Below are 109,924 nucleotides of genomic sequence, written 5' to 3' on the forward strand. Positions count from 1 at the left end.
CTCTGCCTCTAACCCTATAACAGGGGCTGAGTCACTGGCTTACTGGGGCTCTCTCATGCCGTCCCTGCAGGGGGTGCGTCACCTGAGTGGGTTGATTCACTGTTGTGGTCATCCTGTCTGGGTTGGCGCCCTGCCCTTGGGTTGTGCCGTGAAGGATATTGTTGTGGGCTATACTCAGCCTTGTCTCAGACATTTACATTTACATTTAAGTCATTTAGCAGACGCTCTTATCCAGAGCGACTTACAAATTGGTGCATTCACCTTATGACATCCAGTGGAACAGTCACTTTACAATAGTGCATCTAAATCTTAAGGGGGGGGGGGGTGAGAGGGATTACTTATCCTATCCTAGGTATTCCTTAAAGAGGTGGGGTTTCAGATGTCTCCGGAAGGTGGTGATTGACTCCGCTGTCCTGGCGTCGTGAGGGAGTTTATTCCACCATTGGGGGGGCCAGGGCAGCGAATAGTTTTGACTGGGCTGACCGGGAGCTGTACTTCCTCAGTGGTAGGGAGGCGAGCAGGCCAGAGGTGGATGAACGCAGTGCCCTTGTTTGGGTGTAGGGCCTGATCAGAGCCTGGAGGTACTGAGGTGCCGTTCCCCTCACAGCTCCGTAGGCAAGCACCATGGTCTTGTAGCGGATGCGAGCTTCAACTGGAAGCCAGTGCAGAGAACGGAGGAGCGGGGTGACGTGAGAGAACTTGGGAAGGTTGAACACCAGACGGGCTGCGGCGTTCTGGATGAGTTGAAGGGTTTAATGGCACAGGCAGGGAGCCCAGCCAACAGCGAGTTGCAGTAATCCAGACGGGAGATGACAAGTGCCTGGATTAGGACCTGCGCCGCTTCCTGTGTGAGGCAGGGTCGTACTCTGCGGATGTTGTAGAGCATGAACCTACAGGAACGGGCCACCGCCTTGATGTTGGTTGAGAACGACAGGGTGTTGTCCAGGATCACGCCAAGGTTCTTGGCGCTCTGGGAGGAGGACACAATGGAGTTGTCAACCGTGATGGCGAGATCATGGAACGGGCAGTCCTTCCCGGGAGGAAGAGCAGCTCCGTCTTGCCGAGGTTCAGCTTGAGGTGGTGATCCGTCATCCACACTGATATGTCTGCCAGACATGCAGAGATGCGATTCGCCACCTGGTCATCAGAAGGGGGAAAGGAGAAGATTAATTGTGTGTCGTCTGCATAGCAATGATAGGAGAGACCATGTGAGGTTATGACAGAGCCAAGTGACTTGGTGTATAGCGAGAATAGGAGAGGGCCAAGAACAGAGCCCTGGGGGACACCAGTGGTGAGAGCGCGTGGTGAGGAGACAGATTCTCGCCACGCCACCTGGTAGGAGCGACCTGTCAGGTAGGATGCAATCCAAGCGTGGGCCGCGCCGGAGATGCCCAACTCGGAGAGGGTGGAGAGGAGGATCTGATGGTTCACAGTATCGAAGGCAGCCGATAGATCTAGAGGGATGAGAGCAGAGGAGAGAGAGTTAGCTTTAGCAGTGCGGAGCGCCTCCGTGATACAGAGGAGAGCAGTCTCAGTTGAATGACTAGTCTTGAAACCTGACTGATTTGGATCAAGAAGGTCATTCTGAGAGAGATAGCGGGAGAGCTGGCCAAGGACGGCACGTTCAAGAGTTTTGGAGAGAAAAGAAAGAAGGGATACTGGTCTGTAATTGTTGACATCGGAGGGATCGAGTGTAGGTTTTTTCAGAAGGGGTGCAACTCTCGCTCTCTTGAAGACGGAAGGGACGTAGCCAGCGGTCAGGGATGAGTTGATGAGCGAGGTGAGGTAAGGAGAAGGTCTCCGGAAATGGTCTGGAGAAGAGAGGAGGGGATAGGGTCAAGCTGGCAGGTTGTTGGCCGGCCGTCACAAGACGCGAGATTTCATCTGGAGAGAGAGGGGAGAAAGAGGTCAGAGCACAGGGTAGGGCAGTGTGAGCAGAACCAGCGGTGTCGTTTGACTTAGCAAACGAGGATCGGATGTCGTCGACCTTCTTTTCAAAATGGTTGACGAAGTCATCTGCAGAGAGGGAGGAGGGGGGGAGAGGGAGGAGGATTCAGGAGGGAGGAGAAGGTGGCAAAGAGCTTCCTAGGGTTAGAGGCAGATGCTTGGAATTTAGCGTGGTAGAAAGTGGCTTTAGCAGCAGAGACAGAGGAGGAAAATGTATAGAGGAGGGAGTGAAAGGATGCCAGGTCCGCAGGGAGGCGAGTTTTCCTCCATTTCCGCTCGGCTGCCCGGAGCCCTGTTCTGTGAGCTCGCAATGAGTCATCGAGCCACGGAGCGGGAGGGGAGGACCGAGCCGGCCTGGAGGATAGGGGACATAGAGTCAAAGGATGTAGAGAGGGAGGAGAGGAGGGTTGAGGAGGCAGAATCAGGAGATAGGTTGGAGAAGGTTTGAGCGGAGGGAAGAGATGATAGGATGGAAGAGGAGAGAGTAGCGGGGGAGAGAGAGCGAAGGTTGGGACGGCGCGATACCATCCGAGTAGGGGCAGTGTGGGAGGTGTTGGATGAGAGCGAGAGGGAAAAGGATACAAGGTAGTGGTCGGAGACTTGGAGGGGAGTTGCAATGAGGTTAGTGGAAGAACAGCATCTAGTAAAGATGAGGTCGAGCGTATTGCCTGCCTTGTGAGTAGGGGGGGAAGGTGAGAGGGTGAGGTCAAAAGAGGAGAGGAGTGGAAAGAAGGAGGCAGAGAGTAAAGAGTCAAAGGTAGACGTGGGGAGGTTAAAGTCACCCAGAACTGTGAGAGGTGAGCCGTCCTCAGGAAAGGAGCTTATCAAGGCATCAAGCTCATTGATGAACTCTCCGAGGGAACCTGGAGGGCGATAAATGATAAGGATGTTAAGCTTGAAAGGGCTGGTAACTGTGACAGCATGGAATTCAAAGGAGGCGATAGACAGATGGGTAAGGGGAGAAAGAGAGAATGACCACTTGGGAGAGATGAGGATCCCGGTGCCACCACCCCGCTGACCAGAAGCTCTCGGGCTGTGCGAGAACACGTGGGCGGACGAAGAGAGAGCAGTAGGAGTAGCAGTGTTGTCTGTGGTGATCCATGTTTCCGTCAGTGCCAAGAAGTCGAGGGACTGGAGGGAGGCATAGGCTGAGACGAACTCTGCCTTGTTGACCGCAGATTGGCAGTTCCAGAGGCTACCGGAGACCTGGAACTCCACGTGGGTCGTGCGCGCTGGGACCACCAGAGTAGGGTGATCGCGGCCACGCGGTGTGGAGCGTTTGTATGGTCTGTGCAGAGAGGAGAGAACAGGGATAAACAGACACATAGTTGACAGGCTACAGAAGAAGCTACGCTAATGCAAAGGAGATTGGAATGACAAGTGGACTACACGTCTCGAATGTTCAGAAAGTTAAGCTACGTAGCAAGAATCTTATTGACTAAAATGATTAAAATGATACAGTACTGCTGAAGTAGGCTAGCTGGCAGTGGGTGCGTTGTTGACACTACACTAATCAAGTCGTTCCGTTGAGTGTAATAGTTTCTGCAGTGTTGCTATTCGGGGGCTAGCTGGCTAGCTAGCAGTGTTGTTTACGTTACGTTGCGTTAAAAGAACGACAATAGCTGGCTAGCGAACCTGGAAAATCGCTCTAGACTACACAATTATCTTTGATACAAAGACGGCTATGTAGCTAGCTATGTAGCTAGCTACGATCAAACAAATCAAACCGTTGTACTGTAATGAAATGAAGTGAAAATGTGATACTACCTGTGAATGCGACCGGGTTGTTGAGTTCTATTCAGAAGACGTTGGCTAGCGTTGGCTAGCTAGCAGAGTCTCCTACGTTAAGGACGACAAATAGCTGGCTAGCTAACCTCGGTAAATTAAGATAATCACTCTAAGACTACACACTCTAAACCTAAACAACACAATTATCTTGGATACGAAGATACGAAGACAGCAAAGACAGCTATGTAGCTAGCTAACACTACACTAATCAAGTCGTTCAGTTGAGTGTAATAGTTTCTCCAGTGCAGCTAATCGGTGGACGTTAGCTAGCTGGCTAGTGAAGACTACATTAGGACGGCGAAATACGATAATTACGCAATTATCTTTGATACAAAGACGGCTATGTAGCTAGCTGAGAAGAAATTGCTAAGATTAGACAAATCAAACCGTTGTGCTATAATGAAATATAATGAAATGTAATGAAAAAGTTATACTACCCGCGGGAGCGAAGTGCCGATGCGACCACTCGCTCCAACCCGGAACTCAGGATGGTAAGTTGGTGGTTGAAGATATCCCTCGTGGTGTGGGGGCTGTGCTTTGGCAAAGTGGGTGGGGTTATATCCTTCCTGTTTGGCCCTGTCCGGGGGTGTCCTCGGATGGGGCCACAGTGTCTCCTGTCCCCTCCTGTCTCAGCCTCCAGCATTTATGCTGCAGTAGTTTATGTCGGGGGGCTAGGGTCAGTTTGTTATATCTGGAGTACTTCTCCTGTCCTATTCGGTGTCCTGTGTGAATCTAAGTGTGCGTTCTCTAATTCTCTCCTTCTTTCTTTCTCTCTCTCGGAGGACCTGAGCCCTAGGACCATGCCCCAGGACTACCTGACATGATGACTCCTTGCTGTCCCCAGTCCACCTGGCCATGCTGCTGTTCCAGTTTCAACTGACCTGAGCCCTAGGACCATGCCCCAGGACTACCTGATATGACTCCTTGCTGTCCCCAGTCCACCTGGCCATGCTGCTGCTCCAGTTTCAACTGTTCTGCCTTACTATTATTCGACCATGCAGGTCATTTATGAACATTTGAAAATCTTGGCCATGTTCTGTTATAATCTCCACCCGGCACAGCCAGAAGAGGACGGGCCACCCCACATATGCTCTCTCTAATTCTCTCTTTCTTTCTCTCTCTTGGAGGACCTGAGCCCTAGGACCGTGCCCCAGGACTACCTGACATGATGACTCCTTGCTGTCCCCGGTCCACCTGACTGTGCTGCTGCTCCAGTTTCAACTGTTCTGCCTTGTTATTATTCGACCATGCTGGTCATTTATGAACATTTGAACATCTTGGCCATGTTCTGTTATAATCTCCACCCGGCACAGCCAGAAGAGAACTGGCCACCCCACATAGCCTGGTTCCTCTCTAGGTTTCTTCCTAGGTTTTGGCCTTTCTAGGGAGTTTTTCCTAGCCACCGTGCTTCTACACCTGCATTGCTTGCTGTTTGGGGTTTTAGGCTGGGTTTCTGTACAGCACTTTGAGATATCAGCTGATGTACGAAGGGCCATAGAAATACATTTGATTTGATTTAAGCCTAAAATGTAATAAATATTACTAGCCATTGGATCCATGTGCGGTTCGTTCAATCAATAATGCAAACTAAACAGAGGCGATGACATAAGAGACAAATGACAAAGCTCTGTCAAATAGTGTCCCTTCTTCTTCTATGGTATAATGGCGTTCGCAACAATTTGATGTGCTTCTGCCACCTACTGTGCGGGTGAATAATAAGTATCACAAAAAAGGTAATAATGTGAGTAAAAATAAATCAAATATCATACGAACTATAAAAAAGAAAGAAATTAACTAAACAAAAAATCAACCTGCTTTCCCATAAAAAAAACTAATTCTAATCAGGTCCTTACATCAGGTCAACACTATACTTCGCCCATCTGCAAACATGTCACACGTGACCATATATTTGGCAATTCCCACACTGTAATGGTTTGGACACAAATGCTCTCACCGCATGCATACCACACATATCCAAGCAGCATCTCCTCAAACAACAATAATATCGATAGGCTTTTCTCCTTCCTTCCATTTAGCATACGGGTCAGGAGACGTGCAGTGACCACTCCTGGGATTTTCTGACTAAGGTACTTGTCATCTACAGTGCCTTCCAAAAGTATTCAGACCGCTTGACGTTTTCCACATTTTTTTCCCACATGTTAGGTTACAGCCTTATTCTAAAATGTATTCAAATACTGTTTTCCCCCTCATCAATCTACACATACAACACCCCATAATGACAAAGCAAAAACAGGTCTTTAGAATTTTTTGATAATTTATATTTAAAAAATAATTAAATATCACATTTACATAAGTATTCAGACCCTCTACTCAGTACTTTATTGAAGCACCTTTGGCTGCGCTTTACATCCTCCAATCTACTTGGGTATGACGCTACAAGCTTGGCACACCTGTATTTGGGCAGTTTCTCCCATTCTTCTCTGCAGATCCTCTCAAGCTCTGTGAGGGTAGATGGGGCTTGTTGCTGCAGAGATATTTTCAGGTCTCTCCAGAGATGTTCGATCAGGTTCAAGTCCAGTCTCTGGCTAGTCCACTCAAGGACATTCAGAGACTTGTCCCAAAGCCACTCCTGCGTTGCCTTGGCTGTGTGCTTAGGGTTGTTGTCCTGTTGGATGGTGAACCTTCGTCCCCAGTCTGAGGTCCTGAGCACTCTGTTCATCTTTGCCTCGATCCTGACTAGTCTCCCAGTCCCCGCCGCTGAAAAACATCCACACAGCATGATACTGCCACCACCATGCTTCACCCTCGGGATGGTGGTAGGTTTCCTCCTGACATGATGCTTGGCATTCAGGCCAAAGAGTTCAATCTTGGTTTCACCAGACCAAAGAATCTTGTTTCTCATGGTCTGAGAGTCTATAGGTGCCTTTTGGAAAACCCCAAGCGGGCTGTCATGTGCCTTTTACTGAGGAGTGACTTCCATTGTGATGTGATAAGGTTGGACCCAGGTGTAGAGAAGAGACCAGATAAGGAATCAATGGTTAAGGAAAAACATAATACTTTACTGAGAAACGGTTGCCGCAGGATCACAGTACATTTTCGGGGAAAAACACAACCCCTCCACTCCACTTTGTCTCAAAACTCACTCAGGAAACGACCGGACACAGTGAACAATTCAAGCTTCTGCAAAGGACCACAGAAAACACCTCTTTTAACAGGGGCACAATCATGAAATAACAAGACACACCTGATCCAATAAAAATCTCTAGGGCGGTCTCTGGTGCCAGGAGGAACCCTGACATCCGTCTGGCCACTCTAACATAAAGGCCTGATTGGTGGTTCTGCAGAGATGGTTGTCCTTCTGGAAGGTTCCATCTCCACAGAGGAACTCTAGAGCTCTGTCAGAGTGACCATTGGATTCTTGGTCACCTCCCTGGCCAAGGCCCTTCTCCCCCAATTACTCAGTTTGGCCCGGCATCCCAGCTCTGGGAGGCCAGAGGCCACACTGTGTTCTTGGGGATCTTCAATGCTGCAGACATTTTTTGGTACCCTTCCCCAGATCTGTTCCTTGACACAATCCTGTCTCTGAGCTCTAAGGACAATTCCTTCAACCTCATGGCTTAGTTTTTGCTCTGACATGGACCGCCAACTGTGGGATCTATTATAGAAAGGTGTGTGCCTTTTTCCAAATCATTTCTAATCAATTGAATTTACCGCAGGTGGACTCTAATCAAGTTGTAGAGGCATCTCAAGGATGATAAATGGAAACGGGATGTACCTGAGCTCAATTTCAAGTCTCATAGCAAAGGGTCTGAATACTTATGTAAATGAGGCATTTATTTTTTAAATAAATTTGCAAACATTTCTAAAAACCTGTTTTCACTGTCATTATGCGATAGTGTATGTAGATTGCTGAGGATTTAAAACAAATGTAATCCATTTTAGAAAAAGGCTATAATGTGACAAAATTTGGAAAAAGTCAAGGGGTCTGTATATACAACGAGATTCCAGCTATAACTCTTTTGCCAAAACACAGTCCAATAAGAAATGCATTATTGGACCAGTCCTTGTCTTCTGCTACAACTTTTGCTCGTGTTGTTTCATTGTTTGATTTCACTATTTTCCATTTATCGTCACACACTTCACTTGCCGCTCTTTCAGAATCAAGCAGTCACCATTTTCCTCTCTCCGGATTCCGACCAATAGTGTCCCTCCAACAAATATTTGAATAACTAGTACAGTGTAGTGTAAAATAAAACATTTCATTTAATTATTCAAACATTAAGATCATTATAAAAACTCATTTGAATTAAATAATGGCAATTTTCTGACTTTGTTTCATCTTCGGATTTTCACTCGATAAATGCGGATTTCAACGTGCAGGCACAGGTTTCTAAACCTGTTTGCACTAGTTACCACAGCCACAAGTATATATCATGGAAACCAAATTGTGCTTTTGGCCTTAATTTAAGGTTAGGGTTAGGCATAAAGTTAGCAGTGTGGTTGAGGTTAGGGTTAGGTTTAAAATCAGATTTTAAGAAGAGAAATTGCAGAAATAGGCGCGTGGTAACTAGTGACGACATTTCTAAACGCAGAGGCGCAACATCGCGGGACTTCTGGAAAGCTTGCGAATCCGAAACATACGAAGTGGACCAGGCCGGGGTTTGGGGTTTGAGAAGTAAATCGGAGAAGTGAAAAATTATTATATTATTGGTTACTTTTCTGTAAATCAAAAGACACAACCTATATTCAAGGCAATATCTTAAGTAGTTGAACATGTTATTACTCCAATCTCGTGAAAGTGACAAACTGACACGTTTTCATTTTCGTCAAAACAACTTTATATCGGAGTGCCTTTGACGGTTTGCACATGCGCAGTACGGCTGGAGACTACCTTTAGACCATTGATGTGTTACTGCGCATGGGCTTAACTAGCCAACGTCACCATGACATCGCCGACAAGCGTTATCCGAGATTTCAGTTTCTGCCTATCTTTATAGTGTACTGTCTTTGGTGCAATGATCTATCAAATAGTCAATGTAATCCGGTTTCCGCCCTTTTCTTTCCTCTTCCTCCTCCGAAAGGTAACGTGGTCTCTTCATGTGCTAGTCGTCGTATGCTAAAAGTTACATTTTTGACCGGTCTGTTGTTTAGATTGCTAATCGTTTAACAACAACTTATTCTTATTACATAAGTGTGATATTGTTTGTACCGATAATTTGACCGAATGTTGAATATAAATACTAGGCCCAACTCGGTCTGCTATGCTAGCTGGCGAGGTTCAGCCTATGCAAGAAACCGGGTCTTCGCTCTTTGTCCTCATTTGTAGTCTGGTTTAGCTAATGTTACTGTCAATTTGATCAATTGTTGGGCTGGGTAATGCATTACTTTGTCTTTAATCGGAAAGGGTTTGACAATACCATGTTAAGTCCCCACGCCACTGAAACGTGGTCATTTAACGTTAGATGGCTAGCTACTGTATCTTCCTACCCTATTATTAATCAAAGTTAAAAGCCCGTTTTACATCAGCAGATGTCAAAATGCTACACAGAAACCCAGCCTAAAACCCCAAACAGCAAGCAATGCAGAAATAAAGGTTTTATATATCTAGGCAAGTTAGTTTTTACAACAATGACGGCCTACCAAAGACAAAAGGCCTCCTATGGGGGCTGGGATAAAAAAAAAGTGTATGGGTGTGTATATATACACTGCTCAAAATAATAAAGGGAACACTTAAACAACACAATGTAACTCCCAAGTAAATCACACTTCTGTGAAATCAAACTATCCACTTAGGAAGCAACACTGATAATAAGTTTCACATGCTGTTGTGCAAATGGAATAGACAACAGGTGGAAATTATAGGCAATAAGCAAGACACCCCTAATAAAGGAGTGGTTCTGCAGGTGGTAACCTCAGACCACTTCTCAGTTCCTATGCTTCCTGGCTGATGTTTTGGTCACTTTTGAATGCTGGCGGTGCTTTCACTCTAGTGGTAGCATGAGACTGAGTCTACAACCCACACAAGTGGCTCGGGTAGTGCAGCTCATCCAGGATGGCACATCAATGCGAGCTGTGGCAAGAAGGTTTGCTGTGTCTCGGCATAGTGTCCAGAGAATGGAGGCGCTACCAGGAAACAGGCCAGTACATCAGGAGACGTGGAGGAGGCCGTAGGAGGGCAACAACCCAGCAGCAGGACCGCTACCTCCGCCTTTGTGCAAGGAGGAGCAGGAGCACTGCCAGAGCCTGCAAAATGACCTCCAGCAGGCCACAACTGTGCATGTGTCTTCTCAAATGTTTAGAAAAAGACTCCATGAGGGTGGTATGAGGGCCTGACGTCCACAGGTGGGGGTTGTGCTTACAGCCCAACACCATGCAGGATGTTTGGCATTCGCCAGAGAACACCAAGATTGGCAAATTCGCCACTGGCGCCCTGTGCTCTTCACAGATGAAAGCAGTTTCATACTGAACACATGTGACAGACATGACAGTCTGGAGACGCCGTGGAGAACGTTCTGCTGCCTGCAACATCCTCCAGCATGACTGGTTTGGCGGTGGGTCAATCATGGTGTGGGGAGGCCGCACAGCCCTCCATGTGCTCGCCAGAGGTAGCCTGACTGCCATTAGGTACCGAGATGAGATCCTCAGACCCCTTGTGAGACCATATGCTGGTGCAGTTGGCCCTGGGTTCCTCCTAATGCTAGACCTCATGTGGCTGGAGTGTGTCAGCAGTTCCTGCTAGAGGAAGGCATTGATGCTATGGACTGGCCCGCCCGTTCCCCAGACCTGAATCCAATTGAGCACATCTGGGACATCATGTCTCGCTCCATCCTCCAACGCCATGTTGCACCACAGACTGTCCAGTAGTTGGCAGATGCTTTAGTCCAGGTCTGGGAGGAGATCCCTCAGGAGACCTTCCGCCACCTCATCAGGAGCATGCCCAGGCATTGTAGGGAGTTCATACAGGCACGGAGGCCACACACACTACTGAGCCTCATTTTGACTTGTTTTAAGGACATTACATCAAAGTTGGATCAGCCTGTATTGTGGTTTTCCACTTTAATTTTGAGTGTGACTCCAAATCCAGACCTCCATGGGTTGATAAATTTGATTTCCATTGATAAATTTGATTTCCATTGATAATGATTGTGATTTTGTTCTCAGCACATTCAACTATGTAAAGAAAAAAAGTATTTAATAAGAATATTATATTCATTCAGATCTAGGATGTGTTATTTTAGTGTTCCCTTTATTTTTGTGAGCTGTGTGTGTGGTGTGTGTGTGTATATATATATGACACAAAAAGCACATCACGACAAGAGACCACAACATAGCAAGGCAGCAACACATGGTAGCAACAACATGATAGTAGCACAAAACAGGGTACAAACATTATTGGGCACAGACAACAGCACAAAGGGAAAGAATGTAGAGGAGACAATACTCACGCAAAGCAGCTACAACTGTCAGTAAGGATGTCCATGATTGCTATAAAATTGTCCAGTTTGAGTGTTTGTTGCGACCCAGGGTGTGCTTTGGGGACCTTTAACAGAATGTGACTGGCAGAACGGGTGTTGTATGTGGAGGATGAGGGCTGCAGTCGATATCTCAGATAAGGTGGAGTGAGGCCTAAGAGGGTTTTATAAATAAGCATAAACCAGTGAGTCTTGCGACGGGTATACAGAGGAGTATAGAGTGCATTGATGTGTCCAATAAGGAGCATTGGTGGCAAATCTGGTGGCCGAATGGTAAAGAACATCTAACCGCTCGAGAGCACCCTTACCCACCGATCTTTAAATGATGTCTCCGTAATCTAGCATGGGTAAGATGGTCATCTGAATCAAGGATAGTTTGGCAGCTGGGGTGAAAGAAGGGCGATTACGATAGAGGAAACCAAGTCTAGATTTAACTTTAGCCTGCAGCTTTGATATGTGCTGAGAGAAGGACAGTATACCGTCTAGCCATAGTCCCAAGAACTTGTATGAGGTGACTACATCAAGCTCTAAACTCTCAGAGGTAGTAATAACACCTTTGAGGAAGCACAGTGGCTAGGAAAAATTTGCTAGCCATTTAGTAAATTCAATTTACTTCAGTTCGCCAACGTGGATGGTAAGTTATTTGCATTTTTGAAAACTACAGGAAATGGGACTTGAACCTGTCCTGTAAAATTGCTGTTTTATAGACTGGTTTTTAGCAAACATTAGAATAAGTACTGAGTAGGCTAATGTTAGTTTTTGGGGTAACATGTATCTTTGGTGACTGTTATGTAACTTCTATTGACGCTTCTTGTCTGCCCCAGGTTTGTCAACATGTCGTCTCATCTGCAGTGGATGGTCATTAGGAACTGCTCCAGCTTCCTCATCAAGAGGAATGGACAGACCTACAGTACCGTGAGTACAACTGACAGATTGTCCTATTAAGAGTAAACCATCATACCTGGTGGATCATGAAGTAGGTCATGCATGCAGTCACATGCTCTTTGAGTGTTGATATCTTGGGAATGTGTCTATGGTCTGAATGTACATGATTGACCATGCAGGGTCTTGTTGCATGATTTGTCCTTGCTGATTTAAGATTTGTTAGTCAAATGTATTTCTCATTTGTTTACCAGGAGCCCAACAACCTGAAGTCCAAGAACTCTTTCCGTTTCAACGGCCTAGTGCACAGAAAGACTGTTGGTGTTCAGCCTGCAGCTGATGGCAAGGGTGTGGTTATCGTGCTGAAGAAGCGCGCAGGTAAACATAGTTGTCCAAAATACCAATGGTATATATTTTTAATCCTTTATATGAAGTGGTTTCAGGTGCGTAGGAGTCAAATTTAGGATACTGGAAGAAATGCGAGACCTGTTGAAGTTTTGGATTTATCCCTTTTGAGGCTTGAATACAAAACTTAAGATGTTTATTTAAACCTCATAGTGGCCAAAAGTTTATAGTGCAGTAAAGTGTGTAAATAAAATATGAAAACCAAACGTTTTGGCATCAAGCAATCATTAGTGAGAAATGGCTGGCACACACTCCTGGCTTCTATTTCAAGGATGTGTCACATGATCAAGCAAGAAAATTCACAAGATGTATGTCAGTACGTAGTACAATGGAATACATGATCTACATTATTCAGTGTTTTCCACAAGTACATGGAATAGCCTGTCAAATGGAAAAAGTAGCCGGGGGGTGCTTAGAATTGTTTTGCCGGAGGAGCTCTATTTTGGTGGCCTCTGGTACAGTTTGATGCCTTGATTCCATCCAAAATTATTGAATACTTTATTGAATTTACCACCCAGATTTGAAAATGTGTTGTGGTATTGTGTAGAAAGACGAGACTTACAATTTTAATTGCTGAAAATTAGAGATGTGCATGTACATCTATACATGTATAGATGCATGGGTTCTGATATGATACAGGAATGATACGTTTTGTTTGGAACGATTCGGTTTGACTAGGAGCATGAATTGATGAGATGCAATTCAATGTACTAAATGTTTTTACAGTAACACATTCATTTTCCATTTAAAAAGAGTTTCTGCTGATGGGAGCTCAGGAGATGGGCCTCTAAGTTGGATCTTTCAGATTATTTATCTAAGCTGAGTGGCCCTGTGTCAGTTAATGGTTTGGGTCTAGGCATGTGAGCTGAGCCATAGGGCAGACTGAGAATCTACCACCCCACTGTCAGATTGGAATTAGTTATAAATTATTTTTTTGCGCAATATTCTAAATGCCTGTATCGCAGAATCAAGGTGTTTTGTATTTTTGTTTTTGAGCATTTATGTCCACTTTTTCCTCATGTTGACATTTTGGTCTGGTCATGTTCACACCTTCCCATTTACATCAGAGATCTGTATATAATGACTAGATGCTCATGTCTCTACCCTAACAATGGGATTTGTTAGGACAAGCTTGGGTTCAAAATAAGTGCATAGAAACACATTGGGATTATTTTGGACCGATTTTGGCGAGAGTGAAACTTCTCGCATCTCCCAAGCCCCTCCCCCTACCACTCACAACAACAAAGATGAGATCACATCTTCCTCTCTGACAAACGGTTTCAACTTGCTATTTGCATTTGAGGTTTGGTCCAAAAGAATCGGTCATATGGACACCGTAACACATGGAGACATTATTTTACTGTAATAGATAAGTAAACTTTTCATACCCTGTTTTGTTTCAACTCAAATTCCAAGCAGGACAAACACTACGAACACAGATATACCAATGAACATTCATTCTGGAAAATGATTGCTCAGTTTGTCGCACGTGCATTACGGTACAACGTATCGCTAGCAGTATTTTATTCAAGAATGTTATACTAGCTGTTTAGTATGTTTTATAAAAGTGAAGTACAGTATGTGTAATCATCTTTGAAATGGAAGCCAGGTGTGTGTGCTGACCTTTTTACACTCATGATGGTGTGATGCCGAAACGTTTGTTTCGATTTTCACCCCTCCATAATAACAACCAGGAAATGCAAGAACAGTTCACATACTTGTAAGGTTGGTGGTGCATTGATACATGTCATGATAATCCACCTCAGGTGTAAATCACCTTAGCAAAGTTGTCTTGCTGCGTCGTGTTGTTGTAAAGATATTAGGTAGCTGTTGTGCCTGTGATCCACGTTCATGGCTCATTGCTTTAAGTCAGAGCTTACTCAGAGAATTGAGGGAGCTTGGTCATGTTAATGATACCTTTTCTTGTTATTGCTTAGGCCAGCGCAAGCCTGCCACTTCATATGAGAAGATCACCATCAACAAGAACTCCCGCGCCACTCTGAGCAGCCTGAGGCACATCATCCGCAAGAACAACTACAGGAAGGACCTGCGCATGGTGAGCCCTCTATCTACTAAACCTCATGTTTTTCTATTGGTCTTCAATATTGGTCCTTGGGACCAACAGGGTGTAGTGGCTTTTGTTCCAGCCCAGCACTATATGTTGAATCGGGTGTGTTAGCGCTGGGTTGGAACGAAAGCCTGTATATCTTGTGGGATTCAGGAGTAGGATTGCAGACTGCTGTAGTGCTACCCAAGCTTACAGCCGAGACATTGAGTATCTATCTCACTGCCGGTGAACTGTTTTATTTTTCTGACATGGGATTAATCCTGGCCCTGGACTAAAGTATGTTCAATGGCAGTTACCGAATGAAATAGCTTTTTTTAGTCTAGCTGTAGGCTTAATCAGTGTCCAGGAAACTGGCCCTTGCTGCTATAGACCTTGAATAAACCCATAGGGCTTAAGGTTGTATGATGAATTAATGGTTAGACCCTAAGCAGGTAAAGCACAAGTGTCAAACTCATTCCACAGAGGGCTGAGTGGCTGCAGGTTTTTGCTCCTCCCTTGTACTTGATTGATGAATTAAGGTCACTAGTAAAGAACTCGCCACGCCTAGTTGTCTAGGACTTAATTGAAAGGAAAAAAATAAAACTTGCAGACACTAAGCCCTACATGGAATGAGTTTGACACCTTGAGGTAAAGATCGATCTCAGTCTAACATCTTGAGTCATTAGTTGAGTGGTGTGCTTTTGTTTTCCTAGGCTGCGCTGCGTCGTGCCAGCGCCATCCTGATGAGCCAGAAGCCTGTGGTGGTAAAGAAAAGGCGTTCCAAGGCTGCCAAAACCGCATAAATAGTTGAAAAATTAAGACAAATAAAAACCATATTTTGAAAAACACTACCCTGTTGTGTCTTAAATGTTTTATATATTAATAAGAATAAAGCGCAATGTGTTTAGCACATTTGTAAGCTAGATAACTTTGCTAGTTAAACAGAAAAAGCTAAGCTACTTTAATTTGCCAAACCAAATAGAGCTGCAAACCCAACCTGACAATGACAATAAGCTAATTGTGTTTAAGTGTGGAGTCAATCGGGGGGACTATTTCATAAAGCCATTAGAAGAATGTTGCAAATCTCTATTTCGGCTGCTGCTGACAACTGCATGTAAGTTGTTCTGCTACATCATAATTGTCTTTATTTTGGCAGATTAATTCATGCTTATTTCTGATTGACTCATGTTTTAACTACTTTTTTCTTATCTGGAACTGGGGGTGGTGACCGTGCTTCTACACCTGCATTGTTTGCTGTTTGGGGTTTTAGGCTGGGTTTCTGTACAGCACTTTGAGATATCAGCTGATGTACGAAGGGCTATTATAAATTGATTTGATTTGGTGAGAATGGCGCAGAAAGCCACCTTTTTGTTCGTTTAATGGACAAAGTTGTATAGTAAGGAAGTCTGCCCACGTCAACTCTGTTGATCATTCAAACAAAAAGATACCCCTCTGGCCACCAGTGCATTTCCAAACTGTTTGCATATAACATAAACTATGCTGGTATTCTTTTGTCCATTCTTTAATTGTTAAATTATATTTTTAGCAAACATGTTTAATAATAGCCATAATTCATAAATGGCACCATGCAGGGTTCCATACTGAACAAAAATATAAACTCAACATGTAAGGTGTTGGTCTCATGTTTCATGAGCTGAAAGAAAAAATCCCAGAAATGTTCCACACGCACAAAAAGTTAATTTTTTGGGGGCACACAGTTGTTTATGTCCTTGTTAGTGAGCATTTCTCTGTTGTCAAGATAATCCATCCACCTGGCAAGTATGGCATATCAATAAGCTGATTAAACCCTGATCATTACACTGGTGCAACTTGTGCTGGGGACAAAAGGCAAATCTAAAATGTCCAGTTTTGTCACACAACACTTTAATTTTGAGTGTGACTCCAAATCCAGACCTCCATGGGTTGATACATTTGATTTCCATTGATCATTTTTGTGTGGTTTTGTTGTCAGCACATTCAACTATGTAAAGAAAAAAGTATTTAATAAGAATATTTCATTCATTCAGATCTAGGATGTGTTATTTTAGTGTTCCCTTTATTTTTTTGAGCAGTGTATTTTCAGTACCAGTCAAAAGTTTGGACACCTACTCATTCAAGGGTTTTTCTATTTCCTACATTAGAATAATAGTGAAGACATTATGCCAAGAGTGTGCAAAGCTGTCATCAAGGCAAAGGGTAGCTACTTTGAAGAATCTCAAATATAAAATATATCTTGATTTGTTTTAACACTTCTTTGGTTACTACATGATTCCATATGTGTTATTTCATAGTTTTCATGTCTTTACTATTATTCTACAATGTAGACAATAAAGAAAAACCATTGAATGAGTAAATGTGTCCAAACTTTTGACTGGTGCTGTGTGTGTGTGTGTGTGTATATAAATATATTGTCTCCAACAATGATTCAAAATCCTGACCAGCTAATTGGTGCTCCATCTATCTTTTGACTAAAAGTGTGCCACTTTGGTATTTCAAAACGTTGGGTGGTGATAAATACAAACAATTCAACTGTTCTCCATTTTTATGTAGCTACTACAGTGTTCGTGGGAGGAATGCTTACTAACTTCCTTTTGATGACGTTTGATTTTTTGACTTCCTCTGTGAGGGTTTAAGAGGTGCCGCCACCTACTGTAGGTAGTGTGAATTTCTCTTTTGGCAGGTTGTAGGAGCGTATGAATAATAAACTGCTACAGTCTATTTTATCTACTACAAATAACATTACTTGCCGAAAAGGGGGTAGTTCAAAAGGCTGACATCCCCCCCAATTAAATGACTATGGGTCATGAAGTTTAGCAGTGCATGCTATTCATTGAAATTCACATTGCTAGTTGCAACAGTAGCTGTGGCTTCGATTTGAACATAGTTTGAAGTAATAAACAGGCCATGGAATGAAATTTACATTGGAACGTAGGCTGTGTATTAATGGCCTCAATTACAATAGACTAAAATTGGCTTCATGACCACCGATAATTTCACCCTTAATGACACCGATCAACACTTTTATCAGGGAACAAGGTGAGACCCTGATGCAGACACAGGAGGCAGATGGTTAGAGTCCAAGATTATTAACAATTCAAAAGGGATAGGCAAGAGAATGGTCGTGGATAGGCAAAAGGTCAAAACCAGTTCAGAGTTCCATAGGTACAGAATGGCATTCAGGCTCGAGGTCTGGTCAGGCAGGCAGGAATGGAGTCCAGAAAAACAGGCAAAGGTCAAAACCGGGAGGACTAGTAAAAGAGAATAGAAAAGCAGGAGCACAGGAAAACATGCTGGTTGACTTGAACATACAAGACGAACTGGCACAGAGAGACAGGAAACACAGGGATAAATACACCAGGGAAAATGCGCAATACTTGCAGGGGGTGGAGACAATCACAAGGACAGGTGTAACAGATCAGGCCGTGACAACTTTGTGTGAAGCGGTTTAGGGAGTGGCATCTCATTAAAAAAGCAACTGGAATGGTTGCTAGGAACTGTTGGTATTGCCTCCAAAATATAGCCTAGTATACAGTATAAAACAAATGAAACAAATTATGGCTATAAATAGTAAACTATTAGGTGCATCACTTTGTGTCATCCTCCCTAAAAATGATGCATTGTGTCCTTCTGTGTGGTTGTTTTGTTTAAAAATGTGCAAATAAATCCAACTAAATTGAAATCACAAAAAATATAGGCTAAGCTTTATAGAACACAACAAAAACAGCTTGCAGCCTGTGGCTTGCTGTGGTTAGCTGGAAGGTGGAAGGCCGAATTTGAGATTAGAGAAATTCATGACTATTGTCCTTCAAATGAACTCTTGGCTAGATGGCTTGCCTAGAGCGTATAGCTGTCCTCTGAGTGGGGGCTACCCACCAGAGATGCAAATCACGTCTTGAGTGGCAAACTCCACTCGCCCGCTGGAGGTAGGAGTTTACAGCCTTTACAGGAGTTTACAGGAAATAGCATGTGAAGAGACATTTTTTGCTATCTGGGTATAAGTGTGCTGAAAGTTCGTTGTCAATTTGTTTACTGTAAAATAGCATTGTCAAACACTATTTCTTCTGAAAGTTTAATAAAGGTTGGTAACAGGCTGATTGGTTAGCTATTTGAGCCAGTAAAGGGGGCTTTACTATTCTTGGGTAGCAGAATGACTTTTGCTTCCCTCTAGGCATGAGGGCACACACTTTATTGTAGGCTTAGATTGAAGATAGGGCAAACAGGAGTGGCAATATCGTCTTATATTATCCTCAGTAATTTTCAAATCCAGACACACAGACAAATCCAGGTGGCTTGTCATTATTAATAGACAACAATATTTTTTTTTAACCTCTTCTACACTCACTTTTCGGAATTCAAAATTACAATGCTTGTCCTTCATAATTTTGTCAGTTATACTTGAATGTGTCGTGTCAGCGTTTGTTGCTGGCATGTCATGCCTAAGTTTGCTAATCTTGCCAATTAAAAAAGTATTAAAGTAGTTGGCAATATTAGTGGTTTTTGTGATGAATGAGCCATCTGATTCAATTAATTGTGGAGCTGAGTTTGCCTTTTTGCCCAAAATTGCTCCAAAAGCTTTTTACTATTATACATTTACATTACATTTAAGTCATTTAGCAGACGCTCTTATCCAGAGCGACTTACAAATTATTATTATGAATAATAAATTAAATTATTATGCTTTATATAATTAACCTTTGTTTCATAGAATAGTTTATTCTGCTTTTTATTCAGTTTAGTCACATGATTTCTCAATTTGCAGTAAGTTTGCCAATCAGTTGTTCAGCCAGAATGATTTTTAATTTTAATTTTACATTTATTTAACCAGGCAAGTCATTTAAGAACATATTCTTATTTTCAATGACGGCCTGGGAACAGTGGGTTAACTGCCTGTTCAGGGGCAGAACGACAGATTTGTACCTTGTCAGCTCGGGGGTTTGAACTCGCAACCTTCCGGTTACTAGTCCAACGCTCTAACCACTAGGCTACGCTGCCGCCCCTAGGCTATTTGCTAGGCTACGCTGCCGCCCCTAGGCTATTTGCCATTCCTTTTGCTTCGTCCCTCCCAACCATACAATTTTTCAATTCATCATCAATCCACGGGGATTTAACAGTTTTTACAGTAATTTACATAATGGGTTGATGCTTATTAGTAACTGGAATAAGCATTTTCATAAATGTGTCAAGTGCAGTGTCTGGTTGCTCCTCATTACACACCACAGACCAGCTAATATTCTTTCCTTCCTCAAAAAAGGAAAACCAAACTTTGGTACTTTGGTTTTTCTAGATATGGCTACTATATTGTGATCACTACATCTGATAGATTTGGATACTGCTTTAAAGCAGATTTCTGCAGCATTACTAAATATGTGATCAATACATGTTGATGATTTCATTCCTGTGCTGTTTGTAACTACCCTGGTAGATTGACTGATAACCTGAACCAGGTTCCAGGCACTGGTTACAGTTTGAAGCTTTCTCTTGCTTGTGCAGCTTGATGAAAGCCAGTCAATATTAAGGTCACCCAGAAAATATACCTCTCTGTTGATATCACATAATCACATTATCAAGAATTTCATACATATTATCCAGATACTGACTGTTAGCACTTGGTGGTCAATAGCAGCTTCCCACAAGAATAGGCTTCAGGTGAGGCAGGTGAACCTGTAGCCATATTACTTCAACAGCATTTAACATGAGATCCGCTCTAAGCTTTACAGGAATGTGCCTCTGGATACACGTCATGTAAAGCATATTACTGTACAGCCACTGTGCTGCAATTAAGGTGTTTATCAGTGCCCAAATCTGCCATTTTCAATCCGTATACGGGTATGAATGTAAAGGGTGACATTTCAGTCATGGGATTCTTTGCTTTAACCCATGGGGCTATAACAACACTGTACAGCATGTGTTTGATGGGGTTCCTAGAAACACTTTTATTTTATCCTAATGGTGCTGATTAGACTGGCATCTGGTGGGTGTAATTGGTTTGTTTGGGCTGACCTAATTTAAATGGAGCTGTGCAACATCCCCTGTTCTGGAGAAGCTTGTGTTTCTGATTCATTCCATCTGGTTCAAACCCACAGCCCAGGTCCTGTCCCTTGACTCGAACGGCTGCTGTTCACCAGAGCATGTAACCAAATGGGTTGCACCTAATTAAAAATCAAATTGTGGCCATCCCCATGTGTATTGCTATTGATTACCTATAGTCCCATGCAAATAAATATGTTTTGACACTCCTATGATGTCAATCTTGCTTTTCATGAACAGGACCTCTGACTTGATTGGTAGCATGTGAAGGAAGTTAAAATGTAACATTGTTTGCAGTTTGGCGTTTCCTTTCCTAATGGAGAGCAGCAGAGCCCAGTTGTTGGAAACTCAGGCACTGCTGTCACTAGCTCTAATCAACAGCGTGGAAACATTGGATTGATTTATTTGAAAGTAGTTCAGCTGAGTTTCCACCTCCGGCTTTGTGAAAAAAAAGTTTTGTCACCTCCCCTCGCTATAAGATAAAAGTATCCAAAGTTAAAGGATGTTTCAGTGGTGAAGTGAGATACATAGCTTCTATGGGATTTGGATGTTTCATGTTACATTTTTGCTGAGGATGAAGCTCCAATGGTTTGTGTGTATTGGGGAAACAACTCTGTGGTCGGTATGAGGATGAGGGGACCCAGGCTAGTGCTGTTTCTGCCCCTGGCACTACTGATCCTGCAGGGCCGGGGCTTTGAGCTGCAGGACACCATCCATGCTCTCATCGAGGAGAACATCCATCTCCACGACCAGCTGGAGAACCTCACTCAGGCCCTCAGAGAGCTCAAACAGCTGCTGTGGCACCATTCCAACGGTCAGCTCTCTCCTTTACACAATGCCGTTTCTAGCTCTACCTCCTCTTTCCGGTTGCCTCAGTTTTCTCATATTTTGTGTTCCATGCCTATTTTCCTCTTACTCTGTACCCATTTTTGGTTCAGGTGTTCCATCTCCTTTTCTATTCTCCACTTGACAGTTACAGAATGTATTTGTACCCTCTCCGACACTGAAATAGAGTTTCTGAAGTATTTGTGCTGGTCATTAGAACATGATTAAATATGGGAAATTGAATTTCATGTAGATGATCAAAGTAGGATTTTGGAGATTAGGGAATTTAACACTATATACTGCACAGTTAATAGAGTTATTGATTGACGTTTACATCTGTTTTCAGGGTGTATTTTAACTTGGTATAATAAGCATAATTATTGTGTGTTTTGGATACAGACCCTAACCATGAGCATGACGTGGATATTCAGCATCTCTGGGATGAATGGTCAGAACATGGTCAGTAACCAATCTGATTTCTCCTTCCCCCTCTCCTCTGCAAATCTAACAATTGCACAGTGGATATCCAGCCATATCATATATCTGATGTGAATACATGAACAGATCTAGAGCAAGGGCACTGCATTCAAAGAATAGGGGAAAGAGATGGCATAGACCGTTAGTCCACATTAATCATATGCCTAAATGAAGCAGCTGGGTCACAGTGGTGGTGTTACCACCATTGGGCCAATACCACAGGCAAATGTTTTTTGTACATCAACTCTTCTACCTAACACCAACAGTATTGTAAAATATAATTGTCTTGTGACAAGATAGCCATAAAAATACATATAAGCCCATGATTTCAGTGGTTTGTTTAATGTAATGCAGTCCTAAATATGCAGAGATATACAGTACCAAGCAAAGGCTTTACCTGTACTATTTTCTACATTGTAGAATAGAGAAGACATGACAACTATGAAATAACACATATGGAATCATGTAGTAACCAAAAAAGTGTTAAATCAAAATATTTTATATGTGAGATTCTTCAAAGTAGCCACCCTTTGCTTTGATGACAGTTTTGCACACACTTGGCATTCTCTCAACCAGCTTCACGAGGTAGTTACCTGGAATGCATTTCAATTAACAGGTGTGCCTTGTTAAAAGTTAATTTGTGGAATTTCTTTCTTTAATGTGTTGTGACAAGGAGTGGAGGAGTGGAATACAGAAGAAAATACCAAGTCCATATTATGGCAAGAACAGCTCAAATAAGCAAAGAGAAATGACAGTCCATCATTACTTTATGACATGAAGGTCAGTCAATTCGGAACATTTGAAGAACTTCGAAAGTTTCTTCAAGTGCAGTCACAAAAACCATCAAGAGCGATGATGAAACTGGCTCTCATGAGGACCGCCACAGGAAAGGAAGACCTAGAGTTACCTCTGCTGCAGTGGATAAGTTCATTAGAATTACCAGCCCAAATAAATGCTTCACAGACTTCAAGTAACAGTAACATCTCAACTACAACTGTTCAGAGGAGACTGTGTGAATTAGGCCTTCATGGTCGAATTACTGCAAAGAAACCACTACTAAAGGACACCAATAATAAGAAGAGACTTGATTGGGCCAAGAAACACAAGCAATGGACATTAGACCAGTGGAAATCTGTCCTTTGGTCTGATGAGTCCAAATATGAGATTTTTGGTTCCAACCACTGTGTCTTTGTGAGACGCAGAGAAGGTGAACGGATGATCTCCACATGTATGATTCCCACCATGAAGCATGGAGGAGATGCGATGGTGACACTGTGATTTATTTAGAATTCAAGGCACACAACCAGCATGGCTACCACAGCATTCTGCAGTAATACACCATCCCATCTGGTTTGCGTATAGTGGGACTATCATTTGTTTTTCAACTGGACATTGGCCCAACACACTTCCAGGCTGTGTAAGGGCTATCTGCTGCATCAGATGACCTGGTCTCCACAATCACCCAATCTCAACCGAATTGAGATGGTTTGGAATGAGTTGGACAGAGTGAACGAAAAGCAGTCAAAAAGTGCTCAGCATATGTGGGAACTCCTTCAATACTGTTGGAAAAGCATTCCAGGTGAAGCTGGTTGAGAGAATGCCAAGAGTGAGCAAAGCTGTCAAGGCAAAGGGTGGCTACTTTGAAGAATCTCAAATATATTTTGATTTGTTTAACACCTTTTTGGTTACTACATGATTCCATATGTCTTATTTCATAGTTTGGACGTCTTGACTATTATTATTATTACAATGTAGAAAATAGTAAAAATAAAGAAAAACCCTTGAATGAGTAGGTGTGTCCACACTTTTGCCTGGTACTGTATGTAAAAAAAAATTTGTTTTGGCTCTATACTCGCATGATTTTGGATTTGAGATTGAATGATGAATGCAAGGCAACAGTACCAAATGTCACCTTTCAGTTGAGGGTATTTGCAAATGTATTTTCTTTATCTTACATTTGTGACTCCAAAATGACAAGACATGATATTCATAATAAGTTACTTTTGTGCACTGTAACTACTGTGAGGGAGGTCTACCTGGTAGTAGTTGTGGGTTTTTACATTACCCAAGATCAGTCTGTGCTTTTATTTGACCATGAGGAAAAAGAGCTACTGTGTAAATACAACAACGCAGGTTTGATTGATTTGAGCCCATAGTCACTGTACAAATGATCAAGGTTGTTCTCTCTCTTGCAGGCATCAGTGCAGAGACCCATCTCCTGTTGGAGCATGCTCTGTGTGGACATGACGCCCATGGTTCAGCCAGTCCTCTCCATGTGCACTTCCCCCCCTTTTTGATAACGCTCCCCTGTATCACTGTCCTCCTGCTGGGAGCATTTTAGGCTACATTGACTGGTTGAAATTGGCTGTCATCATTGGTTGGACAATCTCTACAGGGCTTTTTGCAATCTGCAAAGGAACATATTGGTGATTAGAGAAAGCTCTTTCAGAATAATAATACGGTGCTCTTGAAACGGCAGTATTTGGGTTGCTGACTTGATTGACTGATCATTTAAAATGCTTGTCTTGAAATAAGACCTTCAATCGTATTATAATTAGTCAATGTGATATATTGTTTGGTCTGCTATGAACTATATGTAGTGAAATGTATATGCACTTTTAGTGTATTTGGAAATCACAATCAGAGGGGCAATGTTAAGTTTTATGCATGAAAGCTGAAAAATCAAGAGGCAGTCTTAAACAGACCAAAGATGTGATATTGTTAGCTTAGCATAGCGTTGAGCTTTCTATTATGTGCAATCACTGTTGTGTTGGACACAATATGGTCTGCTTCCCAATTCTCCCAAAGTATGCACACTTCAGATCATGTCTTTTAAAAGCAATGGATTGGTGTAATCATTGTCTGGAGAGTTTCCACCATTGCGGAGTTCATGACAAATTCAGTGAATGTGCACACTTTGGGAAAAATGTAGCCTGCAGTGATTTACAAAAATGTTACTGAAAAAAAGTGTCTGAATAAAACTTACAAACCAAACAGCTATAATTTTTGGACCAGGTTGTTCAAATGTTCATTGTCAGTAAATCAGGAGCAATTGTAAATGGTGAGCAACTTCTGAGAAAAGAAAAAGGAAAAAAAGTGTGCATCATTGCCATCTTTATACCCCAGAAGAAGCTGCATGCTTTGTGAATGCATACTACTACCCCTTAAACAAAAATACACCATGTAAGTCAAATCAAGCTAGTTTATTTTATCCATAATATTAACAGGTATAAAACTAACAAAATGTCCCTTTGGACAGAACATTTTCTACAGGGTGAGCTAGTTTGATAAACATGCACAAAGAGACATTGGACCAGAAAAACAACAATGCATTGTCACAATTAAAAACAAATAAGTTAAAGCTTAAACATCAAAACATAATAATGTCTGCATATCATTGTAAAACAAATAATAGGTCTCAGTCTTGGTTTATTCATGTAACTAGTTAAACTAACATGATGTGTAATGAAGCATATAACTTAGTTGAATAAATATCATAATTAATAGGGAATGTATAGGTCTTTAGGTCCTGTCGATCAAAACAACCCACTTCCCTAGCTGCAGGCAAATTCAAATCTGGACCTTGAAGCCAGTTCCACTGCTGTTTTTCATTATTTCCCTCTAATCGGGCATTGATTTAGACATGGGACACCATGTGGGTGCAATTAATTTCCCAGGTAGAACAGGTCATGGCTACAGAGACAGTCTTTTCACAACACTTTGATACAAAGTGATTTTTGTAGCAGGTTAGGAAAGCATTTTCGCTAACCTTCACCTCAGTCTCCTAACCTGCTACGAAAAAGTGGCTTCGGTATAAAAGTGCCGTGATAAGCGTTTCCCCATGGCTAGAACAGATGCAGCTCATGTCAAAGTGAGATCAAAAGTTGCATGTTCGAGTGGCGTTGGGGGAATATTTGCATTTTAGCTAACCCTAACCTAATTCTCCTAACCTGCTACGTCCATTTTTATAACCTGCTGCGTAAGTTCTGCTAACCTGCAAGTAAAAGTCCCTTCTGACAATCGCTGCATCCCATCTAGTCAACCGATAGAGCAGCACTACGCTGGACCTCCAGGCTCAGATATAAATACCCCTGCATTAGGGTATTGTTTTTTGAATTAGCATTTTCCTAATATTGCCAATATGGTGTCCAGTACAACTCTATCGCCGTTTAAAACTGAGCGACTCCACAACATGAAATTACTTCCTGTAACGCCCATAACAAAATTTCACACCATCGTCAAAGGGAGTCGCAAATTTGTCAACAAGGTATTTGCGTAAAGTAATCGCATGTTAAGTTTCTCAATTTCAAACAACTCTGGCGGTGTCATGCACTGACGAGCCCAGAGATAACGTGGTAGTGGAAACCACGCTATTGAATTTGAGCGTATTCAATCAGTCTTAGTTGTAGGTCAAATCACTCCTTTAAAAGTGTGTGTGCACGTAGGGGTTCTGGTCTGTCGACCGTGTGTGTGTGCACGTAGGGTTTCTCGTCTGTCGACCGTGTGTGTGTGTGCACGTAGGGTTTCTCGTCTGTCGACCGTGTGTGTGTGTGCACGTAGGGTTTCTCGTCTGTCGACCGTGTGTGTGTGCACGTAGGGTTTCTCGTCTGTCGACCGTGTGTGTGTGCACGTAGGGTTTCTCGTCTGTCGACCGTGTGTGTGTGCACGTAGGGTTTCTCGTCTGTCGACCGTGTGTGTGTGTGTGCGCACGTAGGGTTTCTCTGTCTGTCGACCGTGTGTGTGTGTGTGCGCACGTAGGGTTTCTCGTCTGTCGACCGTGTGTGTGTGTGTGCGCACGTAGGGTTTCTCGTCTGTCGACCGTGTGTGTGTGTGTGTGCGTACGTAGGGGTTCTCGTCTGTCGACCGTGTGTGTGTGTGCGCACGTAGGGTTTCTCTTCTGTCGACCGTGTGTGTGTGTGTGCGCACGTAGGGTTTCTCTTCTGTCGACCGTGTGTGTGTGTGTGCGCACGTAGGGTTTCTCGTCTGTCGACCGTGTGTGTGTGCGCACGTAGGGTTTCTCGTCTGTCGACCGTGTGTGTGTGCGCACGTAGGGTTTCTCGTCTGTCGACCGTGTGTGTGTGTGCACGTAGGGTTTCTCGTCTGTCGACAGTGTGTGTGTGTGTGTGCGTGTGTACGTAGGGTTTCTCGTCTGTCGACCGTGTGTGTGTGCGCACGTAGGGTTTCTCGTCTGTCGACCGTGTGTGTGTGTGCACGTAGGGTTTCTCGTCTGTCGACCGTGTGTGTGTGTGCACGTAGGGTTTCTCGTCTGTCGACAGTGTGTGTGTGTGTGTGCGTGTGTACGTAGGGTTTCTCGTCTGTCGACCGTGTGTGTGTGCGCACGTAGGGTTTCTCGTCTGTCGACCGTGTGTGTGTGTGCGCACGTAGGGTTTCTCGTCTGTCGACCGTGTGTGTGTGCACGTAGGGTTTCTCGTCTGTCGACCGTGTGTGTGTGCACGTAGGGTTTCTCGTCTGTCGACCGTGTGTTTGTGCACGTAGGGTTTCTCGTCTGTCGACCGTGTGTTTGTGCACGTAGGGTTTCTCGTCTGTCGACCGTGTGTGTGTGCACGTAGGGTTTCTCGTCTGTCGACAGTGTGTGTGTGTACGTAGGGGTTCTCGTCTGTCGACCGTGTGTGTGTACGTAGGGGTTCTCGTCTGTCGACCGTGTGTGTGCACGTAGGGGTTCTCGTCTGTCGACCGTGTGTGTGTGCACGTAGGGGTTCTCGTCTGTCGACCGTGTGTGTGTGCACGTAGGGTTTCTCGTCTGTCGACCGTGTGTGTGTGTGCGTGCACGTAGGGTTTCTCGTCTGTCGACCGTGTGTGTGTGTGTGTGCACGTAGGGTTTCTCGTCTGTCGACAGTGTGTGTGTGTGTGTGTGGGTTTCTCTTCTGTGTGTGTGTGTGTGTGCGTACGTAGGGGTTCTCGTCTGTCGACCGTGTGTGTGTGTGTGCGCACGTAGGGTTTCTCTTCTGTCGACCGTGTGTGTGTGTGTGTGCGCACGTAGGGTTTCTCTTCTGTCGACCGTGTGTGTGTGTGCGCACGTAGGGTTTCTCGTCTGTCGACCGTGTGTGTGTGCGCACGTAGGGTTTCTCATCTGTCGACCGTGTGTGTGTGCGCACGTAGGGTTTCTCGTCTGTCGACCGTGTGTGTGTGCGCACGTAGGGTTTCTCGTCTGTCGACCGTGTGTGTGTGTGCGCATGTAGGGTTTCTCGTCTGTCGACCGTGTGTGTGTGCACGTAGGGTTTCTCGTCTGTCGACAGTGTGTGTGTGTGTGTGCGTACGTAGGGGTTCTCATCTGTCGACAGTGTGTGTGTGTGCGCACGTAGGGGTTCTCGTCTGTCGACCCTGTGTGTGTGTGTGCGCGTAGGGGTTCCCGTCTGTCGACCCTGTGTGTGTGCACGTAGGGTTTCTCGTCTGTCGACAGTGTGTGTGTGTGTGTGCGTACGTAGGGGTTCTCGTCTGTCGACCGTGTGTGTGTACGTAGGGGTTCCCGTCTGTCGACCCTGTGTGTGTACGTAGGGGTTCCCGTCTGTCGACCCTGTGTGTGTACGTAGGGGTTCCCGTCTGTCGACCCTGTGTGTGTACGTAGGGGTTCCCGTCTGTCGACCCTGTGTGTGTACGTAGGGGTTCCCGTCTGTCGACCCTGTGTGTGTACGTAGGGGTTCCCGTCTGTCGACCCTGTGTGTGTACGTAGGGGTTCCCGTCTGTCAACCCTGTGTGTGTGTACGTAGGGGTTGTAGTCTGTTGACTGTGTGTGTACATAGGGGTTCTAGTCTGTCGACCGTGTGTGTGTGTACACGTATGGGTTCTAGTCTGTCGACCGTGTGTGTGTGTGTACACGTAGGGGTTGTAGTCTGTTGACTGTGTGTGTACATAGGGGTTCTAGTCTGTCGACCGTGTGTGTGTGTGAGCGCGCACGTATGGGTTCTAGTCTGTCGACTGTGCGTACACGTAGGAGTTCTAGTCTGTCGACTGTGTGTACGTAGGGGTTCTAGTCTGTCGACTGTGTGTGTACGTAGGGGTTCTAGTCTGTCGACTGTGTGTGTACGTAGGGGTTCTAGTCTGTCGACTGTGTGTGTACGTAGGGGTTCTAGTCTGTCGACTGTGTGTGTACGTAGGGGTTCTAGTCTGTCGACTGTGTGTGTGTGTGTACGTAGGGGTTCTAGTCTGTCGACTGTGTGTGTGTGTGTACATAGAGGTTCTAGTCTGTCGACTGTGTGTGTGTGTGTGTGTACGTAGGGGTTCTAGTCTGTCGACTGTGTGTGTACATAGGGGTTCTAGTCTGTCGACTGTGTGTGTGTACATAGGGGTTCTAGTCTGTCGACTGTGTGTGTGTGTGTGTGTGTACATAGGGGTTCTAGTCTTTCGACTGTGTGTGTGTGTGTGTGTGTGTGTGTACACATTGGGGTTCTAGTCTATGTTTCTATTTATGTGCAGGTCTGTTCTCTAGTCTATGTCAAGGTCAGAGTCATCGCTCTGTGTGATGGCGCAGTTGCGGATGGTCTTTGCGACAAGGACAGGTTTGTCCGGCAGCAGCCCATACTCTTGCAGCAGCGCCTCCACATCCACAGCATAGAAGTCCTCTCCTAGCTGGTCTGTGATGCGCACAAAGTTCCCAATCAGGTCTCCTCCTTTGTATACCAGCAGTGCTGGCAAGGCGCTGCCCCTGAACTGGGCACTGGTGCCGATAACCAACCCACGCACGCTACAGAACTTGACCAGGGGGTATTCCTGTGCCAGGCACAGCAGGCTGCCCATCATTGCCTCGCAGGCAGGCACCTCGCCCTCGTAGATGTGGATCATAACCAGGCAGGCCTTGTCCTCCTTGTCCACAGCCTCCAGGAACTCCTCGCCACTGTTGAGCTCGTAGACCTGCTCGAAGCGCTTACCGCGCAACACCTTCCGGCGCATCTCCTCGATGCGCTGCTTCCTGTACTGCTGGAGGAAGTCCTCGTCATCCTCGTCTTCCTGGAGCATGTTGTACTCCTGCATGGTCATCTGAGGGATGGGGAGGACACACTAAATAACAACTTTTCTGAAAAACTCAATTCCATTTGAGATCTTTTATTTGTGTGTTGGCGTCCTCAACTCAAATGTATGACATATCGGTATACAGAACTATTATGCTGCAAAGCTTTCAGTATCCCCTCTCCCCTTCACTCACCTTGTGTTGGATCTTGTCCTGCATCTCTTTCTGTTTAATGGCGTCGGCTTCGTCATCCAGGTCGGAGCGGCAGGTCATGGACAGCTTCTTGATGAGTCTCTCCATCTCCTCCTTCTGCTCCTGCTTCTGCTCCACCTTCAGCTGTTTGTACTTCCTCCAGTCATTAATCACCCCCTTGGGCCCTGCACACGTACCATCATCATCACTTTGGTACCACTGTGTCAATGCAGCTGCCTACAACAACACTTCTTCATAGTTATGGTTGCTAGACGACTGGGGCATCTTCAACAAAATGCTCAAATTGAAAACTTATTGTGTCGAACAGAGATGTTTCTCAAGCTCGGTCATGCAAAATAGAGAAGTTTTCATAAATGTATGCAACGCAACAAGGCGTGTGTTACCTGTGTTGATGGCACTACCGTCAGCGCTGTATTCTAGCTCAGGCTCCAGTACATCTGGGTTGCGGATGGTCTTGTGCTCCCCCTCATCATCCTCCTTGTCACTTTCCTCATCCTCACTGCTGCTGTAGTAGTACTGCAGCTTCTCCCCCAGGATCTTGTCATCCAACGTTGTCATGACTTCACACCTAACTGGGGAAGAGTTCAGTTGTGAGAGAAAGAGGACTGGGGGCAGACAATCCCTGCAGAAAATAAATACTTGAATAGGCAAACTGATGTGGTAAGCATGATGGTGTAACGTTTCAGTGTGAGTGAACCGCGGGCAACTTTGTCAGGTCATTGTTGACATTGTGCATGCTCACTAGTCATTATACACACAGTCATTCTGAAGAGTTGCATAGAATACCACTTAAAAATGTCCATTGTGAACATACTTACAGGCTACCTGGGCATTGTCATGACAATGCACCTTGGGGAATGTTTTTGTGAGTGTGGGGACTGAACTGAAACGGGATAACTTCTCAAATAACAAATAGCCTAGCTTAACTAACTAGACTAATCAAATAGCCTATATTTTGGAGAAAAATTTAAGTATGACATCATAACAATGCATACACAAATGGTCAATTATGTTCTGACAAGCTAATCGAGAAGGCTACATAATTTACAGGTAGAATAATAACTAGAAGGACGAGTTGCTCCGACAATGTAGCAATGCTCCAGCTTGGTAATGCCTAGATGGGATACCGTTTATCTCAAATTGACTAGAAGTTGCATTTTAGCTTACCCTAACCTACCAACTGTACAGCATCTAGTCAAACCCCATCTTAAAACGTCAGCCGGGAAAGAGGACGGTGGGAAATGGGTGCTTCTTGCCCTAGCCTAGCTAAACATCAGCACAATTCCCGGCCGCATTTTAAGCCCACCCCACCCAAACTACTTGTCCTTTTCCAACACAGTCCTTACCTTCCTAACAGTACTAAGCATGTGTTTGTAAGAGTTAGTTATAAAACCGAAATGGACTTTGAAAGTAGTAACCAATATTTATGCCTCGTTTAGAAAATGCCACCAGAGGGCGTCAGAGTTTGAGGTTTTGAAACGTAGCCTAGCTCACTAAGACACTAAACACATTAGGGCATCACTTAAGCCTTTTGGCAGTAGAACATGGGGCAATGAGACCATTAGGTATACCACCTGTATTCAGAAGACAGTAATCTGCTAGGTTAACAGAAATGTAATCTCTGTGGATTAGTTTTCAGAGCCCACACATGAAGCAATATTGTTGATCCGAGAGGTCTGACCTCAACCGCACTCAAGCTAACTGGCTAGTTTTCGAGATACTTCCAGACACAAATGAGAGAACACCTCACTCCGAACATTAGCAGAGCTGGCTAGGTTGTTTTCATGTTATCTAGGGCGTTGATGTTGGTAACTGTGCTGCTGCAACAATTTAATGACGTTTTTTTTGCCAACGTTTACTGACACCGGTCATATTCAACCGGTGTAGAGCGTTCGTTAATTAATCAGTTATTATGCGCTCTGGTACACACAGATGACATCGGAGTAGAGAGATTTTATAAATAAAGAGGGGGAATGGGGAATGACGATAACCAACAAACGTTAGCTGGTGTTCCCTATATGATGTACATGTACTTTCACCCTGGGTCTGTGATATTGGCTTTTTGCATGGATTTTCTAATGTAATTCAAAACCAAGCAGAGATTGCCAGCTAGGAATGACAAAAAGATAGCTTGAGAGCTAATGCTGAATAACTCGTTAAGTGCTAACGTTACTTAGCTATCGCTCTTATTGTCATTCCTTGCTGGCATTCATTGGACCTTAACTACCAAACGAAACGAGCTGTATTGCTAATTAAGCAAATACGGTAAATTGGTGGAAACTGGCAAGCCAATTAAAGCTGGATTTCCACCAACTAGCCTAGTACTAGGCCGTCTTGACGTCTCCAACCTTTGTAGCTAGCTAGGTCAATTGAATTGTTAGCTAGCTACAAGCTAGCCTGCTAACGCTCAGTGATTCTTGAATTTCTACTTCGACATTTAATTGCAGTCAAATAGTTACTTTTATATGAAGCTAGATATAATATTATAGCGACCTTACCTTAATTGTACCAACAACTGTTTCGAATCCTACTTCCCTAGCGCAGCGTTGACAAACAAAAAAACATTATCCGTTTTCTTCTTCTTCAAATTTGTGTTGCCGAATCGCAACCAACATCAAGGTGCATACACCGCCACCTACTGTAATGGGCGGTAGGCCGGTAATTTCTCCTATCAAGCCCTTTTTCTGGTTCCTGCTCTGAAGGGTGAATTCATTACATTTTGTGACAAAAAGGTACGGGGGAAAGGGAATAAAAAATATCCTACCAGCTACCCCTACACCCATTAAAACCAGCTGCCACCACAATATCTATTTCCTGTGATTTATGTTCCATTTCTGCGGTACAGTTGATAACCATGGCAATGAACGCTAAGAAACCAACCTTGGTGAAACACGTTATTTCGATCACTCTTGGCCCAGCGTCGTCCGGGTAACGGTTTGGCTGGGGTAGTTTACTGACTTGCCTAGTTAAACGTTAGATATTTTTTTATATATAAAAAACTCATTCCCTCCCAAACTAAAAGGAGAAATCAATATTTTTTCTGGTAGGCACAATCTACCTGGCACTCCTACAAGCAAGTCAAAACCGTTACACCCTACCCTACCTGATTGCTTCAACCAAATGTAAGGCCTGGCCGAAACCGGAAATTAGAAATAGCTTCCTTTGTTAGTAAACCCATTAGCTGCTCCTCTCTGTCTGTCATTCGATCGCTCCCTTGTGTGCAGGCAGCTCCCTCTGCATAGACTCTACTCATGGTGGCTGAGCAATCACGTTCACGTTGTCTTGCTGCGTCACGCGGTTGCTAAAATAATCGTCAATCAATCCCTTTTCAAAGTCAGGGTATGAGTCGAGAAACGTTCCTATTTTTCTGGTAAGTACTAATTTAATGTAATTCCAAAGCTACACAATATTAAATATAGCAACTTAATTGTCTCACATCTCGGAAAATATATGTATTGTACTTCTTGTTGACAACACTCATGCTAATGTTGATTTTTTTTTTAAACTAGTGCCCAATTGACGACCATTCACTCCTTGGAGGAAAGCTCTCCTTGTCATAAGAATCGCCCAGAATGCATGCCCATTGACGTGTGGTCCTTCTGTAGCTCAGTTGGTAGAGCATGGTGCTTGTAACGCCAGGGTAGTAGGTTCGATTCCCGGGACCACCCATACGTAGAATGTATGCACACATGACTGTAAGTCGCTTTGGATAAAAGCGTTTGCTAAATGGCATATATTATTATTATATTACGTAGAATGGGCAACGTACATAAATACGATTCTAATTGAGTTTCCCCATCTCCTCAAAATTATCTCTGGCTCTGCTCAACAAACAAAGAAACATGAGAGAGCACTTAGCTGTTAGCTACTGTCATGACTGTCCTGTGAGGATCCAATAGGTCAGATCAGCTTTGCAATAAATAACTTCAACCAGACTTCCTCTCACCGGCAGAGGGGCGAGGGAGGGAACTGGTGAGGGTTAACACCTCATGCCCTGTTGTAAATCAAGGAGAGAAGATTCAGGTCTCCCTCTCCAATGTTCACCAGAAGAATGTGCCTTTGTTTCACAGACTTTTCCCACCGAAACTCGTAACACATTCTAAAGCGATCTACTGGAACAATGTTTCTAAAAGAACATGGGAAATGGTCAGAGGCGATCTAAAGAACACTAATGACATTTCGGTTGTTATTTTGTGATGTCATTAAAAATGTTAAGGAAATACTGTAACTTGGAAAGTAACTCAATAAAATCTTGGAAATTGTTGTGTTTTTATATTTTTCCTCCGTATATACAGTGCATTTGGGGCAGCAGGTAGCCTAGTGGTTAGAAGCATTGGGCCATTAACCGAAAGGTTGCTAGATCGAATTCCAGAGCTGACAAGGTAAAAATCTGTCGTTCTGCCCCTGAACAAGGCAGTTAAGCCACTGTTCCTAGGCAGTCATTGTAAATAAGAATTTGTCACCTCCCTGACCAAGGCCCTTCTTCCATTTAAGAATGATGGAGTCCACTGTGTTCTTGGGGACCTTCAATGCTGCAGAAAGGTTTAGGTACCCTACCCCAGATCTGTGCCTCGACACTATCCTGTCTCGGAGTTCTAGGGACAATTCATTCAACCTCATGGTTTGGTTTTTGCTCTGGCATGTACTGTCAACTGTGGGACCTTATATAGCAAGGTGTGTGCCATTCCAAATCATGTCCAATCAATTGAATTTACCACAGATGGACTCCAATGAAGTTATAGAAACATCTCAAGGATGATCAATGGACATTTAGAGTCTGAATACTTATGTAAATGAGGTATTTCTGTTTAATACATTTGCAAAAATGTCCAAAAATTTGTTTTCATTTTGTCATGGGGTATTTTGTGTTGATTGGTGAGGGGGGGGGGGGATCTATTTTAGAATAAGGCTGTCACTTAACAAAATGTGTAAAATGTAAAGGGGTTTGAATACTTTCCCAATGCACTGTGTGTGTGTGTATATATATATAAAGGCCTGATAATACATAACAATAACACATTTGGTGTAGAGCGTATTGGTCCTTCTGTAGCTCAGTTGGTAGAGCATGGGACCACCCATGCGTAGAATGTATGCACACATGACTGTAAGTCGCTTTGGATAAAAGCGTCTGCTAAATGGCATATATTACATACTTTATAGTTAACTTCCAATTGAAGAGCTTGGCTGAGAGTCCCCAGATGGTGGCTCCTCAACTTCCTCTGGCTCCTTGAACTCATTCTTTTCATCCTCAGCTTCTCTGTGTAGCTCAGCAGTAAGGGCATCTCCCTCTATGAAGGCCATGCCTTTATAGTTCTCCTCATCCTGCAGGCCTTCTGCAGCAATGACCTGCTCATCTGCTGTCATTGTCCTGCCTATCCAAATCATGTCCAATGAATTGAATTTACTACAGGAGGACTCCAATCAAGTTGTAGAAACATCTCAAGGATGATGAATGGAAACAGGGTGCACCTGGGCTCTATTTCGAGTCTCATAGCAAAGGGTCTGAATACTTATGTAAATAAGGTATTTCAGTTCGTTATGTTTAATACATTTGCAAAAATGTCTAAAAACCTGTTTTCGTGGACAGGGACTGCATTATCAGCTGGCAATGATTTCCTCTGTCTATTTCTTAAACTCAAACATAAGGACAAATGATGAAAATTAACATTTAAAATGTAAATCATTTAACATTTACATTTAAGTCATTTAAATCAGTGACAACCTCTCCAAAGAATAGCCTAAGTTTGACCAAATGTATATTCAGAATACACTTCAGTATATAAAAAAGGGAATCAATGAAAGTGAAAAGTTATCAATTGCAAGGTGACAAAGTTACATTTTATTATCCAAAGGTTTTCACTATAAAATTTGAGAAAGCATGTCATATAGTTGCCTGTCTGATAGTAATGAATAATATGATAATGTCTGCGTGTAAGTAGCAGAATCTGCTAGAAGAGGAGAATATTTAGTTACCAAGCTGAGCACCACAAAGTCATCATTTATAAACCATTATCACAAGGTTTAGGCTGAAATGTTACATTCATTCTTGCAATCAACAGCCAGAAGGCTTAATATTTTATAGGAATCATATCACAGATAAACAGACACCTATAATGAGATATAGCCATGTAGTCATCAAGGGATGATTTGCAATCGATGACAGCCATTTTGTGAGCTTGTGTGGTCTACCGCCTTACGGCTGAGCCATTGTTGCTCCTAAACGTTCCCATTTCACAAAAACAGCTGTCATGACTCTACTCGCTGAGGATCCTGGCATGACCAAACTCCTCTCACCCACAGAAGAGGAGAGGGGGGAGAATGGAGTTGGGCCAGTTTTGACACCTCCCTCCTGCTCTTCAGTATCAACCAAAGGAATGCCTTTGTCCCCCAGAAGATGTTTGCCGCGAAAACTATAACACCCAAAAAGTGAATAGGGAATAATATTTCAGTGGGTCAGTGGGGATCTAAAGAATAGTTATGTCATATTTTTTTTCGTTTTGTGATGTTATAAATAAAAAAATGCATGAACCAAATACTGTAACTTAGGAAGGAAACCCCCTTCGGCTTTCAAGTTTCCATCCAATATGATGTTAATACAATGTGAATAACATTTTATTTGTTAAGATAGGAATGTGACTTTGGTTTTCTAATGAGATAATGGTTTTTCATGTCCTTTGCACATTTACTAAGCCACACCCCGAATGAGGTCAGAAAAGTGTGTCAGTGTGATGGAACCACCCTTTTCGACCAGAGTGCTTAAAAGGACTCGCTAAGAATTAACATGCAGACCAGCAGACGTGAAGTGTGTGCCAAACGTTTCAAATGTTTGAAACTCTGAGACCAGAAAGCGTGCAGCTGGCTACACGTTGAAATGGTTGGAAACTCTGAAACTCAACAGAAGAAGAAAAAGACTAGACCTGAACATTGCCAGTCTGCAGCTGAGCATGTAAAAGTGGTCCTAGAACTTAACTAAAGACACGCAGGAGGAAGGCACACAGTCCCCTCTGATTCAACCGTTGGTGCATCTGAAGATATGTTATATATGAACACTCCACTACAGGACTAAGACAACTACGAATAAGGATATTGTGACCTCTGGTGGACAACCAGAGCCTTACACCCACTCAGCCATTCCCCATAGAAGGATCGATTGGTTTCAACAGAGACAACGATGAAGAAAGACATCTACACGTAAATACATTACATTTCTTACCCAAACGGGTGGTGGCTCGTGTGTAAGGTATTGCAAGGTAAACTCAGCAAAAAAAGAAACGTCCTCTCAACGTCCAATCGAGCTGTGACACACCGCCCCAGACCATGACGGACCCTCCACCTCCAAATCGATGCCGTTTGAGAATACAGGCCTCGATGTAACGCTCATTCCTTCAACGATAAACGCAAATCCAACCATCACCCCCGGTGAGACAAAACCGTGACTCGTCAGTGAAGAGCACTTTTTGCCAGTCCTGTCTGGTCCAGCGACGGTGGGTTTGTGCCCATAGTCAACGTTGTTGCCGGTGATGTCTGGTGAGGACCTGCCTTACTACAACAGACCAACAAGCCCTCAGTCCAGCCTCTCTCAGACTATTGCGGACAGTCTGAGCACTGATGGAGGGATTGTGCGTTCCTGGTGTAACTCGGGCAGTTGTTGTTGCCATCCTGTACCTGTTCCGCAGGTGTGATGTTCAGATGTACCGATCCTGTGCAGGTGTTGTTACATGTGGTATGCCACAGCGAGGACGATCAGCTGTCCGTCCTGTCTCCCTCACAGTACAGACATTGCAATGTATTGCCCCGGCCACATCTGCAGTCGTCATGCCTCCTTGCAGCATGTCTACGGCAGATGAGCAGGGACCCTGGGCATCTTTCTTTTGGTGTTTTTCAGAGTCAGTAGAAAGGCCTCTTTAGTGTCCTACGTTTTCATAACTGTGACCTTAATTGCCTGCTGTCTTTAAGCTCTTAGTGTCTTAATTATCAAATAAAATCAAATTTATTTATATAGCCCTTCGTACATCAGCTGATATCTCAAAGTGCTGTACAGAAACCCAGCCTAAAACCCGAAACAGCAAGCAATGCAGGTGTAGAAGCACGGTGGCTAGGAAAAACTCCCTAGAAAGGCCAAAACCTAGGAAGAAACCTAGAGAGGAACCAGGCTATGTGGGGTTGCCAGTCCTCTTCTGGCTGTGCCGGATGGAGATTATAACAGAACATGGCCAAGATGTTCAAATGTTCATAAATGACCAGCATGGTCCAATAATAATAAGGCAGAACAGTTGAAACTGGAGCAGTAGCACGGCCAGGTGGACTGGGGACAGCAAGGAGTCATCATGTCAAGTTGTCCTGAGGCATGGTCCTAGGGCTCAGGTCCTCCGAGAGAGAGAAAGAAAGAGAGAAAGAGAATACCAGTGGAAAGAGGGGAACCGGCCAGGCAGAGACAGCAAGGGCGGTTCGTTGCTCCAGAGCCTTTCCGTTCACCTTCCCACTCCTGGGCCAGACTACACTCAATCATATGACCCACTGAAGAGATGAGTCTTCAGTAAAGACTTAAAGGTTGAGACCGAGTTTGCGTCTCTTACATGGGTAGGCAGACCATTCCATAAAAATGGAGCTCTATAGGAGAAAGCCATGCCTCCAGCTGTTTGCTTAACAATTCTAGGGACAATTAGGAGGCCTGCGTATTGTGACTGTAGCGTACGTGTAGGTATGTACAGCAGGACAAAATCAGAGAGATAGGTAGGAGCAAGCCCATGTAATGCTTTGTAGGTTAGCAGTAAAACCTTGAAATCAGCTCTTGCCTTGACAGGAAGCCAGTGTAGGGAGGCTAGCACTGGAGTAATATGATAAAAAAATGTGGTTCTTTCAGGATTCTAGCAGCCGTATTTAGCACTAACTGAAGTTTATTTAGTGCTTTTTCCGGGTAGCCGGAAAGTAGAGCATTGCAGTAGTCTAACCTAGAAGTGACAAAAGCATGGATTAATTTTTCGCTTTGGATAAAAGCGTCTGCTAAATGGCATATATTATTATATTATATATTATATTTGGACAGAAAGTTTCTGATTTATGCAATGTTACGTAGATGGAAAAAAAGCTGTCCTTGAAATGGTCTTGATATGTTCTTCAAAAGAGAGATCAGGGTCCAGAGTAACGTCGAGGTCCTTCACAGTTTTATTTGAGACAACTGTACAACCATTAATATTAATTGTCAGATTCAACAGAAGATCTCTTTGTTTCTTGGGACATAGAACAAGCATCTCTGTTTTGTCCAAGTTTAAAAGTAAAAAGTTTGCAGCCATCCACTTTCTTATGTCTGAAACACATGCCGCATAGCAGTGAAAGTTAACAACAAAGTTAATTAACAACCGTTCCAGGTGCATGTTCATTAATTGTTTATGGTTCATTGAACAAGCATGGAAAACAGTGTTTAACTTTTTATGGCTGCAGGGGCAGTATTGAGTAGCTTGGATGAAAAGGTGCTGATGTAAACGGCCAGATCCTCAGTCTCAGTTGCTAATATATGCATATTATAAGTAGTATTGGATAGAAAACACTCTAAAGTTTCCAAAACTGTCAAAATATTGTCTGTGAGTATAACATAACTGATATTGCAGGCGAAACCCTGAGGAAAATCAAAACAGGAAGTGGCTTCTATTTGGAAACTCCATGTTCCATAGCCTCCCTTTGTTGGATTAACAGGGATATGAACCAAATTCCTTTTCCTATCGCTTCCTCAAGGTGTCAACAGTCTTCAGACAAAGTTTCAGGCTTTTATTTTGAAAAATGAGCCAGAACGATAACATCGCGTCAAGTGGTCACATGAGTTTTGCTTGCGCAACAGAATTTGGACAGCCATTGTTTTCCCCTCTCCTACTGTGAAAGACATTTGCAGTTGAAATATTATTGATTATATATTTTAAAAACAACCTGAGGATTGATTATAAAAAACGTTTGACATGTTTCTGTGGACATTATGGAAACTATTTGGAATTTTCGTCTGCGTTGTCGTGACCGCTCTTTCCTGTGGATTTCTGAACACAACGCGACAAACAAACTGAGGTATTTTGGATATAAAAATAATCTTTATGGAACAAAAATAACATTTGTTGTGTAACTGGGAGTCTCATGAGTGAAAACATCTGAAGATCATCAAAGGTAAACGATTAATTTGATTGCTTTTCTGATTTTCGTGACCGAGCTACCTGATGCTAAGTGTTCTTAATGTTTTATCGTGCAATCGATAAAACGCTTGGATTGCTTTCGCTGTTAAGCATAATTTCAAAATCTGACACGACAGGTGGATTAACAAAAAGGCTAAGCTGTGTTATACGATATTGCACTTGTGATTTCAGGCATATAAATACTTATAGTAATATTTATTTATGTAGTGCTATGCTATTCAGCGGTTGTTGATGACACTTATCCCAATATCGGGATTGCAGCCATAACAAGTTAAACCCTTTACAATGAAGATATGTGAAGTTATTTGTATTTTTGCAAATTATCTTCGAAAGACAGGGTCCTGAAAAAGGGACGTTTCTTTTTTGCTAAGTTTATATGGTTACTGTGAGCATAGTTTCCAAATGTATGATAAATGTCCCTTTTTCCATATCTCTCTATTTTCCCCACCCCCTTTTCCATCTCTGTGTAAAAAGCTGCCATATCTTGTCAGTCCGCTAGGGACTTTTCTCTCATGTAAGTGTGTATGTGTATTCTGTGTTATTATTTAGTTAGTTTGTAAATAAATAATTAAATACATTTGTGTAGTACTGAATAATCAGAAAAGGCTGGGGTTCTTGTGGATTCAAGAAGTCTTCGACGTTCCGAATGAGAATGATATGAGGTAATGATTAATAAGTGACTGTTATCGATATATAACTTATATATATTCTTGAGTTTAATTTGGGAGATGATAACTTCATCCGTGGTGCCCCAAATTCCTAATGAGTTATTTGTTACATGATTAATTAAATCGGGTAACAATTAAACATATTAGTTGATTCGATAAATAACAGTCATTTCATTTATTCATTTTATTTCAATTAAGTCATTTAGCAGACGCTCTTATCCAGAGCGACTTACACTAATGAATTCACGTCACGACACAGCTCTGGCAGGGCAGAAATTTGGCGAACTGACTTGTTGGAATGGTGGCATCCTATGACGGTGCCACGTTGAAAGTCACTGAGCTCTTCAGTAACACCATTTTACTGTCAGTGTTTGTCTATGGAGATTGCATGGCTGTGTGCACAACAATTTTATACACCTGTCAGCAACGGGTGTGGCTGAAAAAGCCGAATTCATGAATTTGAAGGGATGTCAACATACTTTTTTGTATATATATTGTAGGTTAAAAAAATATTTTCTGAATTTTAACCATGTCATTTTCAGTCCGTTAATGCTATTTGTTTGAGAAAGTAAGAGAGTTTGAGACACATTTGCATGCAGTGTATTGTTCTCCAATGGAGAAGTTCCTTGATTGTGTCACTTTTCGTCACAATCCTGCTGTGTCCATGTTTCTGGCAAGCCATCTGAGCACCATTTGGTTAAAGTTGCCGTGTTTGAGCTGATAAGAGGAGCTTTGATGTAGACTACAGGTCTGAGATGAGCAAAAGAAGGGAAGGACGGCTCCTGCTGTGAGTGGCCCCCCTCTTCCTTTGTTCTTTGGCCAGTGAATGTCTGGCATGGATGTGGGTATTCAATGCTCCTCTACTTTGGTGTTAACAATTCTTCATAATCATTACACTATTTTTCTAAATACCTTCTTCGCCCTCCTCATTATTTTTGCCTGTGCTGCCCCATGTGCTCCTCTGCATGTGTGAGTATCCTTTGCAACTGCTCTGTTTGGGCAGCTCAATGACAAGACATGAGAGATGTACTTCTCATCACTCTAAACTCTGACAAACAGCTGTATCTTTTGATTGGTATCAGATAATTATATTCAGATTTGCAGAGAAGTAGACCAAGGTGTCATACCCTCTAAGGTTTTGTATAAGTTGTTGGGAATGTGGTCAAAGTAGCTGATTTGTGTTGAAAGTTACATTGAATCGAATGTTGGGAGTGATGATGTCACAGTGGGACCGGTAAACGCTTTACAATAAGGTTCCGTTTTGGAAATCTAAGATTGCATTACTGTGAGAGGGAATGTTTTCTTTGTGGTGTCCTGTCTTTGGCATCATTAAAACTGATTACTTATTTATCAAATAACTCTCTGTAAGTATTACGCGATTAAACTGATTAATCATGTAACTGTAATTAACTAGGAAGTCAGGGCACCAAGGAAAATATTCAGATTACAAAGTTATAATTTTCTTATTAAAATATCTGAAAGTTATATTATCTGATCAATTAGACTTCAAATGAATTAGTTATTATTTACCTCATGTTAGTCTCATTCCAAACGTCTTAAATAGTTGGTTATCTGCACGAACCCAGTCTTCACTATGAGTCATCCATACATCAATTGTCTTAAAATAATTTATTTACTAAGTAATTCACAGAAATGCATAACAAACAGTAGATATGGTTACAAGGAAATGATAGGAGAATGTGCCCTAGCCTTTCTAGGACACACGTTCCACTAGCGGCACCCCTCGACAACATTCTGCTGAAAAGGCAGCGCGCGAAAATTATAAAATATTTTTTAGAAATATGTGACTTTCACACATTAACAAGTCCAATACAGCAAATGAAACATAAACAACATGTTAATCTACCCATGGTGTCCGATTTAATAAATGCTTTACACATCAAATGCTCCTTATGTTCCATAAAGATTCTTTTTATATCCAAAATACCTCTGTTTGTTTGGCGCGTTATGTTCAGAAATCCACAGGAAAGATCGGTCACGACAACGCAGACAAATTCCAAATAATATCGGTAATGTACACAGAAACATGTCAAACATTTTTTATAATCAATCCTCAGGTTGTTTTTAAAATATATAATCGATAATATATCAACCGCAAATATCTTTATCAGTAGGAGAGGGAAAAACAATAGCTGCCCAAACTCTGTTGCGCGAGCAAAACTCATGTGACCACCTGACGAGATGTTATCTTTCTGACTAATTTTTCAAAATAAAAGCCTGAAACTATGTCCGAGGACTGTTGACACCATGAGGAAGCGATAGGAATAGTAATCTGGTTGATATCCCTTTAAATGGAGCAATGGGAGGCTATGGAACATGGAGTTTTCAAAATAGAAGCCACTTCCTGGTTTGATTTTTCTCAGAGTTTCGCCTGCAATATCAGTTCTGTTATACTCACAGACAATATATTGACAGTTTTGGAAACTTTAGAGTGTTTTCTATCCTAATCTGTCAATTATATGCATATTCTAGCATCTGGTCCTGAGAAATAGGCCGTTTACTTTGGGAACGTTATTTTTCCAAACATAAAAATAGTGCACCCTAGCTTCAAGAGGTTTTAAACTCCAAAGGGAATTGGAGTTTCCTTCATTAAACAGTCCAAAATCACATTACACAATTTAATTTCACAAACAGCTCCATCCGTACTCATTCATTTTATACAACAATTAGATGTAAGCCTCATAACTGAGGCTATTGTATAAACAGCGTTATGGTAATGTGGCCGTATTGTCTCTCATGAGTTTTACAAAATTGTACCAAATGGACCAGTTCGTAGCTGGATTCTTCACCGAACTTTTATACATTCTCCAGAACATAAATACTGTTCGAACCTCCAGTTCTATGAGGTGGAAGAAATTCCTTTGTTCTCTCTATGAAAACTCACTTTCTCTACACTGTCTGGCCATGAGGCAGGATCTTCTCTAGGAATTTACAACCTCTCTGACCACAGCAGCCTGAGTGTAACAGAGAGGGAGGTAGGGGATTGTGCATAGAAAAGAGCTGGTGCAGAGGGAGGGGGGAGGGAGTGCTCACTGTACCCAAAGAGGGCAACATCATGACAGTGGGTTAGGTGGTTAACAGTCCAAAATTGCTATCAATGTATTAATAAATTAACTATAACTGGTTTTAGCTACATATGGCAAGTTTAGAGTTAGATTTTGTCAAGTTGATTGAGCAGAACACGACAGGAAGACGACATAGCCAAGTCTCACAGAAGATGGCAGGCATGCTAGATAGCAACGACGAGAGCCAGAGCAGCATGGACAAACAGGATGCCGCGAGCTCAAGCAAGAAAAAGAACAGAAAATGACGAGATCCTTGCAACCGCTTTACCTCAGACCTCAAGCAAAAGTCCACCGGCTCCAACCGCAGGACGATGACCAGAAGGATGGCTCTGTGGGCGAGGAGCGGACTGGGCCGGTCCAGGTGCCGGAGAAGGAAATCCCGGATAATCCCGGATGATGTTGGGGTCCAGGATGACCGCCACTGGTACCCAAGTGCGTTCCTCAGGACCGTACCCCTCCCAGTCCACCAGGTACTGGAGCCAACCCCCATAAGTCCAGAAGGAACCTAACAGCATAGGCGGGGGTCCCCTCGATGTCCAGGGGAGGCAGAGAGGTGTTGTGGCGGACGGCATCAGCAAGGGGACCAGGAACCACCGACCTGAAGGAAACATAAAAGCAGGGTGAGATCCGGTACTTGGTGTGGAGTATTAAACAATAGGTTACCTCATTGACCCTCCGGAGGACTTTGAAAAGTTTCAAAAGTTTGGGGTCACTTAGAAATGTCCTTTTTTCCCATGAAAACATACATGAAATGAATTGCAAAAAGAATGGGAAATATAGTCAAGACGTTGCCAAGGTTATAAATAATGATTTTTAATTTAAATAATTGTGTCCTTCAAAATTAGCTTTTGTCAAAGAATCCCCCATTTGCAGAAATTACAGCCTTGCAGACGTTTAACATTCTAGTTGTCAATTTGTTCAGGTAATCTGAGGAGATTTCACCCTATGCTTCCTGAAGCACCTCCCACAAGTTGATTGGCTTGATGGGCACTTCTTATGTACCATACGGTTAAGCTGCTCCCACAAAAGCTCAATAGGGTTGAGATCTGGTGACTGTGCTGGCCATTCCATTATAGACCGAATACAATCTGACTGCTTCTTCCCTAAATAGAAGCATAGTTTGGAGCTGTGCTTTGGGTCATTGTCCTGTTGTAGGAGAAAATTGGCTCCAATTAAGCGGCGTCCACAGGGTATGGCATGGCGTTGCAAAATGGATAGCCTTACTTCTTAAAGATCCCTTTTACCCTGTCACCTCTCTCACTTTAGCACTACCAAAGCACTCCCAGACCATCACATTGCCTCCACCATGCTTGACAGATGGCGCCAGAGACTCCTCCAGCATCTTTTCTGCGTCTCACAAATGTTCTTCTTCCTAGAATAGTCTGTCCATAACACTTTTTTCCAATTTTCCTCTGTCCAGTGTCTGTTCTTTTGCCCATCTTAATCTTTTATTTTTATTGGCAGGCTGAGATATGGCTTTTTCTTTGCAACTCTGCCTAGAAGGCCAGCATCCTGGAGTCGTCTCTAAACTGTTGATGTTGAAACTGGTGTTTTGCGGGTACTATATAATGAAGCAGCCAGTTGAGGATTTGCGAGGCGTCTGATTCTCAAATTAGACACTCTAACGTACTTGTACACTTGCTCAGTTGTGCATAGGGGCCTCCCACTCCTCTTTCTATTCTGGTTAGAGCCAGTTTGCACTGTTCTATGAAGGGAGTAGTACACAGCGTTGTACGAGATCTTCAGTTTCTTGGCAATGTCTTGCATGGAATAGCCTTCATTTCTCAGAACAAGAATAGACTGATGAGTTTCAGAAGAAAGTTCTTTGTTTCTGGCCATTTAGAGCCTGAAATGGAACCCACAAATGCTGAAGCTCCAGATGCTCAACTAGTCTAAAGGCCAGTTTTATTGCTTCTTTAATCAGGACAACAGTTTTCAGCTGTGCTAACATAATTGCAATAAGGTTTTCTAATGATCAATTAGCCTTTAAAATTATAAACTTGGATTAGCTAACACAACGTGCCATTGGAATAAAGGAGTGATGGTTGCTTGTAATGGGCCTCTGTACGCCTATGTAGATATTCCATCAAATCAATAGTCATTTACAACATTAACAGTGTCTACACTGTATTTCTGATCAATTTAATGTCATTTTAATGGACAAAAATACATGCTTTTCTTTCAAAAACAAGGACATTTCTAAGTAACCCCAAACTGTTGAACGGTAGTGTATGTGACCAATAAATTCCACATTGGATAGATATGGAAATTATAGATTTTCTGTCAATTTTGTTGGGTAATGTAAGTGGCTTGCTTAATGTGAAAACTATAATCTACTGTAATTTACAGTACTGTACCATAACGTTCCCAAAGTAAACGGCCTATTTCTCAGGACCAGATGCTAGAATATGCATATAATTGATAGATTAGGATAGAAAACACTCTAAAGTTTCCAAAACTGTCAAAATATTGTCTGTGAGTACAACATAACTGATATTGCACCCTGAGAAAAATCAAACCAGGAAGTGGCTTCTATTTTGAAAACTCCATGTTCCATAGCCTCCCATTGCTACATTTAAAGGGATATCAACCAGATTCCTTTTCCTATTGCTTCCTCAAGGTGTCAATAGTCTTCGGACATAGTTTCAGGCTTTTATTTTGAAAAATTAGTCAGAAAGATAACATCTCGTCAGGTGGTCACATGAGTTTTGCTCGCGCAACAGAGTTTGGACAGCTATTGTTTTTCCCTCTCCTACTGATAAAGACATTTGCGGTTGATATATTATCGATTATATATTTTAAAAACAACCTGAGGATTGATTATAAAAAATGTTTGACATGTTTCTGTGTACATTATGGATATTATTTGGAATTTGTCTGCGTTGTTGTGACCGCTCTTTCCTGTGGATTTCTGAACATAACGCACCATACAAACGAAGGTACTTTGGATATAAAAAAAATCTTTATGGAACAAAAGGAACATTTGTTGTGTAACTGGGAGTCTCGTGAGTGAAAACATCCGAAGATCATCAAAGATGAACAATTCATTTGATTGCTTTTCTGATTTTTGTGACCAAGCTACCCTATGCTAAGTGTTCTTAATGTTTTGTCATGCGATCGATAAACTTACACAAACGCTTGGATTGCTTTTGCTGTAAAGCATCATTTCTAAATCTGAGACGACAGGTGGATTAACAAAAGGCTAAGATGTGTTTTGCAATATTGCACTTGTGATTTCATGAATATGAATATTTTTAGTAATATTATTTGACTGTGGAGCTATGCTATTCAGCGGTTGCTGATGACAATTATCCCGCTTAAGGGATGGGTAGCGTCAAGAAGTTAACTCAATCAGAGGACCGTCCATGAGCACAGATATGGTCTGGCATCATGGGACAGGCCCTTTTCGCCCCCACCCGGGTTTTCTATCACGAGACCAGCTTACCTCGATAACGAGAGGGCCAAGGTTTGAGAGGAGACCGAGCTTACCTCAATTACGAGATGCTAAAGGTTGCAGACCAGCTTCCCACGAGAGGGCCAATGTTTGAGTAGAGACCATAAACCTGAGTATAAGCTAAGGTTTGAATAGCATATATTATTATATTATTATCTTTTAACCATACCACGTGGTTAAACTCTTAGACTGTCGATACCGACAGAATAAGAACAAGTCTTTTATATTAATTACTAGTCTGCAACTAGGAATTCGGTATCATTGAACGCGAAGACAGACAACCGCCTATAACGACATGAATGAATGTCACTCTGAACTATCCATTCTAACCACAACAGAGAGAGAGAGCGGACAAACTCTCCAACAGAAACTTTTCAACAGAGATCCCAATGACACACTGAGCGAAAATATATATATTGATTGCAATTATTCCCGAATGAGTGAGCGTTCACGTGCAAAGGATTAGTATTTCAATTGTTATAATTATCAACTCTGTAGTGCCTTCTCAGCTGACCCCCACTCCCCTTTTGTCTAACAAGCCGCCATGCCAGTTTAGCCCACTAGCTTTTTAGGGATAGGGGGCAGCATTTTCACTTTGGAGGTGAACTGCCTCCTACTCTGTCCCAGATGCTAATATATTTATATTATTACTATTGGATAGAAAACACTCTGAAGTTTCTAAAACTGTTTGTATGATGTCTGTGAGTATAACAGAACTCATATGGCAGGCGATAACCTGAGATAAATCCAACCAGGAAGTGGTGATTGTCGATTTTCAACTCATGACCTATTGAAATCCCAGTGGGATATGGATCTGTTTGCCCTTCCTACGGCTTCCACTATATGTCAACAGTCTGTAGAACCTTGAATGAAGCTTCTACTCTGATGTGGGGCCGGATGAGATGGGAATGAGTCAGTGGTCTGGCAGAGAGCCAGGTCCTGGTCACAAGCATTTCACATGATATCAACTTGCGTTCCATTACTTCTATAGACACGAAGGAATTCTCTGGTTGGAACGTTATTGAATATTTATGATAAAAACATCCTAATGATTGATTCTAAACTTAGCTTGACAAGTTTATTTGACCTGTAATATAACTTTTTGAAGTTTTCGTCTGACGTTCGCCTGGACCTGCACAAGCATTTGGATATGTGTACTAAACGTGCTAACAAAAGTAGCTTCTTGGACATAAATAATCGACATTATCGAACAAAACAACAATTTATTGTGGAACTAGGATTCCTGGGAGTGCATTCTGATGAAGATCATCAAAGGTAAGGGAATATTTATAATGTCATTTACAATGTAGAATATAGCAAAAATAAAGGAAAAACCCTGGCAATGTATTTAAATTTCTTCTGAATAATTTATAATTTGTTTTACAATGGGCTGAACTACACTCCAATGTACTTTGTAACAAGACACTTTCGAGAGCTGTAATTTGTGTTTTCAAAAAACATTGGTATCAGAAGTCTGATGGCATTATGGTGTGATAAGAGCATCTGTTGAATTTACTAATATAAATGTATATGTAAAAACGAACAATTGCAAAGCATGCTGAGTATTATTCTAATGAACTCTGCCCTGAAACAAAGCCAATAATATAACCCAGTGTGTCATACATTTACATTTTGGTAATTTACCAGACACTCTTATCCAGAGTGACTTCGATCAGTGCATTCAACTAAGGTAGACAAACAACAACATATCAGTCATTTAAAGTAAAACGCTATGAAGAATGTTGTTTCTGTTTGGGTCACCTACTTGCAAATGTATTTGTGGTTTAAAATACAAAATACATGTATTCTAATGAAAGACATTACAAAATCATTTTATTTTTGTAGTTTATTTTGATATATGGTATTTTGTCATGTCTGCTTATCCCTGAATGGAAATCAATCAATCAAATAAAATGATATTTGTCACATGCTTTGTAAACAACAGGTGTAGACGAACAGTGAAATGCTTACTTACTACAGCCCTGTAGTGGGCCGTACACACTACCAGTGTTGTGTTCGAGACCACCTCAAGAGAGACCAATTCAAGACCGGAGGGTGTGCGAGACCGAGTCAAGACAGAAACCAGAAAAATGTGAGGCCAATTCAAGACCATGGGTGTAATTTTGTCAAATCACCACTATAACAAGAGTTCAAAATGTCCAGTATTTCTGTGTTCATATTTCAGAACAACATATGGATCCTTTAGACATTCAGAATAGTGAAAAAAATGCATGCTGAGGAAAAATAGAGACACTCTACAAATGGTTACTAACCCAAACACAGTGAGGAACAAAGGGCCTTCTACGCCTTCAGAGAAGGGTTTAGGATTTATAAAATAATAATAATAATATATTATTTTCAATTATGTTCTGATTTAATCTCTTCAGTTTGTGTTGGAAAGGGTTAACTGAAGCTAAAAAAATATCAAATCAGGATTTTTCATTGCTGGTCTCTGTGGACATAAATCTAGCTAGCTAAGTCAGCCATTGGCTAGACCATCAGAAACTACAGTAGATAAAGGCATCTGCCATTCCACTGTATAAGGGCAAAGTTTGTCTGATTCCACTGTCACTCAATCATATTTTGACTTAATGGGTGGGACCGTTTTTACAAAAATGTATGGAAAATTCTCCCTTGTTAAAGGCCAACAGGTCACTGCCCAATACCGAACAATAGTTTTCCCATGGTCTAGCTAGCTAGCTTTTGTGTGTTGGCTAGTTTGCAGCAGGTGTTATCAAAGAGAATGTTGTTGCTAATTTGTTAGCTTCTCCCTTTTCAAGGACAACTTTCAACAAGAACTTAGGTTTCAAGTGATCATCATCTGGCGATGGAACTGTGTTTTTATTGCACTGCGCTTGCTGTTGTTAGCCATCTCTTGGAAAATAACTTGTGTGAAACATTGTTCTATTTAAAGTGGAACTGACAGCATTTTAGAACCATTATTAAAATCTGATCATATACACTCCCAGAAAGAATATGACATGCCCACTTAGACACGGTCATTTTCACATTTTCATAAATTCTTAGAAAGTTTGGGAATTATGTATACTAAGGCATTTGTGAAAATTCTACAGCAATATAGAAAGAGGGAAAGCAGCCATTAGTTTGGACAATTAATAGGCACTGCAGTAAATAAAAACATCTGTCTTGTTCGGGACCGGAGTCTACACAGACCAGTGTGCTATAGCCAATCAGAGCTCCAGTAGGCCTGTGCCACACGGGCCTGCCATCTTTTACATTGAACTGGACTGTGTGTTTACAGGCAGTTGCAACAGCTCGACATTAGATCATTCGAATGCATTTGCCAAAGCCACAAAATACACCAGAATGTATTTCTGCAAATATATAAACACCACAGGAGTCCTCTTACATTTGGGAACTTTTACAGTCCTATTGATCAAACAACCATGAAAAGGTAGTATCTCGCTCCCTCAGTTATGCAAATCAACAACAACAAGATCAACAACTAATGCTAGCCTGAGCAAAATTAGTTAAAATCTAACGAAGGAACATTAGATAAACTGTCAAACTTTCTCAGCTAGTTGGCTGTCAAAATTTGCTCCGATAAATTATGGGGAATTGTAGCCTCCTCATCCTTCTGCAGCTTGCCTGCCAATGCATGATTGTCCCAACCAAGCACTCAAACTTACTGGGTAAAGTTTGATAGCTTGCTAGCTAGCTACTTTCAGACACAAAGGAGAGCACCTCACTATCCATTTTACTCACCTGGAGCAGAGCTGGTTTGGCTGTTTACATGTTATCTAGAGTGTTCTTGACTAATTCTGACTTTTTTTGTCTACGTTTACTGACGCCTGGCCATATTCAACGGGTGTTACACGTTCGTAAATTCGTCAGTTGTTCTGCGCTCTGGCACACTGAGACAAAATCAAATCAAATGTATTGATATAGCCCTTCCTACATCGGCTGATATCTCAAAGTGCTGTACAGAAACCCAGTCTAAAACACGAAACAGCAAGCAATGCAGGTGTTGAAGCACGTTGGCTAGGAAAAACTCCCTAGAAAGGCCAAAACCTAGGAAGAAACCTAGAGAGCAACCAGGCTATGAGGGGTGGCCAGTCCTCTTCTCGCTGTGCCGGGTGGAGATTATAACAGAACATGGCCAAGATGTTCAAATGTTCATAAATGTCCAGCATGGTCAAATAATAGGTCTGGGACAGGTAGCACGTCTGGTGAACAGGTCAGGATTCCATAGCCGCAGGCAGAACAGTTGAAACTGGAGCAGCAGCACGGCCAGGTGGACTGGGGATAGCAAGGAGTCATCATGTCAGGTAGTCTTGAGGCATGGTCCTAGGGCTCAGGAGAATTAGAGAGAGCATACTTAAATTCACACAGGACAAGTGTGCTCTGACATCAAAGTAGATAGCCAGAGTTCTAGATAGCCAGAGTGAATTTGCGAATGCAAGAGATATGTTAACTGGATAACAGTCGCTCAAGTTCTTGCTAACCAAATGACACCTGCATCTCAAGCTGTGTATAGCCACTGAAAAACTACATGAGGGGAAAAAGTCAGTCACTCACCCACTCCTCCAATGGCATGACATCCTCCTAGCAGCTAGCTGGCTAGCTATCTAGCTAACATTAGCCTCCATTGTATTAGCTTGCTACATAAATAGATATGCAAGCCTATTAGCTACGTTATAGCTGACTTGTGAAAATTGCCCTTGCTAGTTTGATTGTATTGACATTCCCAGCCTTACTTACATTCTTCTGTTTTTGACCAGAATATTGATTATTGAAACTGAAAGTGCATCCCGAATGGAGGCAGCAAACAATATACCAGGCAATCTGTGATTTACAACCTGATAGCAATATTTGTTGAACTACCAAGGAATGTAACGGTGAATTATGTTAATAATGCATTGAACTGCATCTATTCTGCCAACCTTATTATTGTGTGTCTTGGAACATTCAGTCAAATAGAATCTATTTTTAAAACCTCTTATAAAGTTGGTTTTGTAGCATGAACTGAACATTTTATATGTTTTACTGATATTATGATTGTCTGTTTGTTTCATATCTGCAAAGTAGTTAAAACGCTGTCAGTTCCACTTTAAACTTTAGGTCACTGGTTACTTTGTGTGCTAAACATGAAATATTTTTTGCAATGGGATGTAATAGATGTAAATTTATATTGGAAAATGCTTAATGGTTGTGTTTTTGTATTCTTATGATTGGAACCTACTGGCTTATTACATGTCTGAGTTTATGGACTGCTTATCCTTTAACATCATGCTGTGCGTGACTGCTGTCTTTCCATCGACCCTATGCAGTGGTGTAGTGGTACCTAGAGAAGGTGTAATAGTCTAATTGTCACGCCCTGGCCATAGAGAGGCTTTTTATTCTCTATTTTGGTTAGGCCAGGGTGTGACGAGGGTGGGCATTCTAGTTTCTTTATTTCTATGTTTTTTTATTTCGTTGTGTTTTCCCGGGTGTGGTTCTCAATCAGAGGCAGCTGTCTATCGTTGTCTCTGATTGAGAACCATTCTTAGGTAGGCCTTTTTTCTTCCTGTCTTTGTGGGAACTTGACTTTGGTTATGGCACATAGCCTTTAGTTGCACAGTTTGTTTTGTAGTGTTTATTGTTTTGTTTGGCATCTTTTCTCAAATAAAATAACATGTACGCTCACCACGCTGCACCTTGTTCTTCCTCCTCCTTCAACAGCCGTTACACTATTTGGTCAAGTTCCAAACAGCCCGCCCAGTGAAGGAAAGACTGTGTGAAATCCTATTTCCTACGTTTTTTTAAATGTGCTTTCCTAGGAGATTTTTCAGATTTTCACACTCAAAGAATGTGGTGGTCTAAGTCCTCAAAAATGCTTAAACAACATCAATCTGATTGGGTGAGCCTGTCGGGGCCTGGCTCCCCAGTGGGTGGGCCCATCCATGTATGTATATGCCACTGATGCAAACAGTTCATGATGTTAATTGCGCATCACAAATAGCCTACTAACCAACACTTCGGACTAAACGTTTTCAATACCTGGTTTGCATAGCAATTGTTACCTTGGTTAGCATTTACTGGTAGACATAAGTTGATACAGTATGTCATTCTTCTGTGAGCTGCTCCATGCCAAAACCAGTAGAGCGCTACACACTCTTGCTGCCTGCAGATGATAGTCTGCTGAAACTATGCTATGTGTACTGCATGCATGTGAATATATTTCACGGTAGTTGCAATCGTGTAGGCTACTTTGTGCATGATTTCTGTATTGTACTACATAATTGATCATTTATTTTTTAAATGTTTTATTTAACTTTTATTTAACTAGGCAAGTCAGTAGATAAGTCATATACCTCCACTTCACTACTTTGAAACGCACATATTAAGAAGTGAGTATATGCAATGTCCACTGAAAAAAAGTGGGTTTACAGCATACACCTGCATATACCCTCCACTACACCACTGGCCCTTTGTGTTCTACAAAAAGTGCTCCCTCCTACATGAGTGCTCTGGTATTATGGTTGCTGTCCTTTCAGATTTTCCAACCTGTGACTCTCCAACATGAGTGCTGGTATTACCGTTGCTGTCCTTTCAGAATCACGAACCTGTCACACACTGAAGGCCTATAAGTTCGCCACTGCGCAAACATGTCTATAATAGACGTAAATATTGTTAAGATATTAATGTTTCCAGAAAGGAGTGTATATATTTGGCTTGGACAAGCGGTTTTATAGCTGATTGAATGGAAGCTGATAATTATGAGTTTTTTACTCAGCTGGTCTCAGGAAGAAATTACATGTTCTCACTGTCCGAAACCAAGTCAAGAACAGTACAAATGTATCCGAGACACTCAATATGTGGTCTCGAGTACTACAACACTGCCTTCTGTAGCGTCTTGCGGTCGGATGCCTAGCAGTTGCCATACCAAGTGGTGATGCAGCCAGTCAGGATACTCTCAATGGTGCAGTTGTAGAATTTTTTGAGGATATGACGGCCCATGCTGAATAGTTTCAGCCTCCTGAGGAAGAGACCTTGTCATGCTTTCTTCACAACTGTGTTGGTGTGTGTGGACCATGATAATTCCTTAGTGTGGACACAGAGAAACTTGAAGCTCTCGACCAGTTCCACTACAGCCCCGGTCATGTGGATGGGGGTTCGCTCGGCCCTCCGTTTACTGTAGTCAACAATCAGATCCTTTGTCTTGCTGACGTTGAGGGAGAGGTTGTTATGCTGGCACAACACTCCAGGTCACTGACAACCTCCCTATAGCTGTTTCATCGGTGATCAGCACAACCACATTGTGTCGTCAGTAAACTTAATGATGGTGTTGGATGGTGTTGGAGTCTAGCACGGCCACGCAGTCGAGGGGTGAATAGGGAGTGCAGGCGGGAATAAGCACACACCCCTGAGCAGCCCCCGTGTTGATGGTCAGAGTGGCTGATGTGTTGTTGCCTACCCTCACCACCTGGGGGCATCCATCAAGAATCCAGGATCCAGTTGCAGAGGGAGGTGTTCAGTCCCAGGGTCCTGAGCTTGGAGGGCATTATGGTGTTGAACGCTGAGCTATAGTCAATGAACAGGATTCTCACCTAGGTGTTCCTCTTGTCCAGGTGGGAAAGGGCAGTGTGGAGTGCAACAGAGATTGTGTCATCTGTGGGTCAGTTGGGGCAGTATGCGAATTGGAGTGGGTCCAGGGCATCTGGGATGATGGCGTTGATGTGAGCCATGACCAGCCTTTCAAAGCGTTTCATGGCTACAGATATGAGTGCTATGAGACAATAGCCATTTAGACAGGTTACAATGCCGTTTTTGATCACAGAGACCATGGTGGTCTTGTTTGAAATATGAAGGTATTACAGACTGTGTCAGGGAGAGCTTGAAAATGTCTTTGAAGATACTTGCCAGCTCTGAGTACGCGTCCTGGTAATCCGTCTGGTCCCGCGGCCTTGTGAATGTTAATCTGTTTAAATGTTTTACTCACATCGGCAACAGAGAGTGAGATCACACAGTCGTTCAAAACAGCTGGTGCTCTTGTGCTTGATTCAGTGTTGCTTGCCTCGAAGCAACCATAGAAGAAATGTAGCTTGTCTGGTAGGCTAATGTCACTGGGCAGCTCACGGCTGGCTCTCAGCAATAATATTTTTTCTGATAATTCATACAAAATACAACATTTCATGTTGTTGTGAATAAATTCATTAATGTTATTTCCAAATAAGACTGCTTTGGTGAACAAACACACATAGGGACCACAACTGCTTCCATCAATCTGAGCTTTGAAATTCCCACAACAATGACACAATTCATATTTCAGAACACAATATCCACAAACTTTCCAAGTGTTCATTTAATCACAGATATTTCTGTAGTGAGTGAAGAATTCCCATCAGTTCCTTCTCATACTGCTTTAAGGAGTCCATTATTTTAACACTCAATGTTATACTATTGCGAGCACGTACTTTGATTTTCATGTTGTGAGGGAAATGTTATCCTGTGAAGACACGGCCTTGAAAATGGTAATCTTTTCTTTCGTAAATAATCAATGGTTCCTGCCTGTGTTGGTCATCTGTCAGAATGCCCAGAATATGTTCTAAAAGTTAAGATAGGATACGGTGCCAGACACATGCAGGAACTAGATTTATATACAGTTGGAGTCTGAAGTTTACATACACTTAGGTTGGAGTCATTAAAACTAGTTTTTCAACCACTCCACAAATTTCTTGTTAACAAACTATAGTTTTAGCAAGTCGGTTACGACATCTACTTCGTGCATGACACAAGTCATTTTTCCAACAATTGTTTACAGACAGATTATTTCCCTTAGAATTCACTGTATCACAATTCGATATGATTACACTAGGCCTACAAGCCAAAGAACACCATCCCAACCGTGAAGCACGGGGGTGGCAGCATCATGTTGTGGGGGTGCTTTGCTGCAGGAGGGACTGGTGCACTTCACAAAATAGATGGCAACATGAGGATTGAAAATTATGTGGACATATTGAAGCAACATCTCAAGACAAAGTCAGGAAGTTGAAGCTTGGTCGCAAATGGGTCTTCCAAATGGACAATGACCCCAAGCATACTTCCAAAGTTGTGGCAAAATGGCTTAAGGACAACAATGTCAAGGTATTGGAGTGCCCATCACAAAGCCCTGACAACAATTCTATAGAAAATCTGTGGGCAGAACTGAAAAAGCGTGTGCGAGCAAGGAGGCCTACAAACCTGACTCCACTACACCAGCTCTATCAGGAGGAATGGGCCAAAATTCAACCAACTTATTTTGGGAAGCTTGTGGAAGGCAACCCGAAACTTTTGACCCAAGTTAAACAATTTAAAGGCAATGCTACCAAATACTAATTGAGTGTATGTAAACTTCTGACCCACTGGGAATGTGATGAAAGAACTAAAAGCTGAAATAAATCCTTCTCTACTATTATTCTGACATTGCATTCTTAAAATAAAGTGGTGTTCCTAACTGACCTAAGACAGGGAATTTTTACTTTAATTAAATGTCAGGAATTGTGAAAAACTGAGTTTAAATGTATTTGGCTATGGTGTATATAAACTTCCGACTTCAACTATATACTGAGATCATGTGACACTTAGGTTGTGGACTTTATTTAACTAATTATGTGACTTTTGAAGGTAATTGATTGCACCAGATCTTATTTAGGGGCTTCATAATAGCAAAGGGGTTGAAAACATATGAATGCACCACTTCTCAGTTTTTATTATTTTATTTTTTGAAATAAGTAATTTTTGTAATTTCACTTCAACAATTTGGACTATTTTGTGTATGTCTATTATATGAAATCCAAATAAAAATCCATTTAAATTACAGGATGTAATGCAACAAAATAGGAAAAATGCCAAGGGCGGTGAATACTTTTTCAAGGCATTGTACATCGAAACACAAAGCCAGTGGCATGTCATTAGTAAATTTTGAAAAAAGTAAGGGGCCTAGACAGTTGCCCTTGGGAATTCCTGATTCTTCTTGGATTATGTTGGAAAGGCTTTTGTTAAAGAACAGCCTCTGTGTTCTGCTAGACAGGTAACTCTTTATCCACAATATAACAGGGGGTGTAAAGCCAAAACACATACGTTTTTCCATCAGCAGACTATGATTGATAATTTCAAAAGCCGCACTGAAGTCTAACAAAACAGCTCTTACAATCGTTTTCTCGTCAATTACTCTCAGCCAATCATCAGTCACTTGTTGAAAGTCCTTCCCAAAAGTGTGCTGAAAGTCTGTTAATTTGTTTATAGTAAAATAGGATTGTCAAACACAATTTTTCCCAAAGGTTTACTAAGGTTTGGTAACAGGCTGATTGGTTGGCTATTTGAGCCAGTAAACAGGACTTTACTATTCATGGGTAGCGGGATTACTTTTATGTCCCTCCAGGCCTGAGGGCACACACTTTCTAGTAGGCTTAGAATGAAGATATGGCAAATAGGATTGGCAATATCGTCCGCTATTATACTCAGTAATTTTCCATCCAATTGGCTTGTCATATTTTGTCTTCAACACTCACTTTACGGAATTCAAAATTACAATGCTTGTCTTTCATAACTTGATCAGCTATACTTGGATGTGTAGTGTCAGTGTTTGTTGTTGGCATGTCATGCCTAAATTTGATAATCTTGCCAATGAAAAAAATCATTAAAATAGTGTTGTGTAGGGGCTTTGCTGGCATGCATCTAAAAGAAATGGTTGAGTTTTCTCCACCACGATTTACATGCTAAAATCGCAACTGAGCTAGATGTAGTAGGCTAATGTTAATTAGCGTGCTCATCCTTGCCTGTAGTAGACTAACCATATGTGATTTGATGATGTTGAAATGTTGAAGTTGAAATGGTGCTGAAATAGTGGAGGCAGCTCCTATTTTCTTTGCGACTTATGAGAACTCTCCGTGGTTCTAAATCAATATGCTAGTTGTTTAGTTGTGCAAAAAAGTTGGAAACATTAACTTGCTTGACCATGCTGTAGGTCAGGCAACTGTTTGTTACATGCAATATGTTTTGTGAACTTCACCGGACAGAGGTTGCTCTCCAGTTTTGTGATGAAACAAAGGAATGGTTGAATTTATTATTTTATTTATTTATTTTATTTAACCTTGATTTGATTAAGCAAGTCAGTTAAGAACAAATTCTTATTTACAACGACGGCCTACCAAAAGGCCTCCTGCGGGGACGGGGTCTGGGATTAAAAATAATCACGACAAGAGAGGTAACACAACGCTACATAAAGAGAGACCTAAGACAACAACATAGCAAGGCAGGAACACATGACAACACAGCATGGTAGCAACACAACATGACAACAACATAGTAGCAACACAACATGGTAGCAACAACATGATAGTAGCACAAAACTTGGTACAAACATAATTGGGCACAGACAGCAGCACAAAGGGCAAGAAGGTAGAGACAACAATACATCACTTAAAGCAGTCAACTGTCAGTAAGAGTGTCCATGATTGAGTCTTTGAATGAAGAGATTGAGATAAGACTGTCCAGTTTGAGTGTTTGTTGCAGCTTGTTCCAGTCGCTGGCTGCAGCGAACTGAAAAGACGAGCGACCCAGGGATGTGTGCTTTGGGGACCTTTAACAGAATGTGACTGACAGAACGGGTGTTGTATGTGGAGGATGAGGGGTGTATGTGGAGGATGAGGGCTGCAGTAGATATCTCACATAGGGTGGAGTAAGGCCTAAGAGGGTTTTATAAATAAGCATCAACCAGTGGGTCTTGCGACGGGTATACAGAGATGACCAGTTTACAGAGGAGTATAGAGTGCAGTGATGTGTCCTATATGGAGCATTGGTGACAAATCTGATGGCCGAATGGTAAAGAACATCTAGCTGCTCGAGAGCATCCTTATCTGCCGATATATAAATGATGTCTCTGTAATCTAGCATGGGTAGGATGGTCATCTGAATCAGGGTTAGTTTGGCAGCTGGGGTGAAGCGATTACGATAGAGGAAACCAAGTCTAGATATAACTTGAGCCTGCAGCTTTGATATGTGCTGAGAGAAGGACAGTGTACCTTCTAGCCATACTCCCAAGTACTTGTATGAGGTGAGTACCTCAAGCTCTAAACCCACAGAAGTAGTAATCACACCTGTGGGGAGAGGGGCATTCTTCTTACCAAACCACATGACCTTTGTTTTGGAGGTGTTCAGAACAAGGTTAAGGGTCGAGAGAGCTTGTTGGACACTAAGAAAGATTTGTTGTAGAGCGTTTAACACAAAATCCGGGAAGGGGTCAGCTGAGTATAAGACTGTATCATCTGCATATAAATGGATGAGAGAGCTACCTACTGCCTGAGCAATGTTGTTGATGTAAATTGAGAAGAGCGTGGGGCCTAGGATTGAGCATTGGGGTACTCCCTTGGTGACAGGCAGTGGCTGAGACTGCAGATGTTCTGACTTTATGCACTGCCCTCTTTGAGAGAGGTAGTTAGCAAACCAGGCCAAAGAAACCTCAGAGACACCAATACTCCTTAGAATGGAATGGTCTACTGTATCAAAAGCTTTGGCCAAGTCAATAAAAATAGCAGCACAACATTAGTTAGAATCAAGAACAATGGTGACATCATTGAGGACCTTTATGGTTACAGTGACACATCCATAACCTGAGCAGAAATCAGATTTTATAACAGAGAGAATATTTTAGACATCGAGATTGCCAGTCAGTTGATTATTGACAAGTTTTTCCAACACTTTTGATAAACAGGGCAAAATAGAAATAGGCATATAACATTTAGGATCAGCTTGATCTCCCCCTTTAAATAAAGGACAAACCGTGGCTAACTTCCAAGCAATGGGAACCTCCCCATTTCTTGGAAACCACAGGCCCCACACCACTAGAGGGATATCTTCAACCAACAACTTACCATCCGGAGACAAGGCCGAGTATAGCCCACGAAGATCTCCGCCACGGCACAACCCAAGGGGGGTGCCAGTACTGAATGAAGAAGTTCCCCCCTTCCAGGTTCCTGAGCCTGTGTAGGGATCTGAATAGTGACGTTTTTGTTTGAAATTCAGGGTAGGAGCGTGAATTTGGTTTGTGTTTATTATTTATAATAAAAAAATATAAAGAAGTAATTAGTGTGATTTGTTCATCCAAGACACGTTTAGTTTTTAAAATTATTATCCTGTACTGTAGGTGGCGACATTACACCTTATGAGTGTATTCGGCCAATAAAACTCAGAGAAGAAGAAGATTACCTGAGGGACTTTTATTTGAAAAATGTCGGAAATTCCGTGACCCGGAAGTACTGATTTAACTTGGTTGACGATGCGATGATGATGCTGGTGAAGAAAGATGGCAGCAGCTGGAAGAGCAAATGTGCAGGTATACGATATTTAAGAATAGAAAAACGTAGATTTGTTGCTTCATTTAAGGTATAGCTTGTGTATCCCACATTCTGTAACCTATCCATATTGTTGGATCCTGTGTTTTACATTATAGCCATTACCATATATATGATTGAATATGATCTGCTGTTGGCTTGTGTGGATGTATGAATGTGTTATGCAACATAGCTGACTTGAAACATTGTTAAAAGCTTCAGGGCCATGGGCCTTTCTCATGATGGAAAAAAGACAGGAACTGTGCAATGAGTTAGTGGTGGCACATTCAGAGCGTGGTGTTGCGAGAACAAGCGGTCTTTTGTTAGATAACAGGAGCCAGGTGCGAGATAACGGTATGGAGCATGAGAGCCTGGATGTTCTTCACATCTATCAACAGAAGCGCCAAGAGGCGGGGACCCGCCTGAGCGCCTGCAATAGGCTGAGCAAGTTTAAACCACGCCCAGTCTTTACTGTGATAGGCCAACAGACGTGTTGGAACTGTCTATCACAGTATAAAGAATACTGTTTTACATACGTCTTGTCAGTTCTCTGTTCTTCCCTGCGTGGTATTACATTGAGCCCGTATATACGAAAGTTGCATTTGCCATTTATTACTTAGCTAATAAAAAACACATAGTATAAAATCGGTGACTCATTGTTATATTTATCCTGATACCAGATTTGAATTTACGCAACCCTAACAATATTGCCAACGCGCTATTTTATGCGTTAATGTTCGCTCTAGTTCAGTGCTTGTCGGTAGACTGTTTGAAAGGGTAGTGCTAGCTAGTTTCATTCACTCATTTCTTACTCGCTCATCATTAATTCATATGATATAATTTCAAGAAAATCTAAAAGCAATATATGAGTAGACTAACTATGATTTTAATCCACCAGGCTGTGCGCCTTCACTCGCCACTTTAACGTTTCCTCATCGCCTTAGTGACCCAAGTATATGACCCAAGTATACTGTATATGAGTATGACATGTGACAGGCACCTTGCCTATATGAGTATGACATGTGACAGGCACCTTGCCTATACTGGAACAAATAGTGTGTAAAAACACTGGTCACCTGCAGATTTTTGTCCAAGTCCAGCACTAGCACACATAATATAGCTAATCAACTGCTCATCAAGATTAGTTGAACCAGGTATTAATGCTGGAATGGAACAAAAGCTTCAAGGCTAAGTACGTAGGGAGAATCTCAATTGGACAAAAGTCCGTCCTGGACTCCTCCCTGACCTGGAGAGTGTCAATGCCAAAAGGCGAATAGAGGACTGTCCTCCGCCTCGAAACCCCCTTTGAATCAGCTGTTGAATACTCAAGGAGAAAAGCATGCACATATTTTTAAATTATATGCTACTTATCCTTTTATCTATACTACTTTACACTTATTTTGGGATTTCATCACAGTATACATAATTTGCATGATGACGCGCAAGTTAAGGAGAGTCTCATTTAATACAAAAACATTTGTTTCCACATTCTCTCCTCCCCTCAGTTACTTTTGATGTTTTTCAAAGGGAAGAGAGGATGGAAGAGTAGAGCAAACCAATTGAGAATGTCCCATAGCCAACCTCAGGGATCAGGGTTGTGACCACCTATACCTATTGTAGCCTGATGGTTCTAGACAGAGATTGGGTCTCCATCTAGCAATATAACTCTAGCCCCCGTGCAACTTATTTACCAACCCTTTTTGCCGACGCTTTTCCCACTTCGTTAGGCATATCTGTGGTCGGTGGACTGTTCTGATAAAGAATGCATGGTTTGCACGCTGAGCGGTGCCCAGGAAACAATTCAATCCAATTGTTAGATGCTACCACCCTCTCTCCTAATCAAAACCAAACATGGATGTCAATGTTTGCATGCACAAGCTTCATTCTACTTCTTGTCTGCTTCCTGTCTGCGGTAGCATGGTGCTCGTATTACAAGGCTGATTTAGCTAGGACAAACGGGTGTGAAACACAGACAGCTGTGCGCGTGAAGCGAAAACATAACATGAAATCCATGTTTTGATTTGGAGGGGGGATGGTAGCATCTAACAATTGGATGTCATTATTTCCTGGGCACCACGGGCCGATCTCCTAATCAGAACCGATTACCCATATTCCTTTAGAAGTGGGAAAAGTATCGCCGCACAGCCATGGGTCGGAAAATAACTGGCAATATGTTCTAAGACTAGAACTGGGGTCTAAACCTATTGTAACCTATTCAGTCCAAGAGGTGCTGAAAGTGGGAGTTGCAGCAGCACAGCAGTCCAGTGGTACACACAGTTCACCTTTGACCTCTGCACCATCACCCTTGACTCGCCTCCCGGGAACCTCAGATACCGCTGCAACTATCAGAGATCTTCCCCAGAGGTATCGAAGAAGGATAGTTGGTCCAGAGGAGATGGAGTACATCCAGGTAAGATATGTACAGTCAATCACAATGCTTCAGAGTTCAACAATACCACTACAGGTACTTGTCATCATAGAAGATAGAAATTCAAGTATTTTTCTGCTGTAACAGTCAAGAATGTATTCATCTCTTAATTTTCTTTTACAGCGTGGTGGACCAGAGAAACAGACATCACTGATAACCTGCCAAACCATTCTCTGGATATTTATTCAGTACTGTATAGCTTTTTAGGAGCATAACTGCCAGAGATTCCAATATAAAATGCACAAAGAAACTGATTTCAAGATTTTACTGCTAACCTACAAAGCATTTTTATTTTTATGTTCTTGCAGTGCTGATAATCTCAAATGATTTGGAATGTATTGTGATATGAGATAGGAAGTATGCAGATTCAAGCATTGTCTAGTTTTCTTATATTGTCCTATGTATTTCTAAGCAAACAGCTGGAGGCAAATGCTTTGTCATGGCTATCATTTTCTACCTGATAACAGCTGCAGTGCCTTCAGAAAGTATTCTCACACTCTTTTCCACATTTTGTTTTACAGCCTGAATTTCAAATGTCTTAAATGGAGATGTTTTCACAGATCTAGTCTGGCCCAGTGAAAGTGGAATTATGTTTGAACGGAATGGTTACAAATGAAAAGCTTAATTGTCTCTGCCTGGAAGTTCAACCCTTTTTTTATGGCAAGCTGGGATTCAGGAGTTTGCCTCAAAATCCCTGTTGCATGGACTCCACTTGGTGCAATTATAATGTCAACATGATTTTTGGGGACTCTCTCTGTACCCCCCATACAAGGTGGTCCCTGGGGGGAATTGATTCACTGTTGTGGTCCAAGGTTTTCCTATGGTCCGCCCCACCTATTGGTAGAGTGCAGTTATTAATTTGACACTTTGGATGGTGTCTCACCTTGGGTACCGTTATTAGATCTTTGGATGGGCTATACTCCCCCTTGTCTCAGGATGGTAAGTTGGTGGTTGAAGATTTCCCTCTAGTGGTGTGGGGGCTGTGCTTTCACCAAAGTGGGTGGGGATTTATCCTTCCTGTTTGGCCCTGTGAGAGAATAACTGAGGATGGGGCAAACAACATTGTAGTTACTCCAAAATGACCCCATAAATGACAGTGTCTCAGCCTCCAGTATTTAAAACATGCAGTATGTTTATAAGGCACGGGGCTAAAGAATGGTCAGTTTGTTTATCTGGAGTACTTTTAATCATGTCCAATTCAGGTGTCCTGTGCTGAAACACAACAATGCAGTAATCTACAAAGCATTATGTTTGGGACAAATCCAACACATTGTCTCTTTCTTTCTTTCAAGAATGAGGGTGGCTGCATCCCTTTTAGGACCATGCCCCAGGACTACCTGACAAAATAAATGAAACAGAATGTCCCACAGACAAAATGGCCATGCTGCTGCTCCAGTTTTTCCACCAGACACTGGGAGATTCCATGTCCCAGGACTAACCTGAAACATGAGGACTCACTTTGCTGTCCTTAAAACAAATCATTTCTTTTTGTCCACCTGGCCATTTTTATTTAATGCTCCAGTTTCAACTGTTCTGTACTTTGTATTATTCAACCATGCTGGTCATTTATGAACATTTAAACCAAGAAGACATCTTTTCCTGAGTTAATGTTTTGACATAAACTCCAAAATCTATGGTTGTCTAGCAATGATCAACAACCAAGGACTGAGCCACATATGCTAACTCAGGGAGTGTGAATTTTATATAAATTCTTTTCCCAAAAATGTCAAACATTTCTAAAAACATGTTTTCCTTTGTCATTATGGAATTGCGTGCCCCAGGGTACTACCTGACATATTTAATACATTTTGAATCCCCTGTCCACAACAAAATGTGCTGCTGTCAAGTTTCAACTGTTCTGCACTGGAGTTGCTTACCAGTGAATGTTTCATGCTGGTCATTTATGAAAATTTGAACATCTTGGTCAAGACTTGTTGTCTTTATAATGATCAACAACCAACTAGACAGAGCCAGACAATTTAGGAATAATGGGCAAATATTTTTCATCACCAGTTCCTCTTTTGGTTTCTTCCCAGGTTTTGGCTGTTTCTAAAGGTGAGTTTTTCCTGTATTGACTCAGGGGTTGAATACTTTTAATCACCTACATTGTTTGCTGTTTGGGGTTTTAGGGTGGGTTTTTTCTTCCACTTTGAGATATTTTGTGTAGATCGGCAAAAAATGAATCCATTTGATTTGATTTGAAGAGGTGTGAATACTTTCTGAAGGCACTGTATATATATATATATATATATACTCCCATATGTGTTTGGACAGTGAAGCAAAATTGTTTTCTTTGGCTCTATACTCCAACATTTTGGATTTGAGATCAAATGTTTCATATGAGGCAACAATACATAATGTCACCTATTTATTTGAGGGTATTTTCATACATATCTGTTATACCATTTCGAAATGAAAACACTATGTATCTAGTCCCCCAAGTGAATAAGTCGTGTAATTTGGACAAATTTGCTGATAGGGTGTTAAAGTAATCAAAAGTTTAGTATTTAGTCTCATATTCCTTGCACATAATGACTTCCTCAAGCTTGTAACTCTAAAAATGCATTTGCAGTTTGTTTTGGTTGTTTTTTGGCCTAATCTCGTTCCCAGACACTTCTGCCCAAATGCGTGAAGTCTTGTGGACCAACGCTCAAACTTGGTCTTCATTAGAAAATACAGGGAGGCTTAATCTACCAACCAATCAATCATCTCCCACAACACCTTTCCCCTAACGCTCCCCTGTACTTGTCTTGTGCAGCTTTGTTAACAGAGCCACGGCTCGACAAATACTTTACTCAGTAAGGTCACTCCCATAGAATTCTAATGTCACTCTTGAATCATTGATGTCACAGGTGTATATGTACTGTGAGTAATAGCCTGGAGACAAGGTGATGTTTTGCCCAATAGTAACTGAATGGTGTATGCTGACTCGAGTAATTTCCTTTTAAGTGTTTCTGAACACTTTTTAATTCATGTTGATGCTGACATGATTAAAAATCATGAATTAATCATGAATAATGATGAGTGAGAAAGTAAGAGTCTACAAGAAAACATGCTAACCTCTCCCCAGTTTTGACTTCTTTAACCCTTTACTCTCCTACCTGTATCAGGGTTGAAAATGGCAGATTCGGGCATTGATAAGCACCTTAATTGGAACGTAGTGGCTGTACAATATTTTCAGATATCGTTATCAAATGCGGCAAAATGTCAAATGCACTACACCGGCCAAACCCAGACGACGCTGGGCCAATTGTGCGCCGCCTTACGGGACTCCCAATCGCGGCCAGTTGTGATACAGCCTGGAATCAAACCAGGGTGTCTGTAGTGACGCCTCTAGCACTGAGATGCAATGCCTTAAACCGCTGTGCCACCTATGAGCCCAAATGTTTGGGTTGAACTGCTGTCCTCAACTTTGGTCAAATAATTTTGCCATAATCTCCAATTGCTACCATACTTATGCTTTTTATATTTCTTCTGTAAGAAAGTTCAATTTAGTCCTATCCATGTAGGCCAATTCCCGCGAGTGTAAAGGGTTAATACACTATGTGAATTTGTCCAAATACTTGACTTTTTCAAATGGGGGGATACTAGATACATAAAGTGATTTAAGTTCTAAATGGTAAAAACAGATACAGTATGTATGAAAATACCTTCATAAAAGCAGACATTCTAAGTCTGCATTTCGCTACACTCGCATTAACATCTGCTAACCAACCATGTGTATGTGATGTTGCCTAATATGAAATGTTCGCTCTCCTCTAAAATGCTGGAGTATAGAGCTAAATGTAACAGCTGCACTGTCCAAACACATACGGAGGAGTGTATTAGTCATTTCCAGGTGTGTCATTTCAGTCTAGCCTTGACCGGCTTCAACTTCAGCCTAAACTTCATTTGCGGACTTGATTCATTGAGGAACATTTTGTCCTCAAGGGCTTTCTCCATCATAACAAATTTGGAGATGACCTGGTAGAGAACAAGTGTGACAGAAATTATACAAAGCAAGAGTTTTAATTAAAAAACAAAAAACAAAATGCAATTGTACACTACATTAAGTAATGTGCAAACCTAATTCACAATATGCAGAATGTCTATGAAGTTCATACAAAACAGGTTGGCATTCCATTGAAATAGGTACTTCATCTACAGTATGAAAATGTGTCTTAAGTCTTACAATAAAATTCTAGCACAACCTCCAGCTAAGTAAAAAGACTGATAAAAAAATGGTGATACCCTCAATTAAAATAATGTTTGTCTGCCATTCTTGTGATTACCCTGACTGAAATCCACACACCCTTCTTCAGGTTAATAACCACCTGTCGATAAAAAAAACATTGAAAATCCAGTTCCCAAATACACCTAATAGTTAACATTTCAGCAATTTAACATTCTACAGTGGTATGGTTAAGGAACATACTAGTTCCTTTTTGACTTTCAAATACCAAACTACTGTACAATTTTTCCACTGCAAATTCACATTTCAGTTCATTGAACATTATTATCACTTGGAGTTCTATTCAAATATTATTACTTGTAGAATAGATCAGTAGAAGGCTTATCAAAAGGTAATTAGATCTACATACAGTCCTACACATTTCATTGTTGGTAATGATCAATTCAGGACCACTCGTAAGCTCTGTTCTTTAGAATGGTGAGAAGTGAGAACATTTTCCATGTCATATTTGTTACAGTCAAGGATTCATTGACCAAAGGATCCAAAACTACAGCAAGGCTGCTGGCACACATTAACAAAGGTTTGACTTGGTGGGAAAACTAACCAATATCAAACCAAGGATTTTATCCATATTTCCATCAAAACAATTCTCCAGCCATATTTCCATATATCCAGAGCTAAATGTTGGACAGTTGGCTCCAAAAACAACATTTGGTTTAGTATACCAGTTGTTGGATTCAAACCTAACACAGTATTTGGTTTGGTATACTAAAGGTGCTGCAAGGGAAGCTTTCAGCTTACATTATCTTCTGTTTTGACTGTGGAACAGCACAGTTGGTTCTGTGAGTTTAGATGACTTCAGTCCATTTACGTTGGGTGTTAGGATTGGCTTTGATGGATCCCTATCCATTTCAACACTGGATGGTCTCAAGGAAAATAGAACAGCTTGTATATTGGGCTCATATGGTGACGTCTATGATATACTACAGTACAACCAAAGACATTCCTACTACACCAATAAATGTCCCAAATAATGAACACTAGGAACTACAACCAGGTGGAGTCTCACACTGCATTATTGGTGTCAGTATATAATGTTCCAGGTGGTCTTATGCCACCATTCATAAAGCTTTCCAAAATACTACACAATGGCCTGGACTCAATCAAAGACATGTTGTATACAAGTGCACAGTGCTTGACATTTAAAAGATAATTTCCTCATGAGTCGACATCTTCAGCGTTTTACCGTGAACGCGATCTTCATTGTAGTGAAATGGGCTCGTCTACAACGCATCTCTGATTGCATCCTGGTCAATGTCATCATCACTTGCCATAAGCATGTAAATTGCAAAAACATTTCCAAAATGTTATGCCACATCTTTACATGCCTCATGACAAAGATTATCAGCATAAAAAGCACAGCATGCCTGTAGCAAGCACTATAACACATCACACTGACTTCTTAAAGGCTTTACAAATGACTGCTTATAACACCACCAAACTAATCCCTTTTCTGATATATCCAGGGTCGTGTTCATTAGGCACCAAATGGATTGAAACAGGGAGGGAATTTTCACTTTCCGTTGCAAAGCGGTTTAAAACGCTTTCCGTTGCGTACTCTAATGAACATGACCCAGGTCTCTCAGGCACAGCTTCAGGGGTCTCCTCTTTCTATAGTCCTCCTCAGCCTTCCTCCTCTTCATACGCTTCAATGAAATCGGCAATGGTCTCCACCACGTAATCTGGCACGAAGTCCTTCCGCTCGGGGTCGTCACTGTCCTTGTAGCCGTGCGCCTCCTCTAGAGTGGACACTCCGGTCAGGGTGAGCATGGTGTCCAGGCCACAGTTAGCCCCAAACAGGATGTCAGTCTCCAGGCGGTCACCCACCATGAGGGACTGGCCGGGGTCCAGGTTGAACTGGCTGGCGATGCACTCGAACATGAAGCAGCTGGGCTTCCCGATCACCGTGGCTTTCCTGCTGCTGGCTGTCTCCACAGCGGCCGTGAGGCTTCCTGAACCTGAGGGAGAGGAGGAAGCGGCGCCAGAGAGTCAGGGAAGATTACCAGTTACTACCTTTTCAATGTTTAACTTGTAAACGGCATACTGACGTACAGCAGTGGTCAGAAACCTTCATTCTTAAGGTTTCCAAGCTTTTGTTCCAGCCTAGCACAAATATTCTTGATTCAGCAATAAAATTCTGCAATGCAATGACTTGGGGCTGTTTTGAAACCACACTAAAATAATAATAAACAAAAAATGTATTTGTAATGCCTGTTGTCAACTGGAGCTGCTTGATATTTGTATTGTCAAGTAAAATAAAACCAATTGGTGAACTGCACTTATAAGCTTACACTTATTTGATGTGCTCTTATTAGGAGTTGACTGTACCTTGATAAGATGTTTGTGCTGGAAAAAAATGCCTGCACTCAAAACCTAATATCCAACTAGACACCAGTAGCTGTCCAGGACCAGTACCGGTGACCACTTAGCCAGACAGTGAGGAAATGCCCGAAACAACCTTTGTCAGGGTTCAATTTATAAACAACATTATGAGCAGTATCCTTCATTTCATGAACAGAGCAGCACATGTGTGTTGCTGGGAGCAAAAACAGGTTGAGTTGCACAGCACACAGCATTCAAAGCCATTCTACACAACTGCTCATGTCTACCAAATACTGACAACATCTCTCTGATAAAAACTGTAATTGTTTAACCAACAGGTGTGCTCAACCAACCTAGTGCGCTGTGAAAAGTTTGCATGACAGGTAACAATGAATGTAGATTCTGTATGTCCAGGCCCCACAGGGCTAAAATGTAGTAAACCCTTTCTACATGGTATCCCTATTCACCCTGTTACATTGAGGTGAAATTGAAGTAGATAATGTTCACTTTGCACAGGTCCCCTGGGCAACTACAGGATGTGCAAGCTTTCGTTCCAGCCCAGCACTTACACACTGATTCAACTAATCATGATTAGTAGGTGTCCAAACCATTAAGGACTTAAAATGGTCCACACACACACAGTCGTTATAGAAGTGCCTCTTCTCCCTCAGGATGTTGAAAAGGTTTGGCATGGGCCATCAAATCCTCAAAAGGTTATACAGCTGTACCATTGAGAGCATCTTGACTGGCTGCATCACTGCTTGGTATGGCAATAGCACTGCCCTCGAACACATGGCGCTACAGAGGGTGGTGTGGACAGCCCAGTATATCACTGGGTCCAAGCTCCCTGCCATCCAGGACCTCCATATCAGGCGGTGTGAAAGGAAGGCCTGGAAAATCAGTATCCAGCCACCCAAGCAATAAACTGTTCTCTCTGCTTCCACCCGGCAAGTGGTACCGGTGCATCAAGTCTGACACCAACAGGCTAATGAACAGCTTCTATCCCCAAGCCATAAAACTGCTAAATAGCTAACAAAATGGCTACATGGACTGAGTTGACACTGAGTTGCACCGTATCTATGCACACTGACACTCCAACACACACACCATAATTTGCTCACACATAATATACATTTATACTGACTCTATACACACACAATCATCATATACGCTGCTGCTACTCTGTTTATCATATCCTGATGCCTAGTCAACTTAACCCTATACATATCTACCGCTTTGTGTCAATGCGTAGTTCATACTAGAGATATTACGTTTGATACCGGAGTTCAGAGGCATGCATAGAAATCACTTAGCAGCTAACTTCGAAGCAGTGTGCCGATGCGTGCATCACTTTATCAGAAGTACGTCATCAATGATGTCCAAAGCTTCGTTTGATCATTTGCTTTTTCAAATAGGTTGTTGCGAAATGTGAGAGCCCATTGATTTCACAGTGGTTCTGGTGCTTTCTTTGACTCCAAGCTGCTTTCAAACACTGACTTCTACTGGACACCATACTTAGGTAGCTTAGCTGGTAGAGTAGGGAACTATGGGACATTAAGGGATGTGAGGGTATGAGGTCAAATCCCATTAAAGACATACTATTTTGAAGAAAAAAGAATGTGTGGAACCAGACTTTCTGCACTGTTATTCAAATAATTTGTTTTATTTAATATAGTATAAGCTTCTGTCTTAAGGATCCTAAATAATGCCATAAATAGGAACACAAGCATTTCCCTTCATCATCAATAACATCTGCTAAATATGTGATCAATAAAATTTGAAATTCATGATAAAAAAAGTAAACTAGAAGGCAAAATGGAAATCCAACTGATTATAAACACATCCGATAATCAAATGCAGCTATTTATTGCTGACCAGCAGTCACTAATGGACATTGAGAAGGGATAATGAAGCTCTGAGTAATTAACTGTTTTTGGCACCATTTGGTGAAAGCGGCAAAGTCTTCAGAAAGTATGTTTCCCATCGCTAGTTCCTACATGCATAGTCTATGAGCATTATTACCGTTTTACCCTCAATTAGCCACAAAATCCCTAGTTTGAAAGTGACTGTTTCCTGGAAGCTGTGCAGAGCACAGCCACCCACCATTTGGGCCAGCCCCTTAACAATTCGAGTTCTAGCCAATGAGCTTCAGCCCCCTCGCACACAGTACACCATTTTCGGGGACCACTTTTGGCTCGTGAATGCTACTTCCAGAACTACTGTCTAATAAGTACAAAACAGTACTGGATAATCGCTTTAAAAATCAGCTGTACTAGTGCTGGGGAGGAACAAAAGCCAGCAGGACCCTCACTAGTGACACACCTACCTGGTGTTATTCTGCCTCCTCGCAGTGGGTGCCAAGGGTCAGGGTCAGTGGCCAGAAACAGGCACTCAGTATTCTGTAAGTAGCAGCAGGCTTTGGCCAGTTTTATGAAATCAAATTTCTCGTCATATCCCACCAGCACTGCCTTTACTTCTGGGTCCAACGGGTAGTCGTAAATGGTCCCAGTGGGTGCGTTGGTGTCCTCCTCCACTATGGGAACCCCAGCCTCCCGTAGCTCCTTCACAACGCCCTGGCACCCTATGACATACACCTTACCCTGCAACTTCGCCACGTCTCGCAGATAAGCCGCAGAGCAGTACGCCGAGCTGAAGATCTCCTCCTCTGCGACATCAGTGAAGCCCAACCGGATAAACTTCGTCACGTAGCTCGCTCTGGGCCTAGTACAGTTGTTGGTGATGAAAAATACCTTTTTGCCTTGCTGTTTCAGTAGCGTCACCACTTCTGGCGCGCCTGCCACTACCGTTTCGCCATTCCAGATGACTCCGTCGCAATCAAAAAGGACGTTGAGCTTGGAGTCGAGGAGCTCTCTTATTTGGGAACCCCTGATTTTGTGACACCCTCTGCTACTCACCAGCCCAGCCATTCTGAACGATGCGTTGAGGAACAACCTCGCGCGTAGTTGTCTACAGAAATATATGATTATGCCACTCAAATCGAACGAACCACGACAGTTCCCTGTAATTCTAGTTCCACCACACTTTTGCACAACGGTGATAAATGGCTATTATATTACATGAAACTGAAACGTCCCCGTCTTTTATACAGCTCATTCTATTCGTTTCATTGGCGCTGGCATTTAAGACCCACCCACCAAGCATATATTGCAATAACACGGCGCTTCCTCTTTAACCATTTGGCCTATTGACCGGCGATTACAACATTGAGTTACATGTAACTCTCCTGACAATTTGCGGAGACAGTCAAAACAGTGAAACTTGCCCGTTACAGTTAATGAGCGGCTAAAACCACATTGGTAGATGTATAATGTGTCCCGGTTCCAGGGACGTCACCGCATAGAAAATCCAATACAGCTGCCAACGCAATGCCATATATGGACATGGGTATGTGACGTCAGAACTCAGTAGCTCTACTCTCATTGGTCCTAAAGATTTATTTAAGTGTTTTGCGTGCAGCGTGCAACACAGACGTCAAGGCATCATGGTTGAGATCAAAGGATAATCAGCAATGGGTACAGATAGATGGCTAGATATATAGCTAGTTAGTTTGCAATTATTATTATTTTTTAAATAAAAAAGCTAATCTGAATGCCATGCACAGGAGTTCTATTCACAAAACGATAAGCTGGCGATAGTTTAGTTTATTAGCTAGCTACAAATAGTTAGATGGGTGATGCATGTTTAGGGGAAAGAGGGTTAGAAGTGGTTTTATATTACATTGATCTGCACATAATCCTAGGTACATGCCTGTACCTATAGTGCAGAGATAAGCAGTGTCTTGTAAGTCAAGATCAGAGCTACAGCAAATTTGTTTTGAGACCAAGCTAGGTAGCTAGTATAACAGATGTAAATCGTACTCTCCTTGCGTTGTGTTTTGTCCAAATAAATCACATCAGCCAGTGGTCCCAGTTGAGAAGAATTTATTTCTGTTGCTGTTGTTAAATAGGAAACAGCACGTTAGTTGTGCAGGGCATTTTCAAAAAGACTTATTGTATTAAATATTTAATTTTCCAAGAGCAATGTACAATTTGCAACTTATTGAAAACAAGTTTGCATCACATTTGTGATTGGCTCCGCTTGCATCAAATTTTCATACTGGGAAGACCTGGCGTTTGCGATCTCCCCCTATCTGCAAGCAGGGCCAATCACAACACGTCTTATTGTCATCAGAGTTGAACCAACCAATAAGAATGCTTGAACACTAAATACACCTTTCTTTGGAGGCAAGTGGAAACATAACCAACCCTGTTACACTATCAAAAAAACCCAGTGTGTACCAATACCAATTTAAAAAACAAAAACAACAGAGACCAAGATGGAGCTTCAAGCATATTGCTTACATCTTTCCAATACTTCCAGATCTACACAATATGTTTCTAAGGGCTACTGGTTTATTTGTGTTTCAGAGATTAGTGCCAATGGACCAAGACCCTGGACTCTCAGTCCAGGCCCAGATCAACACTGGCATTTATGTGGTCTAACGGCCAACACTATAATAACAAGAGACTATCTGTGCTGTTAAGTATAGTAGGCCTGCCTATACTAGGGTTAGTAGGGATCAGGCTTCCTGACCTGACACGGGGTGTGCAGGAATATATCCCAGCCAACACTATGAGGGCTAATACACTGGAGGGTTTGTAAGTGTTGGGCTTGACCCCCACTGCTTACCGCACAGCTCAAGATGGTGTCTAATGTCCTGTTGCAGGTAGGCATGCTATATACTTACTCTACAACATAGCTACAGGTATAAGATCAGGTATGCCATCCAATTGCAGTCGATGTACTCATAATGTACAGGAGAACTATCGCTTTATGGTGAGAATTGCCGTGTTGCAAGCACAGCTTCAGATGCAATCGTTAGGCAAGGGCAATTTAAGTGTAGGAAAGGATGAAACAGCGTCTGTGCTACCAGTAAGTACAGGTAGTAGTATAAATCCCTCCGCACAGTCCCCGCAGCCAGACAATTTTCTCAAGGCTTCTTGAAAGAAATACTGTCGGCATGCTCAACCGGTGTCGCTCATTCAGCCGACAGAAACTTTAAATCGGTTCTCCCCATTAAACAACGAGTCGGAGTCAGAGGCCAAGCCTTTTCAGGTCTCTCGTCCACCTGGTACGGGGTTTGAGCCACCAAAGCCTCCCACCATTAGCTCTGACAAATTGAAAACCCTAGTCATTGGCGACTCCATTACCCGCATGTTAGACTTGAAAATAATCATCCAGCGATCATGTTTAAAAGGGGACAAGGCTACCAAAGTAAAGGCTAATCTGAAGATGGTGCTGGCTAAGGCTAAAACTGGCAACATAGCTTCAGTGTGTAAATTAGCTAGAAAGATGTGTCGGCATCGAGTAATTGTCTCTGGGTCCCTCCCAGTTAGGGGGAGTGATGAGCTCTACAGCAGTCTCACAACTCAATCCCTGGTTGAAAACTGTTTTCTGCCCCTCCCAAAAGATAGAATTTGTAGATAATTTGCCCTCTTTCTGGGACTCACCCACGAACAGCATCTAAATTTAACCTTGCGTAATAACCTAGATGCAGTCAAAAACATTTGTTACAAGAAATTTGCTCCCTTGTATACAGAAATACCCGTGCCCTGAAGCAAGCTTCCAGAAAATTGTAATGGAAATGGTGCTCCACCAAACTGGATGTCTTCCAACTAGCTTGGAAAGACAGTACCATGCAATATCGAAGAGCACTAACTGCTGCTAGATCATCTTATTTTTTTCAACCTAATTGAGGAGAACAAGTACAATCCCCCCCAAAATTGATATTGTCGCAATGCTAACTAACAAGGCTATCAAGGCTATCAAACAAGCTAAGCGTCAGTATAGAGACAAAGTAGAATCTCAATTCAACGGCTCAGACACAAGAGGTATGTGGCAGGGTCTACAGTCAATCACGGATTACAAAAAGAAAACCAGCCCCGTCACGGACCAAGATGTCTTGCTCCCGGGCAGACAAAATCATTTTTTTGCCCGCTTTGAGGACTATACAGTGCCACTGACACGGCCCGCAACTAAAACATGCGGACTCTCCTTCACTGCAGCCGACGTGAGGAAAACATTTAAACGTGTTAACCCTCGCAAGGCTGCAGGCCCAGACGGCATCCCCAGCCGCGCCCTCAGAGCATGCGCAGACCAGCTGGCTGGTGTGTTTACGGACATATTCAATCAATCCCTATCCCAGTCTGTTGTTCCCACATGCTTCAAGAGGGCCACCATTGTTCCTGTTCCCAAGAAATCTAAGGTAACTGAGCTAAACGACTACCGCCCCGTAGCACTCACTTCCGTCATCATGAAGTGCTTTGAGAGACTAGTCAAGGACCATATCACCTCCACCCTACCTGTCACCCTAGACTTACCGCCCAAATAGGTCCACAGACGATGCAATCTCAACCACACTGCACACTGCCCTAACCCATCCGGACAAGAGGAATACCTATGTGAGAATGCTGTTCATCGACTACAGCTCGGCATTTAACACCATAGTGCCCTCCAAGCTCGTTATCAAGCTCGAGACCCTGGGTCTCGACCCCGCCCTGTGCAACTGGGTACTGGACTTCCTGACGGGCCGCCCCCAGGTGGTGAGGGTAGGCAACAACATCTCCACCCTGCTGATCCTCAACACTGGGGCCCCACAAGGGTGCGTTCTGAGCCCTCTCCTGTACTCCCTGTTCACCCACGACTGCATGGTCATGCACGCCTCCAACTCAATCATCAGGTTTGTGGACGACACAACAGTGGTAGGCTTGATTACCAACAACGACGAGACGGCCTACAGGGAGGAGGTTAGGGCCCTCGGAGTGTGGTGTCAGGAAAATAACCTCACACTCAACGTCAACAAAACTAAGGAGATGATTGTGGACTTCAGGAAACAGCAGAGGGAACACCCCCCTATCCACATCGATGGAACAGCAGTGGAGAGGGTAGTAAGTTTTAAGTTCCTCGGCGTACACATCACAGACAAACTGAATTGGTCCACCCACACAGACAGCAATCTCAGGAGGCTGAAGAAATTCTGCATGTCACCAAAAGCACTCACAAACTTCTACAGATGCACAATCGAGAGCATCCTGTCGGGCTGTATTGTTATGGTTTTCTAATGGTGAAGGAGAGTCGGACCAAACTACAGCGTGTCGATTGCGATCCATGTTTATTTAAACAAACGTAAAACACAACTAAACACGAACACTACAAAACAATAAACGAAACGAAAACCGAAACAGCCTATACATGTGTCAACTAACATCTAACAAGGACATCAAGACACTCAGGACAATCACCCACAATACAACCAAAGAATATGGCTGCCTAAATATGGTTCCCAATCAGAGACAACGATAAACACCTGCCTCTGATTGAGAACCACTTCAGACAGCCATAGACTTTCCTAGAACAGCCCACTAAGCTACAACCCCACTAAGCTACACCACATACAAAAACCCATGTCACACCCTGGCCTGACCAAATACATGAAGAAAAACACAAAATACTTCGACCAGGGCGTGACATGTATCACCGCCTGGTACAGCAACTGCTCCGCCCACAACCGTAAGGCTCTCCAGAGGGTAGTGACATCTGCACGCATCACCGGGGGCAAACTACCTGCCCTCCAGGACACCTACACCACCCGATGTCACAGGAAGGCCATAAAGATCATCAAGGACAACAACCACCCGAGCCACTGCCTGTTCACCCCACTATCATGACTCAACTCCAGCCACTTTAATAATGGGAATTGATGGGAAATTATGTAAAATATATCACTAGCCACTTTAAACAATGCTACCTAATATAATGTTTACATACCCTACATTATTCATCTCATATCTATAGTATATACTGTACTCTATATCATCTACTGCATCCTTATGTAATACATGTATCACTAGCCACTTTAACTAAGCCACTTTGTTTACATACTCATCTCATATGTATATACTGCACTCAATACCATCTACTGTATCTTGCCTATGCCGCTCTGTACCATCACTCATTCATATATCTTTATGTACATATTCTTTATCCCCTTACACTTGTGTCTATAAGGTAGTAGTTTTGGAATTGTTAGCTAGATTACTTGTTGGTTATTACTGCATTGTTGGAACTAGAAGCACAAGCATTTCGCTACACTCGCATTAACATCTGCTAACCATGTGTATGTGACAAATAAAATTTGATTTGAACATTGTTTTTAATACTCTCTAAAAAGACATCAAATAGGAAGGGAGCTACTTGTTTAGAAAATTATTTGTAAAATTCTGGTGTAATTTCATCAACACCTGGTGATTTATTGTTCCTTAAATGTTTGATAGACTATAATCTCTTTAAATTTGATGGGTTCATCAAACTGTTTAGATTCTATATCACTGATAGAATGAACATTTTCAGTGAGTCAAAAAACAAATCTGTGGATTCCTGATAGTAGGTAGAGCTATACAATTTTCTGTAAAAATTGCTCCAGTATTTAGCGATTCATTTCTGCTTATCTGTAATAACACCATCAATGTTTAACTTATGGATAGTGTTATTTGTAGAGTGAAATTTCTCAAGGCTAAAGAAAACGGATGAATTCTGTTCTCCCTCCTCAATCCATTTTTTCCTAGATCTAATAAAGGCTCCTTCTGCTTTGAATCTATACATATTATCCAGTTTATTTTGTAACTCAATCAGTTCTATTTTCTCCTCCCCCCGAGAGGCCGGCTGGGGACCTCTGAGAAAGGGAAGCTATCTTAATGATCACCTTTTCCTTCTCAACTCTTCTGGTCTTAGCAAGATTACTACCATATTTTCTAAGGTATTCGGACACCTCAAATTTAAAGAGCTCCCAGTTCTTGCAATAAAAATTTTCTTCACAAGCTCTTTCCCAAAAGTATGAAAGCAGATCTTTAACCTCAAACTTAACTATATCGTTATTTAATAATGAGCTATTTAGCTTCCAGTAGGATGCTCTGCCAAGGTTAGTATCAGGGGTAAATATTTTGATATTAATGTAAATGGCCATATGGTCTGTGAGGGGAGTAGTACAAATATCAGTAGTAACACACTCACTATCAATACATTTGGATATAAACCATCTATTCTGGATTGTCGGGGAACCTGTTTTGTTACTCCAAGTGAATGATCTGTCAGCCGGAAACCTCTCCCTCCATATATCAGTAAGATCAAACTTTTCCATAAAAAGTATGAAACCCCAATTCTGATTGGTTGGCCTCCCTGGGGGCCATATATCAGTTGAATTATCTATAGTAATGTTAAAGTCCCCTCCTATCAATAATAATGAATTTGGAAATTTAGATAACCAATGAAGTATGTTTCTCTATAGATTCAAGCAACTCATCATTCTCATGTTTGGTGTTGTACACATAGAAGTATACAGTAATGAGTGTAATGTCATTGTAACTGATCACAAGACAAATAAAGTGACCAAAGGGGTCACATTCCGAGTGTAGAATATTACCACCAAAGGTATTTTCCATTGTAGTGACACCAGCGGAGCGTTCAGATCCATGGGAAAGCCAAATATCGTTGCCTCACTGTGACCTCCAGAAGTTGGCATCAGCCGAAATTGAGTCAGACTCTTGAAAGAAGCAAAAATCTTGTTTGAAATTGTTTAGCAAATAAAAATAAGGTATTGCGCTTCACATTGTTCCGTAACCCCCTAGCATTAATAGAAACTATAGACAAAGACAAAACAACAAAGATTATATAAAGGTATAAACTGTAGTAGGATGAGTCAAAAACGTAGGAGCAGTGAACGTAAGCGATAAGGAACCGAGATCTGCACCATTTAACTCAACTTAAAGTGAATATAGCTTATTCCATAAACTCTGAGCTAGATGTTATCCGGCTTTTGAAACTGATCATAAAAAATGAATAAGATATGTTTTACATATACACGTTCCTAAGACCTTTTCACTTGGAAATAAGTATTAATAACTAAATTTTGAAATTCAACTCAACTGAAAATTATGTTCAAGACCAAACCAAGGTTTCTTTGTAGTAAGAGAGACTAAAAACCCTCTTTAGTGTAATCAGGAACTATTCTGAGAAATAAAATACAAAATAATCATTTAAATAAGGGTTACCTACTATTTTAAGTGCATATGAAAACTGATCATAAAAAATATTTTACATATACATGTACCTAAGACCGTTTCACTTGGAAATAAGTATTAATAACTAAATGGAACAATTACCTTGTAAAGTCAGAGCAGACCTGTATGCCCTTTAAAACAGTATCTTAGTTACTGTATACATAAAATATATATATATATTTTTAAACTTTGTCTTCTTAGTAAGTTTGTAAACAAAATAGGTCTTCAAGAACAAACTATAAAAAATAAAAAATAATTTAACTAGGCAAGTCAGTTAAGAACAAATTATTATTTTCAATTACGGCCTAGGAACAGTGGGTTAACTGCCTGTTCAGGGGCTTAACGACATGATCCGAGGAAAGCTCCGGGGTTTTGAACTTGCATTCCGGTTACTAGTCCAATGCTCTAACCACTAGGCTACCCTGCCAACCCATAAATTGAAGTACCTGAGTATTCCGAAAAATAGTCACCTGATGCTTGTTAGGTAAAGTTAAACAATACCAGGGAAATGAGAATACCATGGCCGAAACCATCAATCTGTTCCTTCTGGTGAGATTTTAGGGAGAAATATGGATATCTGAACCGGTGATGAAGCTTCGTCCTCCTACGAAGTAAGCAGCCTTTCCCTCATTTTGTGCTATCTTAATCATTGGCCACAACTTGTTCCTTCTTTCTATGTCCCCCGGGCTGAGATGCTCGGCGAAACGCATAACCATGGCTCGGAATGAAGGCGTTCTTCCTAGCAGCTTTTCAGACTGCATCCCTGTAGAATTTGACAGTGAAGAGGATGACCCCTTGGTCTTGAATCGTTTTGCTGTCACATCTTGCCGAGGCGATGCGCAACGTGGATTGTATCACCAACTTTTCTTCTTCTCTGCAGTTATAACTTCTTGGCAGATGGGGATAGCCTCTCCTCGCACATCATCCACCTCTGGCACGCCGTAGAGTCTCAGGTTCCATCTTGTGTATTGTTCCAGATCAGTGAGACATCTATTGGAGACATTGTTATTATTTCCCACGCTTTTTAAAAATTTCACATCCTTTCACCACATGCAAACATGAAAGTTGGAAAGTTGTTATATCTTGAACAACTAAAAATAGTAATGACTGTAAACTTGTTTTTTCCCACAATCTTTCCGAAGTTTGGTGCGGAGCTCGGTAAAAAAAGCCTCCCTTCATAACGCTACAAACTCCGCAGTCACCCTCTTTCTTGCCATGCTTACTGGTATGACTATTTTTGCGTCACTCGTTTTAACGCAGCATATACTTGTTCCGGGCTGACCGGCAGATGTTTCCACCTTGCGCACAATTTGAACAAGCAAGGTTAATATTGGACAGTTAGAAAAGATTGCATAACAATTTGGCAGTGAGGGTCTTCATAAATGTACGTATACAGTGTATATGTATCAGTGTATATGCTATTGTTGCATACAGTCATGGCTACTGGTATTCATTGTCTAATGGGCTATAATGACAATACCTTCCATTTTAAAACGCTATGTGTTTTCAATGTTTTTGGGCTACAAATTAACATATTTTTAAAAACTAGGCTAGAGTAAATTCAACTTCTTCGTGTAGGTCTATAAACTATTGGCACGATGTGTTATTTTTATTTTACTGCTTAAGTAGGCCTGTTTCTCCCTTCTTTCAGCAGATGGCGGTAGCGGTTTTTTCCACCAGCTACTTGATTTACGGTGGAGAACCCAACATGTCAGCCTCCATGTCCAGATTATGTTCAGAATTGTAATGAAAAGAATTCTAGACAATTGGAAGTCCTACAGACACAGATTCGTTCCGTGGATTGCATTGAATCTTCGTAAAAATGAGAGGTAATTCTGAAGCCTCTGAATTACGTGTACAATGTCAAGGGTTTTATGTATGAATAAATTGATCGAGAAAGGTGCACAATTCAGTGCAATTGTGTTGGCCTATGTTAATATAATGGTAACAATTTAGTTAACTACAGCAATTTAATTCATGTAATTAAAGTACTTGCTAAAGGCAAGACCACTCTAGATTTCTGAAATACTCGTAATATTCCATTTATTCCCTTCGCTCTGGTGCTTAAACGAACTTCTAAATGGGCAGACTGACCCAATTGATTGATTGACTGAGAAAATCTTAATGATCGCATATATACTTTTTGAACTGCAAAAATATTTAAATGAGCTCCCAATGCATTTCAATTGAAATTAAAAGGGCCAGAAAAACAAAACGTATAAATCTATGTCTTTCACCGTTTAAGCTATCAACTCCAAACCAACATTGAAATGTTAAGACTGACCGTACTTAATAGCTTTTTGATTATTATGTATCGTTTTTGAACTCTAACCAATTTTGAATGTGAATAACTTAACATGGATTTGAAAGAGAACCATAGTTCTACAGAGGTAGCTATTCAAAATGGTCCTGCTCCTTGGCCAATTAAAGGTTCTATATGCAGAAATCACTATGCCATTTCCTGGTTGCTAAAATTATAATATTTTGCTTAATTTTAGTTTGTGACAAAATAAGCAAGTACAGTTGAAGTCGGAAGTTTACATACACTTAGGTTGGAGTCATTAAAACTAATTTTTAAACCACTCCAAAAATGCATTGTTAACAAACTATAGTTTTGGCAAGTCAGTTAGGGCATCTTCATGCATGATAAGTCATTTTTCCAACAATTGTTTAGACAGATTAATTCACTGTATCACAATTTCAGTGGGTCAGAAGTTTACACGCACTAAGTTGACTGTTCCTTTAAACAGCTTGGAAAATTCCAGAAATTCCATCATGGCTTTAGAAGCTTCTGATAGGCTAATTGACATAATTTGGGTCAATTGGAGGTGTACTTGTGGATGTATTTCAAGGCCTAAACTCCACGCCTCTTTGCTTGACATCATGGGAAAATCAAAAGAAATCAGCCAAGACCTCAGAAAAAAATTGTAGACCTCCACACGTCTGGTTCATCCTTGGGAGCAATTTCCAAACGCCTGAAGGCATCATGTTCATCTGTACAAACAATAGTACGCAAGTATAAACACTATGGGACCACGCAACCGTCATACCGCTCAGGAAGGAGACGCATTCTGTCTCCTAGAGATAAACTTATTGTGAAATGTGCAAATCAATCCCAGAACAACAGCAAAGAACCTTGTGAAGATGCTGGAGGAAACGGGTACAGAAGTATCTATATCCACAGTATAACAAACCCTATATTGACATAATCTGAAAGGCCACTTAGCAAGAGAGAAGTCACTGCTCCAAAACCGCCATAAAAAAAGCCAGACTACGGTTTGCAACTGCACATGGGGACAAAGATCTTTGAAGAAATGTCCTCTGGTCTGATGCAACAAAAATAGAACTGTTTGGCCATAATGACCATTATGTTTGGAGGAAAAAGGGGAAGGCTTGCAAGCCGAAGAACACCATCCCAACCGTGAAGCGCAGGGGTGGCAGCATCATGTGGGGATGCTTGGCTGCAGGAGGGACTGGTGCACTTCACAAAATAGATGAGATCAAGAGATAGGAAAATTGTGTATATATTGAAGCAACGTCTCAAGACATCAGTCAGGAAGTTTAAAGATTTGTCACAAATAGGTCTTCCAAATGGACAATGACTCCAAGCATACTTCTAAAGTTGTGGCAAAATTGCTTAAGGACAACAATGTCAAGGTATTGGAGTGGTCATCACAACACCCTAACCTCAGTCCCATAGAAAATATGTGGGCAGAACTGAAAAAGCATGTGCGAACAAGGAGGCCTATAAATGTCACTCAGTTACACCAGCTCTGTCAAGAGGAATGGGCCAAAATTCACCCAACTTATTGTGGGTGTGGAAGGCTACCCGAAACGTTTGACCCAAGTTAAACAATTTAAAGGCAATGCTACCAAATACTAATTGAGTGTTTGTAAACTTATGACCCACCCATTATACCATCTAAACCGCTGTGAAATATATTTTCAATAACTAAAAATATTCTATGTTCAGCTGTTTTGAAGCTGGTGTACAAAACCAAAAAACTCAAAAACAAAACTTATAAACGGGAAGCATAGAAATGGCAGACATAGGGTTTTATGTTTTATGTATAAAGAAATTGATCGAGAAAGGTTCTTAGACTTTGTTCAATTACAATAACAGATCTATAGTTCTTTGTGAATTTGGTCAGGTCGCCCAAAAAGTTACATATTGTATTTTTAAGCTACAAGACCATAGAGATGTAATAGAGGACTCTTCTATGTATCTGTGCCATTATGACATCTGTGACTCTATGGGCAATGCCATTGAGGCCATCTCCATTTTGAAGTAGACAATTTTCTTCTCTACTAATATGAGTTGGTAAACAAATTGAAAGTGTGCATACTGCCATCTGGAGTGTGTTGTTTCGATAGGTAGAAAGCCAAGGTTGGCGAATTACTGCCACCTCCAGTTATAGAATGTTTGCTCAAGAGTGTAATTCATTGGTTGATCCCTTCTGATGACTTGGATGGAATCGTGATCCTTCCTCAATCCATAAGAAGTCCCACCTAGTTGACTGCTTCAAAATGTCCCTGCAAAAACAAGTTTTATCCATCTAGGGTCCTCTATCATTCTCTATGTATAAGACCAACTTTCAAATGTTCAAGCTATCCTAACATTCTGTTCTTTTAAAACCTTTATTAACTCTAAAAATATGCATAAAATAACCCACGGACAATAACTCTTGACCGTTCAAGCTAGACACCAAACCAACATATTCAGGCTATCCTATCCAATCAAGCAATCTTTCCATCAACCTACTTTTCCCAACTATAATTAGTCACTACCACTACTGCAGTCACTACTTATTTCACAACAATAGACACTTTAAGACAAGCTAACAAGCATATATTTTCTTTATGAAATGTACTTTTCTAGTTTCATTGTCTTTACTTTGCATAATCTGCTGATTTATGTTGGCTATCCCCTTGATAAGAGGTGCTTGCCTGCTTGTTCTCAAGCAGGCAAGCACCTCTGTAGCATCCAGACATTTAGTGGCAGCATATTTTTATTTAGCCTCAAAGTAAGTGAAGAGCTGATTTGCAATTGCCTATTCTGTCCTTTTCTTCCCACAGAACTATTCGCCAGGTCACAGAGCGCTCAAAAGACAGGCTGGTCTCGGATGAGGTGGTGTCAGAACCACTACTACGCCTTTTTAGGGCACTGCTCAGAAATGACGTTGCACACCAGGGAGAGGTGTTACGTCTGCTTCCCGCCTCGACTCAAACCCGCTACCTCAGCCCAGAGACCACTGAGGGACCAGACATAGGTTGTGTTTTTGTTTCTGCCTTTTGTTAGGGAATGGAATCATGGGTGGGAAAGACATAGAAGCACAGCATTCGTTAAAACCGGCTCCTTGGCCCAGCACTAACGCAGCTTATTCAATGACTTAGAGGCTTGATGAGTTGTCGATTAGTTGAAATAATCGTGTTAGTGTTCTATTTACCAGAGATAAGAATCAGACCTAGTTCAAATGTATACAATATCATATACTTTTAAATACTTACTGACGTGTGCTTGATCTAAACTGTTCCAGTATACAGAGGAAACTAAATCAAGCACAGCTCAACTATTTGGAGTGATTCCTCACTAAACCTAGACAAATATTGACCATGATTTGGGGGATTTTCATGAAATGTAATCCGTAGGATGACCATCCTTTTGGAGGAAGGATTGTTGACATACAGTGCATTCTGACAATATTCAGACTCCTTGACTTTTTCATATTTTGTTACATTATAGCCTTATTCTAAAATGGATTCAATCATTTTTCCCCTCATCAACCTACACACAATACCCCATAATAACAAAGCAAAAACAGGTTTTTAGAATTTTTTTGTCCACTTATTTAAAAAAAAAACTCAATCACATTTACGTAAGTATTCAGACCCTTTACTCAGTACTTTGTTGAAGCACCTTTGGCAGCGATTACAGCCTTGAGTCTTATTGGGTATGATGCTACAAGCTTGGCACACCTGTATTTTGGGAGTTTCTCCCATTCTCTGCAGATCCTCTCAAGCTCTGTCAGACTGGATGGGGAGTGTTGCTGCACAGCTATTTTCAGGTCTATCCAGAGAAGTTAGATTGGGTTCAAGTTGGCTGTGTGCGTAGGGTCGTTGTCCTATTGGAAGGTGAACCTTTGCCCCAGTGTGAGGTCCTGAGTGCTCTGGAGCTGGTTTTCATCAAGTTTCTCTCTGTAATTTGCTCTGTTCACATTTCCCTTGATCCTGACCTTTCTCCCAGTCCCTGTCGCTGAAATATAGCCCCACAGCATGATGCTGCCACCACCATGCTTCACCAAAGAGATGGTGCCAGGTTTCCTCCAGATGAGAGACTTGGCATTGAGGCTAAAGAGGTCTCATGGTCTGAGAGTCCTTTAGGTGCCTTTTGGCAAACTCTTAAGCGGGCTTGTTGGAGTTCTGCAGAGTTGGTTGTCATTCTGAAAGTTTCTCCCCTCTCCACAGAGGAATTCTGGAGCTCTCTCAGAGTGACCACCCGGACCAAGGACCTTCTCCCCCAATTGCTCAGTTTGGCTGAGTGGCCAGCTCTAGGTAGAGGACAACGATCTCTGCAGCACTCCACCAATCAGGCCCTTATGGTAAAGTGGCCAGACGGAAGCCACTCCTCAGTAAAAGGCACATGACAGCCAGCTTGGAGTTTGCCAAAATGCACCCAAAGGACTCTCCGACCATGAAAAACAAAATTCTCTGGTCTGATGAAACCAAGATGGAACTCTTTGACCTGAATGCCAAGTGTCACGTCTGGAGGAAACCTGGCACCACCCCTACGGTGAAGCATGGTGGTGACAGTGTCATGCTGTAGGGATGTTTTTCAGTGGCGGAGACTAATCAGGATCGAGGGAAAGATGGAACGGAGTGAAGTACAAAGAGATCCTTGATGAAAACCTGCTCCAGAGTGCTCAGGACCTGAGACTGGGGCGAATGTTCACCTTCCAACAGGACAACAACCCTAAGCACACAGCCAAGACAACACAGTAGTGGCTTCGCGTCAAGTCTCTGAATGTCTTTGAGTGGCCCAGCCAGAATAGAACCTGATCGAACATCTCTGGGGAAACCTAAAAATATCTGTGCAGCGACGCTCCCCATCCAACCTGGCAGAGCTTGAGAGGATCTGCTTTGAAGAATGGGAGAAACTCCCCAAATACAGGTGTGCCAAGCTTGTAGCGTCATACCCAAGATGTCAAAGGTGCTTCAACCATGTACTGATAAAAAGGGTCTGAATACTTATGTAAATTTGATATTTCAGTTTTCTATTTTTAATAAATTAGCAAAAATGTCTAAACCTGTTTTTTGCTTTGTCATTATGGGGTATTGTGTGTAGATTGAGGGGGAAAAACTATTTAATACATTTTAGAATGTGTAAAAAATCAAGGGGTCTGAATACTTCCGATGCACTGTATGTAAAAGCATTATTGAGAAATAATTTATCAAAGTTTGCATATTTATGACATTTTGGCCTTCTCCTCCTTTAAGACAACATAATGGTTCATTGGTAGGTGCTACAAAGCAAACATTGGTGTCATTTGAAGCTTTACCGCTTGTTCTGTAGTATTTTGATCCCCCCCCACCAATTTTTCTTCTGAAATATAGAAAAATATAAACATGAATATTTTAAATATACAAATTTAGATTTGGCAATTTTTTTGTATATATTGTAGAACATGATATACTCAACAGGCATATTAGTTCCAGAGTGGCATCTCTGCTAGTTTGAAAGTTATGGCCCATTTTAGACAGAGAAATTGGTGTAGTAGGCAATGTAACCAATCACAGACTTCCTTTCACTTATGTATTGCACTCCCTGCAAATCACCAGGAGAGGGCGACCCTTTTGAATCCATTTTCACAGTCAATCTGCTAAGGTTTACAAATTGGATAATAACTCTAAAAGTAGCAGACATCCCACTCTGGAACTTTGATATGCCCGTGGAGTAAACTATGTTCAATAATATGTAGAAACATTTGCCAAACCAAAAATGGTATACAGTATTTTCAATATTCATGTTTATACAGTTTTCAAAAATTAATGTAATTCTTTATTGAAATCAAAATACTAGTTATATTACATATCAAGAGCTTCATATGACACTTTTTTGCTTTGAAGAACCTAGCGATGAATCATTAGGGAGTCATAAAGAAGTCCTGGGTAAAGCCAAAATGTCACATTGAATGTATTTTAAGTGTTTGACTCAGGTCTGATGATGATGATGATGATAATATTAACACTTATACACTGAGTATACCAAACATTAGGAACACCTTCAGAACAGCCTCAATTCGTCGGGGCATGGACTCTACAAGGGCCACCGGTTCGCCTGGAACCTACTGCCATACCCCTTTCAAAGGCACTTAACTTTTGTCTTGCACATTAACCCTGTGATTGGCACATATACACAATGTCTCAATCTATCACCTTCTCTTTGTCTACACTGATTGGAGTGGATTTAACAAGTGACATCAATAAGGGATCATAGCTTTCACCTGGTCAGTCTATCACGGAAAGAGCAGGTGTTCCTAATGTTTTGTACACTCAGTCTGTATTGATGTTATATGTGTAACTACCATGTTTAGATAAAAAAGTAAACTATTTGTTATTCAAGATAATGATGAGCCAACTCAAGAGCACACATCCTATCTATACATGCAAAAAATAGCAATCTGTACCATTCCCTTCTCAGCCCTATTAATTGTGCATGTATTCCTTTCTATACCTGTCTTTCAAATATCTGGCTGGGGCCAACCATATGGAACATATTTTCCTAAAATGTATGACTAATTATTATAATATGACACAGGAGAACCAAAAGGAGAGCATAGGCCCATCGAGACGATGTTACTCACGGTTGGGTTCTGTATTGAGCGAAGGCCTAGTTCCTTGCCGTTCGCTGGAACAGGAGTCTTTGTTACCAGGGGCTTTGTGCATAAAGGAACTACAGTGGCCATGTACCCAGGTAATTCTCACCACTGATGATGACTATGGCCGGGATTCAATCTGATTGCGCTTGTCGACAATGCACAATTTTAAAGGTAATTTCCAATTAAGCCCACATACGATATCTTTTTCTCCTATCCCCCCCCCCCCCCCATTCAGGGGTGTAACATTTTGATGTTACTATTATTGAGATGTGTTTCAAATACATGATCTGAGAATGTGTGAACCTAGAAGCATACTCAGTCTGTCAGTCTGATACTGTATGAGCAACAGAGAGGCAAATTGTAGGGGAGAGTGGAGTAAGTTGAGCCTACTTTAAAAAAAATATTCAGCATCACTCCATCAAGGGAGATGTATAGCATTCTTTCCAACAAATATATCTACATATATTTCAAGGTGTTGTGTATACTTGGAAATAATCAGAATTCATATTAACATGACAGTTTTGAAAACAGATTGTCCAAAAAAAAGTAGTCTCTTGGTGCACCGGACAGGCTCAGTTAACCCACCTACAAATTTCTGTACTGAATGAAATATTACCACTACCTTTTTAAAACCATGTCTAGCTTCATTACTCTAACACAATCACAATCACTTTTTTTTGTATTTGATTCATTTTAAGCATCTTTTAACACAGGCTTAATGCCTAACAAACACTTTGTACTTTATATCGCTGGGATATGAACTTCCTTACCACTTTTTTTTAATTTAAATTTTTTCCATGTGGTTTCTTCTTCCACAGACTCCATGAAATGACCTCTTGCTCAATATTTTGTCAAATGATATATTTTGTTTATGGTTTCCTAGAAACAAGGGAGGGTTAACTTACCCCTTTGGCTCAACTTACCCCACTCTCCTCTATAGCTAGCAGGCTATGTGTTTGTAGTAGAGTCCGACCGATTATGCTTTTTCAACGCCGATACCTATTATTGGAGGACCAAAAAATGCCGATACCGATTAACCGGTCTTTTTTTTTTTTACAACAACACTGAATGAACACTTATTTTTAACTTAATATAATACATCAATAAAATCAATTTAGTCTCAAATAAATAATGAAACATGTTCAATTTTGTTTAAATAATGCAAAAACAAAGTGTTGGAGAAGAAAGTAAAAGTTCCTTGCTCAGAACATGAGAACATATGAAAGCTGGTGGTTCCTTTTAATATGAGTCTTCAATATTCCCAGGTAAGAAATTTTAGGTTGTTGTTATTATAGGACTATTTCTCTATTTCATATAGCTTTGACTATTGGATGTTCTTATAGGCACTATAGTATTGCCAGCCTAATCTCGGGAGTTGATGGGCTTGAAGTCATAAACAGCGCAATGCTTGAAGCACAGCGAAGAGCTGCTGGCAAATGCAGGAAAGTGCTGTTTGAATGAATGCTTACGAGCCTGTTGCTGCCTACCAGTGCTCAGTCAGACTGCTCTATCAAATATCAAATCATAGACTTAATTATAATATAATACACAGAAATATGAGCCATAGGTCATTAATATGGTCAAATACAGAAACTATCATTTTGAAAACAAAACATTTATTATTTCAGTGAAATACAGAACAGTTCGGAACACAACCTTCAATGTTATGTCATAATTATGTACAATTCTGGCAAATTGTTAGGAAGAAATGGTCTTCACACAGTCCGCAACGAGCCAGGTAGCCCAAACTGCTGCATATACCCTGACTCTGCTTGCACAGAACGCAAGAGAAGTGACACAATTTCCCTAGTTAATAAAATAAATTCATGTTAGCAGGCAATATTAACTAAATATACAGGTTTAAAAATATACTTTTGTATTGATTTTAAGAAGGGCATTGATGGTTATGTACACATTGGTGCAACGTCAGTGCTTTTTTTGCGAATGTCCTTGTTAGATCATGACCCGTTTGGTGAAGTAGGCTGTTATTTGATGATAAATTAACAGGCACCACATCAATTATATGCAACGCAGGGCACGCTAGATAAACTAGTAATATCATCAACAATGTGTAGCTAACTAGTGATTATGTTAACATTGCTTGTTTTTTATAAGATACGCTTAATGCTAGCTAGCAACTTACCTTGGCTCCTTGCTGCACTCACGTAACAGGTAGTCAGCCTGCCACGCAGCCTCCTCGTGGACTGCAATGTAATCTGCCATAATCGGTGTCCAAAAATGCCGATTACAGATTGTTATGAAAACTTGAAATCGGCCCTAATTAATCGGCCATTCTGATTAATCGGTCGACCTCTAGTTCGTAGATCAACTGAGGCGAATGAAGCTACAGAAGCCAAGGTGATAATGGCTGGTGTCATTTTTGTTTTTCAATTGCATAGAAATGCAGTAAATGAGCTTCAACTTTCAAAAATGTATTGGAATACCATTTGGATCAAGTTCAGCTTTCCCCAATTTAGGTCCCGCCCTGTTCATGCTCCCTCACTGATCCTTGCCTCGCCTAACGGTCCCCCACCACCTTGCTTGTCTTTCATTGAAAATGCATGGCTTCCATTGTTTCATTGTCCCCAGTGGAAATCCACTGTTATCACGAATGTGATCTGCGAATATGGGAATATTGCCTTTTAAAAGCTGCATTGTCGACAGCCTGCGGTCGTATTGAATTCCAGAGGGGTGATACTGATGGTTTGTGAGGACTGATGGTTTGTTGACAATTGTAGCATTTTAGCTAAGCCAACCCAGCTATGGACAGAAGTAACATTTACGTAGCAGGTTATGAGAATTTAACAGGTTAGGAAAATGTATGTAGAAACTGGGATTATATGTAGAAGCCAGACAACAGTTTAAATTAAGCATTACAAGTCGATAGATCAATATATCCCCAAGCAACCAGGAGAAAGTGAGCTGTCAGTTATGCACAACTGCAAACCAATCTGAGTAAAGCGACAGACTCGAACCTAACAAGCAATGGCTTCCCTTAAAAGAAAAGACAAAGAACATCTTGGCGATGCAAATGAGAGCAATGAACAGCTGAAGGATATCCAGGAAAACATAGCTAAAATGCTCTCTATGCTTACCACAACAAACTGTTACAATCTGTTAAAGTAGATTTCCTCAAAAGTAAAGTATCGTGTCATATGTATATACAGGGCTGGCTCGTGGATGAACAAGACAAAATTGGCCTTCTGGAAACAAAGGTGCAAACTTTAAAAGTTTATCTGAATTTAGCTAGAAAACAGAGACAAAATAATGAAAATATCGTCCCTACTGGAAGATGAGGAAAAAGGGGACCTTTCCAGCTACGTGATCAAGCTGATATCGGAGGAGCTAGGCGTGGATTTATCACCGGAGCATCTGGTGCGATGCCATCGGATCGGCGTGAAGCAGAAGAACGCTAAATACCCTTGCGATCAGATAGTCACTTGGAGGAGAAATAAATCAAGTCTCAACTCCGAATCCCGGCAGTGGTTGTTGTTGGTGGTTATTTGTGAAAATAGAGAGGGGCTATATCCGGGGGATTGTGATGGGGTGACTGGGATCAGATACTTCTCTCGGAGGACCCACACTAAGTAAACCCCCCACCAGCAACTATACTTTAATTGCATTTATTAGGTAATACAAACCAATGCTCTATAATATGCCTTCGGAAAGTATTCAGACCCCTTGACTTTTTACACATTTTGTTACAGCCTTATTTTAAAATAGATTGTTTTTAAATAACATTTTTGAGTCTTCTTGGGTATTATGCAGTAAGCTTGGCACACCTATATTTGAGGAGTTTCTTCCATTCTTCTCTGCAGACCCCCTCAAGCTCTGTCAGGCTGGATGGAGTTGCACAGCTATTGTTTGCACAGCTATTTTCAGGTCTCTCCAGAGATGTCCGATCAGGTTCAAGTCCGGGCTCTGGCTGGGCCACTCAAGGACATTCAAAGACCTGTTCCGAAGCCACTCCTGTATTGTCTTGGCCATGTGCTTAGGATCGTTGTCCTTTTGGAAGGTGAACCTTCGCCCCAGTCTGAGGTCCTGAGGGCTCTGGAGCAAGTTATCAAGGATCTCTCTGTACTTTTCCATTCATATTTGCCTCAATCCTGACTAGTCTCCCAGTCCCTGCTGCTGAAAAACTTCCATACAGCATGATGATGCTGCCACCATCATGCTGCACTGTAGGGATGGTGCCAGGTTTCCTCCAGATGTGACTTAAAATGGGTCCTCAGATCTTCAAAAGGTTCTACAGCGGCACCATCGAAAGTATCTTGACTGGTTGCATCACTGCCTGATATGGCAACTGCTCAGCCTCCAACCGCAAGGCACTACATAGGGTAGTGCGAATAGCCCAGTACGTCACTGGGGCCAAGCTTCCTGCCATCCTGGACCTCTATACCAGGCAGTGTCAGAGGAAGGCCCTAACAATTGTCAAAGAGTCCAGCCACCCAGTCATAGACTGTTCTCTCTGCTACCACACGGCAAGCGGTACCGGAGCGCCAAGTCTAGGTCCAAGAGGCTTCTAAACAGCTTCTACCCCAAGCCATAAGACTCCTGAACATCTAGTCAAATGGCTACCCAGACTCTTCGCATTGCCCACCCCACTCTCCACACCACTGCCACACTCTGTTGTCATCTATGCATTGTCACTTTAATTAACTCTACCTACATGTACATACTACCTCAACTAACCGGTGTCCCCGCACATTGACACTGTACCGGCACCCCCTCTATATATTGTTATTTTTTACTGCTGCTCTTTAATTACTTGTTACTTTTATTTCTTATTCTTATCCATATTTTTTTTAACTGCATTTTTAGCTAGTGGCTCGAAAGTGTGACGCTTGGCATTCAGGCCAAAGAGTTCAATCTTGGTTTAATCAGACCAGATCAAATACGTGCAACTTAAGTTACATTACACAATTAAATTTGAAATCTTTTGGACATCAGAGCAACCTTGAGGGAATATTTTTTGAGCCAAGAAAAGGACATTCATAAGATATACAACACCTTGCAGAGAGTTTATTCAACTGACAATCTTTTTGAACGAAGACTGATATTGGCAGAAGACGGAGGGAAAGTTGGAGCATAAATAATGACATTATAGTTAACTAAAATGTACGCTTAATCTGGTATAAACAAATGTATTATACAAGAAACAAAATTCACAAATTCTACAGCACAACTGCAGAGTTATGTCTTAATAATGTAAAATGAATAATGACTCAATAAACCATGCTTTCTCGGAATCCTAAAAACTTAAAACTTCCTTTTTAATCTGTGTCATATTTCAAGACGAGGCATATGTCCCAATGAGCTGGACGATTATCTTATCACTTATCCTGAAAAAACACATACTAGAAACTTGGAAATCAATCAATCCGCCATCATTAACACAATGGAAAAATCAAATGATTTATTTAAATAACATGGGCGAATGAGGAAAAACAAATTGGCACAATTTAAGACCAAGTGGCAAACAATAATGCAGGCACTAGGGATGGAGCTGTGAGCATGTGGGTCTGGGCATGGATGGGGCTGTGAGCATATGGGTCTGGGCATGCATGGGGCTGTGAGCATGCGGATCTGGGCAGATGAGATGTAGTCATTGTTTGTGTGTGTCTGTAAGTTATTCGTATGTATAAGTTTGTATCTGGAGTGAAAAGAAAACGGGGTTAGGCTGAGCTAAAATGCTATTGTCCACAACTGTTATCCCCAACACGACAACAAGATGGAGCTGTACTGATAACCACAACCGTACAAACCATCATTTATCATAACGCCAACCTAAGAAGAGGGATACGTATTTATACTCGTATCTCTTCAGTATAAGCAAGAACATGGATTTTAAAAAAAGTACCCCTTTTAATACATAGCATAGCTATTTTGAAAGTAATTAAGGAAATGCATATCACTTGGACAAGTGTTGTGATTTACCATTGTGTGAATGAGTGACTAATTTCTGTGTTATCTATGCAGGTACCATCTATCAGGCATATGAGCCCATTCTCTTCCAGTCCATTCGGAACCCTTTTGTATTCAGATGCATAGATCATGTTTTGATTGATGGCAATGACAAAGGCATCTCTAAAATGGTGTACAGGTGAGAAATGTGGCATAGAAAAATGGGTAACAATTTTACTTGACACCCAGTGTCATGACACGGTTATAACCATTGCATAATGTCATAACAGGTGACATAACTTGTCATAACCTGTCATATGATCATAACACTGTCATAACACATATATTACGTTATTTTATGGCTGGTTATGAAAACCCACATTTTTTTCACTGCCAAGAAGTTTCCTTTCATTTGAAAGTTTGTTTCTTAAATCCTTTGTTGTAATTAATTCTCTAGTCATGTTTTTTTCAACATATAGCATTTTTTTGTTATTATAACTTTATGACACTGTCAAGAAGTGTTATGACCATCCTGTGTCACTTTACTTGGACTAAGAAAATACACTTTATGACACTGTCAAGAAGCATTGTGACTGTCATAATCATACATAACCTCTATTTGACTGATATAAGGGCATCTTTTCCTGCACCTGAAATCTGCTCCTGCATTCATCCCAGTCGTCAACAGAGCATTGGGGTAGGTGCATGTCTGACATCAATGTGTCCGCAATTACAATGATAGTTTAATATGGTCAATTTATAAAAATAATCTACAACAAACTGTTGTCATGTAGGATATGGTGTAATGGAATGTTTTTGCCTTGTGTGGTAGGTTTTGTGGGTTTTGACACTCTTATGTGGGTGTCATAACCAGCCATAAAATAACGCAATAAATGTCACAACAGGTCTAAATATGTCATGAAAGGGTTATGACCATGTTATGTCAATTGGTATGACACGGTTATGACCGTGTTATGATGGTTGGTGTCAAGTAAAGTGTTACTGTAAAATGTCCTAGGGCTTTATGACTGTCCTACAACAATTTTTCACATGTAGATGGACAGCATTCATATTCAAAAGTATTAATGTTTTCCAGGTCGTGCAGTGGAAGAGACAGGCTTGGTCCTTTCAGTTTGAGTGACATCACTTGGTTGACAGCCAATACAAAAAACCCGCTAGCAGTGGGTCAATATGTGAACAACTGCTCAAATGGTACACATCTCTGCTCACCCATAGGAGAAATGGGGCTAGCTATAATTAGATTAAATATTTCTATATTTTATTTTACATAATTATTGTCTGTCTGCAATGTTGCGAATGCTGTGACCACTGACTATCTAAATAGTCCTTTTCCTTTTTTTGTGTAATTATACTCTTGTCTTTCAGAGAGGGCTGCAAATGTGTGCTATCAGGAGTATGATGTGCCTGAAGCATTTCCTCTAGAACTTCGCCAGTACCTTCCCAATGTGAACTACAGACATGACACGCAAAGGCAAGAATTTAAAGGATGCATGAAATAATGTTGGTCCCTACTTCCTACAGTATTTGTTTGATTGTGTTACTGTTGACTGCTCCCATTGCAATCTCAAAAGTTAATTTATTAATTCAGCAGCTGTGTGGATTGATTCACTCATAAGTAATTTCGAGCAATTAACAGTAAGTGTTGGCCAGAGCTATTAATATGGATACGGCTCTGGTCTAGGCTACTGGGGTGTTTATTTAACCGTTTTCTACCAGGGATACCAAACCTAGTGTTTGTTTGTATTCACAGCTATAAATGTATTAATACACATGTTAATGACTTTCTGTTTTGGCTCCATTTCCAAACAGCAGCTTTTGCTGTTGTTGACTAGTGAGTAGTCTTCTGAGCCAGACTGTCTTGAACTGGCTTCGTCTCAATGTGGCATGTGGCAACGCTTTCCATTGCCTGTCCAGCATAGCCATGCTTTATTACATAGAATAAAACCTAAATGTCCCTTGTCTGTCAAGAATGTTTTAATAAAATTATGTTTGAACTTACTCTGCCGATTGTCCGTGTGGTTGGTTATTATTCGGGTTGAAACTTTGAGACAAAATATCCACAGGAAATTATTATTAAACCAACTTCAAAACGCAGGTCTCTGTGTGGCAATCAAGATTTGTTTTGCTCATCCCCCTAAGGCACGTGCGCAAGACTGAAGAACATGCATGCAATGCACACTAACCAAAGTCTTGCTCGTGTTTACATGGTTGTGCTTATGTGTCAGGTTATAGAAATATCGATGTTGTGGGCTGTGTGTTCCAGCCGCTGACCCACATGTATGCCAGAGTCAGCATGGGTTCGAATCTGACCCACTGCTGTTTGACTCCCCAATCTCCCCAGTTTTTCCAACACTTTACTATCTCTTTAATGAATCAAAACAATTATGCAAATAACTTTTTAAGGAATGTTATGGCAAAATGTAGATTTCCTCCAAAATAGAAATACCCAAATGTAATTTATTTTCATGAGATGGCCATGAACAATAACTAGTAATGCTGCATATATCTACACAAGTCTAACTCACCTTTCTGGGAAAAGTAGTTGGAAATTCCTAAGGTGTACTCAAGTCTATACAAATATTCAGAAAATATTTTTTCCTATTCAACAAAAGTGGGGGAATAGGGCTTGCAATGACTGAAATGTTTTTAAAATATAGTAACAAACAAGTTACAAACAACTTACTTTAAGATTTCACCTTTATAACTGTAAATCATATTTAGTGACAGTACAAATGTTCATATAACTGATGAGGGAGATGAAAGTACATTTTCTGTTTCAGAACTGGGGGCTCTGTCTGAACCAGGTGTGGGGCTTTCTGGCATTATTCCCCTGAGACATAAATAGAGTCAGACCTAACATCTAAATAGAGGACCTAACATCTAAGCGGTTAAAAAGTTATAATAACCTCAACGGCAGATCTCAAAGTCCAATAAATAATACTTGAATATTTTGTCTCAAATTTCAAAGCAATAAGAATCAACACCACAGACAAACAGCAGAGTAAATCCAAATGTCATTTGGGACGCTTTAAGTTTTCTTAAATGTAATAATGCGTGGCTACGCTGGACAGGCAATGGAAAGCATCGCTATGGAGTCAAATCCGGTTAAAAAGTTGAAGGGGTGCCAGATGAAACCTCATTGCGTGTGCAAACAGAAGAAATGTGGTCGAACAAGCAGAGGACGAGTCCACAGGCCAGCTCAGAGCACAAATTAAACTTGAGAGCTTACAAGTGTGACTTTGAGTGAGCAGAACATCAGAGCCACAGATAAAAAAATAAATAAACATTTCTTAAACAATAAATATAGAATTGTAATCAAAGAAATGTGTAACAAATACATTTTAAATCATTAAATTGTCCACCAGCAATAGTCACTTGTCATGGTCAAGTTTTCACTGTCAATTTCTCAAGTTGCTCACTTTTAAGTCTTGCCAACTTGGGTTTAGTTCTATATTGTGGCGCTCCGCCCTATAGTGGGCTTTGCTCCTAGTGGTTGACCCCACTGCCTAGGCAGCCAATAGCCTGACAAAATAATTATGCATGTGCTCCAGCCAATTGGAGTACAGCTCTCCCTGTATATAGGAGCGCTCCCCTACAGTCTTCCTATTTTCTTCAGCGAGACTGAAGATTATTCTGGGTTTGAAAGAAGTCCGTACATGAGTACATCAGTGCCTTTTCGGTTCGCCCAAGCACCTCGCGCTCTGTCAACGCGACCTGAATGTCTCGCCATCAATGGTGATCTGAGCAGGGCGGTGTTGTTTTCTAATCCGGTGGTCATGCCTGTGATTATTAAGAGCTCTTACATATCACAGACCTTAGAGCTATAGGCCTTTTTTCCTCCTCTTCATGCTGGAGAGAGGAACAACTCCATCTGTGTCCTGTCCCCACCTTATGTGAAGGGCACAGCAATGGTTAGGGGTTTGTGTGCTATGGTACTGGAGCGCTTGGTCGGCCACTCTCAAAACAGAGGTTGTCTCACTGGCTCTGCGATGTCATTGCCTTGGCCTATGAGACTAAGGGGCACCCAGTGCCTGAGGGCATTAGGGCTGGGTAGGTTTAGGGCATTAGGCTGGGTTTCTGTATATACACTTTGTGACCTCTGCTGATGTAAAAAGGTCTTTATAAATACATTTGATTGGCTGTCTACATCCCTCATTCTCAACTCTAGACCTCGAAGCCAGTTCCACTGTCTCCCCCCCCCCCACTAACCAGAAACTGATTTAGACCTGGGACACCAGGTTGATTCAATTAATTATCCGGTAGAACAGAAAACCAGAGGGCTCAGGACCTCGTGGTGTAAAAGCTGAGTACCACTGGTCTACATGTTTAGTTCAATACATGATTCTCTTGCCCACCAGTCTATTTATATTTTTATTTATTAACTCTTCCTGGGGTCCAGCAACATTAAGGCAGTTATATACAATTAGAACTATTACATTTCATAACACTTTTCACAACACACTGTGTGCCCTTAGGCCACTACTCTAGCAAATATCTACAATACAAAATCCATTTGTACGTGTGTAGAGTGCGTGTGTAATCATGTGTATGCATGTGAGTATCTGTGCCTGTCTCCGCTGTTGCATAGGTGTGTATTTATTTTTATTTTTATGATTCTACTGCTTGCATCAGTTACCTGATATGGAATAGAGTTCCATGTAGTCACTGTGCACCTCCCATAGTCTGTTCTGGACTGTTCTGGATTGTGAAGAGACCTCTGGTGGAATGTCTTGTGGGGTATGCATGTGTGTCCGAGCTGTGTGCTCGTAGTTTATATAGACAGCTTGGTGCATTCAGCATGTCAATAATTATTAGAAAAACAAGTAGTGATGAAGTCTATCTCCTCTACTTTGAGCCCTGAGAGATTAACATGCATTGTGTTCATGTTAGCTCTCAGTGTACATTTAAGGGCCAGCCGTCCTGCCCTGTTCTGAGCCAATTGTAATTTGTGGCACCTGACCACACGACTGGACAGCAGTTCATAGGGTTGTTAAGGCAAAGTAGCACTTTATTATGGACAGACTTCTCCCCATCTTAGCTACTGTTGCATCAACATGTTTTGACCATGACAGTTTACAATCCAGGGTTACTCCAAGCAGTTTAGTCTCCTCAACTTGCTCAATTTCAACATTATTTATTGCAATATTTAGTTGAGGTTTAGGGTTTAGTGGATGATTTGTCACAAATACATTGCTTTTAATTTTTGAAATATTTAGGACCAACATATTTCTTGCCACCCATTCTAAAACTGACTGCGGCTCTAAGTGTTGCAGTAATTTCACTTGCTGTAGTAGCTTTACTCAAAGCCAGTGGCATGTCATTAGTAAAGATTTTTAAAAGTAAGGGACCTAGACAGCTGCCCTGGGGAATTCCTGATTATGTTGGAGAGGCTTCCATTAAAGAACACCCTCTGTGGTCTGTTAGACATACTGCCTGGTATGGCAACTGCTCTGACTCCGACCGCAAGGCACCGCTGAGGGTACTGTGTATGGCCCAGTACATCACTGGGGCCGAACTTCCTACCAGCCAGGACCTCTATACCAGGCAGTGCCAGAGGAAGGCCCTAAAAATTGTCAAAGACTCCAGCCATCCTAGTCATAGACTGTTCTCTTTGCTACCGCACGGCAAACTGTACCGAAGCGCCAAGTCTAGGTCCAAGAGGCTTCTAAACAGCTTCTACCCCCATAAGACTCCTGAACATCTAAACAAATGGCTATCCCAGACTATTTGCATTGCCCCCCCCCCTTTTACGCAGCTGCTACTCTCTTATCTATGCACAGTCACTTTAATAATTCTACCTACTTGTACATATTACCTCGACTAACCGGCACCCTGCTGCTCTTCAATTATTTGTTACATTTATTTAGGTATTTTTCTTAACCGCTTTCTTGGTTAAGGGCTTTGAACTGTAAGGCATACACCGGTTGTATTTGGCACATGTGACAAATACAATTACATTTTATTTGACATGTAACTTTTTATCCACAATATAGCAGTGGGTGTAAAGCCATAACGCATCCATTTTTACAGTGGCACTATGATCAATAATGTCAAAGGCCGCACTAAAGTCTAACAAAACATTTCTCTCAGCCAATCATCAGTCATTTGTGTAAGTGCCATGCTTGTTGAATGTCCTTCCCTATAAGCATACTGAAAATCTTGCCAGTTTGTTTACTGTTAAATAGCATTGTATCTGGTCAAACACAATTTTTTCCAAATGTTTACTAAGGGTTGGCTATTTGAGTCAGTAACGAGGGATTTGCCATTCTTGGGTAGCAGATTGACTTTTGCTTCCCTCCAGGCCTAAGAACACACACTTTTTTGTGGGCTTAGATTGAAGATATGGCAAATAGGAGTGGCAATATCGTCCACTATTAACCTCAGTTATCTCACACTCACTTTTCAGAATTAAAATGACAATGCTTGTCTTTCATAATTTGGTCAATTATACTTGGATGTGTAGTGTCGGCGTTTGTTGCTGGCATGTCATGCCTAAGTTTGCTAATCTTGCCGATGGGAGAAAAAAATCATTAAAGAAGTAGGCAATATCACTGGGTTTGTGATGAATGAGCCATCTGATTCAATGAATGACGGAGCGGAGTTTGACTTTTTGCCCAAAATTTAATTTACGGTGCTCGAAAACGTGTTACTATCATTCTTTATACAATTTCTTTGTTTCATAGTATAGTTTCTTATCTTTGTTCAGTTTAGTCACATGATTTCTCAATTTGCAGTACATTTGCATATTGGTTGTGCAGCCAGACTTATTTGCCATTCATTTTGCCTCATCCCTCTCAACCATACTATTTTTCAATTCCTCTTCAATCTGCGGGGATTTACGTTTTTATAGTAATTTACTTAATGTGTTGCTGCTTATTAGTGACTGGAATAGTCAATTTCATAAATGTATCAAGTGCAGCGTCTGGTTGCTCCTCATTACACACCACAGACCAGAAAATATTCCTTACATCATCACGAAACTAATTGTATGACCTCATATACACTATATTAGGCCCAGTCTTTGGTACTTTGGTTTTCCTAGATATGGCTACTATATTGTGATCACTACATCCAATGGATTTGTAAGGCAAATTTCTACAGCATTAGTAAAGATGTGACCAATACATGATTTCATTCCTGTGCTGTTTGTAAATACCCTGGTAGGTTGACTGATAACCTGAACCAGGTTGCAGGCACTGGTTAGTTTGAAGCTTTCTCTTGATTGGGCAGCTTGATGAAAGCCAGTCAATATAAAGGTCACACAGAAAATATACCTCTCTGTTGATATCACATACATTATCAAGAATTTCATACATATTATCCAGATACGGACTGTTATCACTTGGTCTATAGCAGCTTCCCACAAGATTGGGCTTTAGGTGAGGCAGGTGAACCTGTTGCCATACGATTTCAAAAGTATTTAACATGAGATCTGCTCTAAGCTTCACAGAATGCGGCTCTGAATATAGACTTCAACATGCCCCCATTGGCATTTGTCTTTTTTTTTTATAACCATGTATTTCTACCAGTGTATTATCTAAGTGTGTTTCAGAGAGTCAGAATATAAATGTAATATGTTACTAACAAGTTATTGATTTCATGAACCTTGTTTCTTAGGCTACATATGTTAATGTGGGGTATTTTTAGCACTTTTCTGAGGGGCTTGATTTTTGTTCATCGCTTTACTGGGAAACTTAGACGTAGACTTGACTATGTTATTCATAGTTTGAGCTGATAGTACAGAGTGAGAAAAACACAGTGGACTTCCTACTAGGGCACACTGCCTCAATGCTAACAGTATAACTCTGGTTCATAGGCACATGATTGCTGTATACAATAGTTAGTTATAGGCTCGACAGAGGCATTCAGGGGAGTTAGAGGGACATAAATGAGATTACTTACATTGTGAATGCCAACACCCCTGGGATAATGTAAATCTGCATTACGACAAGTCGGCTACACAATGGCAGGGATTATCTGAGTTGGGCTTGGGTTATTGATAAATCATTGTCTCAATGCAGCCTTGAAATTCGTGGACAGAGTTCAGGAGCCAACATGACGCTGTCAGCACCCAGCAGCTGTCGTAGAACAGCTGGAAGCTGCCTTGTAACGTCCTGTACTCGTGCTCCAGGGTTTTTGCCCCAGGAACCAAGATGTTTCTTACCATAGAGCTGCCGATGACGACAGCTGGTGCAACGGCTGATGAGGTCCGGCCATTCTTTCGCCTCGAGTGATTTCGCAAACCCCTCAAGGACCAAAGGGTGGTGGGACCCGATGGACCTGAGACAGCTGTAGTATCCATTGTGGATGATGAATGGGCAAGACTCTTAGTCTCACTGTCCCATGAGGGGGGAAAGCTCTGAAGATCTGAACCCGAGGTAGACTTCCATGGTGAGTGACATATCTCCATGGCTGGGAGGTAGGATCGTGAACAGGAATGTCGACTAAGTCACCAGACACATCCTCCTAAATCCATTCTCCAGAGAAGGCAGAGACTCCTCCGGGGAGGGATTCCTGCAGTGAACCGGCCAGTCGGCTGTGGAGAGCCAACACTTTGACTAGGTACAGCGTGTTGAGTTAGGTCACAGTAGTTGTTAGTCTATTGGACTACATTCTAGTACTTGGTGGCAGCCATAGCTGGGCCTTACCTTTTTTTTCAAGGGAATTGTTGGGACCCGGCAAGTAGTACAGACATCTAGCTCTATGATATAGAACTGGAATTACATACCCAGTAACTATCGATTTCAGGCTGATGGGGGGGGGGGGGGGGGCGAGTGTCTAGAAACCTTAGCTTGTCTGTCATTCCAGTGAAAGTGGCCAAACTAACAAATTCCTTCCCTTGGCCAATCCAGAGTTGTGACTGGCTATTATTTGGCCTGCAACCCATTGTGTGATTGGTTGAGCCTTCTTGTTTGTGTGCCTTCAAACAGATGCACTGCAGAGCCGTCTGTTTAGCTCAGACTAAGGTTTAGCTTGGTAGCCTGCTTGAGCAGTAACCTCCAAATAAAATCAAATGAGTGGAATCTACACGCTAGAGTAAGTTAGATAATTACTTCTAAGCCAGCAACATTCATCTGTAAAACGAAAAGCAGACAGTCAGCTCTAGCAAACACCATAAAATGAGTCCACTAATTGAAGGCAGGATCCAGTATTTAGCGTATTAAGCCCAAGGACACAGCACAAATGGGGATTTTGAATTATATGTCCAAAATAATAGAAACTGACATGAATATGATAAACCAGCTAAACATGTCAGAATCTGCTTTATTTTCCTGGTACATTTGACTCTGTGAAATGGTACTGTGACAATAAACAGACAAAATATATAGATGCAGAATTTCCACCCTGCATGCTTCTTTGCCCTGGAGTCGTGCAGGACCTTGGAGTGCAGGTGTTAGCCAATGACCATCTCAGCAGACCGGACAATCCGTTGCAGTGATTCAGGAGGTGAGGATGGACTCTGATGGTTGTTTAGAACTGAATCAGCACACACAGCATTCATGCAGCAATTCAGTTCTGCTCACTCAGTCACACTTTCAAACTCTCAAGTTTAATTTGCATTCACCACGCTGGCCTGTGGGACCTGTCCTCTTCTCGCTCTACCACTTTTCTTCTTTCTCGACTCGTATTTGCTCACGCAATGTTTAATCTTGGTCGCATGGTCTATCTCGCGCCCGAACGACTTTTGAATCGGCTACGACTCTTTACATAGCCACATCTGGACAAGCACTGGCTCAGCTTGCATTGGCCAAAGCAAGTCTTAACTAAAGTGACAACATCTTCTCTCTTCTCCTCCAGGCCTTTACGATGTGTGGTCCTTGTAGCATTAAGAGACATCTGTCCAGGGGAGGAACTCTTTTCTAACTACTTCACTATCGTGCATTAGGTCACATTTTAAAACCGGTACTACTCAAACTTGTTCAAGAAGAAACACTTGGCTACAGTGTGCCTTAGTGCACACAAACCAGGTCTAAGATTTTTGAACACGTAAGATTATGAAAAGTACTTATTCAACTAGTCAAGTGAAAGCCCCTCTGAAGAACTGTGGCCAGATGATTCTGTGTAGCCTATGAGGGAAGGACAATGAAAGAGACTAAAGCAAGAATGGAGAACATGAAACTGAGAAGACCATATTCATAAGAACATTTTCCTTTATTTCTGCATCTGTACACATGATTTGTCTGGAACAAAATATAAAATATTCAACGAAAGAGTATATACAGTTTTATGAACAATAAACTTTACTTTTGAATGATGAGATTAAATCCTGTCTAGTCTACTTTACACTATAGTCTTAACCCCAATTGAACGGTCAGCCTTCATAACTTTACTGTGGTAAGTCAAATACACTATATTTACAAAAAGTATGTGGACAAATGAGTGGATTCAGCTTTTTCAGCCACACCCGTTGCTGAAAGGTGTATAAAATTGAGCACACAGCCATGCACTCTCCATAGACAAACATTGGCAGTAGAATGGCCTTACTGAAGAGCTCAGTGACTTTCAATGTGGCACCGTCATAGGATGCTACCTTTCCAACAAGGCAGTGCGTAAAATTTCTGCTCTGCTAGAGCTGCCACGGTCAACTATAAGTGCTGTTATTATGAAGTGGAAACGTCTAGGAGCAATAACTGCTCAGCAGGGAAGTAGTAGGTCACGCAAGCTCACAGAACTGCACTGCTGAAGCGCGCGCAAAATATTGTCTGTCCTCAGTTGCAACACTCCCTACCGAGTTCTGGAAGCAATTTCAGCACAATAACTGTTAGTTGGGAGCTTCATAAAAGGGGTTTTCATGGCCGAGCAGCCGCTGACAAGCCTAAGATCACCATGCGCAATGCCAAGCGTCGGCTGGAGTGGTGTAAAGCTTGCCGCCATTGGACTCTCAGGAGCAGTGGAAATGCCACCTGACACAATGCATAGTGCCAACTGTAAAGTTTGGTAGCAAGTCCCCACAGCAATGTTCTAACATCTAGTGGAAAGCCTTCCCAGAAGAGTTGAGGCTATTATAGCAGCAAAGGGACCAACTCCATATTAATAACCATGATTTTGGTTATTAACACCATGAGATGTTCGACAAACAGGTGTCCACATACTTTTGGTCATGTAGTGTATTACAAAGGACTCACATTTTTCTGTACAGACGGAGGGAGAGGTCAAATATACACATTGAAGAAAAATGGTTACCACTAAATACTCTTTAACCTTGTACTTTAAATACAACCCTACATTTAGTTTTTCTAAAGCTCTGCAAAAAAAGTGTTTGCTCCTCCAGAGTAGGGAGAAAATAACTGAGCATGTTTTTGTATGTCAAAATCAATGGTATAGATGCACTGAGTATACAAAACATTAAGGACACCTGCTCTTTCCTTGACAGACTGACCAGGTGAAAGCTATGATCCTTTGTATTCAGGTGTATTCAGCGCATGTGACAAATAAAATGCTATTTTATTTTATTGATGTCTCTTTTTAAATACACTTCAATCAGTGTAGATGAAGGGGAGGAGACAGGTTAAAGAATACATTTTAAGCCGAGACAATTGAGACATAGATTGTGTATGTACAGTCGTGGCCAAAGGTTTTGAGAATGACACAAATATAACATTTTCAAAGTCTGCTGCCTCAGTTTGTATGATGGCAATTTGCATATACTCCAGAATGTTATGAAGAGTGATCAGATGAATTGCAATTAATTGCAAAGTCCCTCTTTGCCATGCAAATTAACTGAATCCCAAAGCCCTGCCACAAAAGGACCAGCTAACATCATGTCAGTGATTCTCTCGTTAACACAGGTGTGAGTGTTGACGAGGACAAGGCTGGAGATTACTCTGTCATGCTGATTGAGTTTGAATAACAGACTGGAAGCTTCAAAAGGAGGCTGGTGCTTGGAATCATTGTTCTTCCTCTGTCATCCATGGTTGCCTGCAAGGAAACACGTGACTTCATCATTGCTTTGCACAAGAAGGGCTTCACAGGCAAGGATATTGCTGCCAGTAAGATTTCACCTAAATCAACCATTTATCAGATCATCAAGAACTTCAAGGAGAGCTTTTCAATTGTTGTGAAGAAGGCTTCAGGGCGCCCAAGAAAGTCCAGCAAGCTCCAGGACCGTCTCCTAAAATTGTTTTAGCTGCGGGATCAGGGCACCACCAGTACAGAGCTTGCTCAGGAATGGCAGCAGGCAGGTGTGAGTGCATCTGGACCCACAGTGAGGTGAAGACTTTTGGACGATGGCCTGGTGTCAAGAAGGGCAGCAAAGAAGCCACTTCTCTCCAGGAAAAACATCAGGGACAGACTGATATTCTGCAAAAGGTACAGGGATTGGACTGCTGAGGACTGGGGTAAAGTCATTTTCTCTGATGAATCCCCTTTCTGATTGTTTGGGGCATCCGGAAAAAAGCTTGTCCGAAGAAGACAAGGTGAGCGCTACCATCAGTCCTGTGTCATGCCAACAGTAAAGCATCCTGAGACCATTCATGTGTGGGGTTGCATCTCAGCGAAGGGAGTGGGGTCACTCACAATTTTGCCTAAGAACAAAGCCATGAGTAAAGAATGGTACCAACACATCCTCCGAGAGCAACTTCACCCAACCATCCAGGAACAGTTTGGTGACGAACAATGCCTCTTCCAGCATGATGGAGCACCTTGCCATAAGGCAAAAGTGATAAGTGGCTCTGGGAACAAAACATCGATATTTTAGGTCCATGTCCCGGAAACTCCCCAGATCTTTTAATCCCATTGAGAACTTGTGGTTAATCCTCAAGGGGCGGGCGTACAAACAAAACCCACAAATTTTGACAAACTCCAAGCATTGATTGATGGCAGCCCATTCTTGCATAGTCAGGATGTGGCCCAGAAGTTAATTGACAGCATGCCATGGCGGATTGCTGAGGTCTTGAAAAAGAAGGGTCAACACTGTAAATATTGACTCTTTGCATCAACTTCATGTAATTGTCAATAAAAGCCTTTGACACAGTAATTATACTTCAGTATTCCATAGTAACCTCTGATAAAAATATCTAAAGACACTGAGGCAGACTTTATTAATTTATTAAAATTAATGTCATTCTCAACTTTTAGCCACGACTGTATGTGTGCCACGAATGGGCAAGACAAAATATTTAAGTGCCTTTATGGTAGTAGGTGCCAGGTGCACCGGTTTGTGGCAAGAACTGCAACACTGCTGGGGTTTTCCACACAGTTTCCTGTGTGTAACAAGAATGGTCCACCACCCAAAGGACATCCATCCAACTTGACAACTTTGGGAAGCATTGGAGTCAATATCGTGGAACGATTTTGCGTTCTGAGGGCAAGGAGTGGGGGATGCAACTGAATATTAGGACCGTATTCCTAATGTTTGGTATACTCTGTGTATACATCAAGTAAGTACATCAGGGAAAAACAATCAGTTACAAATGAATGGAAAGACGACTCCATGGGGAGGTACAAAAACAAACACTCAAAAGTTACTTTCCTGCAAAGTCCACCCTCATCCTCACTCAAATCATTAAACAGGCCTGTATTCACACAACTGGATGTCAACCAACACAGCAACAAGTCGTAATCCTAGACAGGCCAAACATTCAGCTCGAACAAACTTTTTTTCCTGCAGGTTGTGATACTAAGCACTTAATTCAATGACATTCGCTTCCCTCAACATGTTAAATAGACAAGCAAAGACTAAAGGCTGTCTCGTAAATTTTAATACTGCATACACCACTACTGCCACATAGCTCCCTAAGGACTTATCGCATACACTGCTAGTTATATTTATGAGAGTGAAATGACCCCAAGTACAGTCTGGGCACTGTACAGCGCAGGTCTATCAGATGCTCTTCAAAATACATAAATAATAGAAAAATGAGTGGTTTAATACGGTTTATGCATCGAATAGCTTTGATGAGTACTCATCTGTGTCTGTGGGACTGAGTGTATTGAGTCTAATTTCCACGACAGTAGACTGAGGGTTACAATTCCACGGAGAGGAAGGTTTACATACATCTTAACACATTTAGAAATTATTGCCTTGTAAAAGAGGGAAGCAACACATTACATTTGACTTCCAATAGAGTACCAAATTAGGAGTCATAATGCCCATAAAACCTAGAGGTCAAACAGGGAAATGGTTCCAATTGTTTTCCACCATTCATTTTTCGAAACACTTAAAATAAGTGCTGTGTTTCGTGTAGGCTTACCCTCGCGTGACATTTTGATAACCGTGTAATTCTCTAGGACAAGGTAACATCAGTATATTAGCTCCCCCCCCCACCCAAAATGAAATGCTAATTAGCTGTTAAAGAACTACAAATGCCATGATCTTGACAAGACTGCAGAGTCGAGGTAAAAGTAAGAATCTCTGGATTAACTATCCAATGTTGGCTAAATGTAGTAATTCATTAATTGGCTGCATTTCTTTAAAATTTGACAATTATGTGAATCGTCTTGTGCAAGTTTTAAATTGACACAATACCTGTTAGCAAAGGTGTCAGCTAGAGATAATGTGAAGGAGCTTGCATGGATGTTTTGCATGTCTACTTTGATGCTAATTAGCATTCAAAATCAGTAAATGGAGCTGATTATATTGATGTCACCTTGTCAGAGTGATTTACATGGCTATCAAAATGACACACCAGGTTTAGCCTACATGAAACACACCTTATTTGAAGTGTTTCTAAAATCCCCTATGGGAAAAATGAAATGGCGGGAAACAATTTCCCTGTTTGACCTAGGTTTTATGGGTATTATGACACCTCCACTGAGGGGCTCTATAGGGTTCAAGGGTGAGCACAGACAAAGCCCATAGTGATTAAGTCAAAGGAAAAGAGGATGAAACTAAATCTGGTTTTACGCATTATGGGCTGGTTTATAAATGCGTGTGTGGTAAATCAGGAAACTTTGGGAGCCCTTGATATGTTTTCACTTCAGCCAACCGTAACTTCCCAACCAGCCTCTATAATTTCAATTGAAAACAAGTCAAACCTTTGCTAATAACCTCAAACACACACAGAGTTGCTCATCATTTTCAGATACCCTTAATGCACTTAAAGTACTCAAAACCGACATTCTATCACGTCCATTCCAAGTGAGTTCAAATTATGCATAGATAAATGAAGTTGACTGAACGCTGGCCAACAGCACATCTTGACACACAGGTACAGATGGGGCAGAGGAGTAGTGACATTCACAGCAGCAATGTAAACCCCCAGGATTTGCATAATTGATGTTTAAGAGTGGGGGGATTCAACTCCCAAACAAGTCTTTTCACTACTTATGAAAAGTATAGCTTGCTGGATATAAGATACATGCATCGTTTTAACTTAAAAA

General features: G+C 41.7%; 5 protein-coding genes and 1 long non-coding RNA gene across 10 annotated transcripts; 4 read left to right on the forward strand and 2 right to left on the reverse strand.

Moving 5' to 3' along the window:
- Positions 1-8,717: 8,717 nt before the first annotated feature.
- Positions 8,718-15,350, forward strand: rpl28 (ribosomal protein L28). Its single transcript, XM_046369678.1, has 5 exons — positions 8,718-8,777; positions 11,993-12,083; positions 12,305-12,428; positions 14,393-14,511; positions 15,216-15,350. The coding sequence occupies exons 2-5, from the start codon at positions 12,003-12,005 to the stop codon at positions 15,303-15,305; spliced, it is 414 nt and encodes a 137-aa protein (XP_046225634.1). The 5' UTR covers positions 8,718-8,777; positions 11,993-12,002; the 3' UTR covers positions 15,306-15,350.
- A 12,832-nt stretch (positions 15,351-28,182) lies between these two features.
- Positions 28,183-33,202, reverse strand: pdcl (phosducin-like). Of its 3 annotated transcripts, none has more exons than XM_046369681.1 (5): positions 32,891-33,202; positions 30,394-30,582; positions 29,993-30,174; positions 29,216-29,826; positions 28,183-29,094 (listed from the first exon to the last, which is right to left on the reverse strand). In XM_046369681.1, exons 2-4 carry the CDS (start codon positions 30,566-30,568, stop codon positions 29,275-29,277), a joined length of 909 nt encoding a protein of 302 aa, XP_046225637.1. In that variant the 5' UTR covers positions 30,569-30,582; positions 32,891-33,202; the 3' UTR covers positions 28,183-29,094; positions 29,216-29,274. The 3 variants fall into 3 exon arrangements, with proteins under 3 accessions (XP_046225637.1, XP_046225636.1, XP_046225635.1); XM_046369680.1 differs by lacking the exon at positions 32,891-33,202 and adding an exon at positions 32,509-32,662 and having other exon boundaries at positions 30,394-30,578; XM_046369679.1 differs by lacking the exon at positions 32,891-33,202 and adding an exon at positions 32,509-32,654.
- LOC124048670 lies at positions 32,904-34,273 on the forward strand. The gene is made up of 2 exons (XR_006841271.1): positions 32,904-33,380; positions 33,520-34,273. It is a non-coding gene; the product is annotated as an uncharacterized LOC124048670 (long non-coding RNA).
- A 26,317-nt stretch (positions 34,274-60,590) lies between these two features.
- LOC124047794 (28S ribosomal protein S36, mitochondrial-like) lies at positions 60,591-63,391 on the forward strand. Its single transcript, XM_046368105.1, has 3 exons — positions 60,591-60,708; positions 62,926-63,116; positions 63,258-63,391. The coding sequence occupies exons 1-3, from the start codon at positions 60,657-60,659 to the stop codon at positions 63,339-63,341; spliced, it is 327 nt and encodes a 108-aa protein (XP_046224061.1). The 5' UTR covers positions 60,591-60,656; the 3' UTR covers positions 63,342-63,391.
- A 3,732-nt stretch (positions 63,392-67,123) lies between these two features.
- Positions 67,124-73,053, reverse strand: LOC124048671 (pyridoxal (pyridoxine, vitamin B6) phosphatase). Its single transcript, XM_046369682.1, has 2 exons — positions 72,014-73,053; positions 67,124-69,323 (listed from the first exon to the last, which is right to left on the reverse strand). The coding sequence occupies exons 1-2, from the start codon at positions 72,612-72,614 to the stop codon at positions 68,989-68,991; spliced, it is 936 nt and encodes a 311-aa protein (XP_046225638.1). The 5' UTR covers positions 72,615-73,053; the 3' UTR covers positions 67,124-68,988.
- A 7,209-nt stretch (positions 73,054-80,262) lies between these two features.
- Positions 80,263-104,861, forward strand: setd9 (SET domain containing 9). 3 transcript variants are annotated; one of them, XM_046369684.1, is made up of 8 exons: positions 80,263-80,413; positions 81,454-81,631; positions 84,879-85,072; positions 88,618-88,773; positions 94,658-94,781; positions 95,679-95,794; positions 95,969-96,074; positions 104,402-104,861. In XM_046369684.1, the coding sequence occupies exons 2-8, from the start codon at positions 81,534-81,536 to the stop codon at positions 104,487-104,489; spliced, it is 882 nt and encodes a 293-aa protein (XP_046225640.1). In that variant the 5' UTR covers positions 80,263-80,413; positions 81,454-81,533; the 3' UTR covers positions 104,490-104,861. The 3 variants fall into 3 exon arrangements, with proteins under 3 accessions (XP_046225640.1, XP_046225641.1, XP_046225639.1); XM_046369683.1 differs by lacking the exon at positions 80,263-80,413 and adding an exon at positions 81,080-81,186; XM_046369685.1 differs by lacking the exons at positions 80,263-80,413; positions 88,618-88,773 and adding an exon at positions 81,073-81,186.
- The last annotated feature ends 5,063 nt before the right edge of the window (positions 104,862-109,924 follow it).

Source organism: Oncorhynchus gorbuscha, linkage group LG11, assembly GCF_021184085.1.
Source record: "Oncorhynchus gorbuscha isolate QuinsamMale2020 ecotype Even-year linkage group LG11, OgorEven_v1.0, whole genome shotgun sequence".
Classification (NCBI taxonomy): Eukaryota; Metazoa; Chordata; class Actinopteri; order Salmoniformes; family Salmonidae; genus Oncorhynchus; species Oncorhynchus gorbuscha.

Bases quoted from the DNA above. Each gene is read 5' to 3' on its own strand.
- LOC124048671 (XM_046369682.1), bottom strand. From the start codon at position 72,614: ATGGCTGGGCTGGTGAGTAGCAGAGGGTGTCACAAAATCAGGGGTTCC. The intron at 69,324-72,013 runs GTAGGTGTGTCA...CCTCTCCCTCAG, and splicing joins AGGAGGCAGAATAACACCAG to GTTCAGGAAGCCTCACGGCC.
- LOC124047794 (XM_046368105.1), top strand. From the start codon at position 60,657: ATGATGATGCTGGTGAAGAAAGATGGCAGCAGCTGGAAGAGCAAATGT. The intron at 60,709-62,925 runs GTATACGATATT...TAACCTATTCAG, and splicing joins CTGGAAGAGCAAATGTGCAG to TCCAAGAGGTGCTGAAAGTG. The intron at 63,117-63,257 runs GTAAGATATGTA...TTTCTTTTACAG, and splicing joins AGGAGATGGAGTACATCCAG to CGTGGTGGACCAGAGAAACA.
- pdcl (XM_046369681.1), bottom strand. From the start codon at position 30,568: ATGACAACGTTGGATGACAAGATCCTGGGGGAGAAGCTGCAGTACTAC. The intron at 30,175-30,393 runs GTAACACACGCC...GTACGTGTGCAG, and splicing joins CGGTAGTGCCATCAACACAG to GGCCCAAGGGGGTGATTAAT. The intron at 29,827-29,992 runs GTGAGTGAAGGG...CCCATCCCTCAG, and splicing joins AGGACAAGATCCAACACAAG to ATGACCATGCAGGAGTACAA.
- rpl28 (XM_046369678.1), top strand. From the start codon at position 12,003: ATGTCGTCTCATCTGCAGTGGATGGTCATTAGGAACTGCTCCAGCTTC. The intron at 12,084-12,304 runs GTGAGTACAACT...TTTGTTTACCAG, and splicing joins ATGGACAGACCTACAGTACC to GAGCCCAACAACCTGAAGTC. The intron at 14,512-15,215 runs GTGAGCCCTCTA...TTGTTTTCCTAG, and splicing joins ACAGGAAGGACCTGCGCATG to GCTGCGCTGCGTCGTGCCAG.
- setd9 (XM_046369684.1), top strand. From the start codon at position 81,534: ATGTTCAGAATTGTAATGAAAAGAATTCTAGACAATTGGAAGTCCTAC. The intron at 88,774-94,657 runs GTAATTCTCACC...TTATCTATGCAG, and splicing joins TACAGTGGCCATGTACCCAG to GTACCATCTATCAGGCATAT. The intron at 96,075-104,401 runs GCAAGAATTTAA...CTTCTCCTCCAG, and splicing joins TACAGACATGACACGCAAAG to GCCTTTACGATGTGTGGTCC.